Source organism: Lissotriton vulgaris, chromosome 4_1 (genome assembly GCF_964263255.1).
Source record: "Lissotriton vulgaris chromosome 4_1, aLisVul1.2, whole genome shotgun sequence".
Taxonomy (NCBI): Eukaryota; Metazoa; Chordata; class Amphibia; order Caudata; family Salamandridae; genus Lissotriton; species Lissotriton vulgaris.
In genome coordinates this window covers 1328385795-1328529973 of record NC_141691.1, presented here as the reverse complement: position 1 = coordinate 1328529973, position 144179 = coordinate 1328385795, and positions in this window count along the sequence as shown.

The window sequence follows — 144179 nt, the reverse complement described above, 5'->3', positions numbered from 1 at the left end:
GCGGCGATAAAAAAACTCGCGCTAAATCATGATTGCGATAAATATCGCCTCTTTTTAATAATATCCCCAAAGAAAATGTGAGTATTTTTTTTAAGTAAGAGAAATTGACTTCTGTTGACTGGACCTGTGTATATTCTTGCACCCTCAGACAGGATTGATTCCTCACACAAAAACTATGGTATTCATTTGGTGGTTTGGGGGTCCTTTACAGTGAAATGTATTTGATAATTTATCCTTGTTTCTCATTCAATATGTCTCTAACATTGTTAGTGATATTAAAACATAGTGCTAAGTTTCAATCTGTTTATCTAGTATGCAAAGTTTAATCAGTTGATTGATTATGCACAGAGGCAACACAGTCATATTTCAATAGATATACCCCTGACACAGTACAAATTTGTATATTAATTGTTGACCTGGGAAATAGATATATTTTTGCTAAATATGCTTCACAACTCTGGTTTCTTGCTTTTCTTATCCAGAGTAGTAAGATCCCTATGTATTTTGCTAGACTCAAGCACCATACCAAGAAGACTGCCACAAACACCAGTATTATAATATGCAGTCGGTCAGATGTACTAAAATAGGATTCACAAAAAGTGGTCCCAATTTGTACACCAAATTTTTGCGAACCATTCTATAAAAAAATATACTTTTTTTTACCATTCACAACAGACCCCTTCCCATTTTCAAACAGGTCACCACTACATTTCAGTAGTCGGTAAAATATGAATGTTTTGCAAATGGATTTTGGTTGAAGAACATTAGGGCATACAATAAGAAATTGATCTTTGGAAGGGACACCGTAAACACACCCTTTCCAAATATCAATCCTACTGGTTTCCTCCAATCCATTTAGCAAATTGGTAACGTTTCAGACTCAGTAAATGGTTACACTATACAAAGATATTTTCTTGTGGCTTCTTGTGGCAAACTCTGCTTTATTATGAATCACAAGGTTTGAGACAAGAAAATGTGTAGGTACATCTGTTTTTAAATAAAGAAAAATAGACCTTATCTAACCCCAGATAACTTCTGTCATGAGGTTCAGGAGTCAGTTATTTTGTGAATTGATTACAGGTATTTTCTCCTACAGCGTTTCGATGTCTGCATTTGCACCCATCTATTTTTCACTTTTCGCTTAGGCTGAATTCAGGCACCAAAATATTCAGCCAGGATAATAATTATGCTGGCCTTTTTATTCTCTACACCATTATATCTACGCTCTCCTCGTTGTCTGTGTGAAGCACTCAAGAATTCATAAAGAAAAGGACACAGAATGTAACTTCTGTATCCAAAAGTGTCCGGTCCAACAATGCTGATAAGTGGTCATCCTCTCGAGCAACTCCAGGTTTATGCAGCTCTCTCATAGTTGAATTGAGAAGTGCAGAAAGTCGAATGCAATTTCAAAACAGAAAACAATCATGGCTGAACTTTATCGAGACTAACAATGTAAATATACTGCAAGTCCTCACTTATACTTACTTTCTGTTCTTCTGTTCTCCTCTTCCCACTTTATGATTCTTTAATAGCCTCTCAGTCTCTCATTTATATAGCTCGATCTCATACCCCACTTCCTAGTACTCCAGAAGTTGTTTTCAGTTGTTCATATTTTTTATATATTCTTTGAACTACCATGCATGATGTTGTTTTGCTCTACAACATGCTGATAACCCTTGATCTTGTGTGTTATTTACTTATGCTAAAAGAAATAGATTAAATAAACTAATTTTAGTTTGAAAGATTTTAGGATACTTAGCACTAGAAGGTCTCTGGTTCACCACTTCCCTTTAGAAACAAATTAATGGTAAAATGTAAAAATCATCCTTCAATAGCTAGTATTTTTCCTAAAAATCTGACATGAATGACTATGTAAACTGTGTAAGTGAGGTTTTTATATACCAAGGGGTGGATTCCGATTCGGGAAAGAAAACCGTCCGACGATTCGTATTCGAAGCCTTTTCCGTACAAATCATACAAATCCGTCCGAATCGCGTAGTACGATCTGTTGTCAAAAAATACATCTGAATGTCCGTATGAAAAACAAGCAAAAATCCGTAGGATACGGACTCGGAAAGTGAACCGTACGATTCGTAAACATGCCGTACGACCCGACAAGTACGATCCAGTCCGGGGACCGAGGACGCGATTCGTACGGGAAAACGTTGTCATGTATGAACAGTGATTTGTAGAAAACATCGCGTATGAGCGAGCCGTACAATCAAATACGACAGGAACCCCCCCTGAACGAAGCGCACGCAAACCCCATAAAAACATCGCGTATGAGCGAGTCACACAACCCAATACGAAACGAACCCCCTTAGCGAAGCGCACGCGAATCCCGTAACAACGTCGCGTATGAGCGAGCCACACAACCAAATATGAAACGAACACCCCCTTAACGAAGGGCACGCGAACCCCTAAAAACAGCACAAGGAGGGTGCAAACAACTCGCACAACACCCCAAAAAATTTCTCCTGTGTACAAACCATTGGAAATGAATGTCCCGGCCAGATACAAACAGACAAACAGAGGTCCCAACTCAGACCCACCCCTTATAACACACCCACCAACATTTTCAAACTAAGCCCCACCCTCAAATGGACCAATAAAAATGGCCCACACACACAAACCATCAACCTTTGCAACATAGCCATTTAGCTACAGACAACACATCAACAACTGCACACATCCACCTTAACACATGCCCACCCTATTACATTCAGACCCACACACCCCCCATTCACATTCAGACCCACACACCCACATCCATACGCACCGACACCCCCCCAATCACATTCACCCCACACCATGTCTGCACAAAAGAATCCAAAGTTCACAGAGGAGGAGATGGAGATCCTTGTAGATGAAGTCATCAAAGTCGAGCCATAGCTGTTTGGTGCATTGGTCAGACAGACCAGCATAGCTGACAAAGCACGCCTGTGGGTGAGGATTGTCAATAGGGTCAATGCTGCTGCATCCATCAGGCGCACCAGAAAGGATTGTCAGGCCAGGTGGTACGATCTGCGGAGGATGGTGAAGCGGAAGATGGACGAGGACCACGCCAATAGCCAGCACACTGGAGGTGGTGGTCACCGCAGACCAGTGCAGTACCAGCCCGGTGAGGAGAAGGTCATGGCCCTGCTACCACCGGTGGCAGTACATGGCATTGAAGGAGTCGTGGAACCTGGTGAGTATACAAACAACTCAAGTACCATGGGGGTATTGGCATCCACACTCCAAGTACAAAAACTGCCCGCAACAAGTGGCAGCACCCGCAGCCCATAACTACATGCCAAAATTACGCTAATGCCACTAACATGTGTATGCCCCGTTGACAAACCATGACCATGCTATGTCCCATGCTACAGAAAGCACAAACCCAAGAATCGACGTCCGGTATCCTGGGGGGGGGTGGCTGTCACAAAATGCATTGTGGGACTCCAAATAGGACCAATTGCATGGGCGTCCAAAGGGGGGGCAAGGCTGGCTCTTGGCCCCCCTGGATCGCCAGTGTGTCTGGTGTGGGCCAAGTCAGGGCTCGTCCTAGTCCATCATGCTTTTGAAATGGTGCCATTGTGATGGATTAAACCCAGATCTTTTGACTGGGTGTGAGTGTTTGATTGATTCAGATGCTCCGTCCATCACCACCCCCTTCTGTACCGCTTTTGGCCGCCATAAGTGTGGCAGGGTATGCTCAGACGTAAGTCCCTTGCTCACTTTGCCACTGGATTCAAGCAAGCCGGGCTGAAGACGGCTGGAATGCCAGAAGCCGGTCCTCGGAAGCTTGTTTCCGGTCCAGGGAAGACATGGCTTGGCAGTTCGGGCTGGACTGTTCCCATGAGGCACAGGGACAGACTGATTTGCATATAGCCATATCTGAACTGGGGTGGCAGAGTGGGCCAAAAAACGGTGATGGATTGAACCCAGATTTTTTGACTGGGTGTGAGTGTTTGATTGATTCAGATGCTCCGTCCATCACCACCCCCTTTTGTACCGCTTTTGGCAGTCATAAGTGTGGTAGGGTATGCTCAGATATGAGTCCCTTGCTCACTTTGCCACTGGATTCAAGCAAGCCGGGTTGAAGATGGCTGGAATGTCAGAAACCGGTCCTCGGATGCTTGTTTCCGGTCCAGGGAAGACATGGCTTGGCAGTTCGGGCTGGACTGTTCCCATGAGGCATAGGGTCAGACTGATTTGCATATAGCCATGGCTGAACTGGGGTGGCAGAGTGGGCTAAAGAACGGTGATGGATTAAACGCTCCGTCCATCACCACCCCTTTTTGTACTGCTTTTGGCCGCCATAAGTGTGGCAGGGTATGCTTAGACGTGAGTCCCTTGCTCGCTTTGCCACTGGATTCAAGCAAGCCGGGCTGAAGACGGCTGGAATGCAAGAAACCGGTCCTCGGAAGCTTGTTTCCGGTCCAGGGAAGACATGGCTTGGCAGTTCGAGCTGGACTGTTCCCATGAGGCACAGGGTCAGACTAATTTGCCTATAGGCATGTCTGAACTGGGGTGGCAGATTGGGCTAAAGAACGGTGACGGATTAAACCCAGATCTTTGAATTGGGTGTGAGTGTTTGATTGATTCACCACCCCCTTTTGTACCGCATTGTCCCAGGTGGCAGTACCCTCCATTGAGTGGGAAGTGTTGAAGGGGGTTGCCCAGAATTGTGCAAGGCATCAGGGAGGAGGGTGCAAGGTGGAGGGTGAGAAGGGTGCATGGCAGAGGGTGAGAAGCGTGCAAGGCAGAGTGCGAGAAGAGTGCAAGGGGGAGGGCAAGAAGGGTGCAGGGCAGAGGGCGAGAAGGATGCAAGGCAGAGGTGAGGAGGGCGCAAAGCAGAGGGCCCTAAGGGTTCAAGGGGGAGGGTGAGAAGGGTGCAAGGCAGAGGGGAGGAGGATGCAAGGGGGATGGCCAGAAGGATGCAAGGCAGAGGGGAGGAGTGTGCAAGGGGGATGGTGATGAAGCTAAAAATTTGGCCACCCCTATCAACATTTCTGTGTACGCCCATGGCCAATTGCACTCATCCCATATGGCCCATGTACACACCCATGCACCATGCTCAATGCACAGGGAGTGGGAAAGATCTGACAAGAAAGCTGACACTGGGCCCTGGTGTAGGCAGCAAAAGGCCCTCCTGTGACCAGTGCAAACACTAACACCAGGACAACAAGGTCAGATATCTTGGACAGGAACTCAAAAACACTGTCATGGCAGCATGTCCCATGGGGGGACAGCCACGCCACAAGGGACGCCCAGTTCCAAATCAGACTCCAACTACCAGCACGGCCTGTCACACACACTCCTTACATAAACACAGTCTCCTGGGACAGGCAATGAAGTGCCCCACTGTCACAATCGTCATGTAACACTACAAAACAAATACAAATCAGATGAAGCATCCAAGCAAACACAATGCACGGTGCTGATTCATAAGTCCCTTGCGCATTCTTTCACTACACCGTTGCCTTACCTTTGTGATGCAGCAGACGCACAAAAGTTGCGCCATGGTGCTGGGTATTTACGAGGTGATGCATCTGGGAGATGTGCCACGTTCTAAAGCCCTGCACCAGAAGTAGGTGTACTGGTCCGGGGGGGGGGGGGGGGCGTGGGTGGCTGTCACGGCACAGCAACACCTCACAAAAGTGGCTGATTGAAATCTTCAAGATTTCACTCAGTCACTTTTATGCACATGCTGCCTCAAAACCCTGTGCATGCTTGAAGCAGACGTAAGGATTGATGCAGCATTGTGCAGATAAGGCCACACAGAGCATTGCTGGATCTGCGTTGCGCCGGTGACACAACTCCAGCAATGTGACACTTCTATTGCACAGATGCCTGACGCAGCTGTGCCGTTGTTCCACCATGGTGATACGCAGTGTCAATATCTTGCATACATGCTGGCATAGCTGTGGTGCACAATGACTGGCAAATAACTGCTGACATGCATGGTTGTGCCAGTCATTCTAAATAGTCACTCACTTGTCAATGACTCCGGAGCACAGATCAATCTGACCCCACAACATACCCATCCACAAGTGAACATTGACAACAATCCAAAGCATAGACAACTACCAGGTGGAACAGTGCCAATGACAATTTTTATGAAAATTGTATTTTGCATGAAATGGCATTAACATTGTCTGTATCTCACACGCACAGGGCAACGTGCTGAATCGACCCCCAATGAGGGGGGAGAAGAACCACAGTCCCAGGCTACGCAGGACCCTGATCCCACCAACAGCGCCACCTCTCACCATTCCATGGATGACCCTGACCAACCTGGCACCTCTGGAGCCCAAACCCGTGCAGCAGCTGGATCAGGGACATCTGCGTCAACCACCACACCCATTCCTGCCACAACCCAGCAGACAGCTCGGAGCCCTGCCCACACTCCACAACTGAGCCAGTCTGACAATGAGGGACAAGGTTCGCCGGGCACCGAGGAGGTGACAGACAACACCAACTCTGCCATCCCTCAGGGGTCCCGTTGACCCGATGTGCCCACAACTGCAGGCCAGGCTCGTGTGGGCAGGGGTGGTGGGAGTAGCACCAGGCGGAGGCGAGAACCTGACCACCCAGCTGCAGAGCCCGGTATGTCTGAACTACGAAACATCATAGAGGCATACCGGCGGGACACCAGGGAGTTCAGCCAGGTAGTGGGAGCCCTCACAGAAATCAAAAACCTGCAGGCCGAGCAACACACCAGTCAACGAGAACACCAAGGGCGGATGGATGCAAGACCGATGAGATCTTGGCGGTGCACAGGGACATAGGCCATTCATTCCGTCGGATCGCTGACACTACCCTCCCTGTGTCACCAGACAAGAAACATCGAGGCGAAGACCACCAACAGGCACTGGGAGGGAGGAGGAAGAGGAATTGTCCGACAGAGCGTCCCATGCATCGTCAAGGCCTGCATATGGGGGTCCCCCAAGGAAGGTGGGTCGTCCACGCAAAAGACAGTCAGAGGCAGTGGGCCATGCGCATCTCCCAGGTCACCTGGTCTGGCATCTTGCTGTTGTGTGCAACAGCATCACCTTATTGACTGTCCCACTCACCCATATGGACTTGCTGGCTGCAGTCTGACCAATGATGGCAAGCACTGTGGTTTGGACTCTGTTGACTTAAACTGCTGTCAGATATGATCAAGCACTCTTACCTGAGCCGAGCTCCAGCCTTACCTGTAAGGTGCTTGGTCGGTTTTGCAGAGACGCTATGAACCAATCCCCCAAAACCCTACCTTTTCAGCCAGTGACTCTTATCAATACACTAGGATGTTGGGTAGCAGTCAGGGAGAGAGGCCGGATCTGACGCTACTTGTTGATTAGTAGTCGACCTGAAAATATACCAAAAGGTTGTCTTTAACAGATGTTCTATTTCTTCTAACCTCTTATCCCACTTCTCTAACTCTCTTTCTAGGCTTTTCGTGAGCAGTCTCCTACCTGCGAACTACTCGATAGGTCTTCGCGTCCAGGAAGTCGTCGTCGTGATGTGTGTTCAAGGGTTGGATGTTTTGCGCAGTTGAAGGTGGTTGACTTGTCCGCCCCCAGACTGGTTTTCAAGATTCTAAGGAGGAAACAACACTCTTATTTGCACTTTTCTTTAAAAACTCTTTCCCTGTAAAATAACCTTGAATTAATCCTACTCACTTCTTTTCCAGCTTGTAGATTAAATCACGACTTCTCCTGTAAGATTTAGCAGTTTCAGTTCACTACTAAAGCTTTGCTTTCCCGGCTGAAACCTTAGAAAATTCTGTGAAGACTTAAACACTTTCTATACATCAAAGTAAAATATTTCTATACAATTCAAAACATTAAAAATCACTCATGTCTGAATTAGTCTTTGAATTGGTTCTACAAGGGTACACAAGGGTTAACCAGAAATTCCCATCGAGTGTCTTTTAACCAAATGTCCAAGAAAAAGTCCTGAAGATGCTAGCGATGGGCGCCTTGACGAGAAATGAGAAATGTACTTAGCTTTGAGTTGTCCGATGCAATCCGATGACAGATAACAGATGGCTGACTCAGTCCGTGGGCCTTGGCGAAGTACGCGAGCTCTTCAATGAAGGTGCTGCTTCCAGGATGCTCCGAAGACCAAGCGCCTTCTGGAAATCTGGGCGCGGCTTTTATAACCTAGCCACACCCTAGGACGTCGGATGTCAGTTGCGTGCCACACCCAAATCCGGCGAGCGCTCCGAGAACGGAGCATGCATAATCATTACTGCGCACCAAAAAGATGCGTGCTGATTTCAAAGCGCGTCTTTTTTCCTTTGCACCAAAAGGATGCGTGCAGATTTAAAAGCGCGTCTTTTCGCCTACACAGAATACCATTTAGACAGTTCTAACCGATCACCAAACATAAGAAGCACACAACAGTTTCAGAACCGATTATACACATGAGATCCTTAGTTAGATTAAACAACCATTGTTAAATTCACAGTTTCTTTGACTTTACTAATCCCTTCTTTCCTTTCTAGGTACAGGAGTGCTGGATGCACGGGACAGGGGTGGGTTTCCTGAAAGGGTGTTCTGAGCTTATCATGGACTTGGGAATCACAGTGTCATGACAGTACCCTCCCCGTAGAATCCCCCCTAAAACCATTGGAATTGGCTTTGGTTTGTTTGGGAATCGATTATGAAATGTTTTCAAGATTTTGGGAGAGTTTTTTAAGTTTTCTAAGGGCTCCCAAGAGCGCTCTTCAGGACCGTAGCCCTTCCAGTCCACCAAGTAATACAATTTGCCTTTTTTCCTTTTGGAGTCTAAAACTGCTTTTACCTCGTACTCCAAATCACCCTCTACCTCAATTGCAGGAGGATGGACAAGATTTCGAGTGTCAGGATCACAAGGTTTCAGTAAAGAAACATGAAAGACTGGATGGATACGATATGAACTAGGTAGTTTCAGCTTCATACTAACTGGATTGACAATTCTTTCTATTTGGAAAGGACCAATGAATCGAGGACGGAATGTCTTATGATCTTTTAGTCTTAGGTTCTTTGTGGCTAACCAAACACTGTCACCCACTGAATATTCAGGCTGTTTGGTCCTATGCTTATCAGCAAATTTCTTTTGAACTTCTTTTGCATGCACTAAATGCTGTTGAGCTTCTTGTTGGATAGAAACCAGATTATCTACAAAATCTATGACTGCTGGTGTATCAGAGATCTTTCTATCTATGCCTAGCATATCTTTTGGGTGGAAACCATGAGCGCAGAAAAAGGGTGACATACCGGTTGAAGAATGGTTTGCATTGTTATAAGCGAATTCGGCGGCCCAAATGATATCTGACCATTCCTGATCATGAGTGGTTAGTAAACACCGCAGGAACTGTTCCACTGTCTGATTTGTGCGTTCAGTTAGACCATCAGTTTGCGGATGGTAACTGGATGACATGCGTATTTCCATTTTCAGAGATTTCCCCAGGCCTTGCCAAAAATGTGACACAAACTGTGAACCTCTATCAGATAACACCACAGATGGAATTCCATGTAACCTTACAATATGTGTAACAAAAATGTGTGCTAATTCCCAAGCAGTAGGAAGTTTCTTTAATGGGATAAAATGAGCATATCTAGAGAAGTGATCTACTACTGTGAGAATGGTGGTAAACCCAGAAGTGGTGCGAGGCAATTCTACAATGAAATCTAACGACACAGTATGCCAAGGCTGGGGAGGAACTGGCAAAGGCATAAGCAATCCAGATGGGGATTTATGAACCGCTTTGTTCCTGCTACAAACTGCGCATGTTTGCACATATCTCTGAATGTCCACTAACATGTTCTGCCACCAAAAGTATCTTTTTATGAGCTGATACATCTTAGTAACCCCTGGGTGAATCGTTAACATTGAATCATGATAATTCTGCATTACTTTTTCCTGTAATATTTCATTGGGAACAAACACTTGGTCATTCATAAATAGCATATTATTTTTCCATTGCAACAAAGGGTAAAGCTTATTCCAATCTTCTTTAGTGTGACTTTGTAAAGCTTTCTCAATGTCAGGCAGAACATCAGAGTTGACAAGACCAATCAGAAATTTATCCTCAGAAATTATTGGATGTAGCTTTTCTTTTTGTATGTTTAGATCATCACTTACACCTATTCTAGACAAGGCATCAGCCTTGTTATTCTCTTTACCTGGTCGATAAGTTATGATGAAATCATAATCATTAAAAAACAATGTCCAACGTAGCTGGCGAGGAGTCAAGGCTTTAGCGGATCTAAGTGTCTGTAGGTTCCTGTGATCTGTGTATATGGTTACCGGATGTCGAGCCCCTAGCAAGTAGTGTCGCCATTCTTTGAATACAGCTTTTATGGCCAATAGTTCTCGGTCTGCAATTGCATAGTTCTGTTCAGGAGGGGTTAGTTTTCTGGAATAGTAAGCAATGGGGTGTAACTGCCCAGTCTTTGTACTTCTCTGAGACAGGATCCCTCCAATTGCAAATTGTGAAGCATCAGCTTCTACTATAAATGGCTGAGAAGGGTCAGGATGTTTTAGAACTGGGGCTGTCACAAACTGTTCTTTCAAATCCTGAAAAGCTTGTTCACTTTCTGAAGTCCATTCAAATTTCGTATTCTTGCGTAGCAATTTTGTGATAGGCGTAACCTTTAGGGAAAAGTCCTTAATAAAACGCCTATAAAAATTCGCAAAACCTAGAAAACTCTGTATTTGCTTTACAGAAGAGGGGCTAGGCCATTCGATTATTGCCGTAACCTTTTTTGGGTCCATTTCTATTCCAGCCGGACTAAGAATGTAACCCAAGAAGTCTACTGTGGTCACATGGAACAAACTTTTTTCAAGTTTGACAAACAAGGAATTTTGTAAAAGCTGTTGAAGAATGGCTCGTACTTGCTTTACATGCTCAGAATGATTTTTTGAGTAAATTAGGATGTCATCAATGTATACAATACAACAAATATCCAAGAAATCTCTCAAGACTTCATTTATAAAAAACTGGAATGCTGCTGGAGCATTGCAGAGTCCGAAGGGCATCACCTGGTATTCATATAAACCGAATTTAGTTCTAAAGGCCGTTTTCCATTCGTCGCCCTCTCGAACTCGCACCAAATGGTATGCTCCTCGTAGATCCAGTTTAGTATAAATGGTGGCATCTTTGATTTGATCGAGTAAAGTCGGAATCAAGGGTAAAGGATATCGATTCTTAACTGTAACATTGTTAATGGCACGATAGTCGATGCAGGTTCGCAATTCTCCTCCCTTCTTCGGGATAAAGAAGAGAGGAGAAGAGACTGGAGACTTAGAATGTCGGATAAACCCATTTGCCAAGTATTCATCCAGATAATTGCGTAGATGTTCATTTTCTTTTTCTGTTAAAGCGTAAATCCGACTACAGGGCAAGGAAGCCCCGGGGACTAAATCTATCTGACAATCAAAGTCCCTGTGCGGAGGTAAGGTTTCTGCCTTTTTTTTGTCAAAAACATCCACTAAATCCTGATATTGTTCTGGGACCCCCGCAAGTACTAGAACACTTTTGGATTTTTTAGGAAAGTCATATCCTTGGATTAACAACTCTGAACCTGGGAATTGTTTGAAACACTTAGCATGACAGTAATCAGATTTAAATAAAATGCTCCGGTTTGTCCAATCTATATATGGGTTGTGTAAAACTAACCAGGGTATCCCCAAAATCAACCCAAATTGAGGAGCATCAATTATGTCGAAAGTTATTTCTTCTATGTGTTTCTCTGCACAAGTCATTTTTAAAATCTCGGTATGGTACTGTATGAGCCCTGAAGTGAGTTCCTTTCCGTCCACTGCCCTGACTATTTCTGGTGAGTCCTTGACTATTTGTTCTAGGCCTAACTTCTGAAACAATTTTGTGTCAATAAAATTTCCAGTCGCCCCGGAATCAATTAAGGCGTCTATGGACCAGGATCGTTCTTTATTCAGTTGGGACTGCAGAAGAATACGCATACTGAGATGGCAATGAGAAGCAGTTGGAGTTAAGGAGGCCAAGGTGATGGGTGAACTCGATAGATCGACCTCTGTATCTACCGAGAGAGCTAGTTTTCCGACTGTTGTATGGTAGCAACCTCAGAATTTTTGGTTTTAGGCCTTACCGGACGTGTTGGACAATCTTTTATAAAATGCCCGGTTTTTCCACAGTACATACATTGGTTCAGTTTTCGGCGCTTCTCTCTCTCATCTTTAGTGAGAGGTCCTCTAATCGTGCCTATCTGCATTGGCTCTACTGGATCGAGTTTAGAGGGAGAAGATTCGGTTCTTACATTCCCTTTTTCTTTGAAGACCATCATCCTGAAATCTGATTTCCCCCTCTCACCCTTTCTTTCTGAAATTCTGTGATTTAATTTTACAACCAGATCTATGAACTCCTCACAATCTGTAGGTGGATCTAAAATTTGTGTTACCATATCTTTTAAATCATCGCGCAAACCACGATAAAATAGTGATACTCTTTTCTCCTCTGGCCACTCTGCTTCTATAACCAGCCGGTTAAAGATTGAGATATAATGCAGTAAGTCTGAAGACCCTTGCCTCAAGTTTAGCAACTCATGATCCGCGGATTGCACAAAAACATGTTTGGCAAACAATTTCTTCATTGCCCTTTTGAATCTCCTAAAATCGGTTAACATTGGATCATTCCTTTCCACATAGGGTACAGACCATAAGGCTGCATCTCCACCCAGATATGACAAGACAAATGCCACTTTAGAAGAGTCATCGGGAAATGCTGTGGGTTTAGCTACAAAATGCAATTGACACTGATTTAAAAAGATAGTGAATTTGTTGCTATCCCCATAAAACCTCTCGGGTGGAGCTAAAGGTACTGACACAGGGGTAACCACCTGAATTTGAGAACCACCTGACGTGGCAGAAGTAGTATCTCCACTATACAGCGTATGCATAGTGGGCTGAAAGGTTGGTGGTTTTAAAAAAGATTTTTTGTCTGAAGTAAAAGTCCAGGTCTGAGGACTCGGTGCCTGTAACCTATTCTGAACTGCTGTTAAATCTTTCCTTAATTCTGCGTTTTCTGTCCTCATTTCTAATAGAACAGCAGCTAAATCCTGCAACGTGAATTGGTGGGATTCATCCATAGCGTCTGGGCAAAACTTCTCCGTGGGCTTGGTCTTCTGTCAGATATGATCAAGCACTCTTACCTGAGCCGAGCTCCAGCCTTACCTGTAAGGTGCTTGGTCGGTTTTGCAGAGACGCTATGAACCAATCCCCCAAAACCCTACCTTTTCAGCCAGTGACTCTTATCAATACACTAGGATGTTGGGTAGCAGTCAGGGAGAGAGGCCGGATCTGACGCTACTTGTTGATTAGTAGTCGACCTGAAAATATACCAAAAGGTTGTCTTTAACAGATGTTCTATTTCTTCTAACCTCTTATCCCACTTCTCTAACTCTCTTTCTAGGCTTTTCGTGAGCAGTCTCCTACCTGCGAACTACTCGATAGGTCTTCGCGTCCAGGAAGTCGTCGTCGTGATGTGTGTTCAAGGGTTGGATGTTTTGCGCAGTTGAAGGTGGTTGACTTGTCCGCCCCCAGACTGGTTTTCAAGATTCTAAGGAGGAAACAACACTCTTATTTGCACTTTTCTTTAAAAACTCTTTCCCTGTAAAATAACCTTGAATTAATCCTACTCACTTCTTTTCCAGCTTGTAGATTAAATCACGACTTCTCCTGTAAGATTTAGCAGTTTCAGTTCACTACTAAAGCTTTGCTTTCCCGGCTGAAACCTTAGAAAATTCTGTGAAGACTTAAACACTTTCTATACATCAAAGTAAAATATTTCTATACAATTCAAAACATTAAAAATCACTCATGTCTGAATTAGTCTTTGAATTGGTTCTACAAGGGTACACAAGGGTTAACCAGAAATTCCCATCGAGTGTCTTTTAACCAAATGTCCAAGAAAAAGTCCTGAAGATGCTAGCGATGGGCGCCTTGACGAGAAATGAGAAATGTACTTAGCTTTGAGTTGTCCGATGCAATCCGATGACAGATAACAGATGGCTGACTCAGTCCGTGGGCCTTGGCGAAGTACGCGAGCTCTTCAATGAAGGTGCTGCTTCCAGGATGCTCCGAAGACCAAGCGCCTTCTGGAAATCTGGGCGCGGCTTTTATAACCTAGCCACACCCTAGGACGTCGGATGTCAGTTGCGTGCCACACCCAAATCCGGCGAGCGCTCCGAGAACGGAGCATGCATAATCATTACTGCGCACCAAAAAGATGCGTGCTGATTTCAAAGCGCGTCTTTTTTCCTTTGCACCAAAAGGATGCGTGCAGATTTAAAAGCGCGTCTTTTCGCCTACACAGAATACCATTTAGACAGTTCTAACCGATCACCAAACATAAGAAGCACACAACAGTTTCAGAACCGATTATACACATGAGATCCTTAGTTAGATTAAACAACCATTGTTAAATTCACAGTTTCTTTGACTTTACTAATCCCTTCTTTCCTTTCTAGGTACAGGAGTGCTGGATGCACGGGACAGGGGTGGGTTTCCTGAAAGGGTGTTCTGAGCTTATCATGGACTTGGGAATCACAGTGTCATGACAACTGCAAGGCATCACATCTCCCTTTGTGCACTTTGGATTCCCCCCCCCCCCCCCCCCCTTTTTGTACAGCACCTAGCACTTATTCACGTTTCCCGCAGAAGATAGAAAAATAAACAAAAGAAACACAATAGATTTTGATGTTGCATTCTTTTTACATGAGTCAACAACATACGTATGGGGATATGTCAAAGTATGCCGGAGTGTGCAACAAACTCAAGCCATCAATACACTGGGGTCTGAGTCTGTTTGAGGACACACATAGGTCAAAATGTATCATCAGATACATACATGGAGCGCAATAGTCACCCATAATGGTTTCAATCACTGAGGGGGTGGGGGGCGGGCTTGCCCTACTGCTCTGACAGACAGTTATGGAAGAGTTTCGTGAAGGTTAAGAGGTCATGGGTCATGTTGAGGTGCCCATGGAGGGAGTACCAGGTCTGTTTGGTGATGTGGGAGAACGATCTCCTGCATGCAGTTATACTGTGGATGTGATGAATAGTGCCCAGGGCACGGGTGGCTGGACGGAGTTGGGGCAATGGGGTGTTGGATGGGAGACATCCATGTTCGTCTTTGGGGCAGGGGTTGTGGAGTGCCCACTGAGTGTTGCTGAGGAGTATGAAGGTGATCCTGCAGTTGACAGTGAGACAATTGTAGGCATCTCAGATGGACGGTCATGTGGCTGTGGCAGGGGATGTTGAGGATGAGGTGTGCGCATGCACCCTGGATGTGCACAAGTCCTCCTGGAGTCTGGCTCTTGTTCCTGCGTAGAGGGTTTTGCCGTAGTTTAGCCGGCTGGTGTCGTGGACCTGGGAGACTGACTGACTTGACTAGGATTGGATGTATCTGAAGATCATTTGCAGCATGCGGAGGGACTTGCAGCATGAGGTAGTGATGGTGTTGACTTGCATGGTCATTGTGAGCGAGGAGTGTACGAGGAGCTTCTGCTTGCTTGCGTGGCCACTGTGTGCTTGTGCGCTGCCCAGGCCGGTGTGACACAAGGAGTTGTCCCAGCTGTAAGGGGACATTCCTCAGATTATGAGCTCAGTCTTGTCCAAGTCTAGCCTCAGGTGGCTGATGTTCATCCATTTGTGAATGCACCTCATGCCTTCTTGAATGTTGGATCTGGAGTGGCTGGGACTCTGCTGAGGGTGATAAGCAGCTGGGTGTCAATGGCATAGGACATGATGATGAGGTTGTGTGCGCATGTGATGTTGGAGAGGGGGGCCATGGAGACATTGTAGATTGTCACACTGAGAGATGTGGCCTGGGCCATTGGATCGATGACCCCAGTGTACTAGGCGACGAAGGGGGGATGCGGGCTCCCTGGGCCTTGCTGGGGAGGTACTTGGTAATTTCATCCTTGGTCTTCCTGTCGATCCCAGTGTTGGAGATGTGTGAACTGACAGTGTGTTAGCACATGGTGTTGAATGCCGTTGAGCAGTAGATGGGGTGAGGGTGGTGGCCTCACCATTGTTCAGCAGGGTCCAAGATGTCGTTGGTGGCGGCAATGAGGGCTGTTGCAGTGGGGTGATTACTGTGGAAGATGCTCTGGGGCAGGTTGGCTGGAGATGTTTGCTTGGAGGTAGATGGGCAGTTGCTCCTTTACTGTCTTATTGATGACATTTGCTGGGTAGGGAAGCAGGGTTATGTTCCAGGACATCCTGCATTTCTGACTGGTCTTAGTATAATTGACTGACTCAAAAGGGTGATCAGGCGAGGGAAGGAAAGGAAGGGAACAGCATGGAGTGAGATCTGAAACAAAGGTAAACAACCATAAGGATTGAACACTTCTTGTCACTGAGTCACAGAATCCCTCAGGACCTATACTGTAACAGTTACACCTGTAAAGGAAAACAACAGCCATTGTATCCTAGTTGGGATCACAGTAATAATAATGAAAGTAGATCTGAGGATTGAACATGGACACATAAAAGGTAGCTGAGTTTGGCAGCTAAATGAAGGGGGGATACCGCTCTGCAGGCTCCTTCTATGCAATTATTGCCATGCGGATATCAAGGAATCACAGTGTATGAATATTACGCCAACAAACAGAAATTCTAATGCGCTGCAGTGCTACTCACAGAAAGACAACAATCCGTAGTTACCCCTGGGAAACAGTGTGGGTCAAGAAGGGGAATTACATATCATCCGTATGAGCCTTAGGAACCTCGGGGGCGTGGCTGAGCACGCAATGGCGGCAGACGTGCCTGGGTAGAGCTCCAAGCGAAGCTCCCCTACCACAGGCCATTTATCCGCTTCCAGCGTCCAAACCCTGCTGGAAATATCAGCGAGGACGCCGGAAGCTCTGTTCCCTGTGCAGATGAAGTTTGGAGTCGGCAGCTTACTCCCAGCCGCTCCGCCGGACAACACGACTGCACACCCTGTCGGCGGACTCCTCTTGCCGGCACCTGTGGCTAATTGAGGCCGGGATGCGTTGGGCCCACTAGGCCTCGGGGCGGTGGACGGCCACGCGCAGCATCAGGTACCCCGGCGCTGTTACCGATCGCCTCCTGGCTGCCAATGCCACACCAACAAGGCAGTGATTGAACCCCTGGATGCTGCGGAGGGACGAGGTGGTTGACGAGCTGGGCAAGGAGGGGTGGCGCTGAGCATTGATGGAGACCGCCTCCCCCCTCCCGTCACAGTGAGGAGCACCAGATTTGGGTTAGAGTGGCTGCCCCCAATGCAGAGATTGGACCCTCTGGTGACTAGCCCGGATCCCTACTAACTGCCGAGGCAGACCCTCCCTGGTGCGGCCTGCTGCGCCCCGGCCCCCCTCCCAGGGATACCACGCAATTGTAAGCGACGTCCTGGGCTGGAGCTGACGGGGTCTGTCACTGACGCACCCTTCCCGGGATCACCTGCTCCAGGTGCCTCGATGGGGACCCCCATTTCCAGATACCTAGGGAGCTATAGGCTGCCTCCTGTGGCCACTTTGCGACGGCTTTGGAGCTGATTGCTGTTGGGAACTGTACATGGGCTGTGTGCCTCGGGACTCGAGCGCGACCATTGCCCAGCCTTGACACCAACGCAGCGAGAGGGGGCCACACCTGAAACTATTTGCCACACTGGATTGCCGAGTATGAACGCTTAGGACAGAGGGGGGCCTTAACCTACAGCCTGGCAACTATCCTCTATTGCAGCTCGAGGGGAGGGGTCACGCCTACGAGCACATCAGCCGTGGGAAGCCCATGCTACTGAGGCCAACTCTGGCACTTGACTTGTTACACTGGACGCCCACCTAGATCCACTGACGAACATTAGAGGATACTGGAGAGGGCACAGGCCACGCAGCTTTGGCACCCCCCCTCTGCGGAGCCACTCTACCTACTGGGAGACTCTTGCGGGGCCCCAAGAGGTGGCTAGACTGCGTGCCCCTAAGCTCGCCTTGTGTCGCCCCGGAGATAGGCAGCCTTTGCCTACCACTGTGGAGTGTCCCTCCCCACCACGCAGTAATTGGGACTCTGGTGTGATTCTCATGTCTGGAGTGCCTAAAACAAGAGCTGGCGCAAGAGGCGCACCGGGGAAAGGGAAAATGGCGAAACAAACTGAACCGGACCAGACTGACTCCAAACTGGACACGATGTTGGCAGAGATGGAGAGACTGGATAAGTCAATGCAGCAGACCCGCACATCACTAGAGACTAAAATCGATAAAGTGGCGATTGATCTGACGCACCTCCGCGCTGATCACAAAAAGCTATCGGATCGGACGGCGGCCCTTGAACATACCATGGCGGATGTGACACCTAAGGTTACGCATATGGACAAACATGTTCAAGATCTCCTTAATAGAGTGGAGTTCCTGGAGGACCAGGCAGAGGACGCGGAAGGGCTGGCACGGAGAAACAACGTCCACATAGTGGGTCTGCAGGAACGATGGGAGGGGAGAGAGCCGGCGGAACACATGGAACATTGGATCAAGAACCTACTGCCGGAAGGTACCCTCTCACAACACTTTGTGGTGGAATGCGCCCACCGTGTACCAATGCGTCCAACCCCTATGGGCTCCAACCCAAGGCCTATGCTCATTCACGTCTTGAACTACAGGGACCGCGATGCCATACTGCGCGAGGCTCGAAAACTATCTGACTTCAGTGTTGAAAACACCAAAATCATGTTCTTTCCTGATTACACCGTGCAGGTGCAACGCCAACGCCACTCATTTTTAGCGGTGAAACAGAGACTTTGACGCCTCGCTCTGAAGTATTCCCTACTCTTCCCAGCTCGTCTGTGAGTGGTGGCGCAGGAGAAGACGCACTTTTGCAATACTCCAGACGCAGTTGAGGCTTGGCTTGACTCCGGTGTCGACACAGAACCTAGAGAGATGCCACCGAAGCCGCGCCGTGATCGTGGATCCCGGAGACGGCGCCGTAGAAGACCCTCGCCAGCGCATTCGACCCACACGGAACCTGAGGTGGGCCCCACGCCTGAGCGCATGCAGAGCGAACAGCAGGAGGCCCTCCGCATGGCGGCGGAGATCAGCGGTTCACAGGCAGTGGACCCCGCTTTGGAGGTCAGCCCTGAGGCCCTTGTGAGCGACGATGAATACATTTACGGCATACCGGACTCCCAAATTTCGCTGGACCTCCCGGATGTCACACCACAAGCGGCAGATAAGGTCCACTGACTATGCCCTGTGATAACTGTTTCACTGCTCAGTCGCTGAGAGAGCTGCGGCGGGAGTGCTTCCAAGGTGGCCGGACGCAGAGATCGACCTACCTGACTGGTCCTGGTACTTTAAGGCAACCCGCCCTTGCTTGCCTTGAACACATGTGCGGCGCCCTGCGCTCTTACAGCGCCATGGGAGTGATTACTGTTGGTGAGTCGCAGTACTGTGCTACAAGGGTGGACGACTCCCCCAGAGGTGAGTGCCTTTCTGTGAACTGAGCTATGTTGCAACAGAGCAGCGGGCCCCTGGACATGCTGGAATACCTTCAATTGATTCTGAGTACCCTTCCCGGAACTGAACTAGGTATTAATACCTGCCTGTGGTGGGGGACAGCGCTTTTGTCTTTCTTGCATGTATTCTCTGTAAAGTGAAGAATCACAACTCAGTGACCCCTCTTGAACTTACGGACTCTTAATGCTCATTAGAGTGTTTGGACGACAACATGTTCTGCTGTCGAACTTATGGTATTATGTTGATGTTTTCCTTGTTTGCAGGACTGATGGTTTTATTTTTCTTCCCCTATTTCCTAAATGTGTGTTCACGGGACATTAGTTGCGGGTAAATGATCTGTAACGACTGTTGTAGACATCTGTGCTATTATGCATCTACACTGTGTGCTGGGGGGGGGTGGCCGAGGGGAGATATAGTGAAACGGACGCACAATGACTGCGGTTAAATTCTGTACTTGGAACGTGCGTGGTAGGCATGCACCTACACGCCGTTACCAAGTTTATTCATATCTTAAGCAACATCAAATACACATAGCATTGTTACAAGAGACCCATTTGACAGACCTGGAGGTGGGCACACTGCGCCGCAGGTGGAGGGGACAGCTTTATGCCACGGGATTCTCGGCATTTGCGCGAGGAGCTTTAATTTGGATTCTCCCTGGGGTCCCCTTTGCACTCACTCACAGCATAATAGATAATGAGGGCAGATATGTGCTTTTACCAGGCAGGTTGGATGGCCAGCAGGTGACTATGGCTTCCATTTATGCACCTAATACGGAGCAGGGATGATTTTTTTCACGGCTGTCGTCGGTGATGGCGCCATGGCCGGGTGTCCAGCTTCTAATCGGAGGCGATTTTAACTGTGTGCTAGATTTTGCGCTGGATCGTTCGTCCCCCCCCCTTGCCAATGAACCGGCGAGTGGAGCTCAGAAGGCACTCACAGACTGGGCAATACAATGGGACCTACACGATGTTTGGCGAACTCGGAACCCTAATGCGAGAATTTATTCGTACTACTCGGGTGCCCATACCCTGCACGTCAGGCTGGACAGGTTTATGCTCACGAGTGACTTACTCCCCCATGTTACTGACACCGAATATTTGGGGCGCACTCACTCTGACCACAATCCACACACCCTAGGCTTTGCCTGGGAACGCCCCCACCCGCCGACGCCTACGTGGCGACTCCAACCAGATGTCTTATTAGATGCCACTAATATGGAGGCGCTCTCACATTACATCCTGCAATATTTCGAGGAAAATACTGACACTGCAACCACCCCACAAGTGGAGTGGGATGCATTTAATGTAGTCACGAGGGGCAATTGTCTGGGCATGCAGGCGGGCATGCGACGCCAGGTGGAAAGAGACTTGACGAGTGTAGACTCTGCCCTGCTAGATGGCGAACAAGAGGCAGCTGAGGGTGACGACACGAGACTAATTGCGACCGTGAACAGCACGTTCGCCTTCTGGACAGATTAAAAAATCCGAACTATGCCGCCCATTCGGTGCGCACGCATCGCGCAGGGGTCAAACCGGGCAAGCTATTATCTTGGTTAATACGACGGGACACACAAACTGCGCCAGTTCTAGCAATAAGTGCCAATCAAGACTCCACAGTCTATACACAGAGGGCTATACACGAGGCCTTCACAAACCATTATAAGGGCCTTTACCGTTCCCGGTTGCAGGTCACTGAGGATGTAATATCGGAATACCTGTCACCGCTTCCCCTACTAACGGCCACTGATACGCAACGGGAGGAATTGGGTGCACCACTTGAGGCAGAAGAGCTTAGGACGGTCCTTTTTTCCCTCGCCAATGGCAAAACCCCAGGCCCAGACGGGTTGCCTGCGGAGTTCTATAAGGCCTACTCTGCTATCCTTATACCCAAACTATTACGAGTATATAAGGCAGCGATAGAGGACTCTGCTCTCCCACCGACATTAAATGAGGTGAACGTGATATCTCTCTTGAAGCCAGGCAGAGAAGGACTCAATTTGGGGTTCTACAGGCCACTTGCACTCCTTAACACGGATTTCAAGATCCTGGCGTCTACCTTAGCTCAGAAATTGGCTCCCTTGGTGCCTAGCCTGGTACATCCTGACCAAAACGGTTTCGTACCGACCCGGAGTATGTCTTACAAAATTAGAGGCCTCTTTAGAGTGCAGAGGCTAGCCGCATCCAAGTGGCCTCGCTCGGGTGTTTGGTTCTTGATTTGGAGAAGGCATTCGACTCTGTGGAATGGCCGTACCTACTGCAGGTGCTGAAGAAATTTGACTTGGGTGAGGCCTATCTACGGATGGTGAAGCTCCTTTACCAAGATCCCGTGGCGCGGCTGCGCACAGGCAAGCTCCTATCAGACTTGCTCCGAGTCCGCAGAGGCACTAGGCAAGGGTGCCCTCTCTCCCCCTTAATCTTCGCTCTTATGATGGAGCCCCTGGCGACACTACTCCGCGCCTCTGGTGCAGACTGGGGCATTCCTTTGGCTGATGGAATACACTCGGTGTCGCTATATGCAGATGATCCACTGATCTATGTCAGAGATCTGACTTGCTTTCCACGTGTACTTACCTCCATATTCCGCGACTTTGGAGATATGTCGGGTCTTCGGGTTAATTGGGCAAAATCGGGAGTGTATTCTTTTGCCGCGGACACGCCAGAAAGTGACATTGTAGTGATGGGCGAGAAACTCGTCTGGTACCTGACCGTTTTCGTTATCTGGGGATTCGTATTTATCGCGACCCCGCTGACCTGCTAGAGGGTAACCTCACAAGAGCCATTTCATCACTTACGGTGCAGGTGGCCTTTTGGAACACACCTTCCGCTAAATGTCCCTGGTCAGATTACCATAGCCAAGATGATTATGCTGCCGAAGCTCTTGTACCTTTATGCTAACCTACAGGTGTATGTCCCGACCAAAACTTTTCGAGACCTGGAAACACTGACCAGGCGTCTGATCTGGAATGCGGGGCATCCCAGAGTGGCACTGAAGACGCTATATGCAGCAACGATGACTGGGGGTTATCGGTCCCGAACCAGGAGCTCTACTATCTGGCAGCACAGCTGCAGTGGGTTGCCTACTGGCTGAGTGGTAAGAACCTCTGTGACACAACTTCGGAAGACACTGTCATGTCGGTGGCTCAGATACATGCGTTGTTTCACCCCCTAACTAGGAAACGTTGCCCAGACCAGTTTCACCCTGCGGTGGCGAGGAGGTGTTATGTGAGAAGCCTAAAACGTACGAGTTCTATCACGCCATATGCCCCTACTCTACCGTTGCTGGGAACAACTTGGGAGGGAGGCATACTCACAGAGGCAGTGCTGGGCAGTTGGACAACTGCTGACCAGGAAACATTGGGTGATCTCTTTACGGACGGCACTTTACTTTCATTTTAGTCCCTGGCAGCTAACACGGGGCTATCACCTGGACAATTTCTAACACACGCGTCACTGCTTCGTCTACTGACACGGGCTTGGGGCAACCTAACGGTGGAACCACCTCCCCACTTACTGATTCAATACTTACATGTGATGGGAAATGGTTCACACATAATACATTGGCTAGCCCAAGCACTACACACGCACACACAATTTTCGTCACAACGCCTACGAGACAAATGGACTGCAGACAGAGGCCGTGCCTGGACCGATAAAGAATGGGCAGTGATGATAGCTGGGGCGACTAATATTCCACGCAACTCCCGATTCAGGATCATACAGTATTATATAGTGCATCCCGCGTACTTGTCCCCGGACAAAATTAACCGATACTTTGGACTAGTATCATCAGCGTGCCCCAGATGCGGACTTGTGGACGCGCAACTACTGCACATGCTCTGGCAGTGCCCTCTACTGAGCAATTACTGGACATTGATTTCATCCTCTTTGTCAGCGGCGACAGGGGGTAGCTTGCTCCACACCTGGGAAGCTTGCTTGCTGGGTCTGTTTAAGAGAACGAAGCAGACTAAAGTACAGGCTAGATTCTGGGACCTGGGGCTGATAACAGCGAAGCGCCTCATCACCAAACGCTGGAAAAATAGCGCACCCCCACAGGCCACACACTGGCACACTTCCTTTGACAACTGGGCGAGGCAGAGAGTGTAGCACTACACAGGGAGGAGACGGCGGGGCTGCGCAAATTCCCTATAGCGCAGGACTGGGACAGCACTCTGGCAGCTTATCACCAAGTGTGCCTGCGGAAGGGCATCATCTAGACCTGGGTGTGCTGCAGACATCTGACCCAGATGCCCCCCACGTTTTCCCCTCCTCCCCTTCCTTCCCCCCCCTCGTCTTCCCCCCTCCCTCCCCCCATACGACGGCCCCCTCCACAGCCACGATGTCATGCCCGCCCGTTCATGTCTGTCCTGATTGAACCACACATTCCTAGTTTTACCAACACCCAGTCTTTGATCCCCACAATCCCAGGTTGTTGTTCATAGTTACTAGTTTTGAACAAATGTTTTGAATACATGATGCATATATGACACACCTACTTTTGCACAGTACCACAGAAATAATATAGCTGATACCCCTACCTACCCATTCTTCTAGCTTAGGGCTGGGAGCCGATTGATGCTTACAGCGAACTGCCGTTGTTGATTTGTGATTTATCATTTGTTTAGTACGCAATAGGAGCTAATGGCCTAGTCATGGTGTATACATTGCTCTGTGTCTATTCTAGTATCTTTTATTTGTAACCATCAATGTGCCTATACGATTGATAAGAGATGTAATGATGATACTGTGTCAAGATTATGGAACTATTTCACATCTGTGTACGACTTAAAAGTAACACGAAAGCAAAAAACCTAATAAAAGATATATATTAAAAAAAATGAGCCTTAAGAACCTCATCCAACGAGGGAGTAAATTAGGTAAACACAAGGAAGCTCCTCAAGAGACAGTCATTGGCTCATCCAACTGGGCTTTGAAATGCCGAACATAACAAGCTGCCAGTCCAAAACTCAAGAGAGAGTAATGATGCACAATGGCACAAAACTACCTCTACCATGACCAGGATATGCAGCACTGCATAAGACAATCCTGAGATTCATCTCTCACGACTGGTGCCACGGAAGCATTGACATTTGCTACAGCACAACGTTGTGACGTTATCAGCGCAACATTCCTGCCATCGAGGGAATAGAAAGTTAACATCAACTTACCGAGAAAGCTTTCAAAGCAGTGTCCTACACCGGCCCTGAGGAAGCAACGTGATAGTGACATGACATACTGGCTTCAGGGACAATGCATCCATACAAAACATACTCACCGGACATTTGACAGAACATGTGAAACATACGCTGGCCCACACCTTCATAACAGGTTTGATTGGAAATCCAATTGTACTGGCACAAAAGATTGAGTGGATGAGCCAAACACATCCAGCTGCACACAGTGATGCTGCAATTCCCCATAGAGCCTGTGCTTGTGATGTCCCACACAATGTCAACTGGTGGTATCCGCAATATGTCAGTGTGAAGGTTTACAGACATTGATGTTTCTCCAGAGTAAAAACCTCCACAACAGATGACTGTCAAGAAGGGTGACTGTCCTGTCATGGGAGTGGTGCAACATGAAATTTGTTCCATGGTGATGAGACATGTATGTATGGTTCTACAACATGCACAGAAACAGTCCCCACACATTCTCAAACTATACCAACCATAAACAGCCTGTTTGGATCTCTTACCCAAACTGACATTTACACATGTTCGTGCATGGAACGCAGATTCGGTCCATGTTGCAATCATCATGAGGAATAGCAGGAGGATGAAGATAACACAAACAGACAACAGGTACAGCAACCTAAGAGTGACAGACACACAAGGGCTCACCATTTAAATTCATTGACAAGGACATGGGCATGTAAAAAAGTGGAACAATGTAGTACACATGTAAATTTCTAGCTCAGTCATTGCACATTTCAGTGTGGCTTGACATCAGCACTTGCGTGACACATCGGAACACACACATCAAAGTTACATTGCATACAATCTGCTGGACACACAGATTGCAACACATGCCACTCAATGCTACACGCTTGCACACTCATTTCCAGTGACTCACCATTACGAGAAGAAGTTGCGTATGAGCTCACTTGCATCATGACCAAGCCCTTCATCTTCAACGGGTGGATGTTCCTGGTCCTCAGGATCCAGGATGAGTGACACTGCCTTCTCGACTGCCATGTTTTGCAGCATGCAGCACACGATGAAGATATTACAGACCTTGGCCGGGGCATATGTGAGGCATATCAGAGGGATCCGCCGGTCGTATCGAGGCACGGGAATCGACTCTTTCAGGAGGCCAAACGTCCGCTCAATCACTCCCCTGGTCTGCGCGTGTGCATTATTTTGCAGAGAGGTGTCATTAGCCTTGGCATATTGAGATATCAACAATGCCAACAAATATACATCATGCTCCTGAGCGTGTGGTGGACCAAAGCCACATGTGTCCCATCAATGGACCTAAGGACATGTGGAATCCCTCCCAGGGCATAGAATTCACCCTTGACATCTGTCAACTCTTCCGGAGCTAAAAAATCTGATGAATTCATCTACGTGCTCCAACATGGCAGCAAAAACATCACGCAGGACATGGCTGAACATTGTTTACGACTTTCCCATGACATCCCCTGTGGTTAATTGAAATGCACCTTTAGCTTGGGGCTCAGCGCAGTTGGATACCTGTGTCGCGGTTGGAGATGTGGTTTCAGCCTGTTCGTCAAGTCCAGAATCAACTGTCAAGTGAATCTGTAACGTCGGATGCAGTCATGTTCCCTCATGGTAGCCAAGTCTGGAAATGGCCTTGGTTGAGGCAGTGCCCTGCAGGACATATTTGTGAAGAATGGAGAATAACTGTCAGCCAACATCGATAGCAATGTACATAGCACATGCAAAACTGCTAGTACACATCAGGTCACTATGGAGTGTGGCGTGTGCAATACATCCAGGACACATATGGCAGCTTTCTGGCACTCCTACAGCAACTCAGATACACCAGTTGATTTAAAAATAAACATGATATGCTCTCAAATGAGCTGCTGGGCTGGTCTGTGTGAACAGCCCAAGATTTCATGAGAGTGACACACGTCGCAATACCTGCAGTGTAAGCTTGTCATCCCATCCACACAGCAGACTGCAAGGCACACGCACAGGTCACATGGAATGTCTAATGTACATATCAAACACATTGCGATTAAGGGGTGCATGTGACAACAAAACAACACAGCCATTGTCACGATGCAGACATGTATGCCTGGTGAAAAATTGATGTCTGATGCCTTCCGAGCTAAAAGCCATGAAAATGAACATGTAGCATGGTATGCGTACAGGTGAAACCATTCCCATCTCAACACGGTCCCTGGCATCGTGAGACAGGTGCCCGTAGTGATGAATGTGCCATCCCAGTGTTGATGTGCAGGACAACATCTGCATAATCATACAAATGGGAAAAGTGTGAAGGTGATGTGTACCACATAGTGCCCCATCACACATGACATGTGTCAACTGGTCATCACACAGCGATTGTGCAACAAGATCACACGCCCTGTGCTATATCACTGCCTTCTTGCAATCAAAAATAGAGAGAGGAACTAGAACAGCTAGTTTGTTTCCCCTGGGGTTAAATGAGTAAACAACAAGAACTAGCTATTAGGGTAGTGTTTGCGTACAATGTGTTTAGAATGGGAAACCATTTGGTTTGTTAGGAAGGCCCTCATCCACCAGCCTAGTTCGTGGCATGCTTCATCATCGGGCCCCACCCGAAGCACCGAGTGCGCCTCAGGTGTGCTGCGACGCCAGGCTACTGCGTAGTGGGTTTTTGGAACCTGAGTGTGCTGTGCTGATGTGCTGCGTGAGGTTTAAAATGCTGTCCTTGGGGTCCAAAAGCAGTAAGTTTATTGGTGGGCCCCAAGCAGAAAATAGAAACAAAGGCTAAGGACGTGCAGGGGTAGACTTATGGTCTCCCACGTTCAGTGTGGTCGACTAGTTTCCGCCAGGCCTTATATTTAAACTGGCTTTCATCAGGGCCTTTTATGTGTGGGTCTATTTACAGGGATATATATGATTCAGTACCCTGAATGTGTGGCACACGCTAAGGTGCTCTATGTGTGAGAGGTGTTCCCTCTCAGTTCATACTGTAAGAAAAAAGGAAGGACAGGACAAACAGAAAGAACACATATTGTTTAAAACACGCAAATTGTTAAACCACATGTATCGTGGCAGGGTGCCTTGTGCCTAAAAGTTAGCGAATAAGGCACGGGTGTCCGGCGCTTGTGGCGAAAAGTGGTAAATGCTGGTTTGGTGAAATATGCGGTAATAGTGCTAATATCTAAATGCGGCATATTATGGTGAAATTGTGGCGAGAGAATGATGCACTTTTGTTGGTAATGTTGTGCTTACTCCTATCTACATGGGACAAACTCCCAGTATCTCCTGCCGGTAGGTCCGAACTCTATGCACTCTTAAAAGTTAAAAGAGAAGAAAGAAAGGGTATGAGTAGTTGTGGCAAGGTGCTATGAGCGGTAATGTCTTGCTCGCACAGTCACAGCCAGAGGCAGCGCGACTGGCGGCTGTACCGCGAGCTTGGCAAAGCCTTCCCACTTACTTGCTATGGTCTCCTGACCCGCTGAAACACCTGTCTTCCGGCCGAGGGATCCGTAGGAACTGAGCTCCCGTGGCCGGCATGTTAAATACCCAGTGCTGGATGCAGGTGTTGCTCGTTAGAAGCTTGGTGGGCTTGTGTGAGTAGCGTTTCCTCAGCTGTGATTGGTGCGCTCCTAGTGGGCGTGTATCAATGTGAGCAGCGTCTGTAAAGGAAACATAGAAGACATACTCTCGAGCCCTACTGCACCAGAACTATGATGGTAAAAGAGTTCGGGACATTTTCCCTACTATTTTAAAAGTTTTGTTAAAAACAGCAAGGGGTCTTCACTAATATGAGTGGTGGTAAAATGGATGCCTGGTGCTGCCTCGGCAAAATTATGCGTAGACATCAATACTCTTGGACTTGCCAGCGAGTCTGAATGTGGCGTCCATATTGTTATGGTAAGAATATGGTTGGGCCAATAAGAGGCCCAGATAGCATGGCACTGCACCAGGGACTGGCTGGTGCTAATAATTAAAACCACCAAAAGACTCTCGGACGCCATGATCATTGACATACAGGCCACCGAATCATATTTCAAGACCACCATCACTTCCTTTAAAAAAAAGCTGGAGGAATCCAACAAAGAATTGGCCGAATACAAAGAATACCTAGCACAAGCCAAAATAGCCAAATTCGATAAAGATCTTAAAAAATTCGGGAAACATCACTTACAACGCATTTATTACAACGCACTACCATTACAACGCAACCATTACAACGCAAACCATTACAACGCATTGCTCTGGGGGGCGCTCTAGGATAGGGAATATATTTAATTTACTATCCAACACCTTCCCTACTATCCACGGGGACTGGAGTTGGAATAGTAAATTAAATAAATCACTATCCAGCGCTTAAAAGCACTATGCGTTGTAGTGGTATGCGATGTAAAAACCGCGTTGTAACAGCAGGCGTTGTAATAGCCTGCGTTGTAATGACACCAATCCAAAAATTCAGCTACGCAAAAGTCTACCCCTACTCGGTAGAAGACTACGTGGCCCCAACAAGACAGGGCAGATCTTCTGACACCTCAGGGGACAACACCTCGTTATCTAGCGACTCTAGCTCTGGCTCCTCAAGCCAACATAGGAACAGAGGCCGGGGACGACGCTGGTAACAACCATGGGATGCACAACAACACACAAACCAGAACTTTGGACCATCACCCTACAGCCACCCCCCTCCGAACCACGACTTTGGCTGGCCACCTATGTATCATCAGGTGTCACAGAACGTCTTCGGACAACAATACGGACCGCCTTTATTAGGACTCGGCAGACGATCGAGAGGCCGCAGGAGAAACACACTACAGGTACACTGGGCACAAGAGGACGGACCAGTAAGTGCCAACACCAGAAACAAAACCAAGGAAACACTCCCGGGAACTAGCGGGAACCACTAACCACTGAGCCACCAGCACCATCATTGGTCTTCAATCTCTCATCTTCCCCACTAACAGCAATGGAAGAGCAAGTCCTTAACAAAGGCCTCTCCTTTGTCCCAACCAAAAGCGTGGACAAGTTCAGTCTCCACATGGAGCTGGCCGATTCCTTCCGAAAGTTAAAATTAAAAGCTTTCTTCGAAAAACCACAAGATACAAGTGAAACAGGACAAGCAAATGAAACAGGCCTCCGACCCAAGTCAACATTTATACCTCCACCGTCGAGCATTCCGGTCAAAATTTTGACGTTTGAACAAGCCGTCTACAATGAGTTTTAAGGAATAACCCAACCAAGATATACAGCAACCTTTCCAAGAAGGAACGAGAGGCCCTGCAATCCCTCCAAAATAATGATGATATCATCATCAAGCCCGCGGATAAAGGCAGAGGAATCGCTATCCAGGATAAACAAGCATACAGAGCAGAATGCCAAAGACTCCTGGACGACACCCAAAACTACAAACGCCTCAACGAGGATCCCACCAACAACCTACGAGTCACCATAACCAACTTGGTGACAATGGCCGCAGACCTAAACCAAATTTCAAAGCAAGAGGCAACTTCCCTCTGTAAAAGTAACCCAAAAGTCCTGTACTTTTATACAGTGCCTAAAATCCATAAATCGACACGACCACCTCCGGGCCGCCCAATAGTTTCAGGCATCAACTCACTCCTTGAACCCCTGTCAAGGTTCTGTGATTTTTTCCTTAATCCCCTTGTATACGCTGCATTCACATACATCATTGACACTAAACACTTGCTGTCACTAATCTCGGAAATGGATTTTGGCCCAACTACCCAACTACTAGTCAGCCTGGACGTTGAGAGCCTGTACACTAGCTTACCCCAGGATGCCACACTCAAAGTACTTGAGGAAACGCTCACAAATGCCAATGGCAATACACAACACCCAGAGAGTTAATTCTGGATTGCGCAAGATTAGCTCTCAAGGAGAACTATTTTGAATTCAAAGGCACATACTACCTTCAAACCAATGGCACCTCTATGGGCAGCGTCTTTGCCCTCAGTGTGGCCGGACTCTACGTCTACAACCTGGAACTAACAAACATCATGTCACCCGCCAACCCTTTCAAAGGCTCAATGGCCTTTTGGCACTGCTATATCGACGACGTCCTACTAATCTGGAATGACAGTGAGGAAGCACTGAGCCTCTTCCTCACCTGGCTGACTGAGGAAGACCAGTTCCTGCACTTCACCGCCACCAGCAGCTGCAAAGAATTACTGTTACTTGACTTACTGATTGAACCCAGAGATGGCAAACTTGCCACCACAACCTACTACAAACCGACGGCTAGGAACTCATTACTCCAATTCGGAAGCTTCCATCCTTGTCCACTCAGGGAAACCCTGCCCGTTGGTCAATTTTTACGCATCAGGCGTAATTGCAGCACCAGACAGTATTACAACCAACAGGCAGGGATCTAGCCAAGAAAATACAACAACGTGGCTACCCAAAGAGAATTATTGAAAACACCAAAAAAGTGCAAAAAAACAAAACCGAGAGGCCGATGTTGGAGACGCCAGATAGACCAAAAGATATCCCCCCACTCACTTGTGTCACAACCTATACCAGCATTTCCACCCAAGTTGCTAAGATAATCAGAAAGAACGGGAGGATCTTTAATTCCGGAAACCGCAAATGGGAACAACCTCTTTTTGCCTACAAGAAATCCAGCAGCATAAGGGATCAACTAATGGCCAAACAAACTAAGAAAAGTGAACCTACAACAACCCCCACAATACACACCACATGGGGGCTACCCAGAGTCACAGGTCACTACCCCTGCGGGGACTGCAGCGTCTGTCATCTCACTCAGCACAGCAAGACCTTAGACCTGGAACCAGGGAGAACATGACACCAATTGAAACATACCAATTGCAATTCGGCAAACCTTATATATCTAATTGTATGTCCATGCCAATTGAGAAACGTGGAAATGACCACAAGGAAAGTGTGTACACGTATCACGGAGCACCGAAGCACTATCCGGTGTAAAAAAACTAACAGCAAACTCATGGACCATTTCCTCCAAACAGGGCACACACCTAATGAGATATGGTGGACAGTAATTGAGCAAATTCCTGTCCAACCGACAGACAATGAGAAAAATCTATTACTGAAGGAACAACGCTGGATTTACATATTGTCCACTTACCTTGAAGGCCTCAATGACAAAATTCTGTGGAATAGCCTAAATCAATCAATCAATCAATCATAGCATTTATATAGCGGCTACTCACCCGGAGGGTCTCAAGGCGCTTGGGGGGGGGGGGGGTCCGCTACTGCTCGAACAGCCAGGTCTTGAGCTGCTTCCTGAAGGTGAGGTGGTCTTGGGTCAGGCGGAGGTGGGTCGAGAGGGAGTTTCACATCTTGGCGGCGAGGTGGGAGAAGTATCTTCCTCCCGTGGTGGCTCTTCGGATGTGGGGCTCGGCGGCGAGGGTGTGGTTGGTTGATCGAAGCTGGAGTGTGGGAGTGTATAAGTTGAGGCAGCTGTTGAGGTATCTTGGGCCTTGATTGTGTAGGGCTTTGTGTGCATGGGTGAGGAGTCGGAACATGATTCTCTTGTTGACCGGGAGCCAGTGCAGGTCTCTCAGGTGTCCGGAGATGTGGCTGTGTCGGGGGATGTCCAGGATGAGTCTTGCTGGGGCGTTCTATATTCGCTGGAGTCTCTTCTGGAGTCTGGCAGTGGTTCCGGCGTAGAGGGAGTTGCCGTAGTCCAGTCGGCTGGTGACGAGGGCCTGGGTGACCGTCTTCCTGGTCTCGGTGGGGATCCAACGGAAGATATTACGTAGCATGCGCAGGATGTTGAAGCATGACGAGGAGACGGCGTTGACTTGTCTGGTCATGGTGAGGGAGGAGTCCAGGATGAAGCCTAGGTTGCGTGCGTGGTCTGTTCGTTTGGGTGCGCTGCCCAGGGCGGGGGGCCACCAGGAGTCATCCCAGGCGGAGGGTGAAGATCCCAGGATGAGGACTTCCATCTTGCCTGAGTTCAGTTTCAGGCGGCTGTTCTTCATCCACTCGGCTACGTCTTTCATCCCCTCGTGTAGGCTGGCACTGGCGGTGGCGGGGTCGTTGGTGAGGGAGAGGATCAGCTGGGTGTCGTCGGCGTAAGAGATGATGTTGAGGTTGTGTTGGCGTGCGATGGCCGCAAGGGGGCTCATGTAGACATTGAAGAGGGCGGGGCTGAGCGAGGAGCCTTGAGGAACGCCGCAGATGACTTCGGTGGCTTCTGATCTGAATGGGGGAGGCGGACTCGTTGAGTCCTTCAGGCGAGGAAGGAGATGATCCCTTCTAGTGCCTTCTCTTGGATTCCGACGTTGCTGAGGCGCTGCTCTAGGGTGCGGTGGTAGACAGTGTCGAAAGCTGCGGAAAGGTCCAGGAGGATGAGGGCCGCTGTTTTCCCGTTGTCGAGCAGGGCTTGGTTGTCATCAGTGGCAGCGATGAGGGCGGTCTCGGTGCTGTGGTTGGCCCAGAAGCCGGACTGCGAGTGGTCGAGGGATCCATTTGTCTCGAGGAAGGCGTCCTGCTGATTGTTGACGGTCTTCCCGATGACTTTGGCCGGAAACGGGAGGAGCGAGATGGGGCGGTAGTTTTTGAGTTCGGTGGGGTCCGCTGATGGTTTCTTCAGTAGAGCGCTGAGTTCGGCATGCTTCCAACTCTCCGGGAAGGTCGCTGTGTCGAAGGAGGTGTTGATGATGTCCCGTAGGTGGGGTGCGATGACGGAGTCGGCCTTGTTGAAGACGTGGTGAGGGCAGGGGTCGGTTGGAGATCCTGAGTGGATGGAATTCATCGTGCATAGGGTTTCCTCGGTGTTGATTGGGGTCCAGGCGCAGAGGGTGGTGGTGGGGGGTGCAGGTGCTGTCGTGGGGTGCGTCGGCTCTGTGCTGAAGCTGTTGTGTATGTCCGCGATCTTGTTGTGGAAGTAGGAGGCGAGGGAGTTGCAGAGGTCTTGTGATGGGGTGATGTCGTTGTTTCTGGCGCTGGGGTTGGAGAGCTCTTTGACGATGTTGAAGAGTTCCTTCCTGTTGTGGGCGTTGTTGTCCAGTCGTTCCTTGAATGCGGTTTTCTTGGTGGTGTGGATCAGTTGGTGGTGTTTTTGAGTGGCAGGCTTGAGGGTGGTCATGTTGTCTGGTGTTGGGACTCTGCGCCAGGCTCTCTCGAGGGCTCGGCAATTCCTCTTGGAGCTCTTGAGTTCGTCGGTGAACCATGGTGCTTTCTTACTGCCGGGTCTGCTGGGCGGGGTCCTTAGTGGGGCGAGGTCGTCTGCGCAGTTGCTGATCCAATTCGTGAGGTTGTTGGTGGCCTGGCTGGGGTTCGCTGAGCTGGCTGGGGGGTCCTGGCTCAAGGAAGCCGCGAGCTGGTCGGCTGTGATCTTGTTCCAGCTTCTGCGTGCAACCTGTTGCTGGTGGTGGTGTATCGTGTTCTTTCTGTAGCTGAAGTGGACGCAGCTGTGGTCCGTCCAGTGGAGTCCGGTGGCGTGGCTGAAGGAGATGTCCTTGCTGGAGGAGAAGACGGGGTCGAGTGTGTGTCCGGCGTAGTGGGTGGGGGGGTCACCAGCTGCTTTAGACCGAGGGTGGCAAGGTTGTCCAGCAGGGTGGCGGTGTTGCGGTCGTTGTTGTTCTCCAGGTGGAAGTTGAGGTCCCCGAGGAGGATGTAGTCAGCGGAGGGGAGAGCGTGCGGGCTGATGAAGTCGGCGATGTCTTCGCTGAACTGTGTGCTTGGTCCCGGGGGTCTCTAGATGAGGGTGCCTCTGAGGGTGGTCTTGGGGTCGGTGTGGATCTGGAAGTGCAGGTGTTCGGCGGTTGTGAGGGTGTCGTCGGAGTTGCTCGTGATGGGGATGGTGTGGATGATGGCGATGCCTCCTCCAGTCTGGTTGCCGCGGTCCCTCCGGATGATCTTGTAACCATCTGGGATGGCGATGGCGATGTTAGGCCCTGAGAAGGCGTTCATCCAGGTTTCCGTGAGGAAGGCGACGTCTGGTGATGTTGTGTCGAGGAGGTTCCAGAGCTCCATGGCGTGTCTGTGGACGGAGCGGGTGTTGAGCAGGATGCACTTCAGGTGGTTGCTGCTGGTTCTTGGCTTGGTGGGTGCGGGTGCGGAGCAGGTCCGGATGCAGGAGAACTTGCAGGAGTGACAGCTGAAGGGTCCGTGGGTGCGCCTCGGGGTGGCTCAGTAGCATCCAGGGATCCCGCCGGTGTTGAGTGCGATGAGTTTGGTGGCGTCGTAGGTCAGTCGGGTCGTCTTGCGTCGGTGGGGACCAGGGGTCCGGGCGCTGGGCGCGGTCCAGACGCGGACGGGGGCAGACGGGCTTGCCTTTGGCGCACCTTCGGCGCACAATCGGCGCGCCCGCTGCGCGTCAACGCTGCGCGTACGCACGGTCTCCATTTATGGCGAAGTGGGAGGGAGAGAGGAGCAGCTGGGAGGCGGGAGCGGGGAGGGCACAGAAGGAAAGGGGGTGTGGCCGCACGCAGGCGGCGGGAAGCGGGGAGCGGGGCGGGGGGCACAGGGGCAGAGAGGGAACGGCACAGAACAACAGTATGGGAGACAAAAATGAAAATCAGGCAATCTAGACAAACAATATGGGGGACAGTGCAGTAGGATGCACATAAAACGAAAGAAAGTACACAGAGTCAATCACAAGCACGTTACTACGGCGGGAGCGGGGTCGTCGGGGCGGGCTCAGGGAGGCTGAGGACAGCAGCGGGGGGAAAGCACACGCTACAGCTGGTGGCCGTGCGGCGCGGGGGTGTCCTGAGGGCAAGTGACAGGATGCCTATCGATAATGAGACTTTGACCCCGTGGGCACCCCTTGGTATCTCAGACACCCGGCCAGTACACCCTGAATCACCAGTACTTGGCCTTATGATAACCACACATCCCTTGCTTGGGACATGACTAGCACCTCAGGTGGCATCACTCACCCCCCCTACAAAACTGTAGCTAATACAATACATTATGAGGCGGCAATCATGGGCCGTTGTGCATTTACCAGCGTACACGTGCCTGTAATGGCCCAACAGGCACAGGACATCCACCAGCAAGCCCAAGCATCCCCGCCCAGGTTGCACCACATGTCTTTTTACAATTTTATATGGTTCTGGCAACCCTTCCTGGTAAAATACTCCCTGAACAGCATGTAGTGACAACCCCTCTTTTATCACCATGCGCTTACCAACACACACGCGCCTTTTATTGGCCCAACCATATTCATACCATAACATTATGGACGCCACATTCAGACTCGCTGGCAAGTCCAAGAGTATTGATGTCTACGCATAATTTTGCCCAGGCAGCACCAGGCATCCATTTTACCACCACTCATATTGTTTTGGTCTATTAGTTAAGACCCCTTGCTGTTTTTAACAAAACCTTTAAAATAATAGGGAAAATGTCCCGAACTCTTTTACCATCATAGTTCTGGTGCAGTAGGGCTCGAGAGTATGTCTTCTATGATTCCTTTACAGACGCTGCTCACATTGAGACAGGCCCAGTAGGAGAGCACCAAACACAGCTGAGGAAATGCTACTCACACAAGCCCCACCCAGCTTCTAACGAGCAACACCTGCATCCAGCACTCGGCCAGACGACAGGTGTTTCAGCGGGTCAGGAGACCATAGCAAGTAAGTGGGGAGGCTTTGCCAAGCTCGCGGTACAGCCACCAGTCGCGCTGCCTCTGGCCGTGACTGTGCGAGCAGGACATTACCGCTCGTAGCACTTAGCCACAACTACTCATAAACTTTCTTTCTTCTCTTTTAACTTTTAAGAGTGCATAGAGTCCTGACCTACCGGCAGGAGATCCTGGGAGTTTGTCCCCTGTAGATAGGAGTAAGCACAACATTACCAACAAAAGTGCATCTTTCTCTCGCCACTATTTCACCATAATATGCCGCATTTAGATATTAGCACTACTACTGCATATTTCACGAAACCGGCATTTACCACGTTTCGCCACAAAGCGCCGGACACCGTGCCTTATTTGCTCACTTTTAGGCACAAGGCGCCCTGCCACGATACATGTGGTTTAACAATTTGCGTGTTTTAAACAATATGCGTTTTTTCTGTTTGTCCTGTCCTTCCTTTTCCTTACAGGAAACACCTCTCACACATAGTGCACCTTAGCGTGTGCCACACATTCAGGGTACTGAATCATATATATCCCTGTAAATACACCCACACAGAAAAGGTCCTGATGAAATCCAGTTTAAATAGAAGGCCTGGCTGAAACTAGTCGACCACACTGGACGTGGGAGACCATAAGTCTACCCCTACACGTCCTTAGCCTTTGTTTTTATTTTCTGCCTGGGGCCCACCAATAAACTTACTGCTTTGGGACCCAAAGGACAGCATTTTAAACCTCACGCAGCACATCAGCACAGCACACTCAGGTTCCAAAAACCCGCTCCGCAGTAGCCTGGCGTCGCAGCACACCTGAGGCGCACTTGGTGCCTCGGGTAGGGCCCAATGATGAAGCATGCCACCAACTAGGCTGGTGGATGAGGGCCTTCCTAACAAACCAAATGGTTTCCCATACTAAACACATAGTACGCAAACACTACCCTAATAGCTATATCACTGCCTGCCACACCTAGGGCCTGCTCATGTAAGTATGCAATGACAAGAACTTGATAGACATCCTTGTTTAAAACGTACCCCTACATCCTTGCCATGTGTGCGCCTCGTATCACTATTGTAATGGTGCCATACGTGAGCATGTGAACCGTACTGTCTGAAACGCACCGTACCCCTGCATTCACTACAGCGTGTGAAGCATACTGTCTGAAACGCACCGTACCCCTGCATTCACTACACCGTGTGAACCGTACTGTCTGAAACACACCGTACCCATGCATTTACTACAGCGTGTGAACCTTACTGCCTGAAATGCACCGTACCCCTGCATTTACTACAGCGTGTGAACCTTACCGTCTGAAACGCACCGTTCCCCTGCATTCACTACAGCCTGTGAACCGTACCATCTGAAACGCACATACCCCTGCATTCTCTACAGCGTGTGAACCTTACCATCTGAAACGCACTGTACCCCTGCATTCACTACAGCGTGTGAACTGTACCGTCTGAAACGCACAGTACCCCTGCATTTACTACAGCGTGTGAACCTTACCATCTAAAACGCACTGTACCCATGCATTTACTACAGCGTGTGAACCTACCGTCTGAAACGCACCGTACCCCTGCATTCACTACAGCGTGTGAACCTTACCATCTGAAACGCACCATACCCCTTAATTTACTACAGCATGTGAACCTTACCGTTGTAAACGCCCCGTACCCCTGCATTCACTACAGCCTGTGAACTGTACCGTCTGAAATGCACCGTACCCCTGCATTCACTACAGCGTGTGAACCTTACCATCTGAAACACACCATACACCTTCATTTACTACAGCATGTGAACCTTACCGTTGTTAACGCACCGTACCCCAGCATTCACTACAGCCTGTGAACTGTACCGTCTGAAACGCACCATTCCCCTGCATTCCGTGCATGTGTGCGCCTCATATCTCTATTGTAATTGTGCCATACGCAAGAGCAACATACCCCTACATTATGTGTGTGTGTGCGCATCGTATCACTATTGTGATCGTGCCATACGCGAGCTCACCGTTCCCCTGCATTCCGTGCGTGTGTGCGCATAATATCACTATTGTAATCGTGCCATTCGCGAGCGCACCGTTCCCCTGCATTCCGTGCGTGTGTGCACATCGTATCACTATTGTAATCGTGCCATACGCGAGCGCAACGTACCCTACATTTCGTGCGTGTGTGCGCATCGTATCACTATTGTAATCGTTAGAAAAGAGTATTTCCCTGGACCGTGAATTTGAGAAAACCCAATGTAACAATATAATGCAAAAACGTAATTCTATATACAAATTGAATATTTATTAAAAATACATGTTAAAAAAGAAGCATTACAACTTGTATTCAGTTCTCAGTGCCCCACAATACAAAAATATCCATAAAATCACACTAAACACATTAGGACAATTATGACCAGCATAATTACACAAGACAGAACAAGTTGTATGACTTTAAATTTCTCAATACTATTTGTACATCTCATATATTATTTCGCAACACAATGTCATGCATTTTCAAATAATTAATGATTGACAAAAGTGTGCTTTATGTGATTGCACAGGTGGATGCGTCGACGCGTTTCGATGGCTTAAATGATTCACACCATCTTTTTCAAGACAAATTTGGTTTCTCTGTCTCTGTAAGAGTTTTTTCCTCTTTTCCCTTTGTTGGATTGCCGCCCTCTATGTTATAGATAAGATTGTGTTTGAAGAGTCCCCTCTGGGTGTTCTGTTCCTTTCTCTTGTGGGCTCTTGTATAGATTTAAATTAGGGCTCCTATATATTGGTTATTCTGTCTTATTCTTAGGCTTATTGTTCGCTCAAAGGGCGTTTTCTCCTGCTGAGAACAATCTTATCATGAGTCTTTTGAGATGAAAAAATCGCTGGCTCCTTCTATTTAGTACCGGTTTTTGACGGATACTTTTCTCCCTCTAATCAATTCAGGAGGATACAGCGTTGCGGATTTTCCTACTTTGGTACGTAGCGTCTTCTCATAGAGTCTGGCTCCGTCTGCCGCGATAAAAAGTCGTAGTCGTGCGCAACGTACCCCTGCATTCCATGCATGTGTGCGCATCCTATCACTATTGTAATCGTGCCATTCACGAGCGCCTGAAACGCACCGTACACGTGTGTGTATGTCAAAAAAGAGTTAGGGGACACCTAGGGGACGAGTAGTAGGCCCTCAATGCATCCTGGTTGTCATGGACACTGAGATTTGAGTGTGTGCTGCAGGTGCCCTGCAAAATTCAGTTAGTCATAAATATACAATGTTTCAAAATGATTGTGGAGCTAAGGCTCAAATTTTAAACCATGTAAATGTGTGTCAGGGCCTTATGTGTGAAGGGATTGGATGAAACGTAGGATGCAAACTAATCTGGCCTATCACACTGTACTCCTGAAACTTAGAGCCCCTCAGCAGCAATGATTTAAGTCTGCATGTAGCCCTGGGAGAGTAATTGCCTGCACAACATTGGGGTGGACCACACTGCTGCTGTCTCTGCATCCTCAGGCATATCATGATGGCTCATACTTTGGGTAGGGCCCTAGCCTTCAGTGAGGAATGAATTAATTTATTTGTTTGGTTACTAAAAGCCATTACATAAAACCAAAATACAAAGGTAACAACATTACAAAATTTAAAATCAAGGAAATTGCAAAGGTCCATAAATGCAGAGCATGCAGGGCAAAGCTTCATAGGCCGACAGGAGGCTCTGGAGTCCGGTCTGTGGAAGCCATCAACCTGGCCCAAGCTTGAAAGATGAACTTTCCAAAGGCCGCCATGTGCTTTACCGTGGCAAGGGTATACAGATGAGTAATCCCTTCCTCTGCGGTGCGTAACCCCGATTGTCTTAGTGCTGGCCTGAGGTAAAGACTACGGGCCAAGCGTAGGGCCGGGCAGCAGAACGGGAGGTGGGCCAAGGACTCACGTTTATACTTGCAGAGCCTGCATTCCCGGACTTCAAGGCTGGCCAGACCTCAGGAATATAGTTCTTTAAGGGGCAGTGGGTGTAGTCTATAAGCCAAAATCTTATGGAGGGCTGCACGGCCCACCGCCTGCTTGAGATGATGTTTGGAAGAATGCTGGGTGTGCGGAAGACACAAGGTCTTATGCAAGTCTTTTCTACTCGGGAGCCCAGATTCAGTTCCCGTGACCGCACACGCACTTGTTTTTGTATCGCATTCTTGATGGCAAAATATTTGACATATTCAGGGTTCCATGAGTCCATGGCAAGTTTGAGCTGGGTCTTAGCCACTTGGAGGGTGGCCGACCAGGGGTTCTCAAGTTCTGTGAAAATACATTTCAAGACTGCCTTTAATGTGTTCTCCTGTGCCGCCGTTGTAATATTTACTTAGGGCGGCCAACTCTTCCAGGTTTTGCTGGTTGAGCAAGAACTCCAGACGAACAAGGGTGTTTCTAGTACACCTTGGAAGGTGGAAGACTTTCTTGTATGCTCTGCACTGAATTTTTTCCAATTCGTTACTCAGTTTGCCCGGGAATGCCTGTAGAGCGTAGCTAAGTGCCGGCATAAGTTTGGCTTTAAGAACTCTATTAATGGCTGTTGTGGATGGGCTATGTAAGGATGCTTGCAGCTTGCAAATGGCATAGGTGATGGATTTACCTTTGGCTTGGATAGACTTAAGGTGGGCACTTGCGAGCCCCGATTCCTGGAAGCAAATACCCAAGTAGGTGTACCGCTGCGTGGAGTCCAGAAGGAGGTTGCCTAGTCTCCATTTTATAGCTTTCTTCCTAGGGTAATGACCAAAAATAATTACTTTTGACTTGCTTGGGTTTGCGACAGCCTGTTTTTGTCGTTGTACTTGGCAAGAGCCGTCAGCACCTTCTGTAGCCCCATTCTCGTGTGGTCAAAAAGAACCATGTCATCAGCATATTGCATGAAAATATTTTTTTTTCCACCAATCTTTGGGGTGGCCAGGGCAGCCCCAGTCAGAGCCTTCTTCATGTCTGCTGTGTATAAATTGAACAATAGTGGGGCTAACACACACCCTTGTTTTAAGCCTCTGTCTGTGTTGATCTTAGCTGATGCATGGTCCCTCAAGAGTTTAATTCGCACCCATGTTTTTTGATAAAGGGACTGTATCGCTCTTAGCAGTACCGGGTTGATGTTCCATTGGACCAGCTTATTCCACAGAAATTGCACGGTCTACCCCATCGAAAGCCGCCGAGTAAACAATAAAGCATGCGAAGAGGGGAAGGCTTTTGCTTTTCCGAGCGCGATGTGACAGGAAAGAAAGAGCGATGATGTTGTCGACTGTGGCAGACCCTGGTCTAAAACCGGCTTGACAAAATGGGAGGATGCCTTCTGCGCTCGTCCAGTCTACGAGGGCCCTCAAGATGGTGCTGGCATAAGCTTTTCCCTCAATATCAAGCAGTGCAATCATGCGGTAGTTGGTAGGTTCAGTTTTTGGGCCTTTTTTGTGGATGAGCTGTAAAAGCGAGCCTCTCCATGAGTCTGGTACGTTCCCCCGGCACCAGCATTCAGAATACAAGTGGGTCAGATTGGTGGACCAAAAGTCGATATTTGCCTTGAATAGATGTCCAGGGAGACCATTAGGACCTGGAGCAGCGTTTTGTCTGATGTTTTTAATGATTTTAGAGACAAGCCATTTCCCCGGTGGAGCCTTCAGCTCGGCGTATGTGCCTAGATTATCTCCAACCTTGGGTGCGTCAATTTGCATGTTAGCAGTGCCATCATTAGTATATAGTGCTTTTACATAGGCAACCCAAGTAGAGGCTTCAAGGGAGTTTTCTCTGTGATTTATGTCTCTGCCCAGGTTGCATATGTACTTCCAAAACTCCTGTGATTGTACCGGGATCAATAAGTCAAAAATTATTAGCCACTGTGCTTCACAATGGGCACGTTTTGCTGCCCAAACCTTCTTTGCGTGGCTTTTTTTGGCTTCTTGTAGTTCGATATTGTTTAAACTTGTCCCAATTTTGCGGAAAAGTTTTCGGGCCCGATTCACAGAATGAACTTACTACTTTTGGCATTCACAGAATGCACTTACTACTTTTGGTATTCACAGAATGAACTTATTCATTTCGGTATTCACAGAAGTTAGGACTACTAACTTTAGGACTCCTAAATGCCTTCTGTGAATACCGAAAGTCTTAAAATTAGGATTTTTCTCAATTTAGTAGTAGTAAAGTTAGGACTACTAACTTTAAGACGCCTAAATGCCTTCTGTGAATACCGAAAGTCTTAAAATTAGGATTTTTCTCAATTTAGTAGTAGTAAAGTTAGGACTACTAACTTTAGGACGCCTAAATGCCTTCTGTAAATACTGAAAGTCTTAAAATTACGATTTTTCTCAATTTAGTAGTAGTAAAATTAGGACTAACTTTACTACTACTAAATTGAGAAAAATCGTAATTTTAAGACTTTCGGTATTCACAGAAGGCATTTAGGCGTCCTAAAGTTAGTAGTCCTAACTTTACTACTACTAAATTGAGAACAATCCTAATTTTAAGACTTTCGGTATTCACAGAAGGCATTTAGGCGTCCTAAAGTTAGTAGTCCTAACTTTACTACTACTAAATTGAGAAAAATCCTAATGTTAAGACTTTCGGTATTCACAGAAGGCATTTAGGCGTCCTAAAGTTAGTAGTCCTAACTTTACTACTACTAAATTGAGAAAAATCCTAATTTTAAGACTTTCGGTATTCACAGAAGGCATTTAGGAGTCCTAAAGTTAGTAGTCCTAACTTCTGTGAATACCGAAATGAGTAAGTTCATTCTGTGAATACCAAAAGTAGTAAGTGCATTCTGTGAATGCCAAAAGTAGTAAGTTCATTCTGTGAATCGGGCCCTTCGTTTTTTATTTAGATTTTTGGCGCTTATTTTAATTTCAGAGTTATACCCATATATAGGTGAGGTGCGCCTGTGTGATGTAATATTCAAATTCCCGCGAAGAGTCACTGCCTTCAGTGAGGAGGAAAACAAGGCCCTGCTGGATGCCCTTCTACCACAGTACAGCAAGCTGTATGGGAGACCAGAGGAGCAGGTGAGTGCTGACTGCACAACCTTTGAGTGTGCACCTATTGTGTGAGTGTCACAACAGGCATTGTGTATTGGTGGGACAGACATGCAATGTGGTTGTGAGTGAGTCCCAGGGGTGTACATGGTGGTGTCCCTCATGTAGAGCATGATGTAGTTCATGTGTGTTCACTCCTCACTTGCATTGTGCTTACTGTGACCTTCACTGTATAGTGAATGACACTTTCAGCCATGCCAGACCTTGAAGGATTCATTCTCAAATGTCCTGAGGTGGAACAGTGTTCCACCAGGAGTGACCGGTGACTGTACTCACAGATGTTTATGACTTGAGGGGAACTGTGGTGAGATTGTCCAAATGATGTGTTAGACCTCATGAACATTGATGTGTGTGAATGTTCCTTGTCATCTGACTGAGTGTGTATCTGATGTCTTGCAACACTGCTGCATGGCGTAGGCAGCTGCTCTGCCATCTGATGTGACATGTAAGCAGTGCTGTGTGCCTGAATTGCTAGCACGACACCTGTGACACCCCATTGTCTAATGGCACAGGTACAAAGTGAGGGTTATTTCCGCTGTTGTCAGTGACAGGCGAGTGTTCTGTGCCAGGGTGTGTCTGTCTGGTCTGCTGAGGGTTCTCAAGTGGAGTGGGATATGTGAGTGCTTGTCACGTGCTGTCACTAACCCTGCAGTTGCATGTGTTACCCAGTGTTTGCCATGATCTGTGAGTCTGTTGCACATGTTAAGCCATCTGTAGGCTTTCAATACCATGTAGTGCATTGTGGCTTGCACACAGGCCTAATTCCCATGGACAATGATGCAAGTCTTGTCACCATCCTATGCCCTGTTCACATTATCAATGGTGTGCAAGTGTGTGTGTGTCGGGGACATGGAGCCGGTGCAGTGATGTTGTTTCACTTTGTCTTCCTGACAGGTAACTGCCTACGAGAAGGGGAAAATATGGTTGGAGATAGTCAGGGCCATCAGGTCTGCGGGGGGCCCTCGCCGGCAGCTGTACAACATCCAGAAGCAGTGGCAGGACATCCGGTGCTGGACCCGGCGTATCGCCCAGTTCAAACTAGAGCTGGAGCCCCACGCTGGCATGGTGGATGCCAACACCTCACCCCCACATGCTCTGGGTCCTGGCAGTCGTCTTTCCAGACCTTGATAGGCAGTTGAAGGAGAGACAGCAGCAAGGAGGAGGTAGGTACATGGCTGTTTGTTGTGTAGTGTATCACATGCTTTTTGAAGTGCTCTTAAGCCTGGCTACACTCCCACAGTCGTGGTGTCTGGTCAGACAGGTTATACGTGCAGTGTCTTTTCCATTCACCATGGTCACCTGGTACTCATTTTTATCCCTTCCCCCCTTCACATGTGTCCCCTGGCCTCTGTGTAATCACATTTGCATCATGCTCATCTATAGTGCAAGGAAATAAGACTGCACATTGATTTCCGCATCATATGGGAGGGTGGCCAGTGACATGGGTTGGGACCTTGCCTGTGCCATGACCTGTGCACTGTGTTTTGGCTTCATATTTGTTTGCACTGATGATGAGTCTCAACATAGGAGCGTGAGGTTTCTACTGCACACTCTTGCAGCATGCAAGACCGATGTTGGGTTCTCAGACATTATGTAAATCAGTGTAAGATATGCATAGTGCCATGACGGTTACTCATGGTACAGTCTGCTCATTCCAGACCCACAGATTAGTGTGCCCACTACAGTCCCCTGAGACACCCTGGCCTCCTAATCATGTGTGTCATCCAACACTGTGCCCATTCTATGTGGCTTCAGCATGGGTCTGGCTTAGTGGTATTGTTCCCTGGTGTTAGACCTGGCACCATTGGCGTGGGTCTCCCATTTTGTTGCTGTTGCCGCATGTGCTTTTGCTGGTGTTAGCCGCTAAGAGCACTGTGCCACTGTTAATCAGTGCCACAGTGCAAGTGCTCCCTGTATAAAATGTATATATTGATTGGATTCCATGATTGGCTTATTTGGTTTACTGTCAGACCCCAGTAGAGTGCACCAGGAGTGCCCAGGGCTTGTAAATCCAAATGCTGCTAGTGGGCTTGAGCACCATTTGTGCCACCCACAGAAGCAGCTTTGTAAAATATGTCTAAGGTCTGCCATTGCAGAACCTGCGTGCAGTCTGGTACTGTCATGCTGACTGGGCAAGAGCTCGTACTTGCCAGTCCCTAAAACTTTCCCTTAACTTCATATTAGTCACCCCTATGGTAGGCCCAAGGGCAGGGTGTATTGTAAGTATAAGGTAGGACAAGCCCTGATGTGTGTGGCATGTCCTAATAGTGAGTTACAGCCATTTCGTTTTTCAAATCTAACACCTGGCATAGTTTGCATTTTTCCTGTGTCTGCTACATGTGTCCGATGGACATGGATACAAGATTTGGTTTGTGCATACTCACACTGGGCAGTGCCTGTGTGCCTATTCACAACAATGTGTTGTTGGTTGTCTGTGAGTAAAATGTATTGCCAGCCCCACGAGGTGAGCTGCTGTTACTTTTTGGATTGGTGCTGCACAGTTTTTGTTAGCCTGATTCTGAGGTCTCACTTCTTGAGCTGTAGCAGCCACATTGAATGAGGTATGGGGGTGTTGTGCAGGAGAGGTCTACATGGGCCTGCCTGATTTAGCCTTGCCAGGTCTGACCTGTGGGTGTGAATTGTCTGATCAATGTTTCACCATGCACTGCCCCTGTGATGTTGGTCAGTGATTTCATTTGGGGCATGGCAGCCGATGTCATTTGGTTCCAGACATGGTTGTGCCTCAAAAAAATGTGCCAAATGTATGTAGTTCAGATGCTACTGTGTATTGTGTTACTGTGCACACTTCTGAGTTGACATTTTGCCTGGGGATAACGGTGTGTCCACAATGCAGCAATGATTTTGTTCATCACAATTGCAGGCCCAGTAGCTGAAGCATTGTCCTGAGTTGGGACATGTGTCCTACTTCACATGACAACCAGTAGGTCTTACGTGCAAGCAACTGTGTCATCAGGGAATGGATGCCCATGTGATTTGATTAAGGATTTCTAGAGCTCGTAGCTACCCTCGGGCGTCCCAGCTCTAACGTAACAGCTTGACAGTACTCCTGGGGATGGATTATTGGGGGAACAAACAGGTTTTCAGCAGTCTGCCGAATGAGAGTAGATTGTTTTCTTTGCGGATGTTGAGGGGGAGGCTGTTCCAGAGCTTGGGAGCGTTATAAGAAAAGCGGCGGCCGCCAGTGCGTGCTTTCCTTATTCTGGGGACGCTCGCCAGAAACAGGGTGTCTGACCTGAGCTGTCAGGTTGATTTGTGAGGCTTGATGAGAGGTCTCAGTATTGGTGGGCCTTTGCCTTGTAAGATTTTATGGGAGATGCACAAGGCTTTGAAGGAGATGCACTCTTGGATGGGAAGCCAGTGCCATTAGACCACCAGTTTTCTTGTGTTAGTTATTAGTCGGATTGGGGATTGAAACTGAGTAGGTCTTTAAATATTTTCCCTAGGACCCCCTCTTCCTCTCTGGGAGTCGAGCAATGTGTGATTAAGCCAGTGTAGCGCCTTGAGGGAGGGTTTGGCTGAGCATCTACATTTCGTTCCCGTTAGTAATCTTGCTGCAGCCTTCTGGGCGTGCTGAAGTTTTTTTATGACAGCTACTGGAGCGCCTAGGTATAGGGCGTTTCCGTAGTCTAATCTCAATATGATGAGGCCCTGAATCAGAATTTTCCTAGACTGAGCGGGGATAAGCGGAAGGATCTTGCGGGCTGCTCGCATGAGCCCAAAGCAGGTGCCGGCTGTCTTTCTTGCTTGGGCTCTGAAGCTGAGGTCGTGGTCTAGCCAAAAGCCCAGGCTTTTGATTTCTTTTTTTGGTATTGGGGGGTGCCCATGCTAGGTGGCCAGGCAAGGGTTTTGGGGAGTTTGTTTGGGTCGCCTAGAAGCATGATTTCGGATTTCTTTCCGTTGAGTTTGAGCCTGGAGTCGCCCATCCATATAGATATATTGTGCAGGCAGGAGACTAGGTTCTCCATTGATTGATCGGCCTGGTTGATGGAGACGACTAGTTGTGTGTCGTCGGCGTACATGAACACATTTATGCCGAATGGAGAGGCGATGTCGTCCAAAGGGGCCATGTAAACATTAAAAAGTGTGGGGCTCAGGGAGGAGTCCTGAGGAACTCCACAGTTCAGGGGGAGAGATTTAGATTGACCGTGGCTGTCGGCCACTTGGAAGGTCCTGTGTTCCAAGAATGATTTTAGCCATGACAGGGCGGTCTCCAAAATGCCCGTTTTTCGGAGGCGGTGGAGAAGGATGGTGTGGTCCACCGTGTCGAAGGCGGCACTCAGGTCCAGGAGGATCACTGCCACTGATCCTCCTGCATCCACAATGGACCTTGTCTCCTCTGTTATAGCCAGAAGGGCGGTGTCAGTCCCCTGTCCAGGTCTGAACCCTGTCTGCGAGTGGCGAAGGAGGTTGTTAGTCTCTAGGAATGTTGAGAGCTATTCATTTACAATTCTCTTTGCCACTTTGCTGATGCCTGGGAGGAGGGAGATGGGTCTAAAGTTAGAAGGGTCCAAGGGGTCTAGGTGAGGTTTCTTTTTGAGTGCCCGAACTATCGCACTTTTCCAGCTGGCGGGGACTATCCCACTGGAGAGAGAGGCATTTATCAGCCTCGTGAGAAGGGGAGATATGGTGGGGGATACTAGTTTGAGTTTGCTCACGGGGGCTGGGTCATCCAGGAGCCACTCTTCACATGATTGAGAGTGTCCAACAGCCTCTCGGTGGAGACGGGGAGGAAGGCTTTCAGGGTTGGTGCGTCTGGGTCGATGGGCCCAGCTGGGAGGTCGGTTGGGGGATAGGTATTGGAGAAAGTCATTATGATTTTTAGAATTTTGGCTGAGAAGAACTCAGCGAGTTTGGTACACCTGGCCCCGGTGGGATCAGCGGCCGGCTGCGGTTCAGAGATTTTCATGAGACTTTTAACTATGCGGTAGGTCTCCCTGGAGGAGTTGGAGGCAGCCATGATGTTCACTTCGTAGTACAAGGCTTGTGTATTTTTGATGAGAGTTTTATATTGCTTCATGGCCGATTTATAGATTTCTTTGTTGTTAGGGTTCCAATCTTTTCTACAGAGACGTTCCAGTTTTTTGCATTTTTTTCGGAGATCTCGTAGTTCCAAAGTGAACCAGGGGGATTTGTACGAACTCCTCTTACTAGGGAGCTGTTTGACGGGGAGAACCGCGTCCAGAGACGATTCTATCCAATCTCGGAATTGGATGTCTGCTAGTGAGGGATCCGGATTCAAGGTAGGGGTGGAGGCTATGAGCTGGTGAGTCCAGGCATCCGTGTTTAGTTTGTTCCACGCGAAGGCGCTTGGGGTGGAAGGCTGGGGCTGATTTGACTGGCAATTGGGATTTTGAGGAAGATAAGGTGGTGATCTGTCCAGGGGATGGGTAGGGGAGAGGATGTGGAGAGTTCTGGGATATTTGAAAAGATAGGGTCCAAAAGGTGGCCCTTTTTATGAGTGGGCAGGAGGTTTTTCAGGGAGAGGCTGAGTGCTGAGAGATCTTCTTTGAGGTCTCCCGCTATTTTGTTCCCTGGGTCATCGAAGTGGATGATAAGGTCTCCTAGCACTGTAAAGTTGGAAGATAAACAGGCAAGTGAGGTGGCAGTCTCTACCAGAGAGTTAGGGAACTGTCCGAGTGGTCCCGGGGGTCGGTATATGAGAAGACCCGACAGAGTTTTCTTCGGGGAGAGATGTAGGGAAAAATGAGCGTTTTCACAGTTAAGGACTGGACTGTCCTTAAGATGGCAGGTGAGGTGGGCTTTGGTGATTATTGCTAATCCGCCTCCTGATCCTTGCGGTCTGTCCAGATGTTTAATTGTATAGCCCGGAGGCAGGGCTTGGACTATGTCTGGGTCGGACGCGGAATTGATCCACGTTTCCGTGAGAAACAGCACTTCAATGTTGTTGTTCAGAATTAGTAGGTTTATTTCGGTGCTGTGCTCGGGGAGTGATCTGCAGTTGAGCAGAGCCATTTTGATTGTCCTCACTTTGGGGGGTGACTGCGGAGTGAGTTTGTATGCACAATGATTGCATTTGTTATGATGCTCATCGGGAGAAATTGAGTGAAGACAAAAGTCCGGGGTGCGTGATGCCAGTTTCCCAAGAGTGTCTGATGAGAAGGTAATGGGAGATGAGACGAGAGGAACAGGGGGGCTGGGCCCTGGGCTCGTACTGGCGCGGACGGGCGCAGACGGGCTTACCTTTGGCTCGCCTTTGGCGCGCCTTCGGCGTGCTGGCGGCGCGCCCGCAGCGCGCGTCCACTGAGCGTCCGGCTGAGGCACATCCTTTTGGGGAAAGTGGAAGGGGTGTGGCCTAAGGGCGGTGGGCGTGGCCTCACTTCCCTGATTGATGGCGGTAAATTCTTGACAGGCCCGTGGCAGCGTTAAGATCGGCTGCACGGTGTGTGAGAGCAGCTCTAAGGAGGGGGGTGTGCTCGAGGAAATGTGCAACAACAGGTATTTTAAAACAGATTTTCAATTTTCAGTGCTTTAAAAAACGGCGATCGTACCTCCCGGCTTCCGCCTCAGGAGTTGTCTGTAACAGGCATGTCTGTGAGGAATGTCATATTTCAAGTAGTGGTAGTGATCCCTAAAGTGATGGGGAGCACACAGTGTTGTTTAAATGCCCCTCACACACCAACAGGCCCCTTGGTGTCATGCTTCATCATCGGGGCCTTCGCATCCCTCTACGGGATGCGGCGTGCTGTGACTGACGACTACGTAGGAGCACTTAGTAGTGAGCTATGTGAGGGTGTGTGTTTTAGGGAGAGAGTGTGAGTGAGGTGAGGTGAAAAAAGTGAGTTAAAAAATACCTGGCACGTAGGAAAAAAATATACTTTATTATGTCCCCGGCTGGTATTATTAAAAAAGGTGCAGAGTGAGGTTGATAATATACGTACTAGGGTATACCAACCACTTCAAAGTGTCAACATGTTTCAGAGCGCAAAGACTCCTTCTTCAGGACAAGGATATGCACGTTATCCTCCCCTTACTCACATGAAATGTTAAAGTGTTATAAATAAAAAAATAAAGGTGTAATGTACCTAACAATGTTTATTTATAGGTAAGTTCAGTTGCGCCCAGTTGGCGTTGATGAGAACCTGTGAAAAGAAGACAAAACAAACATACTAGTCGGATGTCCAGGAACTTAGGAAAGGAAATTGCTTTCCTAGTCAGTAAGGGTAAGTGGCAGGACTCAAAATGAGGTGCTGCAACCCTGTGAAAAAAAGACATTTCAAAGGACATAATAAACATACTAGTCGGATGTCCAGGGATTTAGGGAAGAAAAATGCTTTCCTAATCAATAAGGATAAATGGCAGGACCCAAAATGAGGTTCTGAGACCCTGTGAAAAAAGACATTTCAAAGGACATACAGACAAAAAACACACAGACATACAGCTAAATTGTAGTCTCCCTAGTATGGATGAAGAGAGGGAGGGAGTGGCTTACTTATTGTTTAGAATCTGATAACCTCATGAGCCTATGCGTGGTATTGGGGGGATCCTTCCTCACTGCTCAGTATAGCAATCTAAAAGGTAATCAAGGGTAGGTTTTAGGTGGTTTTAAGGAGAGATCAACAGAAAGTACAAGGTAAAAACTGCACAAAGCTCGTCCTAATTCGTGTGACTCCACTCACGGTTACTGCATGGTTTAATCGCCTGCCTTCCCCTCAACGCTGCTCCGGTGAAGTGAGCAGTTGGTTTAATGATTCAGCTATTTATACTCTGGGCTCGGTGATTAGTAGAGGAAGATTAGTTAATTACCCTCTGAAGTATGCCCAAATACGGTGTTAGTCACCCCACCGGATCCGGTGTTGCGCGATCTGCAGGGTGCGGTGCTCCAAGGGTCTGCGCCTGCGTAAGGAAGTAGCGTAAGGAGATCTGCGCATGCGCGAACTAAAGTCGACACGCGCATGCGTTACTTTGTAAGATGCTACGATGGTGCGCATGGGCAGTATTGAGAAATGATGACTGTTACCGACTCTGGCTTGTAAAGTAGTCGGGCATTAGATAAAATGGGTGTAAGGGAGTGGGGAATAGCGCAAAGAATAAATATCGCGCTACCAATGCTAGGAGATTTTTTTGGGCTAACAGAAAAAGACAAGATCCCATCAATGATAAATGAGAGGTAAGCAATAAGGTTATTCCTAGTCTCAATTGGGTGTACTCAGTTAATAAACCTTACCCTAAACACTATAAGAAGGCATTCAGATGTACAGGATGGTTAGCCTTACACCTATTGGAATATAGGCAAAGTTTACAGAAAAAGATACAGGATCCTTGTAAAGAAAGGTTCTGCCAAGTCTCATTGGGTGTGCCCAGATCATACATCGCACCCAGTATATATCTCATGACATGGCATTGAGGTATTCAGCGTAGTTGGTTCCACGGAATCGAGTCATTGAGCCCAGAGGTGTCGGTCCCAAGGCGGAACACCCACCGTTGCTCTTTTTCCAAAAGCCCTGTCTCTGAGGGTAGCTGCTCGATCACTGTCCACTGTAACTCGTTAACACAATGTTGGTATTCCAGGAAGTGGGCTGACATTTTTGTGGTTGACTTCTTGCATCTGATATTACTTTTATGCTCGTTGATCCTTATCTTTATTTGTCTTGTTGTCATTCCTACGTACTCTTTTTTGCAGGGACATGTGATTAAATATACTACATTCCTGCTGTTGCAGTTGGTGAATGTACGTTGTTCCCAGCTAGTACCATTAGAAAAGGTAAGGGTCTGGCTTTTCTTGGTGAGGTGACAGCAGTTACAATTGCCACACGGATGGTGGCCCTGTATCCCTTGTAGTCTTGTCTGTTCCACTCTGTGTGGTGGAGGTCTTGTGTGGACAAGCATGTCTTTTAGATTCCTACCACGTCTGTGGGCAAACAGTGGTTTTTCCAGGGACAGTGTGCCACTTGTGAGTATTCGCCAATGTTTGTTGACCAGTTTGGCAACTTGGTTGGTTACTGGGCTTTACGTGGTGACACAAATTGTTCTATTCATTTGGTCATCTTTCCTGGGTTTGTCTTCCAAGAGAGCGTCACGATTGTTGTTCCTGGCTCTCTTCATAGCCTTGTGGATCACTGGGTCAGGGTATTTTCTTTGTCTCAGTTTTGTGCAGAGATCCTTAGCCTGACTTTTGTATTTTGCCACGTCACTGCAGTTCCGGCGTAGGCGGAGGAACTGCCCATATGGTAGATTCTCCCTCAGGTGACGTGGGTGGAAACTGTCAAACCTGAGGAGGCAGTTCCTAGCCGTGGGTTTAAAATGGGTCTCCGTCTTCAGGAAGCCTGCTTCATGATAGATATTCAGATCTAAAAAAAAGACCATAGTACTGCTTGAAATTTGGTGAGTGAATTTGAGAAAAGCGTTCTGGTTGTTGAGCCATTGCATAAATTCAGAAATTGAATTCACATCCCCCTCTAAGATCACCAAAATGTCATCCATATATCTTCGCCACGTTTTGGTCCTCTCCCTGAAAGGATTATCGGGGTGAAGGATCTTGGAAGATTCCAGGTGATGGACGTAAAGTCCCGCCAGACTAGGGGCAAATGTGCTCCCCATGCTGGTTCCATGGCTTTGCCAGAACAGGGTACCCTCGTATTCAAAAAAGTTTTTTGTGAGAGCTAGCGAGATACAATCCATAACTACGCCACGGGGAGTTTGGTATTTCCAATGGGTAGAGTGGAGTACTTCCTCGATGATCAGAAGTGTCTCATCATGTGGGAGGCTCGTGTAGAGGCTCTCCACATCAAGGCTCAGAAGCATTTGTGAGTTAGGATCAAAAGGATGATTCTGTAATAGTTGCAGCACCGCTTTTGTATCTCTCAGATACGTGTCGGTAGCTTGCACCAGTGGTCTGAGAAAGGCATCGGCAAATTTAGATTGAGGTTCAAGGATGGATGAGATGCCGGACACAATCGGGCGCCCTGGTGGATTCTCAAGGTTCTTATGCACTTTCGGTATAGTATAGAAATAGGGGGTGCGAGGATTTTTCTGAACCAGGAATTCTGATTCTTTTTTGGTGAGCCAGTCATGTGCAAGGGCTTCCTCAATCATCCCCTCTATTTGTACTCTCAGGGATTCAGTGGGGTCTTCAACCAAGACCTGATAGTTCGTGTTGTCTGAGAGGAGTCTCCTGCACTCTCTATCATAGGCAGTGGTAGTTTGGATAACTACTGCTCCACCTTTGTCAGCAGGTTTTATGGTTAAGTTTTTGTTAAGTCTTAGTTCCCTTATTGCCTCATTTTCCAGTTTACTAGTATTTTGGAACACCCTTTGCTTGGTATCCAAGTTCTTGAGTTCATGTGTAATTCTCATTCAAGTTGTGGCCCGGGGTGTTCTTTGGATCCTTGTGTCCAAATAGCATTGTGTCCATACCAACTGGGCAGTGCAAGTCTCAAATATATGCAGGGCTATCTGGCTGTTACTCATGATGCATGCCATGATTTGCAGTGTGATCTACTGTTTTTGTGCTCATGTGTCAGATGTGTACAGGTGACTGATGCCTTTCTGTTTCTTCTACTTGCCCACAGCATCATCAACAGAGACTAAGGAGATACATGCATGGACCAAGAGGAGGGACCCAGCAACAGTGCCACCATCGCTGTGGAGTCGGAGAGAGCCAGTGGCATGGAGGGTGAGGGGAGTCGGCCTGCGGACCTTTTGGAAGGCGACATTTCCTACCATGCAGATGGGTCCGCCTCTGACTCCCTGGAGGAGGGGGAATATGCTGCAACACCCAAGGGCAGCACTGTGTCTGTCCCCGCCTCCTCCAGTACCCTCTCCATCCTCCCAGTTGCTCCAGTCCCTTCTGTCCATGCAGCCCCCCATGTCGCCTTCAGCCCAGGCACCGCACCCCCTGCCCCTGTCTCCCCTGCTGCCCTCAGTGCCGAGTCTGTGGACCTACTCCGGCAGATTCATGTTTGTCAGACATCAATGCTGACAGTCCTCCGTGGCCAGACTAAAAAATGGACCCAGTTGTTGTCGTTCATGGAGGGCATGTCAGCTATGATGTCTGTCCATGGACTCCTCACTGACGGCAGCAGTTGCCCTCCTGCAGCGGTCCCCCCCCTCCTTCGGACCCATCCACACTCCCCTCTCCCATACCTGTCCAAAGCACACGCAGGAAGGCACGATCATGCACACCAACGGACACATGCAGTACACCCCAACGAAAGTCAAAGCACACACCTCCTGGCACGCAATCTCAGAGGGTGGCAGGCACACCCACAGGACTGGGGTCAGACCACACACACGCAGCCATACTCACAGTCCGCAACCCACACAGCCCTCAACCTCCACTCCCATAGTGTCCCCGGGTGCAGGGGGTAGTCTTGATGAGCTGGCAGCAGTGTGCAGCGCTGAGTACCTTTCTACCTTTGGTGCTGCCCAAGCCACTGAGGACGATACGTCCCACCCTGCACCCACGACACCTACCCTTCCCACTAATGTCCCTTTGGTGCCTGGTCCTGAACCCGATGATGCCCTCCAAGGGTCAACAGACCATTAGTCCATTCTGGTACAGGCGAGTTTGGAGTAGACAACCTCCCCTACGTCCGCCAAAGGACTTTGTTATGGACTGCCAATTGGACTCTTTAGAACTTGGACTCATTTTTCGAATTATTTGATTTTGAAGCTGAATAAAGCCCTTTATTTTGCATTCGACACTATTGCATTTCAGGTACTTGATGTTGTTGATGAGGGCCCTGGAGCTGGTGTCATGCCAATGTTTTGGGGTTGTGAACTATATTTTTTGATGATGGTCATGAGGTCGACCATGGGATCTGTGTGTCTTCACAATGTCTCTGCAATTAATCATTGGTTGTGTATGTTCAGTTTGGCAAAACACACAAGATGATGGACGGAATGTTGCACAATGGCAAAACATTCACCCCCAGTCACAGATCTGGGTTTAATCCATCGTTATTTTGCTCACCAAGCCACCCCAGTTCAGACATGGCCATATGCAAATCAGTCTTGACCCTGGGCCTCATGGGAACAGTCCGGCCCAAATTGCAAAGCCTTGTCTTTCCTGGACCGGAATCAAGCATCCTAGGACCGGTTTCTGGCTATCAGCCGTCTTCAGCCAGGATAGCTTGACTCCAGTGTCTTAGTGAGCACGGGACCCACGTCTGGGCATACCCTTCCCACATAGGTTGAATAGCAAAACACACAAGACGATGGACGGAATGTTGCACAATGGCAAAACATTCACAGCAGTCACAGATCTGTGTTTAATCCATCGTTATTTTGCTCACCAAGCCACCCCAGTTCAGACATGGCCATATGCAAATCAGTCTTGACCCTGTGCCTCATGGGAACAGTCCAGCCGGAACTGCCAAGCCATGTCTTCCCTGGACCGGAATCAAGCATCCTAGGACCGGTTTCTGACTATCAGCCGTCTTCAGCTAGGATAGCTTGACTCCAGTGGCTTCGTGAGCATGGGACCCACATCTGGGCATACCCTTCCGACATAGGGTGAATAGCAAAACACACAAGATGATGAACGGAATGTTGCACAATGGCAAAACATTCACCCCCAGTCACAGATTTGGGTTTAATCCATCGTTATTTTGCTCACCAAGCCACCCCAGTTCAGACATGGCCATATGCAAATCAGTCTAGACCCTTTGCCTCATGGGAACAGTCCAGCCCCAAACTGCCAAGCCATGTCTTCCCTGGACCAGAATCAAGCATCCTAGGACCGGTTTCTGACTATCAGCCGTCTTCAGCCAGGATAACTTGACTCCAGTGGCTTAGTGAGCTCGGGACCCACGTCTGGGCATACCCTTCCCACATAGGGTGAATAGCAAAACACACAATATGTTGGACGGAATGTTGCACAATGGCTAAACATTGCTTTGTGAAATCTCCTGCTCAATCACGGGATAACTCTGACACTTACCCTTGCTCCTGCTCTACTCTTTGGTCGCCAGCTCTCCCTCCCGCCGCCGCAGCCTTCGACCTTCCGCGGCCGCAGTGTAGAGTGAGACTTCATCATCCAGGCTACCTTGCAGGCGGAAGCTGTCACCGCCATTCACGCGCCCGGAGGCGCTTTAAATCTGAGGGAAGCCCCGGCAGAGCGGGTGCTTCGTGAAATCTCCTGCTCAATCACGGGGGAACTCTGACACTTACCCTTGCTCCTGCTCTAATCGTTGGTCGCCAGCTCTCCCTCCCGCCGCCGCAGCCTTCCACCTTCCGCGGCCACAGTGTGGAGGGAGACTTTATCATCCAGGCTCTCTTCCAGGCGGAAGCTGTCACCGCCATTCCCGCGCCCGAAGGCGCTTTAAATCTGAGGGAAACCCCCACATCGCAGGACCGCGCGCGGGCTAAGCCCGGGCAAAGGGCAGGCCGTCTGTGGCCGTCCGGGGCTGTCCGAGGCTGGGCTGGACCACCCCCCTTGGCAGGACGTTAGTGTAGTTTATCGACTGCAAGGAGATATAAATCTGAGGTAATCTTTTTGGCCTTGGAAATCGAACTAAAAGTGTTTTTTCTGTTTGGATATTTGCTTTCTGGTTCATAGCGATTAACTGCATTTGGTACCACTTGTATTTTACTTTTTGTGTTTATATTCGTACCTAGAAATATGGGTAAAAACACCCCTGTACAGCCCCGTCCGAACACAAGACAGAAATTAGTTACAACTACCCCTCTTTCAAGCCTGACTGCCATAGACAAGATGTTACAGAAGACTATAGGAGTAGTCGCTACAGCAATAGAGAACACCGAGAGACGTCTCTCGCTCCCCTTAAGTATGCCCCCACCCTTACAACCTGTAAATATATCTACAGCTTTGGCCAATTCTTTTGACTCAATGCTCATGGCTTCGTATGCAGGGCTTCCTTGGGCCGAGAGCCATGAGTTTATCCCAATATAGCACATTACGCCCTCTGAGCTATCCCCTGTTGCTAGCAGGCTTTCACTAACTCCAACTATGCAGTTGCCACATATAAGTGAAGAGCCTCCCCTTAATGACTCGGTAGAATTAGAGGGACTTGATGCCCCTTTAACTATTGATCTTGTATCAACAGACAGGGCAATTACTGAAAGCCCCGTAGCAAAAACTAGAGGGCAAAAATCTAAAAGTAAACAGAACTATATTACGAAAGAGCAGCCTGCAAAGAAATATAGGGGGAAAGGTGGCCGTATACATCGGAAAGCGGCACCTAATTCATTAGGACAAAAAGGGGATAAGGGGGAGGGCCATTCTAACGTCGTTGACGCTCAGCCCAGTATGGGAAAAATTGAGGTTGGGGAAGCCGGATTTTGGGGAAGAATGGAGACTTTGTTTTCTACTTTATTAGGGCCCATCTGTCTGAAGATAGCTAACATTGAAACAAACTAGGGTAGGCTCCATAGAAAAACAGATAACGAAAATTACCCATTTGACTGAGACATCCTGTGCTAAGACATGTGCGTCCCCACGTGCATCTACTTCAAATGGGGTTGTGTCCAAAACCGCCCAACAAAAAACCAAGGAGGCTGTGAACGCAAAGGATAAGTCAGACCCAACACACTCGGGGGTTCTGTTGTTGGAAATAAACAAGTAGACCAAATAGCCCCACATAAACAATCCAATATTATGGATAAGACTTGTAGCCATATTAAAGGTGTAATACAGGGAAAACAAAAGGAATTACCAAAGGAGAAAAGGGTATTTTACAGGCAGGAAATGGGAAACCAGAGGGGATTATAACTGAACTTACAACTGAACAGAAGAAGGGCTCATGTCCCCTAGAAAACACCAAGGGCAATGACACCAATGACTTTGACATACCACCAGTAATAAATTTACCACCAGAATGTGGTGCATATGTCACAGTCCTATGTAATGTACCCAACCTGCGGGAAGGACAATTGGAAACACACGAAACCCTCAAAAATAAAACCCTTTACTGGTTAACAAAAAATTGTGGTTACCCAATATCAGGTGCAGAACCAATAATACTTACCCAAAGGGTGGGATGGATAGGCCCTCCTCTAAAAATATTTGATGGGGACTATGTGATAATCAATTTTAGGTCACCATACTGGGCACACAAAACTTTACTTAGCGCTCCCCCACCTTCATGTTGGGATTTTAATACAACATTATTGCCATTGGGGTATTTCTACAAACATTTATTAACAAATAACTTAGCCCTAGATCATATGACCTTCCATCCCAATATTAACCGGTTGCCTATTCTACCAATAGTTCGCCCAATGCGATTCTCTATTCCATCATACAATAGATTCCAATGCTTGACTAGGATGGAGGATAATGACTGACATAAAAACCCAGAAGGGGTATCCTCCATATACGAGCTAGGACAGATGGTAATAGATAGACCGCTTATAAAGGGAAATGAAACTAGTAACATTCAATCCCTAAATATAGACTCTAATATAGGGTGTAAGAATGCTGGTAATAGTGAGATCGGCAACCCAACTATAATACAACCTATTGAGTTCTTAGCAAATGCAGGTGTGCCCACTAATTTAAATATAAATGATAATCAGGGAACAGAAATTATAACGTAGGAAGGGTATACACTAACAACTTGGAATATCGCAGGATTGAGAAAACATTGGATACGCCCTTTTAGCAGGATTTTATCACACATGGTAATGACATTATCTGTTTTCAAGAAACTTTGAGTACAGAGGTGGTTGTGGTGGAAGGTTACACATCACATTGTTTGAATGCTGTACCCTTCTCAACACACAGGAAGAGCTAAGGGTGGTTATTATTGCTTATATCCACCAAATTAATCGGGTGCAAAATTACTAGTTATTCATCTATTGGCAACTATAGCCACATTCTGAGACTAGCGTTCCCAAAGGGCAAGGATTTGGTTTTAATCAATAATTATAATAATAATTTTAATAAGGATAGGGAAGCACCACTAGACCCATTAGAAAAGGAGATAGACAGGGTATTGAAATTCTCTAGTAAACTTGTAGTTATTATGTGGGCTGGTGATTTTAATATTCGAGTTTGCCCAGCGATACTGACCAACTCATGTGGATTTATGAAGGCCCATATTACTACCATCGGGACTGATGATGATATGCTACACTTTCCACACTGTCTGTTATGGCATGACTCTAAATACACTTATGGAAAAGTTTGACCTCGATTTGTTAGACTGTTCCATGAAGAAGGGCCATATTAAATGTCCAACTTTTACTGGGAGGAATGGGAACAGTAATATAGACCATATTTTAATCTCGAAGAACAGTTTCTATTCAGATCTTTGGATATCAGAACAGGTGGTTAGCGACCACAACAGTATTTCTATAGTACTATTAGACTGGCGCAATAAATGATCAAACACTGTGGACCTACTTTTGGATATTCTCCCAGTTAGGCCTAACGGGATGAGAATTAAGTGGGATGGAGTAGACCCACCAAAGATTCAAACAGAAGTGGTCACTAGATGTAGGGAAGCTATTGATTATTACCTTAGCGAAGAGGTCATCCCTGAGACTTTACTGACTACCTTTTCTTTATTCAGAACAAAATTGTATTATTTTCTTCGAGAGAGATTGCAAGAAAAACACAGCACTCCGACCACCAGAGGAGCTCTGAGCATAAAAGCTGAATACACTGAAAGTAATCAATACAGTAATTCAAAATAATACAGTTACCAAAACTCTCCCGCCCCCCGCCTCCCCCGGAATCCCTCCCTCCCGGATCCCACCCAAACCCCGTGCACGATGTCCACCGATTCCTAAGAGGAAAAACAATTATGGATCCTTTAAGGTATACTCTCCCTCACCCAGGATCTAAGCGTATCTGTACAGCATCAATATCGTGATGTGCTGGCGGCTCCAGCCACAGTCCCCTGTAGTCCGCCCACCTTTTCCAAATTTTATAGTGTTTCTTGGGACAGCCGCAGGCCTCAAACGCCGGACGCTCCAGTCCCATACAGTAGTCTAACCCCTTTTTCCACACTCCTACTGGGGGGGTCTTGGGGTCCTTCCAGGCTCTAGCCACATCTCTCTTGGCCACGGTAAGGCCAAGAAGCAGTAAATGTTGTTTGTAGACGTTGCCCCCCACCCGTTCCATTACATGAAGAAGGCCCAGCTGCGGAGTACGGGAAGCCCTTATCCTAACACCTCAGACAAGCAATCCCATACACCAGTCCAGAATCTCTCCAGTGCTCCACAGGACCAAACCGTGTGTATAAAAGTGCCCATCTCCCGACCACATCTTAGGCATTCAGGGGACGCAATCAAGCCAGCTCGCCACAGCCTCTCTCTAGTATAGTAAGCTCTATGCAAATATTTAAATTGGATAAACCGTAGGCGTACGGCAACGGACGCAGCCCTGGGGGCCGCCAGGGCTTCCCTCCAGTCCTCTTCTTCTAGTTCACCCACGTATCCTTCCCATGTAGCCTGCAGCTTATCAAGCAAGGGGGAACAGTGCGTGATCAGCGATTGGTATATGCGGGAAATCTTTTTATCCTCTAGTTCTCCCATGAATACCTTAGCCTCCAGGGTGCTGAATTCGGGCAAGGAGTCTAGCCCCTCTAGGGTGGGGGAGATGGCATGTCGGAATTGCAAGTATTTAAAGAACTGGGTTCGGGGCATGTCATATTCGTCTCTCAGTTCTTGGAACGATTTAAGAGTCGTACCCTTCATCACGTGGCCCAATGTCGAGATGCCTATCGCGTCGCAGCCGCGGAACCCCTGAAGGGATGCCAGAGCCGGTAGCCGACCATTCTGCCACAATGGGGTTTCCTCCGTCAGTGTGTTCCACCATCCCATACGGCGCAGCGCCTGTCGCCAAATCCGGAAGACCACCTGTGTGACCATCGGGAGCCTCTTCCTCTTTGCAGCCAAGTATAATATAGTATGAAGGGAGTCCGGCTCCATCAGATACCTCTCCAGAGCGTATGCTGGATCTCCCCGCTCTCCGTACCACCACTCATTTAGTATCAATAGATGGGACGCCTGATAGTATGATAGGATATCCGACAATGCCAAGCCCCCGCAATATGTGGAAAGGAAACAGGTACGGAGCGCAACTCTTACCGCACCCCCAGCCCAGAGGAACTGACCTAATGCCGAGTTGACCTGACGAAACCACAGCGACGAGATAGGGTAGGGGTGGTTCTGTAGTTGGTACAGTAGGCGTGGGAGGGCAACCATCTTGAAAATGGCCGAGCGGCCATAGAGATTTAGGGGCATACGGGACCATGTTTTCATTTCCGACCGGACCCGGTCCCAGATAGGGATAATATTGCGCTCCCACGCAACTCCAGGGAGGTCTGTCAGGAATACCCCCAGGTACTTTAGGCCCCCGGTCGTCTCCTGCAATGCTGACGCCCAGGACCCCAACTCCATGTGGTCCCCCAGTGTCCACAACGTGGATTTCTTCAAATTGAGGCTGAGCCCAGACACCTCCCCGAACACCCGCATGATTTCAAGGACCCTCGGTCCTGACCTATTGAGGTCCGTGAGGAAGAAGAGAACGTCGTCGGCGTATAGCGCGATTCTGTCCGACGGTCCGGCCACCCATTCAAAGCCTCGCATCTGTGCGTCTATTCGTACCCACGCCGCTAACGGTTCCATTGCAAGGGCGAACAGGTATGGCGAGAGGGGACACCCCTGTTGAGTGCCCCGTCCGAAGGGAAGGCGTCGGACACCCCTCTAGCCACTCTCACAGAGGTCATCAAGTCGGTATACAGCAGTTTCAAGTATGTCAGAAATTGGGGCCCGAGGTTCAGTCGAGGCAGGAGCGCATGTAAGTAAACCCAGCTCAACGAGTCGAAGGCTCTATCTATATCGGCCAACAGGAGTGCTGCCTTGGCCCCAGTGGCCCACATCATCTCAACTGCCACCTGAGCACGCCTAATATTGTGTCTCGTTGCCCTGTGTGGCATAAAGCCCGCCTGATCCGGGTGGACCAGGTCAGTAATATACGGAAGGAGGCGATTGGCGAATGCCTTGGCTAAAATCTTCGCTTCAACATTCAGGAATGATATAGGTCTATACGATTCGTGGCGTTCAGGGGGCCTCCCGGGCTTACAAAAGACTACAATTTCGGCGTGTCTCCAATCTGCCGGTAACCGGCACATTCCCTGGCCGCCTCCAGTGCTCTCTTATACAGTGTCCCCAACTGAAGGTGATATTTCCTAAAGAATTTGCATGGGAACCGATTGGGTCCGGGGGCTTTCCCAGCATTCAATTCCCCTAGGGCAGTTCCCAGTTCCTCAGCCAACAATGGGAGCTCGAGGCGATCCCGCCCCTCCTCTGATATTGCCCGTGGCGGAAGGTCCGCAAGGAATTTATCGATTGCGTCCGCTGGGAGGGATTCCCGGGGGGCATATTGGGCCACATAGTAGCGCGCAAAGCTATCTGCCAGGTCTTCGGGGGCTGACATGGCAGCGCCAGACTCATCACTTAGACCTGGCAGTGTCTGCGCCTGGAAAGTATTCTGGCAAAGCCTGTACAGCATTGAACTGGACTTATCGACCCATTGGTATATTCTACTCTGTGTAGCGAGCCATATCTGTCATGACTCCTCAAGTTGTAAAGACGCAGATGCCTGCTGCGCCTGTAGGAGCCGCCGCACGTCACCTTCGTCCCCGGTCACAGTACATCTCTCTTCTAAGTTACGGACCCGATCTGCTGCCTTCTCCAGGTCTTCCCCACGCGCCCATCGGGCCGCTGCGCACCAAGCAATGTCCACTCCTCGGAGTGTGGGCTTCAGGGCCTCCCAGAGAGTCACGTCATATGTCTCCGACCCATCATTGTCTTCCCAAAAGTGGGCTATGGCCTCTCTCATCTGCAACTGATAGTCGGCTTATTGCAAGTGCCATGTGGAGAGGCGCCATCTAAATGGTTGTCGCCTCCTGTCTAGAAGGTCAAGGGTAATCGGGGAGTGGTCGGAGAGACCCCGTGGCAGCATGGACGTCGAGCCCACCCTCCCAATCGGAGCGTAAGGGACAAACAGGTAATCCAACCTTGAGAAGGATTTGTGCACCGCAGAGACATATGTGTACTCCCGGCTATGAGCGTGTTGGTAGCGCCATGCATCTATCCAGTTCATCCCTCTTACCATATTGTTTAGTCTTAACTTTGGAATTTGGGGCATCTGACTGCTCGCTGGGACTTTCATCAGTAGTAGCGGAGATATCATCTTCATCATCCGACCACTTGCCCCTTTCGGAAAATGAAAAAAAAAATCACTTGGATCTTTTTCTGCCTCAAGATCCACTGTCAAACCTTCCTCTACCATTAAACCTATGGTTTGAGGCTCCCTGCTTGCTGCCCCTGGTTCTTGCACTACGTCCCCAGAAAAGCTCAAGCTCTCAGTAGGGCAGGCTGTGCTTGTTATTGTATTCTCAGCAGTCGGCACATCTAAACCGATATTGGTGTCTTGATTTTCTGCTGTCATGTTTATTTTACTGTTAGTTTTAAGCATTTCCGTAATGTTGTCTGCTCTCACCTCCGGGGCCATCAATGAATTACCCTCGGCAACAGCTTCCTCCCAATATTGCTCTGGTGTACCTGCATCATGTTCCACAATGAAAGCGGCTTCTTTCTGTGTTTCCACCGCTGCCAGCGCTTGCTCACGCTGCCGCTGATCCCCCGGAACTTTCCCATGTTGTGTGGTGACCACAGGAGCTAGCTCACTCTGCTGGCGGTGCCCCGGAACAGGAACTGGTTTCCCTGCCTCTCGGAATAGATCCGCTACAGTAGGGCCGATGACACGGGAGACAGCGCCCTTTTTCTTCAGGCTTGAGGAATCCGGTAGGGGAGTTTTCAAAGACCCTGAGCCAGTACCCGGGATAGCTTCTAGTTTGGCCAATTTCGCCGCTCTGGCTTTGGCGGCCGCCAACATCTGCGCGGGAGTTGCCACTGGTTTTGTTATGGTTTTTGGAGCCGCCGCCGTTTTAGGAGCCATGTCCGGGTCTCTCAAGCTGCAGCTACTGCCGGGTTTGTCGGGCTTTTCAGGATTGCGTGCCCTGTGCAAGTGAGTGCTCGAATCCGTTTCTCCACCTTGAGCCTCTTTGGTATGAACTAGGTCTGGTGAGGGGTAGGCTCTGCTTACTAGAGCCCGAAGTACCGTCAATCCGATATAGGTGCTGATGGAATATATATGCTGGTGCATTTTTTAATATTTTGTATCGTAATTATTCCAAACCTCCATAATAGATGTAAAGTCTGGTACTGCCTGGTATTGTCTAACGAAAGGGGGATTAGCTAGCGTTGTTTCTCGGCGTTCTATCTTCTCATCTTAGGAGCCTTAGTCTGTGCTGCACTGCGGTCTAGAGCACGACCGCCATCTTGCCTCCTGAGCCTGTGATTGAAACCACTGGCAGATCACAACCCACTAGTTCTAACACTAGATATATCCAACTTTGTCAGACCAGCTACTAAATGGACTTTTGATAGGAAACTCTTGGTTAATTTAGAATATGTAAGCTTTATTAAAAAATGGGTAGGAGAATTTTTTGACATGAATCAGTATAGCGCTTCTAGATTGGTTGTATGGGATTGTTTTAAGGCAGCGCTGAGAGGCGAAACTATAAGCTACGTTTCTCGTATTAAGAAAGTGCGAGAAGCTAAAAACTTAAGTTAACCCGTGATCTAATTCAAGCTGAAGAAGAGCATGTTTTAACGATATCCCAAGGTATAGACGGAAAACATATCCTACACCGGATAATTATTCTCAAAACTGAAATGAATAACTGGTTAACTAAGTGCTCTGCTGAGACATTTCAAACACATCGGAACAATCTATATGAAAACGGGGAGAGAGTGGGTAAACAATTGGCACTTCGTACTTGCCAGAAGGCCTCTTACAATGCGATACCTTGTGTAAATATAAATAATACTCAATATACTGATCCTCACGAAATAATAGAAGGGTTCCAGCAGTATTATCAAGATCTATACTCCGAAGATAACCAACAAATTGGACTTGAAACAATTAATGCAGAAAATCAATTTATTGGCGACACAGACTCAATAAATATTCTTGACAATCTATCTAACCATGACCTTGAGAACCAAATTACTATCACTGAGCTACAACTAGCACTGGCAGGTCTCGCTTCTGGAAAGGCAGCTGGTCCCGATAAAATTCCTTTGGAATTATATAAGATCTTAGGTCCAATTATACTGCCTTTTTTATTAGATCTTTTTACAGGCATACAAATAACGGGTACAACTCCAGACTCTTGGAAAGAGACAGACATAATAATTTTTCACAAAAAAAACAAACCTGTCGAGAATCCATCTTCATACCGACCTTTCTCTCTGATCAACTCAGATTCCAAACTTTATGCAAAAATTCTGGCTAACCGTCTCGGGGGGGGGGGGGGTGATTGAACATCTGGTCTCCCCCTGGCAACACAGCTTCATTCCTGGCAAGGGTACGATTGATCACATCCGCAGAGCCATTGCACTATTTGATTTGGTGTCTGCAGAGGGGGGCCAGATGTCAATGATCCTCCTCAATGCCGAAAAGGCTTTTGATCGGGTATCATGGGAGTTTTTGTGGACTATTCTACGCTTAAAAAATCTTGGAGTTAACTTTATTAGATCTATTCAAGCTATGTACTGCCAACCCAGAGCTAGGCTTCAGATTATGGGAAAGGAATCAAAGGTAATAAAGGTGTCTAGGGGAACAAGACAGGGATGTCCCTGTTCACCCCTTCTTTTCGCTCTATACATTGACCTTTTAATCAGTAAACTACTTCATAATACAGTTATCAAACCTATCTCTATAGGTAACTTTGACACAAAAATTCTAGCCTATGCCGATGATGTGGCAATTGTAACACCTGATCCCGCGGAGGCAATTCAACAAATTGAAACAATAACTCAACAATTCGGTTTATTTTCAGGTTATTCACTTAATAAAGCCAAAACAATTATTGTCTGTACTGAAAATACAAACTACAATGACCCTAGGAGAGTAGAAAGTGCTACATATCTAGGGATATGTTTAACACCGAAAGTTGAAAGGATTAATAATTTGAATTTTGATCCGCTAATTAAAACGTTAGAAAGAGATCTTAAAAGAGTTGACAGTTTACGTTTATCAATTATTGGCAGGGGTAATTTTGTAAAAATGACTATTTTTCCTAAACTTTTGTATTTGTTTCGTGTAATACCACTAATAGTAGAGGATAGCACACTCAAAACCATAGACTCACTAATTTCATCTTTTATGTGGCAATACGGGAAAATTAGGAGGTCTAATAAATATCTATCATTACCCCAGCATAGAGGCGGTTTAGCCCTTCCTAATATTTTACTATACCACTGGGCGGTTTTTCTTCAACAAATGGCTCCCATGCTCTATACAAAAGCGACCGAGTCTAGTGTAATATCACCAGTAATGCCCTCTATATATGAATTGCTATTAGGGAACAAACACCAAGGTCTCTTATTAAAACAGATAGAACCAAGTTATTTAAAAAAAAAAAATTAAAATAATTGCTAGCTCTAGGAAAGTTTGGCTAAAAATATCGAAATTTTTATCAATCCCGAAACATAATAAATATATTCCACTTTGGGACTCCTTTCTTCTTCCCCGACTAGTAAATGATGATATGGTCAAAAAATGGAATAAAGCAGGTATAAGAACGGTTTTGGATCTAGGCGAAAATATTGTAGACTTTCAATTCTCTTACCTACAGAAGAGATATAATATTCCCAACAGCCACCAATTTAAATTTCATCAAATTAAAGCGATCATGAATGCTAAAATCCCTGAGATTTCACATGAAACAATTCCTAGCCTAGATATTCTGACAATTAAAAGCGTAAAAATAGGGAAAATATATGATTTACTTCTAGAAAAAATAAATGATGATACAGAACATACTGAAACATCATGGGCTACTAGGCTTAATGATCCAAATGTAGATATTGATTATAGTTTGTTATTATTATCTAAGATAATTATGTCTTCAAATTTAAAAGCTCAGTCATATAAAACGATTTTCAATTTATATTTTACCCCAGAAAAAATATTTAAATGGGGTAAAAGAACGGATGATCTCTGTCCAAGATGCGCAAAGGGCCCTGCGGATCTAATTCATATGTTTTATGGTTGTCGGATGTGAGCCCCACTTAAAAATGATTTGAATAAATTCTCGGAAGAATTATTTGGACATCAGCTCCCGGTGTCAGCTATGCTATACATGCTGGGCTATGATAACTCACTTGGATTGAATAAAACCCAGGAATCATGTTTATGCATTTGGGTAACTGTATATAAGATGTTATTATCGGCTAGCTGGAAGGATGCAGATTCCCCAACCTTCCAAATGTGGCTGGCAAGGTTTTTGGCTATATATAATTACGAAACAGCAATCTATTCATCTTAAGGAACGCGATCTCGAATGCGGGGTCAGAAAATTTGGGAACCGGTTGAGAGATGGATGCACGGGGTTAAGGATCAAACCGCTTGATTATAAGCTATATTGTTTGGTATTAAATATATTTAATTTAGCAAAATAAGCAGGTAAAACTATTATGTCTAAGCAGTATTATATGCCTTTGTTGATTCCTCTAAGCTTCTAGTACTCTACTTTCCCATCTCTGGAACTTGTATTCATTTTCTGTTTTGTATATATTTTAAGCTGCTTATATGGATGATAATGTTATAGGGCCCGATTCACAGAATGAACTTAAGACTCAATCCTAAATTTACTACTATTTTGGTATTCACAGAATGCACTTACTCATTTTGGCATTCACAGAATGCACTTACTACTTTTGGCATTCACAGAATGAACTTACTACTTTTGGTATTCACAGAAGTTAGGATTTTGTCTTAAGTTTGTCTTAAGACAGACTTAAGACAGACTTAAGACAAACTTAAGACAGACTTAAGACAGACTTAAGACAAAATCCTAACTTCTGTGAATACCAAAAGTAGTAAGTTCATTCTGTGAATACCAAAAGTAGTAAGTGCATTCTGTGAATGCCAAAAGTAGTAAGTGCATTCTGTGAATACCAAAATAGTAGTAAGTTTAGGATTGAGTCTTAAGTTCATTCTGTGAATCGGGCCCATAGTATCTATGACTGTGAATATGTGATGCTGTTCAATAAATACATTTAAAAAAAGGAATATGGCTGAGTTGCCAAGATATGTACATTATTGTGAAATTCTTATATGCACAAGTCACTTTATTCTAGGATGGGAATATTCTCATGTACTGTAAACCTAACGTCTACTATTTCTTAGAAACTGTAATGTAAGGAAGTGTAGAGTAAGTGATTAACAGGTATTTTCTCTGTTTTCCCAGAATAATTAAACTGTAACTTTTTGATCTTATGCACATGTCACTTTAAAGAGAACTAGTTTAGTTCCCTAATTATCGGAAAAGATAACTATTTAACGATTGCGATTTTGCACTTTTGAACTCTTGCACATGATATTTTTTTTTGCACTGCGCACTTTAACATGAAGTATTAACATAAGTTGTACCCAGATTATAACTGATTGCTGTAACAACTGTTTATCTTTTTAAACTATTTATATAAAATCGTGTTCCTCCATTTGAGTATAAATGTCATATTGAGGGTCGGGTCGTGAAGCAATTCCTAATAAATTGCTTAGTTAGTGGAGCTTAATATATCTGTGTTTATGATGATTATTCTGTAAATGTGCAATAATATGTCATTTTTTTGTGTTTTATTGTTCTGCTTATATGGTTGTGTAACACAAACCGAATAAAAGCCTTTTGAACTGAACTGAGTATGTACAAATGCCTTCATGGACACATTCACCCTTTTTGGCACTATGCATGTGTGTTATCACAGTCTACCCCTATGTTGGAAATTGTTCTGCAGGGTATTTGGGCACATGACTCACTATTCTGAGCATTGTACCTAAGGGTTTTGAACCCTATTTCTTCCATGATAGACTACATCTTGGAGGTCTGCCCACCACCTGGACATTCATATCAGCCCAGGGATGTACGTGACAGTGTATGTTCTATTTCGCTCTCTTTGTTTGGTGGGCTATTACATCACTAGACACTATAGTATCAAAATGGTTGGGTGTGTATTTGGTAAGCAAACTCCTTGGGTGGGTATGCATGTGGAATTTGACATCACACCCACATGTGGTGTGTCACACAGTGTGTGACAGTAATCCATCCTCCAGGGAGTGGGGCACTGCTGTAAGTGATGTCTTGCTATGGCACTGTCATGAAAGTCACAAGTTAGGGGTGTGCACATTACCCCATGTAGTTGTGGTATGGTGATGATGATATACACACCCTATATCTGAGAAGTGCTTGGAATCCTGTGCACCCACCCCTCATCTGTCTGGACATCGCTGGGAGTCATCTGCACCCACCCCCATACTGTTGGCTTATGCTGGGAGTCCTCTGCACCCACCCTTCATCTGTCTGGACACTGCTGGGAGTAATATCCACCCACCTCTTACCGTTGGCCTATGCTGGGAGTCCTCTGCACCCACCCCTCTTCTGTCTGGACATTGCTGGGAGTCCTCTGCACCCACCCCTCATCAGTCTGGACACAGCTGGGAGTCATATCCACCCACCCCTCATCTGTCTGGACACTGCTGGGAGTCATATCCACCCACCCCCATACTGTTGGCCTATGCTGGGAGTCCTCTGCACCCACCCCTCATCTGCCTGGACGCTGCTGGGAGTCATATACACCCACCCCTCATTTGTCTGGACACTGCTGGGAGTCATATCCACCCACCCCATACTCTTGGCCTTTGCTGGGAGTCCTCAGCACCCACCCCTCATCTGTCTGGACACTGCTGGGAGTCATATACACCCACCCCCATACTGTTGGCCTATGCTGGGAGTTCTCTGCACCCACCCCTCATCTGTCTGGACACTGCTGGGAGTCATATCCACGCCCCCCTCATCTGTCTGGACACTGCTGGGAGTCATATCCACCCACCCCCATACTGTTGGCCTATGCTGGGAGTCCTCTGCACCCACCCGTCATCTGTCTGAACACTGCGGGGAGTCCTCTGCACCCACCCCTCATCTGTCTGGACACTGCTGGGAGTCTTCTGCACCCACCCCTCATCTGTCTAGACACTGCTGGGAGTCCTCTGCACCCACCCCCATGCTGTTGGCCTATGCTGGGAGTCCTCTGCACCCACCCCTCATCTGTCTGAACACTGCTGGGAATCATATCCACCCACACCCATACTGTTGGCCTATGCTGGGAGTCCTCTGCACCCACCCCTCATGTGTATGGACACTGCTGAGAGTCATATCCACCCACCCCTCATCTGTCTGGACACTGCTGGGAGACAAATCCACATACCCCCCTACTGTTGGCCTATGCTGGGAGTCCTCTGCACCCATCCTTCATCTGTCTGGACACTGCTGGGAGTCATATCCACCCACCCCTCATCTGTATAGACACTGCTGGGAGTTCTCTGCACCCCCTCATCTGTCTGGACACTGCTGCGAGTCCTATCCACCCACCCCTCTTCTGTCTGGACACTGCTGGGAGGAGTCCTCTACACCCACCCCATACTGTTCGCCTATGCTCGGAGTCCTCTGCACCCACCCCATATCTGTCTGGACACTGCTGGGAGTCATAACAACCCACCCATCATCTGTCTGGACACTGCTGGGAATCCTTTGCACCCACCCCTCATCTGTCTGGACACTGCTGGGAGACCCCTGCACCGATCCCCATACTGTTGGCCTATGCTGGGAGTCCTCTGCACCCATCCCTCATTTGTCTGGACAGGGCTGGGAATCATATTTACCCACCCCCATACTGTTGGCCTATGCAGGGACTCCTCTGCACCCACCCTTCATCTGTCTGGACACTGCTGGGAGTCATATCCACCCACCCCTCATCTGTCTGGACACTGCTGGGAGTCATAAGCACCCACCCCCCTACGGTTGGCCTATGCTGGGAGTCCTCTGCACCCACTCCTCATCTGTCTGGACACTGCTGGGAGTCATATCCACCCACCCCTCATCTGTCAGTACACTTCTGGTAGTCATATCCACCCACCCCTCATCTGTCTAGACACTGCTGGGAGTCATATCCACCCACCCACATACTGTTGGCCTACGCTGGGAGTCCTCTGCACCCACCCCTCATCTGTCTGGACATTGCCGGGAATCCTCTGCACCCACCCCTCATCTGTCTAGACACTGCTGGGAGTACTATGTGCCCACCCCCATACTGTTAGCCTATGCTGGGAGTCCTCTGCACCTACCCCTCACCTGTCTGGACACTGGTGGGAGTCATATCCACCCACTCCCATACTGTTGGCCTATGCTGGGAGTCCTTTGCACACACCCCTCATCTGTCTGGACACTGCTGGGAGTCCTCTGCACCCACCCCTCATCTGTCTGGACACTGCTGGGAGTCCTCTGCACCCACCCCCATGCTGTTGGCCTATGCTGGGAGTCCTTGGCACCCAACCCTCATCTGTCTGGACACTGCTGGGAGTCATATCCACCAACACCCATACTGTTGGCCTATGCTGGGAGTCCTCTGCACCCACCCCTCATCTGTATGGACACTGCTGGGAGTCATATCCACCCACCCCTCATCTGTCTGGACACTGCTGGGAGTCATATCCGCCCACCCCCATCTTGTTGGCATAAGCTGGGAGTCATCTGCACCCACCCCTCATCTGTCTGGACACTGCTGGGATTCATATCCACCCACCCCTCATCTGTCTGGACACTGCTGGAGTCCTCTGCACCGACCCCTCATCTGTCTGGATACTGCTGTGAGTCCTCTGCACCCACCCCTCATCTGTCTGGACACTGCTGGAAGTACTCTACACCTACCTCCACACTGTTGATCTATGATGGGAGTCCTCTGCACCCACCCCTCATCTGTCTGGACACTGCTGGAAGTCATATCCACCCATCCCTCTTCTGTCAGGAAACTGCTGGGAGTGGACTTATGTCGTGACAATGCATACTTTTACAAAGCATACCTTTACAAAGCATTTTTTACACCGCAACATCTATTACAACGCATTCCATTACAACGCATGCCTTTACAACAAATTCTTTGAAACTACCTTTACAACACATTCCACTACAATGCATACTACATTTACAACGCATACCATTCCAACGCATACCATTACATTGCATGTATGGTAAGTATTGGAAAGTGTAGGGGTAAAAATTACTATTCTAACTCCAGGGGGTGCAGCAGTAGGGTAAGTGTTGGATAGTGTAGGGGTAAAAACTACTATTCTAACTCCAGGGGGTGCAACAGTAGGGTAAGTGTTGGATAGTGTAGGTATGCGTTGTAATGGTATGCGTTGTAATGACTGCGTTGTAATAACATGCATTGTAGTGGTATGCGTTGTAGTGACATACGTTGTAATGGTTGCGTTGTAATGGTATGCGTTGTAATGGATGTTGCATTGTAAAAGTTTTGTTGTAAAGGTAGTGCGTTGTAAAAGTTGCGTTGTAAGTGTTGTTTCCCCTGGGAGTCCTCTGCACCCACCCCCATGCTGTTGGCCTATGCTGGGAGTCCTCTGCACCCACCCCTTATCTGTCTGGACACTGCTGGGAGTCATATCCACCCACACCCATCTTGTTGGCCTATGCTGGGAGTCCTCTGCACCCCCCTCATCTGTATGGACACTGCTGGGAGTCATATCCACCCACCCCTCATCTGTCTGGACACTGCTGGGAGTCATATCCACCCACCCCCATACTGTTGGCCTATGCTGGGAGTCCTCTGCACCCACCCTCTTCTGTCTGAACACTGCTGGGAGTCCTCTGCACCCACCACTCATCTGACTGGACACAGCTGGGAGTCCTCTGCACCAACCCCTCATCTGTCTTGACACTGCTGGGAGTCCTCTAAACCCATCCCCATACTGTTGGTCTATGCAGTTAGTCCTCTGCACCCACCCCTCATCTGTCTGGACACTGCTGGGAGTCATATCCACCCACCCCTCATCCGTCTAGACACTGCTGGGAGTCCTCTGCACCCACCACTCATCTGACTGGACACAGCTGGGAGTCCTCTGCACCAACCCCTCATCTGTCTGGAAACTACTGGGAGTCCTCTAAACCCAACCCCATACTGTTGTTCTATGCAGTTAGTCCTTTGCACCCACCCCTCATCTGTCTGGACACTGCTAGGAGTCATATCCACCCAGACCATACTGTTGGACTATGCTGGGAGTCCTCTGCACCCACCCCTCTTCTGTATGGACACTGCTGGGAGTCATATCCACCGACCCCTCATCTGTCTGGACACTGCTGGGAGTCATATCTGCCCACCCCCATACTGTTGGCATAAGCTGGGAGTCCTCGGCACCCACCCCTCATCTGTCTGGACACTGCTGGGAGTCATATCTACCCACCCCTCATCTGGCTGGACACTGCTGGGAGTCCTCTGCACCCACCCCTCATCTGTCTGGATACTGCTGGGAGTCCTCTGCACCCACCCCTCATCTGTCTTGACACTGCTGGGAGTCCTCTACACCTACCCCCACACTGTTGATCTATGCTGGGAGTCCTCTGCACCCACCCCTCATCTGTCTGGACACTGCTGGAAGTCATATCCACCCACCCTTCATCTGTCAGGACACTGCTGGGAGTCCTCTGCACCCACCCCTTATCTGTCTGGACACGACTGGCAGTCCTCTGCACCCACCCCTTCATCTTTCTGCACACTGCTGGGAGTCCTCTGCACCCAGCACTCATCTGTCTGGACACTGCTGGGAGTGGATGTATGTCATTACAACGCATACTTTTACAACGCATACCTTTACAAAGCATTTTTTACACCGCAACATCCATTACAACGCATTTCATTACAACGCATGCCATTACAACGAATTCTTTGAAACTACCTTTACAACACATTCCACCCCTCATCTGTCTGGACACTGCTGGGAGTCCTCTGCACCCATCCCTCATCTGTCTGGACACTGCTGGGAGTCCTCTGTGCCTACCCCCATGATGTTGGCCTATGCTGGGAGTCCTCTGCACGCACCTCTAATCTTTCTGGACCCTGCTGACAGTCATATCCACCCACACCCATACGGTTGGCCTAAGCTGGGTGTCCTCTGCACCCACCCCTCATCTGTATGGACACAGCTGGGAGTCATATCCACCCACCCCATATCTGTCTGGACACTGCTGGGAGTCATATCCACCCACCCCCATACTGTTGACGTATGCTTGGAGTCCTCTGCACCCTCCCCTAATCTGTCTGGACACTGCGGGGAGTCATATCCACCCACCCCTCATCTTTCTGGACACTGCTGGTAGTCCTCTGCACCCACCCGTCATCTGTCTGGACATTGCTGGGAGTCTTCTACACCCACCCCCATTCTGCTGTTCTGTGCTGGGAGTCCTCTGCACCCACCCCTCATCTGTCTAAACACTGCTGGGAGTCATACCAACCCACCACCATACTGTTGGCCTATGCTTGGAGTCCTCTGCACCCACCCCTCATCTGTCTGGACACTGCTGGGAGTCATATCCACCCACCCCTCATCAATCAATCAATCAATCAATCAATCAAAACACTTGTATAGCGCGCTACTCACCCGGAAGGGTCTCAAGGCGCTTGGGGGAAGGGGGCCGCTACTGCTCGAACAGTCAGGTCTTGAGTTGTCTCCTGAAGGCGAGGTGGTCCTGGGTCAGCCAAAGGTGTATGGGGAGGGAGTTCCATGTCTTGGCCGCCAGGTAGGAGAAGGATCTGCCTCCGGCGGTGGCTCTGCGGATGCGTGGTACTGCGGCGAGGGCAAGGCTGGCGGACCGTAGCTGGTGGGTGGGCGAGTGGAAGGTCAGGCGGTCGTTGAGGTACTTGGGGCCCAGGTTGTGGAGAGATTTGTGTGCGTGGGTGAGGAGCCTGAACGTGATCCTCTTGTTGACGGGGAGCCAGTGCAGGTTCCTCAGGTGGCCGAAGATGTGGCTGCGTCGAGGGATGCCCAGGATGAGTCGGGCGGAGGCGTTCTGGATGCGCTGTAGTCTTTTCTGTAGTTTGGCTGTGGTTCCGGCGTAGAGGGTGTTTCCATAGTCCAGCCGACTGGTGATGAGGGCCTGGGTGACCGTCTTCCTGGTTTAGATCGGGATCCATCGGAAAATCTTGCGGAGCATGCGGTGGGTGTGAAAGCATGAAGAGGAGACGGCGTTGACTTGTCTGGTCATCGAGAGGGAGGAGTCCAGGATGAAGCCCAGGTTGCGTGTGTGGTCTGTTGGCTTGGGGGCGGTGCCCAGGGCTGGGGGCCACCAGGAGTCGTCCCAGGCAGAGGGTGATGGTCCGAGGATGAGGACTTCCGTCTTGTCTGAGTTCAGTTTCAAGCGGCTGTTCTTCATCCACTCGGCGACGTCTTTCATCCCTTCGTGGAGGCTGGTTCTGGTGGTGTCGGGGTCTCTGGTGAGGGAGAGGATCAGCTGGGTGTCGTCGGCATATGAGATGATGTTGAGGTTGTGTTGGCGTGCGATGGCTGCGAGAGGTCTCATGTAGACGTTGAAGAGGGTGGAGCTGAGTGATGATCCTTGTGGGGCGCCGCAGATGACTTCGGTGGCCTCGGAGCGAAATGGGGGGAGGCGGACTCTCTGTGTTCTTCCCGCGAGGAACGAGATGATCCACTTCAATGCCTTCTCTTGGATGCCGGTGTTGATGAGGCGTTGGACTAGGGTGTGGTGGCAGACAGTGTCGAATGCTGCGGAGAGGTCCAGGAGGATGAGGGCCGCTGTTTCCCCGTTGTCGAGAAGGGCTCGGATGTCGTTGGTGGCTGCGATGAGGGCGGTCTCGGTGCTTTGGTTGGCTCTGAAACCGGACTGCGAGGGGTCGAGGGATTCGTTTGTCTCGAGGAAGGCGGCAAGCTGTCTGTTGGCGATCTTCTCGATGACTTTGGCAGGAAAAGGGAGGAGCGAGATGGGGCAGAAGTTTTTGAGGTCGGTGGGGTCCGCTGTTGGTTTCTTCAGTAGGGCGCTGAGCTCAGCATGCTTCCAACTCTCTGAGAAGGTGGAGGTGTCGAAGGAGGTGTTGATGACGTCTGGGAGCTGGGGTGCGATGGTGGAGTCGGCCCTGTTGAAGACGTGGTGGGGGCAGGGGTCAGTCGGAGATCCGGAGTGGATGGTGTTCATCGTGCGGGCTGTGTCTTCGGTGGTCACTGCGGTCCAGGTGCGGAGGGTCGTGGTGGGGTGCGTTGGTTCGGCGGTTGGGTGCGAGGATGGCGTGCCGAAGCTGCTGTGGATATCGGCAATCTTACGGTGGAAGAACGAGGCGAGGGAGTCGCAGAGATCTTGTGAAGGGGTGATGTCATTGTTGCCGGTGCTTGGATTGGAGAACTCCTTGATGATGCTGAAGAGTTCCTTGCTGTCGTGGGCGTTGTTGTCCAGTCGATCCTTCAGTGATTTCTTCTTGGTGGTGCGGATGAGCTGGTGGTGCTTGCGGGTCGCGTGTTTGAGGGCGGCCATGTTGTCAGTGGTCCGGTCGAGGAGCCAGGCATTCTCGAGGGTGCGGCAGGTCTTTTTGGAGTCCTTGAGTTCGTCGGTGAACCTGGGGGCCTTCTTGCTTCTGGGTTTGCTGGGAGGGTTCTTCAGTGGTGCGAGGTCATTGGCGCAGGCTGTCAGCCACTGCATGAAGTTACGGGCTGCTTCGTTAGGGTCCGGTGTGCTGGCGGGTGGGTTCAGGCTGAGGGAGGTGGTGAGCTGGTCGGCGGTGATCTTGCTCCAGCTTCTGTGAGGAACCTGTTGCGGGTGGTGGTGGGTTGTGGTTTTTCTGAAGCTGAAGTGGACGCAGCTGTGGTCGGTCCAGTGAACTCCGGTGGAGTGGCTGAAGGGGTTGTGCTTGCTGGATGAGAAGACGGAGTCAAGTGTGTGGCAGGAGTAGTGGGTGGGGGTGTTGACCAGTTGCTTGAGTCCGAGGTTTGCGAGGTTGTCTAGCAGGGCGGTGGTGTTGCGGTCCTTGTTGTTCACCAGGTGGAAGTTGAGGTCCCCTAAGAGGATGTAGTCGGTGGAGGGGAGGGCGTTTGGGCTGATGAAGTCTGTGATATCTTCGCTGAATTGTGTGCATGGTCCCGGGGGTCTGTAGATGAGGGTGCCTCTGAGGGTCGTCTTTGGGTCGGTGTGAATCTGGAAGTGGAGGTGCTCGGCGGCGGCAAAGGTGTCGTAGGAGTCGGTCGTGTCATCTGTCTGGACACTGCTGGGAGTCCTCTGAACCCACCCCTCATCTGTCTGGACACTGCTGGGAGTCCTCTGCCCCCACCCCTCATCTGTCTGGATCCTGCTGGGAGTCCTCTGCACCCACCCACCATATGTCTGGACACTGCTGGGAGTCATATCCACCCCCCCATACTGTTGGCATATGCTGTGAGTCCTCTGCACCCACCCCTCATCTGTCTGTACATTGCTATGAGTCATATCCACCCACCCCTCATCTGTCTGGACCACTGCTGGGAGTCATACCCACCCACCCCCATACCGTTGGCCTATGCTGGAAGTCCTCTGCACCCACCCCTCATCTGTCTGGACAATGCTGGGAGTCATATCCACCCACTCTCATCTGTCTGGACACTGCTGGGAGTCATATTCACCCACCCCTCATCTATCTGGACACTGCTGGGAGTCCTCTGCACCCACCACTCATATGTCTGGACACTGCTGGGAGTCCTCTGCATCCACCCCCATACTGTTGGCCTATGCTGGGAGTCCTCTGCACCCACTCCTCATCTGTCTGGACACTGCTGGGAGTCATATCCTCCTACCTCCATACTGTTGGCCTATGCTGGGATTCCTCTGCACCCACCCCTCATCTGTCTGGACACTGCTAGGTGTCCTCCACACCCACCCCTCATCTGTCTGGACACTGTTGGGAGTCCTCTGCACCCACCCCCATACTGTTGGCCTATGTTGGGATTCCTCTGCACCCATCCCTCATCTGTCTGGACACTGCACAGGAGTCAATTCCTCCCGACCCCATACTGTTGGCCTATGCTGGGAGTCCTCTGTACCCACTGCTCATCTGTCCAGACACTGCTGGGAGTCATATCTAACCACCCCCATACTGTTGACCTATGCAGGGAGTCCTCTGCACCCACTCCTCATCTGTCTGGACACTGCTGGGAGTCATATCTACCCACCCCTCATCTGTCTGTACACTGCTGGTAGTCATATTCACCCACCCCTCATCTGTATGGACACTGCTGTGAGTCCTCTGTAACCCACTCCTCATCTGTCTGGACATTGCCGGGAATCATATCCACCCACCCCCACACTGTTGGCTTATGCTGGGAGTCATCTGCACCCACCCCTCATCTGACTGGACACTGCTGAGAGTCATATCCACCCACCCCTCATCTGTCTGGACACTGCTGGGAGTCCTCTGCACCCACCCCTCATCTGTCTGGAAGCTGCTGGGAGTCCTCTGCCCCCACCCCTCATCTGTCTGGACACTGCTGGGAGTCCTCTGCACCCACCCCTCATCTGTCTGGACACAGCTGGAAGTCCCCTGCGCCCACCCCCATGCTGTTGGCCTATGCTGGGAGTCCTCTGCACGCACCTCTCATCTTTCTTGACACTGCTGGCAGTCATATCCACCCACACCCATACTGTTGGCCTAAGCTGGGAGTCCTCTGCACCCACCCCTCATCTGTATGGACACTGCTGGGAGTCATATCCACCCACCCCATATCTGTCTGGACACTGCTGGGAGTCATATCCACCCACCCCCATACTGTTGACGTATGCTTGGAGTCATATCCACCCACCCCTCATCTATCTGGACACTGCTGGGAGTCCTCTGCACCCACCACTCATATGTCTGGACACTGCTGGGAGTCCTCTGCATCCACCCCCATACTGTTGGCCTATGCTGGGAGTCCTCTGCACCCACTCCTCATCTGTCTGGACACTGCTGGGAGTCATATCCTCCTACCTCCATACTGTTGGCCTATGCTGGGAGTCCTCTGCACCCACCCCTCATCTGTCTGGACACTGCTAGGTGTCCTCCACACCCACCCCTCATCTGTCTGGACACTGTTGGGAGTCCTCTGCACCCACCCCCATACTGTTGGCCTATGTTGGGAGTCCTCTGCACCCATCCCTCATCTGTCTGGACACTGCACGGGAGTCAATTCCTCCCGACCCCATACTGTTGGCCTATGCTGGGAGTCCTCTGTACCCACTGCTCATCTGTCCAGACACTGCTGGGAGTCATATCTAACCACCCCCATACTGTTGACCTATGCAGGGAGTCCTCTGCACCCACTCCTCATCTGTCTGGACACTGCTGGGAGTCATATCTACCCACCCCTCATCTGTCTGTACACTGCTGGTAGTCATATCCACCCACCCCTCATCTGTATGGACACTGCTGTGAGTCCTCTGTAACCCACTCCTCATCTGTCTGGACATTGCCGGGAATCATATCCACCCACCCCCACACTGTTGGCTTATGCTGGGAGTCCTCTACACCCACCCTTCATCTGACTGGACACTGCTGAGAGTCATATCCACCCACCCCTCATCTGTCTGGACACTGCTGGGAGTCCTCTGCACCCACCCCTCATCTGTCTGGAAGCTGCTGGGAGTCCTCTGCACCCACCCCTCATCTGTCTGGACACTGCTGGGAGTCCTCTGCACCCACCCCTCATCTGTCTGGACACTGCTGGTAGTCATATCCACCCACCCCTCATCTGTATGGACACTGCTGTGAGTCCTCTGTAACCCACTCCTCATCTGTCTGGACATTGCCGGGAGTCATATCCACCCACCCCCACACTGTTGGTTTATGCTGGGAGTCCTCTGCACCCACCCCTCATCTGGCTGGACACTGCTGAGAGTCATATTCACCCACCCCTCATCTGTCTGGACACTGCTGGGAGTCCTCTGCACCCACCCCTCATCTGTCTGGAAGCTGCTGGGAGTCCTCTGCCCCCACCCCTCATCTGTCTGGACATTGCTGGGAGTCCTCTGCACCCACCCCTCATCTGTCTGGACACAGCTGGAAGTCCCCTGCGCCCACCCCCATGCTGTTGGCCTATGCTGGGAGTCCTCTGCATGCACCTCTCATCTTTCTTGATACTGCTGGCAGTCATATCCACCCAGACCCATACTGTTGGCCTAAGCTGGGAGTCCTCTGCACCCACCCCTCATCTGTCTGTACACTGCTGGTAGTCATATCCACCCACCCCTCATCTATATGGACACTGCTGTGAGTCCTCTGTAACCCACTCCTCATCTGTCTGGACATTGCCGGGAATCATATCCACCCACCCCCACACTGTTGGCTTATGCTGGGAGTCCTCTGCACCCACCCCTCATCTGTCTGGACATGGCTGGGAGTCCTCTGCACCCACCCCTCATCTGTCTGGACACTGCTGGTAGTCATATCCACCCACCCCTCATCTGTATGGACACCGCTGTGAGTCCTCTGTAACCCACTCCTCATCTGTCTGGGCATTGCCGGGAGTCATATCCACCCAACCCCACACTGTTGGCTTATGCTGGGAGTCCTCTGCACCCACCCCTCATCTGACTGGACACTGCTGAGAGTCATATCCACCCACCCCTCATCTGTCTGGACACTGCTGGGAGTCCTCTGCACCCACCCCTCATCTGTCTGGAAGCTGCTGGGAGTCCTTTGCACCCACCCCTCATCTGTCTGGACACTGCTGGGAGTCCTCTGCACCCACCCCTCATCTGTCTGGACACAGCTGGAAGTCCCCTGCGCCCACCCCCATGCTGTTGGCCTATGCTGGGAGTCCTCTGCACGCACCTCTCATCTTTCTTGACACTGCTGGCAGTCATATCCACCCACACCCATACTGTTGGCCTAAGCTGGGAGTCCTCTGCACCCACCCCTCATCTGTATGGACACTGCTGGGAGTCATATCCACCCACCCCATATCTGTCTGGACACTGCTGGGAGTCATATCCACCCACCCCCATACTGTTGACGTATGCTTGGAGTCCTCTGCACCCACCCCTAATCTGTCTGGACACTGCTGGGAGTCATATCCACCCACCCCTCATCTGTCTGGACACTGCTGGTAGTCCTCTGTACCCACCCCTCATCTGTTTGGACACTGCTGGGAGTCCTCTGCACCCCCCCTCATCTGTCTGGACATTGCTGGGAGTCCTCTACACCCACACCCATATTGTTGTTCTGTGCTGTGAGTCCTCTGCACCCACCCCTCATCTGTCTGAACACTGCTGGGAGTCATACCAACCCACCACCATACTGTTGGCCTATGCTGGGAGTCCTCTGCACCCACCCCTCATCTGTCTGGACACTGCTGGGAGTCATATCCACCCACCCTTCATCTGTCTGGACACTGCTGGGAGTTCTCTGAACCCACCCCTCATCTGTCTGGACACTACTGGGAGTCCTCTGTGCCCACCCCTCATCTGTCTGGATCCTGCTGGGAGTCCTCCGCACCCACCCCCATACTGTTGGTGTTGGACAGGCCTCTTGGCAGGCCCGACCCCTCCCCGCATGGCGAGTCGCGGACCACTGCTACCCCTGTTCCCCGGACAAGAACCACACCTGCAACCCGTCGGGTCAACACCCAGCTCTTCCCCGATGGAACCCCGGCTCATAACACTAACATTCTCGGCTGGCCCGGGTCCCTTCCCGAACCACCGTCTCTGGCCCAGCCTCCATCTTAGACCCTCCACGACCAGGCCTCGTGGCCTCGGGTCGACCTTAGCCTCCGGCCCAGCCAAGCCACGACATCGAGGCACCACCGTCCACCCAGGGGGTAAAGAGACCACTTGGCGAGTCAATGGAAGAAGGAGTGTCGATGGCTCCCCTCCGCCAGGTTTCGATCGCCCCCAGCCTCCCTGGGCGCTGGCTCCACCCCCCTGCTGGGTGTCTGGACTCCCTCATCCCGGACCTCCCGACCTCCAAGTGCGAGGGTCCGGACATCAAAGGGCTGAAGGACTGGGTTCTCTAAGACCCAGCGGTGCCAGGGCACAACACCTGAAACCTTCGTGGGTAACCTGCTCCGGCGTACAAGTCACAGAGACACGGGACACTTCCTTCGGCGTCAAAGATTCAAGGTTTATTTGCTGCAGGGAACACAGAAATCACAGGAAGTACATCGAGTGTAGTTCGGGGAGACTGCTTCAAATTGGTTCTTTGGATCGCTCCTTTTATACAGTTTTTACCCATAGGATAACATTGGACACAAAAGTTTACAACCCGGTGCCCACAATTAGCCCCAGAGGGGTCGCTTTGGTCACTTTAAAACACACAAGGTCCGGAACATAAGTGCGGAAACATTTGGCGGTTCCCAACTGTAAAAACCATCTTCCCACCATTAGCAAATTCCAATCAGCAGTAAAATAGATCGAAATAGGGAAAAAGACAGATGCAGAGGAAGACGGAGACAGTGGGGAGATCGGAAAGGGTGTAAAAGGGGAGGTATCGGGAAACACGAGATACAGGCATCAAAGGGACGTGCCTAATGAGATGCACGGCTGAGACAATAAGCCCGTGCGGCAAGATGAGCCTCGAGCGGCGCCATCTGCCTTACAGAAGCAACCCCCTCGTCATAAAGACACTTACAAAGAACATGTGTCTTCCGCAAATATCTTGGGAGTCCCAGGGTCGCGAAGCGGACAGCGTCCGTTCGCTGGCTACTTGAGGGCAAGAGACAAAATGGATGCCGCATCTAAGATGGAACCCGTGGGTACAGATGAAAAACCCACATAACAAACGAACGGTTTAAGTTAGCACAGCGAAACTGCGCACACTTACTAAACTCGTCATTTGCGGTTCATAGATACCAGACTCGACCATATTCGTGCGAGTCGAAAACACCACCTATAATTGTCACGGAACCTCAGACGCTCCTTTTGCCCTCATGTAGGCAAGCACTAGTCGGAATCATATTCGATATTCATCAGACCATCGAGATGTTGTTGTAGCATAGCTCTGTCCAATCGAATCCCCTTGGTAACAGATGGTTGTCTCATACACGTTGTAGTACAGAGGCCACATAAGGCAGGACCACACTGCACACAAAGGCAACACGTGAACAGGAACACTACCACAACTCCGATGATCATCAGAATTTTCCAACCCCAAGTCGACATCAGGCCCCAAAACCATCCAAGTAGCGTCCAATCCCCTACATCCACGTGTATGGATTCGGAGATCTTATGCAACCTCGAGATGGCTTGATAGACAGTAGGAGCATTATCTGGAATGAAAATGCAGCAGCTCGAATGGATCACCTTACATACCCCACCGCGATCTGCTAAAATGACATCTAAAACCATACGGTTTTGTAACGTCATAAGTCTCTCCGCCTGAAGTTCTGTGGTGATATTACCAAGGGCACTGGCAGTAATATTAGCTGTTGATTCTACCACTCGAGTCAACTGTCTCAGGTTCCTACTATTAACCATAGGTCCCCAAAACGGGAGGAAACCCTTGAAAAAGTCTCCTGCCTCTTGACCGGCAGTATCCTCTTCGCTAATTACGCCTCGCACAACTCTAGTCTTATGATAATCGGCATCTACAGTGAACGTCGGAGGCAACAGATTTGCAATAAAACATGAGCCCATGAAGTCAGCGGGCAACCATGTATATGCACGATCATAACAGATAAAGTATGTACCCTTGGCAGCCAGAAACACAGGGGACGAGAACATCGGCAGAATGTAATTTTCAGTGCAAGCACTTGCTCCAAGTCGGGCTTGCGATCTTCGGCCACGACCCATAAGACAAAAATTACCAGTGTGGGGTACGACCCATATTGGAGGCGAGCTTTTAAGCTGCTTTTCACTAGTGAACACACTATATTCACCTCTACTTAGGACCTTATAGGCCTGTACCTCTTCTTCAGGGATAAGCGAAGGATCATAGATCTCACTATCTAAATCCTCTATGGCTATCGATAAAGGCTTCTGATACGAGGTAGGGCCAGAGTAGGGGGAACGTGGTTCTCGAATGGGGTGGAAACCCAGTGCGCTTCGAAACATTGTTTGAAATGCTCGAGCTGACCCTTGGGAACTATACGGTAACACCAGATATGGAATCCCCTTATCTGTGGTATGTGGCATCAACCCACACACCCAACAATTAGTAGTGTTAACCACTAACTGATGCTGATGGAGGAGCTGAATAAAGGAATTGTTGCGGAATTCTACACGTCTAGCCTGCTCGTGTTCCGGTAACATGTGAAAGGAATGGGGAGAAGCAGTAGTGGTAAGATTAGGGTAAGGAGTAGGAGTAGGGGTAGCAGGTAAGAAATAAGACATCGTGTAATACACCCCACCCGCCAATAATGCAGAAGCAGTCAAAAACAGTACAAACAGTTGGAATATGAAACATTTGGTACGACTGAGTTGCTGCAGCTTGAATCTATAGACTTGAGCTCCCTCCAAATCATTCAGCTTCGAGAATGCCATTCCCTATGACCGCCCGCAACGTTTCTTGACGCACTTCGTTCTGTGCAGCAATAGTCAATCCCCAGGAGTTCCTAGGAACCGACGGCCTTTAACCTAGCGTCAAGACCTACTATCCAGAAGGAAGTACGCGCGCGGCCCTACGGCCTTCAATGCACAATATGTATGTACAAGCACAATGTCTCTCAGGCTGTGGAAGTAAAAAGATACAAGGAAGGAAACTCAATATATGTATATATATGTACACAAATCACAGTGATACGAATGTTCAAAACTGATCACGGGAAACGAGGATATTGCAGTTGTCAATTTCAGCAAAGCAGGAAAATTTTATTTGTCCTTAGTGCGAGATTGCAGAGAATATCTGTGTTTCCCGGGACGTGTCTGCTCGTCGAACAAAGGATCCGTTGAAGAGACAGCGTCCTGCTGATCAGTTGATTGTTCTGGTCTTGAGTCTTTTGCTGACAATGTTTCAACAGTGGCTTTCTGCTGCGCTGAGGATTCTCCAACAGGCTATGCGTCGCTGAAAGGCACAAACGCCGGCAATGTTTCTGTTTCTGTTGATGCAATGCCTTTCCTTACCCACGGGTCTGCCGGCAAAGGGATAGGAACTCGCTTGGTGTGCGTAGCGTGCACCCAATTCTTGCGCCCCTCAAGACGAACGGCAGTCCTCGTGGCCAGGAGCACCTGGTAAGGTCCGGTAAACCATGGGTCCAGATTATTCTTGCGTGAAAAGTTGCGTGTTACCACCCAGTCTCCGGGCTGGAGCTGGTGGCCTGGACCCTCCGTCTGCGTCGGCAATGCGTCGTAAACCTGTTGGTGAATTAACCTCAGTTTAGCAGTCAAGTCATGTAAATAGTCAATCAACATTGGATACTCAAGATCAGAGAATATTCCTGGCCTAGGAACCCCCCACACATTCGCAGGACGGCCGAACACTATCTCATAGGGACTAAGCCCTACTCGGGAGTGTACAGTCGCCCTTGTTGACAGTAATGCTAAGGGTAAAGCGTCAGGCCACGAAAGACCAGTCGTAGCCTGAATCTTTGCTAACTTTAGTTTAAGGGTACCATTGTACCCCTCAACTAATCCAGCTGACTGGGGATGATTGGCGCTGTGGAATTTTTGGTTTATTCCAAGGCCCTTACACACACTCTTCATCACACTTCCAACAAACTCACTTCCGTTATCTGACCACACGACTCTAGGCATTCCATACCGAGGAAAATATTCCTTCAGTAGGATTTTCGCAGTAGACAAAGCAGTATTGTCTTTGAGGGGATAGGCCTCGATCCATCGAGAGAATGCGCAAACCACGACTAAAACGTATTTCAGGTTATTGCATCGCTCCATATGGATGAAGTCCAATTGAATCACCTCAAAGGGATACGAGGGAGGAGCAAAACTGCCAGGGGGAGTTGGGGTTCCTTTGCCAGGATTGTACATTATACACACCATACAATTCTTCACCAGACGTTCAGCACATTTTGTAATTCCATCATTCTTCCACACAGGCGACAACAACTTACAAATACCTTTCGCGCTAATATGTGCTAACCCATGTGCCATTGTCACAACAGCCAGCACATACGCATCAGGCAACATCCATCTTTTCTGATCCGATAAATCAATCCAACAACCACTCGCATCCAACTTTCCCGTACTTTCTTTCCACTTCATCTTTTCAGTCTCAGTGGCCTCATTCTGAATTGCCTTCACACTCTCAACAGTATCTTCACACATACTTGATTCTGTAGGCCACCTAACCGAACTTGTCACATACATTCGAGTGCTAAGGTTCCGGGCAGTCTCCTTAGCAATCTCATCTGCAAACGCATTACCACGACCAACATCGTCCGTCACTTTACGATGCGCACTACACTTAACAATTGCAACTTGCTTAGGCAAAGTCAATGCATCCAAAAGATCGTTCACAAGCTGGCCATGCTGTATCTTCGTACCGTGCGATGTCAAGAAACCACGCTCTCGCCACAATCGTCCAAAACTATGTGCTACACCGAAAGCATACTGGCTATCAGTGTACACATTCACACGTTTCCCTTTTGCTAACACACATGCTCTAGTGAGAGCAATTAATTCCGCAGCCTGGGCAGAATTCTGATTCAATCTTGCAGTTTCAACAACAGTATTCAACGTTACAACAGAATAAGCGGTAGTCACATCACCATTCGGCAACTTGAAACATGACCCATCCACATACAGAGTGCCATCCGGATCTTCCAATGGGGTATTTTTAAGGTCCACTCGACCTTTCGTTTCCTCTTCCGTCCTCAAGTAGCAGTCGTGTTCTGCTACTTCATCTGACTCTGCGCTAATTGGTAATAAAGTTGCCGGATTTAGGACATTACAACGTTTTATCTGAATATGGCTTGCCAAGAGCGTCAATTCGTACCCAGACAGCCTCGCACTCGTCAGGTGCTGAGTTTTCGTACGATTCAACAGAGTATCAACTGCATGCGGAACCATCACCGTAAGCATATTATCCATGACCAATCCTGCTGATTGTCGGATGGAGACCGCAGCTGCCGCAGTTGCTCTCAAACAACTCGGCAATGCTCTAGCTACTGGGTCTAAGGTCGAGGAAAAATATGCACATGGACGCTGCTTACCACCAAAAGGTTGCGTTAAGACACTCAAAGCACAACCTTCCCTTTCGTGAACATATAACGTAAACGGCTTACTGTAATCAGGGGTACCTAACACAGGAGCCGAACACAATGAATCACGTAATTCAGAAAAACTTTTCTGACATTCTTCCGTCCATGGTAAAGGAGTCGAAACATCCTTGCACGTGAGAGCCACTAATGGTTTCGCCAGCAATGAAAAATTAGGAATCCATTGCCTGCAGTACAACGTAATACCTAAAAAGGCACGCACATCTCTTTGGGTTTTTGGCACAGCCATTCGCGCAATCGCTGCAATTCTCTCTGGGGTCAATCTCCTTCCCTCCTTTGACAATAAGTGACCTAGATAGGTTACTTCTTGACAACAATATTGGAGTTTAGAAGGTGACACCTTGTGATTTAACTCACAGAGATGTTGCAGCAATGACACCGTAGCAATTTTGCAAATGTCCTGAGTATCGGCAGCCACCAATAAGTCATCGACGTATTGGATTAAAGCCGCACCAACCGGCAACCGAAACGCATCCAGTTGACCCTTCAAGGCTTGACTGTAAATCGATGGACTTTCACAGTAGCCCTGAGGAGCGCGTTTGAACCGGAAGCTACGTCCACCGAGAGAGAAACCGAAAAGGTCCCTACTCTCTTCGGCAATCGGGATGCTGAAAAACGCATTTTTCAAATCAATTACCGAAAACCATGATGCAGTAGCTGGAATCAGAGTCAGTAGCGCCGTGATGTCTGGCACAACAGGAAATTGAGGAATCACAATTTTATTTACCTCCCGTAAATCGATAACAAAACGATAAACAGGCGGTTTTGCAGGATCTGTACGTTTTAGAATGGGCAGTACAGGGCTGTTGCACACGTTTCCCCGAGTCTCCTCAATAACATCTTTCTCGATCAAGTCATAGATGATCGCTAACAGTGCTCGTTCACCATCAAGGGAGATACGATATTGGGGAATACGTGGCAATCGCACATTCGACTTCAACTGAACAACATAGGGGGAGATATCAAGTAGGCCCACATCATTTGGACCCGTCGCCCACAAAGACGCGGGAAGAGAACTCAATTCCGGTGGAAGCTTATCGAGGGACAAATACATGGGAGAGACCACCCTTTCTCCTAACGTAAGCTTTACACCCGCAGGAGAACAATACAAAGTTGCATACACACGTTTAAGCAAATCCAGGCCCAGAAGATTTTCGCCACAACCCGTGGTTAAAATCAACGGAGCTTCTAGCTCACGTGGCCCAATTTGAAGGGGCAAAGGGCGTGAAACAGGATTGCTAACGGGGGCGCCAGAGAATCCAACGGAAACATTTGTTAAGCCAGACAAATGTGCGCCAGGGAGTTTCGAATGCATGATGGAACTTTTCGCTGCACCAGTGTCCAACAGAAAAGGCTCAACGACGCCCGATGTAGCAACTGCGACGTAAGGCCCTCTCTGATCAACCGGAACTGATACCACTCCCTCTCCTTGTCTTTGGCTGTCCTAGTAATTACTGTCGTCAGTTCCCTGATCGACGTAATAATCGTCTACATTGTACTGCGCAGATCGTCCTTGCGATGATCCACGTTGATCGAAACAGTTATTAGAATTTGTCGAGTTGTCAAAGCGATCGTTCTGAGCACCACGACCTCTACCACGTGATGCCTGCTGCGAACCACCACGGCCTCCTTTAGACGAATTACCACTATTACGTTCATTTAAAGCAGGACAATTGAATTTAATGTGTCCTTCTTGTCTACAATAAGCACATTGATTGTACCCCAACGAGGATCTTTGAAAGGAGGAATCATTACGCGGCTGTGATCTATTCGGTTGCGACTGCGATCTATTCTGTTGGGGCGCATTTTGATTGGAACGCGGCGGATACGCTTGTTGCAACAACACTTTAGTTTTTAGTTCTTTCGTCTTTTTATCAGCGCGGTCATTCTCCTCTTTCTCCCTATTCTCATAATATTGTGCCGTAGCCAATATCTGAGCTGAGGTAGAAACGGCCCATGCACTTTCCGAATTCTTTAATTTATTGCTCAAATCGGGCAACAAGTTCGACACAAATTTATCCACAAACAACCTTTGTCCACCCTCAGTACCCATATCCTGTCCACTGTGGTCAATGAATGCTTCTTCAAACCTCGTAAAGAAGTCCGAAACACTCTCATCTTTCTTTTGTTTGCAAGCTGACAGTTTATCCCAATTTACCCTCATAGATGGCATAAGAGTCTTCATTAACGTTATTATTCGCTGAGGAAGAGCAGTAATCAATTGGTCGGGTTTAGCAGCAGCCACTTGTCCAGCATCTGCCGCTGTAATGGCAGCCCAATCACCACCTAATTCATTTGCGTGATCTTGGTGACGAATCTTAGCCCATACCGGTTGCGGTACGACGTTGCCAAACAACATGTCGATATCGGCAAGATTCATTACCGTAGCATCTACGAGTTGCGATAATTCCTTATAATACCCAGTAGGATTTTTGCGAGGATCAGGCAAAGATTGCTTCACCTGAAGCACTTCCGAGCGTTTCCATGGGAGATGTATCCACACTCTCTGGAAATGCGCCGCTGTCGCAGGATTAGCATTAGGATCAGCCGGTACCCAAACCGGCGGGACTTCACGCATAGGATATTGGCCAGACTCGTCTGGTTTTTCAATATCCTCAACAAACAGTGCATGAGGAATGGGAGCGGGACGAAGAGATAGCAACCGCTCAATAGCACGTCGGACATTAGTATCTACTATCAATCCAGTTGCGAACTGAAGCCGAAGTTCAGACAGGGCGGTCAGCACCTCGTCAGGCGCATCGGCCGCTATCTGATCATGTAGGAACTTACACATTTCGTCAAACACATATCTCTGAGTTGGTATGTTGAATTGACTAAACGTTTCGAGAACAACACGGGGTGGATTTCTCTGCGGATTTACCATCCAACCCATCGCCATATTGTATAGCGCAACGCGTTCCCTGTTACCAGGAAGCTGGCTACGTCTCTGAGGACCATCAGAACCAGCAGACCCATGAACAGGTCCGAGCGACTGAAAGAAACTAGCTGCAAGAGGAGAATTACAGCTACGAGTAGAGGGAGAGAGATAAGACACAGGACTAACAAGAGAAGGAGTAGAAACAGTAGCAGCAACAGGGGTTAACAGCACAGGAGCAGTAACAGGAACAGTAGCGGGAACAGGAGTATGTGGAAGCGGAGGAGCAGTAGGAATAGAAACAGGCAAAGGAGCAGGAACAGTCGGAAGAACGGGTGCAGGTTGAGGAACAGGCGGAGGAACAATAGGTGGAAGAACAGGTACGGCAGGGACCACAGGAACTGCGGTACCCTGTACGTACGGAGGTGGCGACTTCATTAGATAGGACATTAAGGGATCCTCAACTACCTCTTCCTTCTTATCCGACTCCGTAGGCAAAGCGGGATAACATTTATCTATGGACATACGCTGTAGCCTCTCAAACACTTCCTTATCCTTATCCTCCTTATCACGCTGGAACTGCTCAGCTTTCTTCACTATGGTAGCAACATTATCTCGCTGACTACGTTTATTCTGTCTGATTTCTTTCTGTCGGGCTTCTTTGCGCCACAACCGAAAGGCATCAAACATGGCCGGCCTTGATTTACGTTCGAACAACTTCATTTCTAGATTATCTAAGATCGACGCCTCGAAGCTACCGTGAGGTGGCCAACGAAGGTCGCCGTCTTTCTTTGTATATTTAATCCAATAATCGTTAAAGGTAATCGGGCCTAGCCCATGTTTGCTATATAAGTCATAAGTAGGAGTTCCAACCGGAGGTATCGGACACGAGTCCTCCAGCAGGGAATCCGCACCACAAGGTCTAAAACAGCTAAACAAAGTACTGCGACCAGGCATCTTGCACGCTAGCCGAGTTTCACAAACTTCAAGGGTTACGGGATTTACCAAGTCCCAGCAAAGAACAAAACCCTCGGTTTTTGGCGGCTGCAGTCGTCAAACAATACAACAAAGTACCAAGAACCACAAATGCAATGGAACCATGCAACCACTAAGTAACCACAACCAAGAACTCTGGGAGCGACCCACAAATACTTAACTCAAAGATCGATGGCGTCACCAGGAAGGCCCGTCAGTTGTCTCGCTATACCAAGGTCTACGCCAGGCGCCAAAACAGGTCTACAGTCAGGGCAGCAGTCCGTCGCAGCCGTCCGGAGGCGGGAATCTTCGCGGGAAAAGTCTTCGGGCCACTTATTTCGACAACAGGATCGATGAAGCGGAGTGCACCTTCCCTCGGAGATTTCACACGAAGTTCCTCACGATCGTCGGGCTTGGACCGGTACCACTGATGCAGCCCCACGTTGGGCGCCAACTGAAGGACTGGGTTCTCTAAGACCCAGCGGTGCCAGGGCACAACACCTGAAACCTTCGTGGGTAACCTGCTCCGGCGTACAAGTCACAGAGACACGGGACACTTCCTTCGGCGTCAAAGATTCAAGGTTTATTTGCTGCAGGGAACACAGAAATCACAGGAAGTACATCGAGTGTAGTTCGGGGAGACTGCTTCAAATTGGTTCTTTGGATCGCTCCTTTTATACAGTTTTTACCCATAGGATAACATTGGACACAAAAGTTTACAACCCGGTTCCCACAATTAGCCCCAGAGGGGTCGCTTTGGTCACTTTAAAACACACAAGGTCCGGAACATAAGTGCGGAAACATTTGGCGGTTCCCAACTGTAAAAACCATCTTCCCACCATTAGCAAATTCCAATCAGCAGTAAAATAGATCGAAATAGGGAAAAAGACAGATGCAGAGGAAGACGGAGACAGTGGGGAGATCGGAAAGGGTGTAAAAGGGGAGGTATCGGGAAACACGAGATACAGGCATCAAAGGGACGTGCCTAATGAGATGCACGGCTGAGACAATAAGCCCGTGCGGCAAGATGAGCCTCGAGCGGCGCCATCTGCCTTACAGAAGCAACCCCCTCGTCATAAAGACACTTACAAAGAACATGTGTCTTCCGCAAATATCTTGGGAGTCCCAGGGTCGCGAAGCGGACAGCGTCCGTTCGCTGGCTACTTGAGGGCAAGAGACAAAATGGATGCCGCATCTAAGATGGAACCCGTGGGTACAGATGAAAAACCCACATAACAAACGAACGGTTTAAGTTAGCACAGCGAAACTGCGCACACTTACTAAACTCGTCATTTGCGGTTCATAGATACCAGACTCGACCATATTCGTGCGAGTCGAAAACACCACCTATAATTGTCACGGAACCTCAGGGCGCCAGACCTATAACTGGGGCAGCTCCAGAGCAGGAAGGCAGTTGTATCCTGGAGTCGAGAGACACCGAGACGAACTCATCCTTGGAGGCCTGCTGGCGCTGCCACGGCTCCTCTTCGTGAACCATCCTTGAAGGCCTGCTGGCGCTGCCGCGGCTCATCCTCTTCGTGAACCATCGTGAAGGCCTGCTGGCGCTGCCGCGGCTCACCCTCATCGTGAACTATCTTTGAAGGCCTGCTGGCGCTGCCGCGGCTCATCCTCTTCGTGAACCATCTTTGAAGGCCTGCTGGCGCTGCCGCGGCTCATCCTCTTCGTGAACCATCGTGAAGGCCTGCTGGCGCTGCCGCGGCTCATCCTCTTCGTGAACCATCTTGAAGGCCTGCTGACGCCGCCGCGGCCCCTACTTGCGAACCCTCCAGCTCGAGGATTGTGAGCTACACACCCGCTACCCATGTACCGGACCGGTACCGAGACTGTCCCGCTACCCCCTTCCTCAAAGAGACTAGAATTGACGGGATCAGCGTATCCTGGTCCTGCTGTATCGTCAAGTTATCCTGTCTAAAAATACCGATAAAAGTGTACAGAACCTTTTTTTGTGTGGTGTCCATCTGTGGGGGGGGAAGTTGCTCGTCCGTACGATTGAAGGAGAGGGCCCTCGCCAGGAGGCCTCTCCCCCTTGCTCGGCCGACCCTCCGGGTCCCCGTCTAACATTGGTGGCCAGCGGCGCAATCCGAGCCGACGCATAATCGTACGGAGAGTAATTCGCCCCACGACACACAGCAACCATGACGACGAAAGAGAATGGAACAACCGCAAAATTTCAGATGGAACGGCTGAAAGAAAACAGCCACAAAGAGTTGAAACAATTCTGCATAGACTTGGGCATCGCTACCACGGGACTGAGCACCAAAGATGACCTCAAGCATGCCTTGGAGTCTTGGGTGGAGTCGGGAGCGTCTCCACCCCAAAACGAAAGCATTGAGATCACAGAAACAATTACCACCCCCGTAGAAGAAAGAAGAGCGGGCCTCTTGTCCGAGGAGGCCCGAGAACGGGAGAAGAGCCGGCTCCACGAGTTGGAACTGGCTCGACTCCGCTTAGATGGAGAACTAAAACTGGCAGAACAAAAGATAACCCTCGAACACTTACGGCTCCGGGAAGAACGGGAAGAGAAAAAGAGCCAGAGGGAGTTGGAAGAAAAGAGACTAGCGTACGAGCATGAGCGCAATTTAAAAGAGCTAGAAATTTGACGACAAAACAAAGACCTCAGCGTCTCCGAGAACCAGAGCTCCGCTCCCCCTACGGACACCAAAGTCCACATTCCCAAGGACGTCGTCCGAGAATACTACCGGAACGACGATATCCAGCAATGGTTCAAGGCCTACGAGGTAGCCATGATCTCCCACCGAATTCCGCGAAAAGACTGGGGAGCCGGGTTGTGGGGGAGATTCATCAACGAAGGAAGAGATGCCCTGCTACAACTCCCCGACCACGAAATGACATCCTACGAACACATGAAGGCCGCCCTTCTCACTCGCTATGGGCTCACGCCCGAGATGTACCGGCAGCGATTCTGAGACTGTAAAAGAATCTCCGGTACCACCTGGGTGGAATACGTGAACTTTTTTAGCCGAGCCTTTGAGGGTTGGATCAAAGGCAGCCAGGTCACCACCTACGAGCAATTATTCGACCTCATCGTGTGGGAGCACCTCTCTAATAATTGTTTCGTAGAACTAAGGCAGCATCTCCTCGATAGCAAGCTGACCGAACCCCGGAAACTCGCCATCGAAAGCACACGGGTCCCCCGGAGTTGGCCGGGCGAACAGAACAGAGCCTCCCAAGGGCACCACCGTCCACGAGGGGGAGGAGGAGGCCAGGGTCGGGACACCGTCACGGTGCCCCCCACTAGCAACCCCCCGTCCCCGGCCGGAAGAGGAAGCCCTCCGACGCGACCGGGATTCCGCTCCAACCTGGTCTGCCACAAATGCCAGCGGCCCGGCAATTACGCCAATGATCCAAACTGTCCAAGAAACCAGAGTCCGGTGAACCGCCAGATCACCGCCGTCGCCCTAGGAGAGGAGCAAGGCGAAGAAGAAGCCGAAGAGTGCGAACAATACCAGCCCGAGTGGGAACCCGCCGCCATGTCCCTGGTCTGACTAGGGGAAAGGGACATGGTCCCGCGGGCCCCCATCCCCGCCAACACGCAGAAGTACAGCCAGTGGGTCACCATTAATGGACACCGGGCTGAAGCCCTCCGTGACACAGGGGCCAGTGTGACCGCAGTCCGCTGCCATCTGGTGACCCCCGATCAAATCCTACCCAACGTACTTTGTCCAGTGAGGTCTGCGGACAACTCCGAAAGCCTGTGCCAGATGGCCCGTGTCCCCTTCGAGTGGGGGGGAGTGTCGGGCATGCTGAAAGTGACCGTCCGAGACGATGCCCCTGTGGACTGCCTCCTGGAGAACGATCTCGAGAGCTCCCCCTGGGCAGCCGTTGAGCGAAGAGAGCACCTGGGGATGCTTGGCCTCCCTGAATGGGTCTGTGGGACGACCCGATCCATGGCCGCCCGCGCCATCCCCACCACGGAAGAACCGGAGTGGCCCGAACCTCCACCGCCGGTCGTCACAGAAAAGACCACCCCTGAGCCTGGTCCACCGGGGCCCAACAACGAAGAGCCTGACCCACTCCGAGACCTCCCGGAGCTGGCCCAGTGGCGCAAAGAAGGTGGCCCCACTCAGGAACAGTTCCTCCGGGAACAAAGAGGGTGTCTCTCCCTCGAGGGGCTCCGACAGCAAGCCATAGCCCAGAGCGCAGGGGATGCCTCAGGGGCCCACTGGATCTACTGGGACAAAGGGCTCCTCTACAGTGAGCAAAAGATTGTCGAACTGGGAGCCAGCCGGGTGCTGGTGGTCCCCCTCCAATTCAGAGACTTCCTCTTGAACCTGGCACACGATGTGTCTCTTGCCGGGCACCTGGGGCAGGACAAGACTTACAGCCGCCTGGTGACCCATTTCTACTGCCCGAAAATGCGGAACGATGTAATGAACCACTGTCAGGCCTGCCCCACCTGCCAGGCCAGCGGGAAGAGCGGCCGAAAACTAAAAGTCCCCCTGCAACCCTTTCCCATTGTCACCACTCCCTTTGAGCGGGTGGGAATCGACATTGTGGGGCCCCTGGAGCCCCGGACAGCACAAGGTCACCGGTTCATACTCGTCCTGGTGGACCATGCCACCCGCTATCCCGAAGCCATCCCTCTCCGGACCGTGACAGCGCCCGTGGTGGGCCGAGCCCTGATGGGGATCTTCTCGCGGGTGGGCTTCCCCCGAGAGGTCGTCAGTGATCGGGGCACGAACTTTATCTCCAGATACATGAAGTCCCTATGGCAACAGTGTGGGGTCACCTACAAATTTACGACCCCCTATCACCCGCAAGGAAAAGGACTAGTGGAACGATTCAATCGCACCCTCAAGGGCATGATCATGGGCCTGGAAGAGCCCCTACGCCGCCAATGGGACGTGCTGCTCCCATGCCTCCTGTTTGCCTACCGGGAGGTCCCCCAGAAGTCCCTGGATTTCAGCCCTTTCGAGCTCCTGTATGGGCACCCCTTCCGGGGCCCCCTCAGCCTGGTCAAGGAAGGGTGGGAGGTGACCCCCCAGAAAACTCCTCCTGATGTGTACAAGTACCTCTTGACCCTCCGGAACCAGACTTGGCGGTTCAGGGAACTCGCCAATGCCAACCTCGAAGCCAGCCAAGAGGACATGAAGCGCTGGTATGACCAAAATGCCTCATCCATCGAGTTCGAGCCGGGACAACAGGTCTGGGTCATGTCCCCGGTCGAACCTTGCGCCCTCCAGGACAAATGGACAGGACCCTTCAAGGTGGTGGAGCGCAAGGGCCCGTCACCTACCTGGTGGACCTGGAGTCCCCCCGGAACCCTCTCCGTTTCCTCCACGCCAACAGACTTAAGCCACACTTTGTACGCTCTGAACTTAGCCTCCTGATGGCTACCGACAGTGGGGCTGTAGAGGACTCCGAGCCCCTCCCCGATCTCCTGAGGACCCTCGAAAAAGACGGTTCCGTGGAAGGAGTCTACCTCTCCGATGCCTTGACCCCAGCACAACGCCAAGACTGCCAAAACTTGCTACATCAATTTGCCGACCTATTCTCCCTCGTCCCTGGGGTCACCCCCTGGTGCCTCCACGATGTCGACACCGGGGATAGCCCCCCTATCCGGCACAGGGCGTACCGAGTACCTGATCGAGTACGCGCCTGCATCCAGTCGGAGGTATTCAAGATGCTGGCTCTAGGAGTAATCGAGCCCTCCGACAGTCCCTGGGCCAGTCCGGTCGTACTGGTCCCCAAGGCCGCCGCACGTGGAGCAGCCCCAGAGCTCAGGTTTTGTGTGGACTACCGGGGCCTGAATGCCGTCACCCGGACAGATGCTCACCCCATCCCCCGAACGGATGAACTGATCGACCACATGGGGGCCGCCCGCTACCTGAGCATCTTTGATTTGACCGCGGGCTATTGGCCTCACCCCCGGTGCCCAGGAGCGATCCGCCTTCTCCACCCCGGATGGCCACTACCACTTCAAAGTAATGCCCTTCGGAATGAAAAACGCACCCGCCACCTTCCAGAGGCTCGTAAACAAAGTATTGGCGGGACTGGAGGAGTTCAGCGCCGCCTATCTTGACGATATTGCCGTGTACAGCCGGCAATGGGCAGAACACCTCCAACACCTCCGGGAGGTCCTGATCGCCCTCCGACGGACAGGACTAACAATAAAGGCCAGCAAGTGCCAAATCGGCCAAGGGTCCGTGACCTACCTGGGGCACGAGGTGGGAAGTGGCCTGGTGGCCCCCCTCCAGCTCAAGATCGCCGCCATTCAGGCTTGGGATCCCCCGGTAACTCAAACAGAGGCCCGAGCCTTCCTGGGGCTCACCAGATACTACCGGCGCTTCGTAAAAGACTATGGCAGCATTGTGGGGCCCCTCACAGAACTCACATCCAAAAAGAACCCCCAGAAAGTACATTGGACTCCTGAGTGTCAGGCTGCCTTTGAGAAACTCAAAACCGCCATGTGCACCACCCCCGTGCTCCAAGCCCCCGAATACAGCCGGGAATTCATAGTACAGACGGATGCCTCCGATCATGGCTTGGGGCCGTCCTCTCCCAACTCAACACCGAGGGAGTTGACCAGCCGGTGGCCTTCATCAGCCGGCGCCTGCTGGCCCGAGAACAACGCTGGAGCACCATAGAGCGAGAGGCCTTCGCCGTGGTGTGGGCTCTCAAGAAGCTCTGGCCTTATCTCTTCGGCACCCACTTCCGGGTACAAACAGACCACCGTCCTCTGCAATGGCTGTTGCAGATGCGGGGAGAGAACCCGAAGCTGTTGCGTTGGTCCATCTCCCTCCAAGGGATGCACTTCACTGTGGAGCATCGCCCAGGCCAAGATCACGCCAACGCAGACGGCCTGTCCCGCTTCTTCCGCCTCGGCGAGGAGATTACCCTAGAGGATGGATGACTCTCCCTGCCTTCAGCTGGGGGGGACGCATGTTGGACAGGCCTCGTGGCAGGCGCGGCCCCTCCCTGCATGGCGGGTCGCGGACCACTGCTACCCCTGTTCCCCGGACAAGAACCACACCTGCAACCCGCCGGGTCAACACCCAGCTCTTCCCCAACGGAACCCCGGCTCATAACACTAACATTCTCGGCTGGCCCGGGTCCCTTCCCGAACCACCGTCTCTGGCCCAGCCGCCATCTTAGACCCTTCACGACCAGGCCTCGTGGCCTCGGGTCGACCTCAGCCTCCGGCCCAGCCAAGCCCCGACATCGAGGCACCACCGTCCACCCAGGGGGTAAAGAGACCACTTGGCGAGTCAATGGAAGAAGGAGTGTCGATGGCTCCCCTCCGCCAGGTTTCGATCGCCCCCAGCCTCCCTGGGTGCTGGCTCCACCCCCCTGCTGGGTGTCTGGACTCCCTCATCCCGGACCTCCCGACCTCCAAGTGCAAGGGTCCGGATATGAAAGGGCGCCAGACCTATAACTGGGGCAGCTCCAGAGCAGGAAGGCGGTTGTATCCTGGAGTCGAGAGACACCGAGACGAACTCATCCTTGGAGGCCTGCTGGCGCTGCCGCGGCTCCTCTTCGTGAACCATCCTTGAAGGCCTGCTGGCGCTGCCGCGGCTCATCCTCTTCGTGAACCATCTTGAAGGCCTGCTGGCGCTGCCGCGGCTCACCCTCATCGTGATCTTTGTGTGGTGTCCATCTGTGGGGGGGAAGTTGCTCGTCCGTACGATTGAAGGAGAGGGCCCTCGCCAGGAGGCCTCTCCCCCTTGCTCGGCCGACCCTCTGGGTCCCCGTCTAACAGTTGGCCTATGCTGGGAGTCCGCTGCACCCACCCCTCATCTGTCTGGACACTGCTGGGAGTCATATCCACCTACCCCCATACTGTTGGACTATGCTGGGAGTCCTCTGCACTCACCCACCATATGTCTGGACACTGCTGGGAGTCATATCCAACCACCCCTCATCTGTCTGGACACTGCTGGGAGTCATATCCACCCCCCATACTGTTGGCATAGGCTGTGAGTCCTCTGCACCCACCCCTCATCTGTCTGTACATTGCTAGGAGTCATATCCACCCACCCCTCATCTGTCTGGACACTGCTGGGAGTCATACCCACCCACCCCCATACCGTTGGCCTATGCTGGGAGTCTTCTGCACCCACCCCTCATCTGTCTGGACAATGCTGGTAGTCATAACCACCCACTCTCATCTGTCTGGACACTGCTGGGAGTCATATCCACCCACCCCATACTGTTGGCCTATGCTGGGAGTCCTCTGCACCCACCCTTCATCTGTCTAGACACTGCTGGGAGTTCTCTGCACCCACCACTCATCTGACTGGACACAGCTGGGAGTCCTCTGCACCAACCCCTCATCTGTCTGGACACTGCTGGGAGTCCTCTAAACCCACCCCCATACTGTTGGTCTATGCAGTTAGTCCTCTGCACCCACCCCTCATCTGTCTGGACACTGCTGGGAGTCACATCCACCCACCCTTCAACTGTCTGAACACTGCTGGGAGTCCTCTGTACCCACCACTCATCTGAATGGACACAGCTGGGAGTCCTCTGCACCAACCCCTCATCTTTCTGGACACTGCTGGGAGTCCTCTAAACCCACCCCCATACTGTTGGTCTATGCAGTTAATCCTTTGCACCCACCCCTCATCTGTCTGGACACTGCTAGGAGTCATATCCACCCACCCCATACTGTTGGCCTATGCTGGGAGTCCTCTGCACCCACCCCTCATCTGTATGGACACTGCTGGGAGTCATATCCACCCACCCCTCATCTGTCTGGACACTGCTGGGAATCATATCCGCCCACCCCCATACTGTTGGCATAAGCTGGGAGTCCTCTGCACCCACCCCTCATCTGTATGGACACTGCTGAGAGTCATATCCACCCACCCCTCATCTGTCTGGACACTGCTGGGGGTCCTCTGCACCCACCCCTCATCTGTCTGGATACTGCTGGGAGTCCTCTGCACCCACCCCTCATCTGTCTCGACACTGCTGGGAGTCCTCTACACCTACCCCCACACTGTTGATCCATGCTGGGAGTCCTCTGCACACACCCCTCATCTGTCTGGACACTGCTGGAAGTCATATCCACCCACCCCTCATCTGTCAGGACACTTCTGGGAGTCCTCTGCACCCACCCCTCATCTGTCTGGACACTGCTGGGAGTCCTCTGCACCCACCCCTCATCTGTCTGGACACTGCTGGGAGTCCTCTGCACCCACCACTCATCTGTCCAGACACTGGTGGGAGTGGATGTATGTCGTTACAACGCATACTTTTACAACGCATACCTTTACAAAGCCTTTTTTACACCGCAACATCCATTACAAAGCATTCCATTACAACGCATGCCATTACAACTAATTCTTTGAAACTACCTTTACAACACATTCCACTACAATGCATACTACATTTACAATGCATACCATTAAAAGGCATACCATTACATTGCATGTTTGGTAAGTATTGGATAGTGTAGGGGTAAACATTACTATTCTAACCCCATGGGGTGCAGCAGTAGGGTAAGTGTTGGATAGTGTAGGGGTACAAATTACTATTCTAACTCCAGGGGGTGCAACAGTAGGGTAAGTGTTGGATAGTGTAGGTATGGGTTGTAATGGTATGCGTTGTAATGACTGCATTGTAATAACATGCGTTGTAGTGGTATGCATTGTAGTGACATACGTTGTAATGGTATGCGTTGTAATGGATGTTGAGTTGTAAAAGTTTCGTTGTAAAGGTTGTGCGTTGTAAAAGTTGTGTTGTAAGTGTTGTTTCCCCTGGGAGTCCTCTGCACCCACCCCCATGCTGTTGGCCTATGCTGGCAGTCCTCTGCACCCTCCTCTTATCTGTCTGGACACTGCTGGGAGTCATATCCACCCACACCCATACCGTTGGCCTATGCTGGGAGTTCTCTGCACCCACCCCTCATCTGTATGGACACTGCTGGGAGTCATATCCACCCACCCCTCATCTGTCTGGACACAGCTGGGAGTCATATCCACCCACCCCAATACTGTTGGCCTATGCTGGGAGTCCTCTGCACCCACCCCTCATCTGTCTTGACACTGCTGGGAGTCATATCCACCCACCCCTCATTTTTCTGTACACTGCTGGGAGTCCTCTGCACCAATCACTCATCTGACTGGACACAGCTGGGAGTCCTCTGCACCAACCCCTCATCTATCTGGAGACTGCTGGGAGTCCTCTAAACCCACCCCCATACTGTTGGTCTATGCAGTTAGTCCTTTGCACCCACCCCTCATCTGTCTGGACACTGCTAGGAGTCATATCCATCCACCCCATACTGTTGGCCTATGCTGGGAGTCCTCTGCACCCACCCCTCATATGTCTGGACACTGCTGGGAGTCATATCCACCTACCCCTCATCTGTCTGGACAATGCTGGGAGTCATATCCACCCACTCCCATCTGTCTGGACACTGCTGGGAGTAATATCCACCCTCCCCCATACTGTTGGCCTATGCTGGGAGTCCTCTGCACCCACCCCTCATCTGTCTGGACACTGCTGGGAGTCCTCTGCACCCAAAACTCATCTGACTGGACACAGCTGGGAGTCCTCTGCACCAACCCCTCATCTGTCTGGACACTGCTGGGAGTCCTCTAAACCCACCCCCATACTGTTGGTGTATGCAGTTAGTCCTCTGCACCCACTCTCATCTGTCTGGACACTATTGGGAGTCATATCCACCCACCCCCATACTGTTGGCCTATGCTGGGAGTTCTCTGCACCCACCCCTCATCTGTCTGGACACTGCTGGGAGTCCTCTGCACCCACCACTCATCTGACTGGACACAGCTAGGAGTCCTCTGCACCAACCCCTCATCTGTCTGGGCACTGCTGGGAGTCCTCTAAACCCACCCCCATACTGTCGGTCCATGCAGTTAGTCCTCTGCACCCACCCCTCATCTGTCTGGACACTGCTGGGAGTCACATCCACCCAGCCCTCATCTGTCTGGACACTGCTGGGAGTCCTCTGCACCCACCAATCATCTGACTGGACACAGCTGGGAGTCCTCTGCACCAACCCCTCATCTTTCTGGACACGGCTGGGAGTCCTCTAAACCCACTCCCATACTGTTGGTCTATGCAGTTAGTCCTTTGCACCCACCCCTCATCTGTCTGGACACTGCTGGGAGTCACATCCACCCAGCCCTCATCTGTCTGGACACTGCTGGGAGTCCTCTGCACCCACCAATCATCTGACTGGACACAGCTGGGAGTCCTCTGCACCAACCCCTCATCTTTCTGGACACGGCTGGGAGTCCTCTAAACCCACTCCCATACTGTTGGTCTATGCAGTTAGTCCTTTGCACCCACCCCTCATCTGTCTGGACAATGCTAGGAGTCATATCCACCCAGCCCATACTGTTGGCCTATGCTGGGAGTCCTCTCCACCCACCCCTCATCTGTATGGACACTGCTGGGAGTCATATCCACCCACCCCTCATCTGTCTGGACACTGCTGGGAGTCCTCTACACCTACCCCCACACTGTTGATCTATGCTGGGAGTCCTCTGCACCCACCCCTCATCTGTATGGACACTGCTGGAAGTCATATCCACCCACCCCTCATCTGTCAGGACACTGCTGGGAGTCCTCTGCACCCACCACACATCTGTCTGGACACTGGTGGGAGTGGATGTATGTCGTTACAACGCATACTTTTACAACGCATACCTTTACAAAGCATTTTTTACACCACAACATCCATTACAACGCATTCCATTACAAGGCATGCCATTACAACGAATTCTTTGAAACTACCTTCACAACACATGCCACTACAATGCATACTACATTTACAACGCATACCATTACAAGGCATACCATTACATTGCATGTATGGCAAGTATTGGATAGTGTAGGGGTAAAAATTACTATTCTAACTCCAGGGGGTGCAGCAGTAGGGTAAGTGTTGGATAGTGTAGGGGTAGAAATTACTATTCTAACTCCAGGGGGTGCAACAGTAGGGTAAGTGCTAGATAGTGTAGGTATAGGTTGTAATGGTATGCGTTGTAATGACTGCAATGTAATAACATGCGTTGTAGTGGTATGCATTGTAGTGACATACGTTGTAATGGTTGCGTTGTAATGGTATGCGTTGTAATGGATGTTGCATTGTAAAAGTTTTGTTGTAAATGTTGTGCCTTGTAAAAGTTATGTTGTAGGTGTTGTTTCCACTGTGAGTCCTCTGCACCCACCCCCATGCTGTTGGCCTATGCTGGCAGTCCTCTGCACCCTCCTCTTATCTGTCTGGACACTGCTGGGAGTCATATCCACCCACACCCATACTGTTGGCCTATGCTGGGAGTCCTCTGCACCCACCCCTCATTTGTATGGACACTGCTGGGAGTCATATCCACCCACCCCTCATCTGTCTGAACACAGCTGGGAGTCATATCCACCCATCCCCATACTGTTGGCCTATACTGGGAGTCCTCTGCACCCACCCCTCATCTGTCTTGACACTCCTGCGAGTCATATCCACCCACGCCTCATCTGTCTGGACACTGCTGGGAGTCCTCTGCACCAACCACTCATCTGACTGGACACAGCTGGGAGTCCTCTGCACCAACCCCTCATCTGTCTGGACACTGCTGGGAGTCCTCTAAACCCACCTCCATACTGTTGGTCTATGCAGTTAGTCCTTTGCACCCACCCCTCATCTGTCTGGACACTGCTAGGAGTCACATCCACCCACCCCATACTGTTGGCCTATGCTGGGAGTCCTCTGCACCCACCCCTCATATGTCTGGACACTGCTGGGAGTCATATCCACCCACCCCTCATCATTCTGGACACTACTGGGAGTCCTCTGCACCCACCCATCATCTGTCTGGACACTGCTTGGAGTCCTCTGCACCCACCCCTCATCTGTCTGGACAATGCTGGTAGTCATAACCACCCACTCTCATCTGTCTGGACACTGCTGGGAGTCATATCCACCAACCCCATACTGTTGGCCTATGCTGGGAGTCCTCTGCACCCACCCTTCATCTGTCTAGACACTGCTGGGAGTTCTCTGCACCCACCACTCATCTGACTGGACACAGCTGGGAGTCCTCTGCACCAACCCCTCATCTGTCTGGACACTGCTGGGAGTCCTCTAAACCCACCCCCATACTGTTGGTCTATGCAGTTAGTCCTCTGCACCCACCCCTCATCTGTCTGGACACTGCTGGGAGTCACATCCACCCACCCTTCAACTGTCTGAACACTGCTGGGAGTCCTCTGTACCCACCACTCATCTGAATGGACACAGCTGGGAGTCCTCTGCACCAACCCCTCATCTTTCTGGACACTGCTGGGAGTCCTCTAAACCCACCCCCATACTGTTGGTCTATGCAGTTAATCCTTTGCACCCACCCCTCATCTGTCTGGACACTGCTAGGAGTCATATCCACCCACCCCATACTGTTGGCCTATGCTGGGAGTCCTCTGCACCCACCCCTCATCTGTATGGACACTGCTGGGAGTCATATCCACCCACCCCTCATCTGTCTGGACACTGCTGGGAATCATATCCGACCACCCCCATACTGTTGGCATAAGCTGGGAGTCCTCTGCACCCACCCCTCATCTGTATGGACACTGCTGAGAGTCATATCCACCCACCCCTCATCTGTCTGGACACTGCTGGGGGTCCTCTGCACCCACCCCTCATCTGTCTGGATACTGCTGGGAGTCCTCTGCACCCACCCCTCATCTGTCTCGACACTGCTGGGAGTCCTCTACACCTACCCCCACACTGTTGATCCATGCTGGGAGTCCTCTGCACACACCCCTCATCTGTCTGGACACTGCTGGAAGTCATATCCACCCACCCCTCATCTGTCAGGACACTTCTGGGAGTCCTCTGCACCCACCCCTCATCTGTCTGGTTACTGCTGGGAGTCCTCTGCACCCACCCCTCATCTGTCTGGACACTGCTGGGAGTCCTCTGCACCCACCACTCATCTGTCCAGACACTGGTGGGAGTGGATGTATGTCGTTACAACGCATACTTTTACAACGCATACCTTTACAAAGCCTTTTTTACACCGCAACATCCATTACAAAGCATTCCATTACAACGCATGCCATTACAACTAATTCTTTGAAACTACCTTTACAACACATTCCACTACAATGCATACTACATTTACAACGCATACCATTAAAAGGCATACCATTACATTGCATGTATGGTAAGTATTGGATAGTGTAGGGGTAAACATTACTATTCTAACCCCATGGGGTGCAGCAGTAGGGTAAGTGTTGGATAGTGTAGGGGTACAAATTACTATTCTAACTCCAGGGGGTGCAACAGTAGGGTAAGTGTTGGATAGTGTAGGTATGGGTTGTAATGGTATGCGTTGTAATGACTGCATTGTAATAACATGCGTTGTAGTGGTATGCATTGTAGTGACATACGTTGTAATGGTATGCGTTGTAATGGATGTTGAGTTGTAAAAGTTTCGTTGTAAAGGTTGTGCGTTGTAAAAGTTGTGTTGTAAGTGTTGTTTCCCCTGGGAGTCCTCTGCACCCACCCCCATGCTGTTGGCCTATGCTGGCAGTCCTCTGCACCCTCCTCTTATCTGTCTGGACACTGCTGGGAGTCATATCCACCCACACCCATACCGTTGGCCTATGCTGGGAGTTCTCTGCACCCACCCCTCATCTGTATGGACACTGCTGGGAGTCATATCCACCCACCCCTCATCTGTCTGGACACAGCTGGGAGTCATATCCACCCACCCCAATACTGTTGGCCTATGCTGGGAGTCCTCTGCACCCACCCCTCATCTGTCTTGACACTGCTGGGAGTCATATCCACCCACCCCTCATTTTTCTGTACACTGCTGGGAGTCCTCTGCACCAATCACTCATCTGACTGGACACAGCTGGGAGTCCTCTGCACCAACCCCTCATCTATCTGGAGACTGCTGGGAGTCCTCTAAACCCACCCCCATACTGTTGGTCTATGCAGTTAGTCCTTTGCACCCACCCCTCATCTGTATGGACACTGCTAGGAGTCATATCCATCCACCCCATACTGTTGGCCTATGCTGGGAGTCCTCTGCACCCACCCCTCATATGTCTGGACACTGCTGGGAGTCATATCCACCTACCCCTCATCTGTCTGGACAATGCTGGGAGTCATATCCACCCACTCCCATCTGTCTGGACACTGCTGGGAGTAATATCCACCCTCCCCCATACTGTTGGCCTATGCTGGGAGTCCTCTGCACCCACCCCTCATCTGTCTGGACACTGCTGGGAGTCCTCTGCACCCAAAACTCATCTGACTGGACACAGCTGGGAGTCCTCTGCACCAACCCCTCATCTGTCTGGACACTGCTGGGAGTCCTCTAAACCCACCCCCATACTGTTGGTGTATGCAGTTAGTCCTCTGCACCCACTCTCATCTGTCTGGACACTATTGGGAGTCATATCCACCCACCCCCATACTGTTGGCCTATGCTGGGAGTTCTCTGCACCCACCCCTCATCTGTCTGGACACTGCTGGGAGTCCTCTGCACCCACCACTCATCTGACTGGACACAGCTAGGAGTCCTCTGCACCAACCCCTCATCTGTCTGGGCACTGCTGGGAGTCCTCTAAACCCACCCCCATACTGTTGGTCCATGCAGTTAGTCCTCTGCACCCACCCCTCATCTGTCTGGACACTGCTGGGAGTCACATCCACCCAGCCCTCATCTGTCTGGACACTGCTGGGAGTCCTCTGCACCCACCAATCATCTGACTGGACACAGCTGGGAGTCCTTTGCACCAACCCCTCATCTTTCTGGACACGGCTGGGAGTCCTCTAAACCCACTCCCATACTGTTGGTCTATGCAGTTAGTCCTTTGCACCCACCCCTCATCTGTCTGGACACTGCTGGGAGTCACATCCACCCAGCCCTCATCTGTCCGGACACTGCTGGGAGTCCTCTGCACCCACCAATCATCTGACTGGACACAGCTGGGAGTCCTCTGCACCAACCCCTCATCTTTCTGGACACGGCTGGGAGTCCTCTAAACCCACTCCCATACTGTTGGTCTATGCAGTTAGTCCTTTGCACCCACCCCTCATCTGTCTGGACAATGCTAGGAGTCATATCCACCCAGCCCATACTGTTGGCCTATGCTGGGAGTCCTCTCCACCCACCCCTCATCTGGATGGACACTGCTGGGAGTCATATCCACCCACCCCTCATCTGTCTGGACACTGCTGGGAGTCCTCTACACCTACCCCCACACTGTTGATCTATGCTGGGAGTCCTCTGCACCCACCCCTCATCTGTATGGACACTGCTGGAAGTCATATCCACCCACCCCTCATCTGTCAGGACACTGCTGGGAGTCCTCTGCACCCACCACACATCTGTCTGGACACTGGTGGGAGTGGATGTATGTCGTTACAACGCATACTTTTACAACGCATACCTTTACAAAGCATTTTTTACACCACAACATCCATTACAACGCATTCCATTACAAGGCATGCCATTACAACGAATTCTTTGAAACTACCTTCACAACACATGCCACTACAATGCATACTACATTTACAACGCATACCATTACAAGGCATACCATTACATTGCATGTATGGCAAGTATTGGATAGTGTAGGGGTAAAAATTACTATTCTAACTCCAGGGGGTGCAGCAGTAGGGTAAGTGTTGGATAGTGTAGGGGTAGAAATTACTATTCTAACTCCAGGGGGTGCAACAGTAGGGTAAGTGCTAGATAGTGTAGGTATAGGTTGTAATGGTATGCGTTGTAATGACTGCAATGTAATAACATGCGTTGTAGTGGTATGCATTGTAGTGACATACGTTGTAATGGTTGCGTTGTAATGGTATGCGTTGTAATGGATGTTGCATTGTAAAAGTTTTGTTGTAAATGTTGTGCCTTGTAAAAGTTATGTTGTAGGTGTTGTTTCCACTGTGAGTCCTCTGCACCCACCCCCATGCTGTTGGCCTATGCTGGCAGTCCTCTGCACCCTCCTCTTATCTGTCTGGACACTGCTGGGAGTCATATCCACCCACACCCATACTGTTGGCCTATGCTGGGAGTCCTCTGCACCCACCCCTCATTTGTATGGACACTGCTGGGAGTCATATCCACCCACCCCTCATCTGTCTGAACACAGCTGGGAGTCATATCCACCCATCCCCATACTGTTGGCCTATACTGGGAGTCCTCTGCACCCACCCCTCATCTGTCTTGACACTCCTGCGAGTCATATCCACCCACGCCTCATCTGTCTGGACACTGCTGGGAGTCCTCTGCACCAACCACTCATCTGACTGGACACAGCTGGGAGTCCTCTGCACCAACCCCTCATCTGTCTGGACACTGCTGGGAGTCCTCTAAACCCACCTCCATACTGTTGGTCTATGCAGTTAGTCCTTTGCACCCACCCCTCATCTGTCTGGACACTGCTAGGAGTCACATCCACCCACCCCATACTGTTGGCCTATGCTGGGAGTCCTCTGCACCCACCCCTCATATGTCTGGACACTGCTGGGAGTCATATCCACCCACCCCTCATCTGTCTGGACACTACTGGGAGTCCTTTGCACCCACCCATCATCTGTCTGGACACTGCTTGGAGTCCTCTGCACCCACCCCTCATCTGTCTGGACACTGCTGGTAGTCATATCCACCCACCCCTCATCTGTCTGGACACTGCTAGGAGTCACATCCACCCACCCCATACTGTTGGCCTATGCTGGGAGTCCTCTGCACCCACCCCTCATATGTCTGGACACTGCTGGGAGTCATATCCACCCACCCCTCATCTGTCTGGACACTACTGGGAGTCCTCTGCACCCACCCATCATCTGTCTGGACACTGCTTGGAGTCCTCTGCACCCACCCCTCATCTGTCTGGACACTGCTGGTAGTCATATCCACCCACCCCTCATCTGTATGGACACTGCAGTGAGTCCTCTGTAACCCACTCCTCATCTGTCTGGACACTGCTGGGAGTCATATCCACCTACCCCCATACTGTTGGCCTATGCTGGGAGTTCTCTGCACCCACCCTTCATCTGTCTGGACACTGCTGGGTGTCCTCCACACCCACCCCTCATCTGTCTGGACCCTACTGGGAGTCCTCTACACCCACCCCCATACTGTTGGCCTATGCTGGGAATCCTCTGTACCCTCCCCTCATCTGTCTGGACACTGCTGGGAGTCATATCCACCCACCCCCATACTGTTGGCCACAGCTGGAAGTCCTCTGCACCAACTCCTCATCTGTCTGGACACCGCTGGGAGGCCTCTAAACCCACCTCCATACTGTTGGTCTATGCAGTTAGTCCTTTGCACCCACCCCTCATCTGTCTGGACACTGCTAGGAGTCATATCCACCCACCCCATACTGTTGGCCTATGCTGGGAGTCCTCTGCACCCACCCCTCATATGTATGGACACTGCTGGGAGTCATATCCACCCACCCCTCATCTGTCTGGACACTGCTGGGAGTCCTCTGCACCCACTCCTCATCTGTCTGGACACTGCTGGGAGTCCTCTGCATCCACTCCCATACTGTTGGCCTATTCTGGGAGTCCTCTGCACCCACTCCTCATCTGTCTGGACACTGCGGGGAGTCTTATCCACCTACCCCCATACTGTTGGCCTATGCTGGGAGTTCTCTGCACCCAACCCCTCATCTGTCTGGACACTGATGGGTGTCTTCCACACCCACCCCTTATCTGTCTTGACACTACTGGGAGTCTTCAACACCCACCCCCATACTGTTGGCCTATGCTGGGAATCCTCTGTACCCTCCCCTCATCTGTCTGGACACTGCTGGGAGTCATATCCACCCACCCCCATACTGTTGGCCTATGCTGGGAGTCCTCTGCATCCACCCCTCATCTGTCTGGACACTTCTGGGATTCCTCTGCATCCACCCCTCATCTGTCTGGACACTGCTGGGAGTCCTCTGCACCCACCCCTCATCTGTCTGGACACTGCTGGGAGTCCTCTGCACCCACCCCCATACTGTTGGCCTCTGTTGGGAGTCCTCTACACCCATCCCTCGTCTGTCTGGACACTGCTGGGAGTCATTTCCACCCGACCCCATACTGTTGGCCTATGCTGGGAGTCCTCTGTACCCACCCCTCATCTGTCCGGACACTGCTGGGAGTCATATCCAACCACCCACATACTGTTGACCTATGCTGGGAGTCCTCTGCACCCACTCCTCATCTGTCTGGACACTGCTGGGAGTCATATCCATCCACCTATCATCTGTCTGTACACTGCTGGTAGTCATATCCACCCACCCCTCATCTGTATGGACACTGCTGGGAGTCCTCTGCACCCACCCCTTATCTGTCTGGACATTGCTGGGAGTCCTCTGCATCCACCCCCATACTGTTGGCCTATGCTGGGAGTCCCCTGCACCCACTCCTCATCTGTCTGGACACTGCTGGGAGTCATATCCACCTACCCCCATACTGTTGGCCTATGCTGGGAGTCCTCTGCACCCACCCCTCACCTGTCCGGACACTGCTGGGTGTCCTCCACATCAACCCCTCATCTGTCTGGACACTACTAGGAGTTTTCTACACCCACCCCCATACTGTTGGCCTATGCTGGGAATCCTCTGTACCCTCCCCTCATCGGTCTGGACACTGCTGGGAGTCATATCCACCCACCCCCATACTGTTGGCCTATGCTGGGAGTCCTCTGCACCCACCCCTCATCTGTCTGGACACTGCTGGGAATCCTCAGCATCCACCCCTCATCTGTCTGGACATTGCCGGGAGTTATATCCACCCACCCCCATACTGTTGGCTTATGCTGGGAGTCCTCTGCACCCACCCCTCATCTGTCTGGACACTGCTGAGAGTCTTATCCACCCACCCCTCATCTGTCTGGACACTGCTGGGAGTCCTCTGCACCCACCCTCATCTGTCTGGACACTGCTGGGAGTCATCTGCACCCACCCCTTATCTGTCTGACACTGCTAGGAGTCCTCTGCACCGACCCGTCATCTGTCTGTACACTGCTGGGTGTCCTCTGCGCCCACCCCCATGCTGTTGGCCTATGCTGGGAGTCCTCTGCACGCACCTCTAATCTTTCTGGACACTGCTGGCAGTCGTATCCACCCACACCCATACTGTTGGCCTAAGCTGGGAGTCCTCTGCACCCACCCCTCATCTGTATGGACACAGCTGGGAGTCATATCCACCCACCCCATATCTGTCTGGACACTGCTGGGAGTCATATCCACCCACCCCATACTGTTGACATATGCTTGGAGTCCTCTGCACCCACCCCTAATCTGTCTGGACCATGCTGGGAGTCATATCCACCCACCCCTCATCTGTCTGGACACTGCTGGGTGTCCTCTGTACCCACCCCTCATCTGTCTGGACACTGCTGGGAGTCCTCTGCACCCACCTCCATACTGTTGGCCTATGCTGGGAGTCCTCTGCACCCATCCCTCATCTGTCTGGACACTGCTGGGAGTCATTTCCACCCGACCCCATACTGTTGGCCTATGCTGGGAGTCCTCTGTACCCACCCCTCATCTGTCTGGACACTGCTGGGAGTCATATCCACCCACCCCCATACTGTTGGCCTATGCTGGGAGTCCTCTGCACCCACCCCTCATGTGTCTTGACACTCCTGCGAGTCATATCCACCCACCCCTCATCTGTCTGGACACTGCTGGGAGTCATATCCACCCCCCCATACTTTTGGCCTATGCTGGGAGTCCTCTGTACCCACCCCTCATATGTCTGGACATTGCCGGGAGTCATATCCACCACCCCCATACTGTTGGCTTATGCTGGGAGTCCTCTGCACCCAACTCTCATCTGTCTGGACACTGCTGAGAGTCATATCCACCCACCCTTCATCCTTCTGGACACTGCTGGGAGTCATCTGCACCCACCCCTCATCTGTCTGACACTGCTGGGAGTCATCTGCACCGACCCCTCATCTGTTTGGACACTGCTGGGAGTTCTCTGCGCCCACCCCCATGCTGTTGGCCTATGCTGGGAGTCCTCTGCACGCACCTCTCATCTTTTTGGACACTGCTGGCAGTCATATCCACCCACACCCATACTGTTGGCCTAAGCTGGGAGTCCTCTGCACCCACCCCTCATCTGTATGGACACAGCTGGGAGTCATATCCACCCACCCCATATCTGTCTGGACACTGCTGGGAGTCATATCCACCCACCCCCATACTGTTGACGTATGCTTGGAGTCCTCTGCACCCACCCCTAATCTGTCTGGACCATGCTGGGAGTCATATCCACCCACCCCTCATCTGTCTGGACACCGCTGGTAGTCCTCTGCACCCACCCCTCATCTGTCTGGACACTGCTGGGAGTCATCTGCACCGACCCCTCATCTGTCTGGACACTGCTGGGAGTCCTCTGCGCCCACCCCCATGCTGTTGGCCTATGCTGGGAGTCCTCTGGACGCACCTCTCATCTTTCTGGACACTGCTGGCAGTCATATCCACCCACACCCATACTGTTGGCCTAAGCTGGGAGTCCTCTGCACCCACCCCTCATCTGTATGGACACAGCTGGGAGTCATATCCACCCACCCCATATCTGTCTAGACACTGCTGGGAGTCATATCCACCCACCCCCATACTGTTGACGTATGCTTGGATTCCTCTGCACCCACTCCTAATCTGTCTGGACCATGCTGGGAGTCATATCCACCCTCCCCTCATCTGTCTGGACACCGCTGGTAGTCCTCTGCACCCACCCCTCATCTGTTTGGACACTGCTGGGAGTCCTCTGCACCCACCCCTCATCTGTCTGGACATTGCTGGGAGACCTCTACACCCACCCCCATACTGTTGTTCTGTGCTGGGAGTCCTCTGCACCCACCCCTCATCTGTCTGAACACTGCTGGGAGTCATACCAATCCACCACCATACTGTTGGCTTATGCTGGGAGTCCTCTGCACCCACCCCTCATCTGTCTGGACACTGCTGGGAGTCATATCCACCCACCCCTCACCTTCTGGACACTGCTGGGAGTCCTCTGAACCCACCCCTCATCTGTCTGGACACTGCTGGGAGTCCTCTGCGCCCACCCCTCATCTGTCTGGATCCTGCTGGGAGTCCTCTGCACCCATCCCCATACTGGTGGCCTATGCTGGTAGTCCTCTGCACCCACTCCTCTTCTGTCTGGACACTGCTCGGAGTCATATCCACCTACCCCCATACCTTTGGCCTATGCTGGGAGTCCTATGCACCAACCCCTCATCTGTCTGGACACTGCTGGGAATCCTCTGCATCCACCCCTCATCTGTCTGGACACTGCTGGGAGTCCTCTGCACCCATCCCTCATCTGTCCGGACACTGCTGGGAGTCCTCTGCACCCACCCCCATACTGTTGGCCTTTGTTGGGAGTCCTCTGCACTCATCCCTCATCTGTCTGGACACTGCTGGGAGTCATTTCCACCCGACCCCATACTGTTGGCCTATGCTGGGAGTCCTCTGTACCCACCCCTCATCTGTCCGGCACTGCTGGGAGTCATATCCAACCACCCCCATACTGTTGACCTATGCTGGGAGTCCTCTGCACCCACTCCACATCTGTCTGGACACTGCTGGGAGTCATATCCACCCACCCCTCATCTGTCTGTACACTGCTGGTAGTCATATCCACCCACCCCTCATCTGTATGGACACTGCTGGGAGTCCTCTGCACCCACCCCTCATCTGTCTGGACATTGCCGGGAGTCATATCCACCCACCCCCATACTGTTGGCTTATGCTGGGAGTCCTCTGCACCCACCCCTCATCTGTCTGGACACTGCTGAGAGTCATATCCACCCACCCCTCATCTGTCTGGACACTGCTGGAAGTCCTCTGAACCTACCCCTCATCTGTCTGGACACTGCTGTGAGTCCTCTTTTCCCACCCCTCATCTGTCTGACACTGCTTGGAGTCCTCTGCACCCACCCCTCATCTGTCTGGACACTGCTGGGAGTCCTCTGCGTCCACCCCTCATCTGTCTGGACACTGCTGGGAGTCATATCCACCCACCCCCATACTGTTGGCCTATGCTGGGAGTCCTCTGCACCCACCCCTCATGTGTCTTGACACTCCTGCGAGTCATATCCACCCACCCCTCATCTGTCTGGACACTGCTGGGAGTCATATCCACCCCCCCATACTTTTGGCCTATGCTGGGAGTCCTCTGTACCCACCCCTCATATGTCTGGACATTGCCGGGAGTCATATCCACCACCCCCATACTGTTGGCTTATGCTGGGAGTCCTCTGCACCCAACTCTCATCTGTCTGGACACTGCTGAGAGTCATATCCACCCACCCTTCATCCTTCTGGACACTGCTGGGAGTCATCTGCACCCACCCCTCATCTGTCTGACACTGCTGGGAGTCATCTGCACCGACCCCTCATCTGTTTGGACACTGCTGGGAGTTCTCTGCGCCCACCCCCATGCTGTTGGCCTATGCTGGGAGTCCTCTGCACGCACCTCTCATCTTTTTGGACACTGCTGGCAGTCATATCCACCCACACCCATACTGTTGGCCTAAGCTCGGAGTCCTCTGCACCCACCCCTCATCTGTATGGACACAGCTGGGAGTCATATCCACCCACCCCATATCTGTCTGGACACTGCTGGGAGTCATATCCACCCACCCCCATACTGTTGACGTATGCTTGGAGTCCTCTGCACCCACCCCTAATCTGTCTGGACCATGCTGGGAGTCATATCCACCCACCCCTCATCTGTCTGGACACCGCTGGTAGTCCTCTGCACCCACCCCTCATCTGTCTGGACACTGCTGGGAGTCATCTGCACCGACCCCTCATCTGTCTGGACACTGCTGGGAGTCCTCTGCGCCCACCCCCATGCTGTTGGCCTATGCTGGGAGTCCTCTGGACGCACCTCTCATCTTTCTGGACACTGCTGGCAGTCATATCCACCCACACCCATACTGTTGGCCTAAGCTGGGAGTCCTCTGCACCCACCCCTCATCTGTATGGACACAGCTGGGAGTCATATCCACCCACCCCATATCTGTCTAGACACTGCTGGGAGTCATATCCACCCACCCCCATACTGTTGACGTATGCTTGGATTCCTCTGCACCCACTCCTAATCTGTCTGGACCATGCTGGGAGTCATATCCACCCTCCCCTCATCTGTCTGGACACCGCTGGTAGTCCTCTGCACCCACCCCTCATCTGTTTGGACACTGCTGGGAGTCCTCTGCACCCACCCCTCATCTGTCTGGACATTGCTGGGAGACCTCTACACCCACCCCCATACTGTTGTTCTGTGCTGGGAGTCCTCTGCACCCACCCCTCATCTGTCTGAACACTGCTGGGAGTCATACCAATCCACCACCATACTGTTGGCTTATGCTGGGAGTCCTCTGCACCCACCCCTCATCTGTCTGGACACTGCTGGGAGTCATATCCACCCACCCCTCACCTTCTGGACACTGCTGGGAGTCCTCTGAACCCACCCCTCATCTGTCTGGACACTGCTGGGAGTCCTCTGCGCCCACCCCTCATCTGTCTGGATCCTGCTGGGAGTCCTCTGCACCCATCCCCATACTGGTGGCCTATGCTGGTAGTCCTCTGCACCCACTCCTCTTCTGTCTGGACACTGCTCGGAGTCATATCCACCTACCCCCATACCTTTGGCCTATGCTGGGAGTCCTATGCACCAACCCCTCATCTGTCTGGACACTGCTGGGAATCCTCTGCATCCACCCCTCATCTGTCTGGACACTGCTGGGAGTCCTCTGCACCCATCCCTCATCTGTCCGGACACTGCTGGGAGTCCTCTGCACCCACCCCCATACTGTTGGCCTTTGTTGGGAGTCCTCTGCACTCATCCCTCATCTGTCTGGACACTGCTGGGAGTCATTTCCACCCGACCCCATACTGTTGGCCTATGCTGGGAGTCCTCTGTACCCACCCCTCATCTGTCCGGCACTGCTGGGAGTCATATCCAACCACCCCCATACTGTTGACCTATGCTGGGAGTCCTCTGCACCCACTCCACATCTGTCTGGACACTGCTGGGAGTCATATCCACCCACCCCTCATCTGTCTGTACACTGCTGGTAGTCATATCCACCCACCCCTCATCTGTATGGACACTGCTGGGAGTCCTCTGCACCCACCCCTCATCTGTCTGGACATTGCCGGGAGTCATATCCACCCACCCCCATACTGTTGGCTTATGCTGGGAGTCCTCTGCACCCACCCCTCATCTGTCTGGACACTGCTGAGAGTCATATCCACCCACCCCTCATCTGTATGGACACTGCTGGAAGTCCTCTGAACCTACCCCTCATCTGTCTGGACACTGCTGTGAGTCCTCTTTTCCCACCCCTCATCTGTCTGACACTGCTTGGAGTCCTCTGCACCCACCCCTCATCTGTCTGGACACTGCTGGGAGTCCTCTGCGTCCACCCCTCATCTGTCTGGATCCTGCTGGGAGTCCTCTGCACCCAACCCCATACTGTTGGCCTATGCTGGTAGTCCTCTGCACCCACTCCTCACATGTCTGGACACTGCTGGGAGTCATATCCACCTACCCCCATACTTTTGGCCTATGCTGGGAGTCCCCTGCACCCATCCCTCATCTGTCTGGACACTTCTGGGTGTCCTCCACACCCACCCCTCATCTGTCTGGACACTACTGGGAGTCCTCTACACCCACCCCCATACTGTTGGCCTATGCTGGGAGTCCTCTGCACCCACCCCTCATCTGTCTGGACACTGCTGGGAATCCTCTGCATCCACCCCTCATCTGTCTGGACACTGCTTGAGTCCTCTGCACTCACCCCTCATCTGTCTGGACACTGCTGGGAGTCCTCTGCACCCACCCCCATACTGTTGGCCTATGCTGGGAGTCCTGTGCACTCATCCCTCATCTGTCTGGACACTGCTGGGAGTCATTTCCACCCCACCCCATACTGTTGGCCTATGCTGGGAGTCCTCTGTACCCACCCCTCATCTGTCCGGACATTGCTGGCAGTCATATCCAACCACCCCCATACTGTTGACCTATGCTGGGAGACCTCTGCACCCACTCCTCATCTGTCTGGACACTGCTGGGAGTCATATCCACTAACGGTGGGCGGCCAGCTACGCTCCGTGGACGGAGTGTGCGTAGTGCCGCCTACTCCGCATTTTGCGGAGCGGGCGTAGCCAGGCGGCACTACGCACGCTCCGCAGACGGAGCGTAGCTGGCCGCCACCCGCCTTCCTCCCGCCCTCCCTAAATACTTTAAATTAAAGGAGACAAATAATTTAAAATGCACTTACCTTGCCCGCCGCTGCCCGCCACTGCCCGCCGCGTCCCCGGGGCTCGCTATCTTCCGTCTTCCGTCTTCCGTCTTCTTTATTAATGCGCATGCGCGGGCGGCCGCGCATGCGCATTTTCTCGTGAGAAATGCGCATGCGCGGCCCCCGCGCATGCGCATTAATAAAGAAGACGGAAGACGGAAGATAGCGAGCCCCGGGGACGCGGCGGGCAGCGGCGGGCAAGGTAAGTGCATTTTAAATTATTTGTCCCCTTTAATTTAAAGTATTTAGGGAGGGCGGGAGGGAGGCGGGTGGCGGGGCTGGCGGCCAGTGGTGTTTGCGGAGTGGGGATACGCGGAGTGCGGAGGTGGGCGTAACTTCTCGCCCACTTCGCGTAGCTCCGCGAAGCCCCACTCCGCCAACTCCGCCCAGGGTTAATATCCACCCACCCCTCATCTGTCTGTACACTGCTGGTAGTCATATCCACCCACCCCTCATCTGTATGGACACTGCTGGGAGTCCTCTGCACCCACCCCTCATCTGTCTGGACATTGCCAGGAGTCATATCCACCCACCCCCATACTGTTGGCTTATGCTGGGAGTCCTCTGCACCCACCCCTCATCTGTCTGGACACTGCTGAGAGTCATATCCACCCACCCCTAATCTATCTGGACACTTCTGGGAGTCCTCTGCACCTACCCCTCATCTGTCTGGACGCTGCTGGGAGTCCTCTGCACCCACCCCTCATCTGTCTGACACTGCTTGGAGTCCTCTGCACCCACCCCTCATCTGTCTGGACACTGCTGGGAGTCCTCTGCGCCCACCCCCATGCTGTTGGCCTATGCTGGGAGTCTTCTGCACGCACCTCTCATCTTTCTGGTCACTGCTGGCAGTCATATCCACCCACACCCATACTGTTGGCCTAAGCTGGGAGTCCTCTGCACCCACCCCTCATCTGTATTGACACAGCTGGTAGTCATATCCACCCACCCCATATCTGTCTGGACACTGCTGGGAGTCATTGGAGTTCTGGACTTTTTGGTACCGTCCAGAGGTGTCAGGGACAACACCCGAAGACCCCTGAGTTCTACCTGTCTCGGTGCACAAATAAACAGAAACACGGGCTTCTCGATGATGGCGTCAAAGACCAAAGGTTTATTACTGCAGGGACACAGAAGTCACAGAAACTACACACGGGCAGAATCTAGGAGACTGTTCGATTTGTACAAAATGGGTTGCTCCTTAAATACTAAATTTTCAGCTTGGGCCAAATTCTTTAGTACATTTCTAAACCTTCGTGTCCTAAACAATAAATATTTGGCGTTACACAAGAATCGTCCACAATATCTGATGTCAAAACATTACGAACGAGGGGTTCCCACTGTTCCATCATAATCCCATGTCAACTTTTCATTCAGGAGCCGGACCGCCTCATCGTAAATTTCGTTACCTCCCCCTAATAAAGGCCCAGAAGGAAAGGAGCAGAGCCAGGTGCAGAAGATAGAAAAGCAGGATAAGAGATGTTTGTGGGTCATAAATGGGCAAGGCTACCAGCTTCGGCTGCCTAATCATGATCAGGCCACGAACACGAGAATCAGTATAGCAGGACTGGCCTCAGGCTGGGGAGGCAGCTTCTGCCGAGTCATGCGGCCACAGCGTTTTCTGTCCTAAGGTGCACGTGTCACTAGCAAGGTGAATCGCCGGCTAAAGCTTACGTGTCCGTAAGTGAAAGAGGTCACAGCGTGTTCATTGACTATGTGAGGGCAAGAATACAAAATGGCTGCCGTAATCTAAGATGGATGCCATGGGTAAATCAGAAATGTGCTTATAACAGGAGTGCTCTTGCTCGTAGCGTAGTGCAAACACCAGGATATGCTAAATGGATCATTTGCGGTTCACTGATACCAAAATTATGAGTTTACGACAATGTTGAAAACACGGGTTCAAATCGTCACGGAACCTCAGACCCTCCTTTTGCCCTTACATAGGCAATTACTCAGTCTATGTCAGAGTCTATCTCGATGTTCATCAGGTCGGTGATATGTTGTTGCATCAACATCCTTTCTCGTACCTTGTCTCCAAACACAGGTGGTTTTCTAAGACAGGTTGCAGCACAGAGGCTACACAGAGCAGGACCACATTGGACAATAAGGCAGCACGAGAACAGGAATACTAGGATAATACCAACGACCATCAGAACCTTCCATCCCCACGCTGATAGCAGAGTCCAAAGCCACTCCATTAAGGACCAGTTTCCCTTGTCTACGTGAATAGAGTCGGAAATCTTGTGTAGCTTAGAGATCGCTTCGTATACTGTCGGAGCATTATTGGGTATAAAAACACAGCAGCTCGATTGGATCATTCTACATACCCCACCTCGATCTGGGTATTACGTCTAGAACCATACGATTCTGTAACATCATGAGACGATCCGCCTGAAGCTCAGCTGTTAAATTACTAAGGTCACCAGCAGTTTCTGTAATAGTAGATTCAACTACCCGTGTTAGCTGACGTAGATTTCTACTATTGGCCATAGGCCCCAGAACGGAAGGAAACCTTTGAAGAAGTCTCCAGCTTCCTGACCAGCGGTATCTTCCTTGCTGAAAACACCTCTTGCTACTCTGGTCTTGTGATAATCTGGAGAGACAGTGTATGTCGGAGGCAACAGTCGAGCAATATAGCATGAACCTGAAAAGTCAGCAGGCAGCCATGTATATGCTCTATCCTGACAGATGAAGTAGGTACCCCTAGCAGTAAGAAAGGCAGGGGAAGAGTTAGACGGATACACGTAGCTCTCAACGCACTCACTCTTCCCTAGCTGAGCTCTCGGATTTCTCCCATTTCCTTGCAAACAGACTTGACCTCGGTGAGGTACGACCCAGACTGGAGTGGAGCTCTTACGCTTGCTTTCACCCAAACTAATGCTATACTCCGTGGAATTCCAACTCAGATAAACTCGTAGTTCATCTCTCGGGACAGGTGGTGAGTTATTGACGTCTCTAACCATGTCAGTTATTCCCTTTATCAAGGCTTTATTAACAGATGTATACTTAGCGGAGCGTGGAGGGCGCGGGGGATAGGTTTCGAGAGCATAGACGAATATAGTTTGGAAGGCCCGACATGATCCATTATAGCTAAAAGGCAAGACCAGATAGGGAATGCCTTTATCCATAGTGTGGGGTATCAAACCACATACCCAGCAGTCTGTTGTGTTAACTAAGCTGTACAAAAGTGTTATTTATGAATTCTGAGCGTCGAGCTTGCTCATGTTCAGGGAACGGATGAAAGGAATGGTAAGAAGCAATAGTAGAAGGAATAGGATCAAGGGGAGGCACTGTGGTTGCTACCGGTGTAAAAATTAAATGCACACCAAAGACGATTCCACCCACCAACGTTATTAAAACAATCAAAAACGTAATTACACATTGCATCAGGAAACATTTGTTATGAAGAATCTTGTAAAGTCTATTTCTGCGAACATAAATTACATTCTCTTGGTGCAGCCCAGGAAGCTCCATCTTCTACAACCGCTCGCGACCACTGATGATGTGTACGTAGTTGAAAATGCCTCTATCAGCCCTGGGAGTTCCCAGAACTAACAGAAAGGCCGACCTTGTGTCTGGCCCCCGCAGATTCAATTAGGCACACAGCCACGACCCTACGGCTACCCAGACGGCAAGGCAATTTAAAACAACATAACATACATGAACAAAAAATCCAAAATGTTAGCAAACTTCCTGGCTGGAGGTAATGTATCAAAATTCAAATATGTAAAATAGGCAGTTTCCTGCTTTATTTGTCCTTTGTGTGAGAACGTAGGTTATATCTCAATTTTCCTGGAGCTGTTTGATCCGGAAACAGTCTATCTTCAGCAGGGGTGGCAATGTTCAAATTCGCAGATGGCAAATGTTCTTTTGATGCAGAGGACAAATGTTCGGAGTTCAAAGGAGCAGTTTCAGAAGGGGGGTCAGAGTTCGGTGAATCAGTAATCAGTTCTGCATCGCTGAACGGTATGTATTTAGGAACTGGTTCAGTTTCAGAAGCACCAATTCCTTTTTTCACCCAGTTGTCGTAAGGAAGTGGAAGGGGTACACGTTTTCCGTGCGTTGCATGGATCCAGTTCTTTCTGCCAGCCACACGTATAGCAGTCCTCGTCGCCAACAGGACCTGGAATGGTCCGACGAATTTGGGTTGGAGATTTCTGGTCCGTCCAAAGTTTCTGATGACCACTTGGTCACCGGGTTTCAGCTGATGACCTGGACTCTCCGGTGGCTTTGGCAATGCATCGAAAACCTGTTGGTGAATGAGACTCAATTTAGCAGTCAAGTCGAAAAGGTAATCAATTAACATTGGATATTCCAGCTACTTAAACTCCTTCGGTCTAGGTACCCCCCAAATATTTGCAGGTCGACCAAATACAATCGCATAAGGGCTAAGCCCTACTCGAGAATGTACAGTCGCTCTTGTGGATAACAGGGCCAAAGGTAAGGCATCTGGCCAGGCCAAGCCCGTGGAGGCTTGTATCTTAGCCAGTTTCAGTTTGAGGGTGCCATTGTACCCTTCAACTAAACCTGCTGACTGGGGATGATTCGCACTGTGGAACTTTTGCTTTATCCCTAAGCCCGCACACACACTCTGCATAACTTTCCCTACGAATTCACTTCCATTATCTGACCATACAATCCGTGGACTGCCGAACCTGGGGAAATATTCTTTGAGAAGGATTTTGGCAGTGGACAAAGCAGTATTGTCCTTTAGTGGATATGCTTCGATCCACCTTGAAAAAGCACACACTACCACTAGGACGTATTTAAGATTATTGCAACGATCCATGTGAATGAAGTCTAACTGGATCACTTCAAAGGGGCAAGAAGGAGGTGCGAAGTGACCAGCGGGTGTGGGGATTCCCTTGCCAGGATTATGCATTAGGCATATCATGCAATTTCTCACCACTCTCTCTGCACACTTACTAATTCCATCATTCTTCCAGACTGGAGCCAACATCTTACAAATCCCTTTAGAACTGATGTGCGCTGCTCCATGCGCCATCGTTACTACCGCAAGCACATACGCATCAGGCAACATCCAACGCTGCTGTTCCGTCAAATCAATCCAACATCCATTCGAGTCCAATTTACCCATTTCTTTCCATGCAAGTTTTTCCTCTTCAGTCGCTTCTTCTTGAATCATTCTCACACTTTCCATTGTGTCTTCACACATTCCCGAATCAGTAACCCATCTTGCAGACGTTGTAACATACATCCTACTCATCAGATTCCTAGCTGTCTGTTTTGCTGTTTCATCAGCAAAGGCATTTCCTCGACCAACATCATCCGTGATTGCTCGATGAGCACTGCACTTCACAATCGCAACTTCCATTGGTAAGGTTAGAGATTCCAACAAGTCATTGACTAGCTGACCATGCTGTATCTTAGTCCCATGGGACGTAATAAAACCTCTTTCCTTCCACAATCGTCCAAAGCTATGGGCTACGCCAAATGCGTACTGACTATCTGTGAACACATTCACTCTCTTTCCCTTAGCTAAAACACACGCTCTAGTCAACGCAATCAATTCTGCAGCTTGGGCAGAATTCTGACTCACTCTTGCAGTCTCCACAATCGTACTCAAAGTCGTTACTGCATAGGCAGCTGTCACATCACCATTCTCCAATTTAAAACACGACCCATCAACATACAACGTGCCATCTGGATCTGACAACGGAGTGTCTTTTAAATCAATTCGTCCTTTTGTCTCTTCCTCTGTTCTGAAACAACAGTCATGTGGTTCGGAATCACTCGACTCTTGACTAGTCGACAACAATGTTGCTGGATTCAATACATTGCATCTTTTGATCTGAATATGACTCGCTAACAGTGTCAGCTCATAGCCTGATAATCTAGCACTGGTAAGATGCTGCGTCTTGGTTCGGTTCATGAGTGTGTCCACAGCATGAGGAACCATGACCACTAGCATGTTGTTCATAACCAAACCAGCAGATTGTTGAATGGACGCTGCAGCTGCCGCTGTAGCTCTCAAGCAGCTAGGCAACGCTCTGGCTACCGGATCTAATGTTGATGAAAAATACGCACAAGGGCGTTGTTTATCACCAAATTGCTGTGTCAGAACACTCAACGTGCAACCTTCTCTCTCGTGGACATAGAGTGTAAATGGCTTACTGTATGTAGTCAGGTGTTCCCAACACAGGAGCTGAACACAGTGCATTTCGTGACTCAGAAAAACTCTGCTGACATTCGTCAGACCATGGCACTGGATTCGGAACACCTTTCCCCGTCAAAGCCACTAACGGTTTTGCCAAAAGTGAAAAATTTGGGATCCATTGCCTACAGTATGAAGTAATACCCAAAAACGCACGCACTTCTCTCTGTGTGCTAGTAACATTCATCTGCGTAATTGCTTTTATTCTCTCTGGGGTCAACCTTCTTCCCTCCTTTGACAAAAGATGACCTAGGTAGGTCACTTCTTGGCAACAGTATTGCATTTTGGAAGGAGATACCTTGTGGTTCAAATCAGACAAGTGATGCAATAGAGAATTTGTAGCTTCTTTGCAAGTTTCCTTGTCATCAGCAGCCACTAGAAGATCATCGACATATTGCACCAGAGCAGAACCAGGAGGAAGTACAAAAGAATCTAACTGACTTTTTAATGCCTGACTGTAAATGGATGGGCTTTCACAATAGCCTTGTGGAGCACGTTTAAACCTGAAGCTTCGTCCTCCTAGAGAGAAGCCGAAAATATCTCTGCTTTCCTCGGCTATTGGAATGCTGAAAAAGGCATTTTTCAAGTCGATCACAGAGAACCACGTGGCTGTAGCAGGGATCAACGTTAACAATGCAGTAATGTCCGGAACCACAGGAAACTGTGGAATCACAATTTTGTTAACCTCTCTAAGATCGATTACAAATCTATATACTGGAGGCTTTGTTGGGTCAGTTCGTTTCAGAATAGGCAGTACAGGACTATTACAGACATTTCCTCTAGTTTCCTCTATTACGTCCTTTTTAATCAAATCTTGCACTATCAATAGGAGCGCACGCTCACCTTCACTAGAGATTTTGTATTGTGGGATTCGTGGAAATTTAACATTTGCTTTCAAAGTCACTACATATGGCGGGATTTCCAAAAGGCCTACATCGTTAGGACCAGTCACCCAAAGAGTATCAGGGAGAGAACGCAGCTCCAGTGGGAGCGCATCCATTGACAAATACATCGGGGAGATGATTCTCTTACCTAATGTAAGCTGTACTCCTGATGGAGAACAGTACAATGTCGCATATAGGCGTTTTAATAAGTCTAAACCAAGCAGATTTTCATTACAACCAGTTGTCAAAATCAAGGGTGCTTTCAATTGACGAGGCCCAACAGAAATAGACAAAGGACCAGAAACAGGGTTGTGAACAGGGGCGCCTGAAAAACCTACAGAAACATTTGTTAAGCCGGACAAAGGTGCGCCAGGGAGTTTCGCATGTATGATAGAACTTTTTGCTGCACCAGTATCCAACAGAAACGGTTCGACTACACCTGATGTAGCTACTGCGACATAAGGCCCACTCTGATCTACTGGAACTGACACTACTCCCTCTCTTTGTCCATGGCTGTCCTAGTACTCATTTTGCTGAAATTCCTCACCAACTTCACAATAATCTTCAACATGATACTGTTGAGATCTAGCTGGCTGTGTAGACTGACCACTTCGTTGATCAAAATAATTAGAAGGGCGATCATTCGCTTGCGGAGGCATAGCACCTCGTCCTCGACCTCTAGAATTTTGCATAGAACCACCACGACCTCTCTGAGCTGCTGCAGCATTATTCTGTGCCAGTACCGGACACTCATTCTTGTAATGACCTTCCTTTTTGCAATAAGCACATTGATTCCATTGGTATTGCGGTCTCTGTGAACCATAGTCATTCCTCTGATATGACCCTTGCTGTGTATTCGTTTGATTCGTGCGAGGCGGATACGCTTGTTGCAAAAGGACTTTAGTTTTTAAATCTTTCGTCTTTTTATCTGATTTTTCCTTTTCCTCTTTATCCCTATTTTCATAATACTGGGCAGTTGCAAGTATTTGCGCAGTCGTGGAGACAGCCCACGCACTTTCAGAATTCTTTAATTTATTACTAAGCTCTGGCGACAGATTGTGCACAAACTTATCAACAAATAATCTTTGACCTCCCTCCGTGCTCATATCCTGACCACTGTGATCTACGAAAGTCTCTTCAAACCTTGTGAAAAAGTCAGAAACGCTTTCGTCTTTCTTCTGCCTGCATGCGGACAATTTGTCCCAGTTAACACGCAATGCCGGCATCAGAGTTTTCATTAAATCAATTATTCTACCAGGCAAATTAGCAATTAAAGGTTCAGGTTTAGAACCCCCAATTTGTTGACCATCTGCCGCAATAATAGCTGCCCAGTCACCACCCAGAGCAACTGGATGATTTTCTCTACGAATTTTAGCCCAAATTGGTTGCGGTACTACATTACCAAATAGCATATCAATGTCCGCTAGATTCATTACACAAGCTTCAACCGTTTGAGCCAACTCTTTGTAGTACCCTGCAGGATTTTTACGCGGATCTGGCAAGGCCTGTTTCACTGCTAACACTTCAGCTCTCTTCCATGGAATGTGTATCCACACTCTCTGGAATTGCGCTGGAGCGGCTACAATACCATTCACTGCATCAGCTTGCACAGCATCGCTCCATATCGGCGGAACCTCTCTCATGGGATATTGACGACCTTTATTGGCACTACCACCCCTTGTTGAACGGAGAGAAGGATCAACCCTAAAATCTAAAATTAGTTCCATTGCTTCTTTTATCTCCTGACCAACTATCATTCCTGCGGCAAATTTTTGTTGAGTATGAATTAATTCGTCTGGAACTTGTTCAGAATCATTCTCATCCCATTCCTCACGCAACAGAGAACACATAACATCAAATACATAGAGTTGTGTCGGTTCGTTCCATTGCATGAATGTATCTAATACATCTCGTACACTATATCTTCCCACTTTCGACACCCATCTAAGAGCAGTGGAATCTAGTATTCCTCGTTCTTCGATATTAGGAAGCTGACTACGTCTCTGAACAGATTCAGAGGCAGGACTCTTAATCAAAGTTTTGTAGAAAGGAGAGAGAATATTAGAGACAGAGTCGGTGATTCTCCGACGAACAGAAAGCGGAGTCATATAGCTTGCAGATGTTTGAAGAAGAGTAGTAGTCGGAACAGAAGAAACAACAACAGTAGGGGTAGCAGGCAAAGTAGCTTGTGAAACAACAGGTATAAGCGGTACAGGCATAGGCAAAGGAGCTGGCAACCCTGGAAGAGGGGGTGCCGGAGGAACATTAATATTGACCACAGGAAGTACAGGAGCTTGATTCAGGGGAGCAGGAGCAGGTATACCAGGCTGTCCAGCAACCGGTAACACAACATTCGGCAGAGGTGGAGCCGTAGCACCCTGTGCATACGGTGGAGGTGACCTCAACAAGTAAGACAACAGAGGATCCTTTTCGGAATCCTCCAATATCTTAGTTGTACTAGATGGCAACGCAGGGTAGCACTTGTCTATCGCTAAATTACGCTCTCTATTGGCCACCTCCATCGCTTTCTCAGATTCATTGAGTTGCAGCTGCTTGGCAGACTGTTCTAAAGTCAACTCCTGTTCTTTCTGTTCTTTCTTCAACTTTTTAGTCTCTCTCTGTTTGGATTCTTTTCGCCAACAACGGAAAGAATCAAACATTGCCGGCCGGGCTTTCTTCTTAAACAATTTTCTTTCTAGATTATCGAGAATGTCAGGTTCGAAACTACCATGTAGTGGCCAACTAAGGACACCATCTTTCTCCGTATAGCGGATCCATACCTCGTTATAAGAGATAGGGCCCACACCAAATTTGCAATAAAGATCATAAAGAGAAGTTCCAATCGGAGGAACCGAACACGAGTCCTCCAATCGGGAATCGCTGTTGCAACCAAAACATGAAAACACAGAACTTTTCCGACTTACCATTTTATAAACCGGAACAGAGGACAAACACAAATAACAGTGCGCACTCGAACTTAGGCCTACCAAAGAGAACAAAATGTATCGATACTCAGACTAAACCTAAAGATTATCGTAACCAGAACAACCAGTGATAATCTTACAAAACCAAACCAAACCAAGGAACTAAAAGGATTATCTGAACCCTTACGAAGTAACCAAACAACTCGCAACCACTTAATACTTAACTGAGGTACTGAAGACGTCACCAAGGAGAAACCCGTCACGTCTCGCTGTACTAAGGTCTGCACCTCGGGTCCAAGACAGGGCGACGGTCTAGGCAACGGACCACTGCAGCCGTCCGAACGGGAACCCTCGTGGAAGAGAACGTCAGGCCACTTTTGCGATATGCCGGGATCGATGAAGTGGGGCGCCTCCCTCCGGAATCTTCACACGAAGCTTCTCGAACTCTTCAGGCTTTTGGACCGGAACCAAATGACGTCGCCCCACATTGGGCGCCAATTGGAGTTCTGGACTTTTTGGTACCGTCCAGAGGTGTCAGGGACAACACCCGAAGACCCCTTTGTTCTACCTGTCTCGGTGCACAAATAAACAGAAACACGGGCTTCTCGATGGTGGCGTCAAAGACCAAAGGTTTATTACTGCAGGGACACAGAAGTCACAGAAACTACACACGGGCAGAATCTAGGAGACTGTTCGATTTGTACAAAATGGGTTGCTCCTTAAATACTAAATTTTCAGCTTGGGGCAAATTCTTTAGTACATTTCTAAACTTTCGTGTCCTAAACAATAAATATTTGGCGTTACACAAGAATCGTCCACAATATCTGATGTCAAAACATTACGAACGAGGGGTTCCCACTGTTCCATCATAATCCCATGTCAACTTTTCATTCAGGAGCCGGACCGCCTCATCGTAAATTTCGTTACCTCCCCCTAATAAAGGCCCAGAAGGAAAGGAGCAGAGCCAGGTGCAGAAGATAGAAAAGCAGGATAAGAGATGCTTGTGGGTCGTAAATGGGCAAGGCTACCAGCTTCGGCCGCCTAATCATGATCAGGCCAACGAACACGAGAATCAGTATAGCAGGACTGGCCTCAGGCTGGGGAGGCAGCTTCTGCCGAGTCATGCGGCCACAGCGTTTTCTGTCCTAAGGTGCACGTGTCACTAGCAAGGTGAATCGCCGGCTAAAGCTTACGTGTCCTTAAGTGAAAGAGGTCACTGCGTGTTCATTGACTATGTGAGGGCAAGAATACAAAATGGCTGCCGTAATCTAAGATGGATGCCATGGGTAAATCAGAAATGTGCTTATAACAGGAGTGCTCTTGCTCGTAGCGTAGTGCAAACACCAGGATATGCTAAATGGATCATTTGCGGTTCACTGATACCAAAATTATGAGTTTACGACAATGTTGAAAACACGGGTTCAAATCGTCACGGAACCTCATCATATCCACCCACCCCCATACTGTTGACGTATGCTTGGAGTCCTCTGCACCCACCCCTAATCTGTCTGGACTCTGCTGGGAGTCATATCCACCCACCCCTCATCTGTCTGGACACTGCTGGTAGTCCTCCGCACCCACCCCTCATCTGTCTGGACACTGCTGGGAGTCCTCTGCACCCACCCCTCATCTGTCTGAACACTGCTGGGAGTCATACCAACCCACCACCATACTGTTGGCTTATGCTGGGAGTCCTCTGCACCCACCCCTCATCTGTCTGGACACTGCTGGGAGTCGTATCCACCCACCCCTCATCTGTCTGGACACTGCTGGGAGTCCTCTGAACCCACCCCTCATCTGTCTGGACACTGCTGGGAGTCCTCTGCGCCCACCCCACATCTGTCTGGACACTGCTGGGAGTCATATCCACCCCCCATACTGTTGGCATATGCCGTGAGTCCTCTGCACCCACCCCTCTTCTGTCTGTACATTGCTAGGTTTCATATCTACCCAACCCTCATCTGTCTGGACACTGCTGGGAGTCATTTCCACCCACCCCCAATACCGTTGGCCTATGCTGGGAGTCCTCTGCGCCCACCCCTCATCTGTCTGGATCCTGCTAGGAGTCCTCTGCACCCACCCCCATACTGTTGGCCTATGATGGGAGTCCGCTGCACCCACCCCTCATCTGTCTGGACACTGCTGGGAGTCATATCCAACCACCCCACATCTGTCTGGACACTGCTGGGAGTCATATCCACCCCCCCATACTGTTGGCATATGCCGTGAGTCCTCTGCACCCACCCCTCTTCTGTCTGTACATTGCTAGGTTTCATATCTACCCAACCCTCATCTGTCTGGACACTGTTGGGAGTCATTTCCACCCACCCCCAATACCGTTGGCCTATGCTGGGAGTCCTCTGCACCCACCCCTCATCTGTCTGGACAATGCTGGGAGTCATATCCACCCACTCCTATCTGTCTGGACACTGCTGGGAGTCATATCCACCCCCCCCATACTGTTGGCATATGCTGTGAGTCCTCTGCACACACCCCTCATCTGTCTGTACATTGCTAGGAGTCATATTCACCCACCCCTCATCTGTCTGGACACTGCTGGGAGTCATTCCCACCCACCCCCAATACCGTTGGCGGATGCTGGGAGTCCTCTGCACCCACCCCTCATCTGTCTGGACAATGCTGGGAGTCATATCCACCCACCCCTCATCTGTCTGGACACTGCTGGGAGTCCTCTGCACCCACCACTCATCTGTCTGGATACTGCTGAGAGTCCTCTACACCCACCCCCACGCTGTTGGTCTAGGCTGGGAGTCCTCTGCACCCACCCCTCATCTGTCTGGACACTGCTGGGAGTCATATCCACCCACCCCCATACTGTTGGCTTATGCTGGGAGTCCTCTGCACCCACCCATCTGCTGTCTGGACACTGCTGGGAGTCATATCCACCCACCCCTCATCTGTCTGGACACTGCTGGGAGTCCTCTGCACCCACCACTCATCTGTCTGGATACTGCTGGGAGTCATACCAACCCACCACCATACTGTTGGCTTATGCTGGGAGTCCTCTACACCCAACCCCGTACTGTTGTTCTGTTCTGGGAGTCCTCTGCACCCACCCCTCATCTGTCTGAACACTGCTGGGAGTCATACCAACCCACCACCATACTGTTGGCTTATGCTGGGAGTCCTCTGCACCCACCCCTCATCTGTCTGGACACTGCTGGGAGTCATATCCACCCACCCCTCATCTGTCTGGACACTGCTGGGAGTCCTCTGAACCCACCCCTCATCTGTCTGGACACTGCTGGGAGTCCTCTGCGCCCACCCCTCATCTGTCTGGATCCTGCTAGGAGTCCTCTGCACCCACCCCCATACTGTTGGCCTATGCTGGGAGTCCGCTGCACCCACCCCTCATCTGTCTGGACACTGCTGGGAGTCATATCCAACCACCCCACATCTGTCTGGACACTGCTGGGAGTCATATCCACCCCCCCCATATTGTTGGCATATGCCGTGAGTCCTCTGCACCCACCCCTCATCTGTCTGTACATTGCTAGGAGTCATATCTACCCAACCCTCATCTGTCTGGACACTGCTGGGAGTCATTTCCACCCACCCCCAATACCGTTGGCCTATGCTGGGAGTCCTCTGCACCCACCCCTCATCTGTCTGGACAATGCTGGGAGTCATATCCACCCACTCTCATCTGTCTGGACACTGCTGGGAGTCATATCCACCCCCCCATACTGTTGGCATATGCTGTGAGTCCTCTGCACACACCCCTCATCTGTCTGTACATTGCTAGGAGTCATATCCACCCACCCCTCATCTGTCTGGACACTGCTGGGAGTCATTCCCACCCACCCCCAATACCGTTGGCGGATGCTGGGAGTCCTCTGCACCCACCCCTCATCTGTCTGGACACTGCTGGGAGTCCTCTGCACCCACCACCCATCTGTCTGGATACTGCTGAGAGTCCTCTACACCCACCCCCACGCTGTTGGTCTAGGCTGGGGGTCCTCTGCACCCACCCCTCATCTGTCTGGACACTGCTGGGAGTCATATCCACCCACCCCCATACTGTTGGCCTATGCTGGGAGTCCTCTGCACCCACCCATCTGCTGTCTGGACACTGCTGGGAGTCATATCCACCCACCCCTCATCTGTCTGGACACTGCTGGGAGTCCTCTGCACCCACCACTCATCTGTCTGGATACTGCTGGGAGCCCTTTACACCCACCCCCACACTGTTGGTCTAGGCTGGGAGTCCTCTGCACCCACCCTTCATCTGTCTGGACACTGCTGGGAGTCATATCCACCCACTCCCATACTCTTGGCCTATGCTGGGAGTCCTCTGCACCCACCCATCTTCTGTATGGACACTGCTGGGAGTCATATCCACCCACCCCCCATATGTCTGGACACTGCTGGGAGTCCTCTGCACCCACCCCTCATCTGTCTGGACACTGCTGGGAGTCATACCCACCCACCCCTATACTGTTGGCCTATGCTGGAAGTCCTCTGCACCCACCCCTCATCTGTCTATACACTGCTTGTTGGACAGGCCCCGGAAGGGGGCTCGCTTCCTCCCCGCAGGACAGAGCCAGGACACCGACTCTCCAGAAACCACCCCCAGAAGTAACCCGTAACCCGTCCCACATGGGACGCTTGCCCCCGAACCTCTCCGTAACACCGGCCTGGGCCTCCACCAGCACCATCGCCCAGGCCCAGCCGCCATCTTGGACACTGCACCACGAGGCCGCGTTGCCTCAGCTCGACCCTAACCCTGGGCCTGGCCAGGCCCCGACTGCCCGGCACCACCATCCACCCGGGAGGTGAGCGGACCACTTGGCAGGTCAATGGGAGAAAGGAGTTTCGATGGCTCTCCCCCTCCAGGTGCCGATCGCCCCCGACCTCCCCGGGCGCTGGCTCCACCCCCCTGCTGGGTGTCTGGACTCCCTCATCCCGGACCTCCCGACCTCCAAGTGCGAGGGTCCGGACATCAAAGGGCGCCAGCCCTATAACTGGGGCAGCTCCAGAGCAGGAAGGCAGTTGTATCCTGGAGTCGAGAGACACCGTGAAGAACTCATCCTTGACGGACTGCTGGCGCTGCCGCAGCCCTGCCTTGTGAACTGTCGTCCTACCTGCTGGCGCTGCCGCAGCCCTCTGCAACCTTCATCCTCGTCGGGACCTGCTGGCGCTGCCGCGGCCCATTGCCGCCTACGATCTCCTCGGGACCTGCTGGCGCTGCCGCGGCCCGTCCTCCTAGAACGCCAAGCTCGAGGATTGTGAGCTAACCATCTTTTCATCGCCATTACCAGATTGGTAACCAGACTGTCCCGCTACCCCCTTTTCCCATCCCAGAGACTAGAATCAAGGGGACCCCGGAGTCCTGACCTCTTTGTACCATTCTACCGTACTTCAAGATTGCTTATAAAGAACGTTAAACCTTATCTTTGTGTGGTGTCCATCTGTGGGGGGGAAGTTACTTGTCTGTACGATCGCTGGAGACGGCTCTCCCCGGAGACCTCTCCCCTTGTCTTCGGCCGACCCTCCAGGTCCCGTCTAACACTGCTGGGAGTCACATCCACCCACCCCTCATCTGTCTGGACACTGGTGGGAGTCCTCTGCACCCAGCCCTCATCTGTCTGCACACTGCTGGGAGTCATATCCACCTAGTCATAATCTTTCTGGACACTGCTGGGAGTCCTATACACCCACCCCTCAGATGTCACGCACAGTACCCCAACATTCATGGCGTGTGTGCGGGTCGTATCACTATTAGACTGGTGCCATACGCGAGCGTGAAACGCACTGTTACCCAACATTTATGGCGTGTGTGCGGGTCATATCACTATTACAATGGTACCATACACGAGCGTCAAACGCACCGTACCTCAACTTTCATGGCGTGTGTGCGGCTCGTATCACTATTACAATGGTGCCATACGCCAGAGCGTGAAACATACTGTACACCAACAATGATGTTGTATGTGTCGGCTTGTATCACTATTGCAATGGTGGTATAGGCGAACGTGTAAGATGCAAGTACAAGTAGACCTACGTTGTTGCAGTACATTGTACTCACCGTCTGCGCCGTCGTCTGTTTCTATGCACTATGTCGTAGGTGTACAGGACTGGGATGAAAAGGACAATGGGGTTCATGGCGTGTATGTTGAGTACCAGGGTGCGGTTCGAGACGGACTCTGCTTTTACGGCTGTTTTCAGCTCCCGTCGGAAAAGGGTCGTACAGAGAGTCGCAGAGACAAATCCCACTCTCTAGTCCGTAAACTGCTGCTTTTTTACGTACGGACGTCGCGTACTGAGTTAACCGGATACAAACCGTATGTATTTTTTGGTCGTACGGTGTTTGATACGATTCGTACGGAGATCTGCTTTGGGTTTGGATCGTACTTGATCGTACATACGGGGACGATGAAGCTGTAGGAATCGTACAGGAAAAACGATCAGTACGGCGAATCGTAGGGGATTTTGCCAAATCAGAATCGACCCCCAAATGTCCATCAGGAACTTTCCTTTTTCAGATCCGTTTGCTGCAACCTTCAATTTTGTTTATTTATCTTTAGTATTTACACAGGTGAGACCAAGCCATACTGACAGAGGAGTGCTTTACAAGTCGAATTACAATGAAGTTCCGGACAGAGTATCAGGAGATGGGATTACAGGGTGAAACAGACATGCCTGAATATATGACTAGAGTTTTAAATATCGGTTCTGAACAGGTGAGATATCATGTTCATTCTGAATGATAGTAGATTGTCATTCATCCTCTGGTCATCAGACACATTAATCCAAAGTCTTAATTGCCAAACATGACAAGAACTGGTTTAAAGTGTTGTGTAGTTCCTAAAAATATATAGGATCTGTGCGTTTTTTGGACAGCATAAACTAGGAGATTGGTGTCTAGACTGATTCCGGACACCCCCACAGGATTTGTCAGGATACAGACCAGCTAGCACACAGTGCCACTATAATGCCCCAAACCCTACCAAGGAGTGAATAGTTTCTGGCAACCATTGAACATGACAACCTTGACCCTTCAGGGATCATGGAAACAGTACAGCACTTTTCACTCAATCAACCGTGCTCACTTAGACCCAGCGAGATACACAGAATAAATGATGGGGACATTTTCAATAAGTATTTATTGAACCAGTGTCATCCATACTACTATCATAAAGAGAGAACTTGCACCTTTGGGCAAGGTAATCTCGGGAACTACAGCGTCAATCTACACACCCAAGACATCTTAGAAAACCTCAGGGCAAGCAGAAGGAAATAGGCTACATAAAAATAAAAATAAAACGTTTTTTAAAATATTAATAAATTTAAAAAAGTATTCCCTTGCAACTAGCGCTGGCCGCGACGTCTGCGTGAGGGGAGGAGCGTCGTTGACCAGAACCAGGAAGAGCAGACGACATGAGCGACGTCTGCGTGAGGGGAGGAGCGGCGTTGACCAGAACCAGGAAGAGCGGAGGACAACAGCGCCGGTAGGAGCTGCGGAGCGGCGAGAACCGGAGGAGCAGTGGCAGTGAGAGGTACGTTGCTGGAGATGTTGCTGGGGCGGGAGGCGGGAGGCGAGAGGGAGTCGGCGGGTGCACCGCGCGGGCTGCTACCTAACTTAAAACTGATGTTGCTGGAGTCCGGGCGGGAGGCGGGGCAGGCCGGGGGGGGCGGGAGGGAGTCGGCGGGTGCAAATCTCAAGAACATTCTGCCCCAGCCACCTTCTGCCAAGGGGTAAAAATGCAGCCCCCAGCCCCCTTCTGCCCCAGGCAACGCTGGGGCGGGCTGCTAGTTCTACTATAAAACATGTTTGCTGCAACGATCAATAAACATACGCAAATGTTAAAGATTACAAGCACAAAAGAGTAAATAGTAGATACATTTCTGCCATGGTGCTAAGCAATGAATATATGCAGTCATATATAAAAACAGCAATCTAATCGTACTCCGTCTCCTACTATGCGTCCCCTAACTAAGTGTACCTCAATGTACCTAGCATGTATGTTGGTGTGAAGCCAGAAATCCCCTAGGAAAGATCCAACCCCATTACCTGATGGGAGAGAAAGAAGGACCCCATCTTGGTCATGAGTTGGACACCCCACAAGAGATGTCAGACCCCTGTGTGCTGAAGCTTCAGCGTGCAGGGACCTCAGTGTCTGTGTCAACGTGGATGTGTCTTCTCTAGTTACATAGTGATGGTGCTGTTCTTTTATACCAAAAAGGTAACCTCAGGAGTTCTACCTCAATCGATCTGTTGTGAGTATGATTATGTAGATGAGACTAAACCAATAATTGCAACTATGCAAAGAAGCGCTGTTGCCCTAGGATGAAGATAGCAATGACTTTTGTAGAGTATGATAATCCTGTTATGTACTCATGTGCAGGGGATTAAGATATAATGCTATCCTTTGTGTTTGGAGCAGTTTCGTGCCTGTGGGATGTTTGCCGTGACTTTGGACGCTTAAACCCGCACCTCTAATAACAACTTGCGGAACCCGCTTCGCGGGTCTCACTTCGTGGCAAGGACAGGGCGCCACCTACAGTAACCTACCGGGGTGCAGTGGGGCCGAGCAGGGCTGCGAGCAGGAGCAAGGACTCGATGTTCCAGGAGTCCTTGCTGGCCAATTGAAGACACCTGGCCCGCTCTCATTGCTAGCCCCGCCCCCTGAGCACCGGACGACGGATAAGGCACACCTCTGGCAGAGTGTGGTGGAATCCTTTGTGTTTGGAGCAGTTTCGTGCCTGTGGGATGTTTGCCATGACTTTGGATGCTTAAACCCGCACCTCTAATAACAACTCGCGGAACCCGCTTCGCGGGTCCCGCTTCGTGGCAAGGACAGGGCGCCACCTAAAGTAACCTACCGGGGTGCAGTGGGGCCGAGCAGGGCTGCGAGCAGGAGCAAGGACTTGATGTTCCATGAGTCCTTGCTGGCCAATTGAAGACACCTGGCCCGCTCTCCCTGCTAGCCCCGCCCCTTGAGCACCGGACGACGGATAAGGCACACCTCTGGCAGTGTGCGGTGGAATCCTTTGTGTTTGGAGCAGTTTCGTGCCTGTGGGATGTTTGCCGTGACTTTGGACGCTTAAACCCGCACCTCTAATAACAACTCGCGGAACCCGCTTCGCGGGTCCCGCTTCGTGGCAAGGACAGGGCGCCACCTAAAGTAACCTACCGGGGTGCAGTGGTGCTGAGCAGGGCTGCGAGCAGGAGCAAGGACTCGATGTTCCAGGAGTCCTTGCTGGCCAATTGAAGACACCTGGCCCGCTCTCCCTTCTAGCCCCGCCCCCTGAGCACCGGACGGCGGATAAGGCACACCTTTAATTGTCCCAACCACTATTTAAGTATCCCACTTTACCGCTGGGCGGGAGCGCGCGGGAGTGCCCCGGGAGAATCCCCGGGACAAGGGCGGGACCGTCTGTGGCCGTCAGGGGCCAAAGGAGGCTGGGCTGGGCCTGGTCCCTAACATTTATAGTGAGTTTACAATGGGGTATACCCTAAGAACTCTCTGACCTGGGTCAGTTAACATAGGTACGTATATGATGGTCAGGTTCTATAGATTCTAGTCAAGAGTTAATCATGAATAAAGTTTCAAAGGAATTATTTAACGAGAATTTTCAATATGTAGTATACAAAAGCATTTATTTCAACATTTCTGTGACATTGTGATTCACACTAATGAAATGGAAACCACAAGCAATAAAGAAAGAAAAAATACCAATTACTTCATTGGGTCAAATGAGGATATCAGGACATAAGTCTCAGTTATTTTCTTATGAAGCCATGTTCTTGTGGAAACAATTCTTAAGTTTATAATACACGTTGAATATTTACAAAATGCGCTCGAAGTGACAAGGAAAGGGAGACAGTTGAGTGGGTTGGGTGTGGTTGGGTAGAGGTGAGGACTGGGTAAAGGGTGTTGTGACCTTATTACAATCACAGTGGTTTCAAGTGCAACCTTTACAGACTAATATAGTTCATTAGTTCCGTTATATTCTTTAGCATAGGATCTGTATTACTCGATGGGTTGCTTCCTATGTTAAGAAAGTACTAAACAATCCGGTCTACGTTTCGACCCCCTGGGTTAAGGGTTGATTGAAGCCTCAAGCTGGGGTCTTCTTCAGGACAAAGATGTGCAGGAGCGCTTCATATAGGGCCGTCCAGTGGCCTATTAGGGATGGACCTGCGTCGGTTCCATGTTGTTGTAAGAAAGCTAGGGCATCATAGGTTGTCCAATCAACAGGTTCAGTGGTCTCAAGTCTGGGCGCGTCTGGATATTATGAATCAATCTTGTTTAGGAGTAAAGCACATCGGGTCCTCAGGACTCAATCCTCCTCCGTGCTTGTCTCAGCGCTGCCCGATCGCGATCGGGCAGCGCTGAGACAAGCACGGAGGAGGATTGAGTCCTGAGGACCCGATGTGCTTTACTCCTAAACAAGATTGATTCATAATATCCAGACGCGCCCAGACTTGAGACCACTGAACCTGTTGATTGGACAACCTATGATGCCCTAGCTTTCTTACAACAACATGGAACCGACGCAGGTCCATCCCTAATAGGCCACTGGACGGCCCTATATGAAGCGCTCCTGCACATCTTTGTCCTGAAGAAGACCCCAGCTTGAGGCTTCAATCAACCCTTAACCCAGGGGGTCGAAACGTAGACCGGATTGTTTAGTACTTTCTTAACATAGGAAGCAACCCATCGAGTAATACAGATCCTATGCTAAAGAATATAACGGAACTAATGAACTATATTAGTCTGTAAAGGTTGCACTTGAAACCACTGTGATTGTAATAAGGTCACAACACCCTTTACCCAGTCCTCACCTCTACCCAACCACACCCAACCCACTCAACTGTCTCCCTTTCCTTGTCACTTCGAGCGCATTTTGTAAATATTCAACGTGTATTATAAACTTAAGAATTGTTTCCACAAGAACATGGCTTCATAAGAAAATAACTGAGACTTATGTCCTGATATCCTCACTTGATCCAATGAAGTAATTGGTATTTTTTCTTTCTTTATTGCTTGTGGTTTCCATTTCATTAGTGTGAATCACAATGTCACAGAAATGTTGAAATAAATGCTTTTGTATCCTAACATTTATAGCTTGGACTTCTCTGTAATAGGTTTGTGGTTTATCAGGGTCACGCTAAGTGTACAAAAATGTCGTTAGATTTGTTAAACTCCTTGCCCTCCAGTGTTGGGGTTTCCATTCTTGGCCCCCTGGATAAATATTTTGTGAGGGCAAAAAGGGACAGTTCTTGTAGGATAGAGACGGATGCCGAGTTAATCAGCACCGACCCTATACCCATACCTAGTATCTTTCAAGAACAGAGTACTCCCCCTGTCCCGTTTGACAATACCAGTCATAACACTAGCCCTCTTATTGTTTATACCAGTCTAATTGATTTAAATTCCCCAGTTCCCCGATTTGCGACACCAAACTGCACTCATCCTTTTCAACTCATCTAGTTGACATTGTCGCCCCCACTGAGATTGTTTTACCACAAATTGTTAATAAGGCTAAAACCATTTCTAAGAAGCTGCGGACGACTCCCCATTCTCCGGCAAGGAAAAAGAGGAAAAAAGGTGGAGTCAAAAGAAAAGGGGAAAATCCACAGAATAATATTCCCCCCCCACCAGGCCCCAATCTTAATATAATCAGTCCCTTAGCGAGTGATGTATCATCAGATATCCATCAATCACCATCACTACCTGGGGAATTACTGACTTTGTCTAAGAAAGAGCCAGTGGAATTATTTGAACAGCTTCTTAAAGCCTACATGCTTCCCCTAATGGAGCGAGTTAGAATCCTGGGGAAAAAATGGATCGCCTTTTAGCTGTTACCCTCATGAGTATAATTTCTGATCCTGTGGAACACAGAGATCAGATTCGTAAAAATTGCCAGACAAGTTCTTCTAACTCAATCCTAAGAAAAGATAACAAAACCAAAGGAATTCCTGTAGATAATATTACACCAGTCCCAAATATTCCTAACAAGCCGAAGATTATGCATAAGCCTCCTAAGGATAAGAAACTATTGGCTGCAAATAAACAGACTAATACAACGGCTAAGCCCACTGAGCCCTTGGGGGTAACTAATATCAAAAGACCCACCTTAAATCGCAGACATATAGTTGACTTACCTCCAGAGTCAGCTAACTTTGTGATTCTCTTAACCGGTGTTCCTTCCCCCTTTACATAACGGTAATTTTGAACACAACAACAACTTGAAAAATAAAATCATTTATTGGTTGAGATCCAACAGGCCTCTTCCTGCACATCTAAACGGAGATATAATCTCTGTAAGAAGATGCAACTGGGTGGGTCCTAGACCGAAAGACATCGAAGGTGATGTTGTGATCGTTTATTTTAAGGACCACAGGGTAGTTACATATATAAGCGATTGGTACCCAGGTAAAAAAGAGGGTGGTATATCAACAAGAAATCTGAGCTATTTTTACCCAGAGGCCTTGGTTAGACCCCCTATCCTTCCCAGTACCAACAGATATCCCAACCCCCAAAATTTAGCTCACAGAGTACAATCCTTTCCTCACCTCTTGCAAAACAATAATCCAAATTTTCCCTTCCCTCTTCCAGTATGCCAATACCCCCCTAGTCGCCTTCCCCAACCGCTAAATCACACTAAATATACCAACTTTAATGAGTACTGGAATATCCCGCTGTATAACTTTTATGAACCTATCTCAGGGTTAGATTTAAATGAATGACTTCATTTGTTTCCCGTTGAATTGGAGCTAACTCAAGTTTGTACGGGTTTTTCTGATGCTCCAGCTACAGTATCATTTTTAGAAGACAAACAAAATGTAATGTCTTATAATATTGGAGATGAGAAGCTTGACGTTAATGGAGGGGAACGGGATAAGAGTTTGGGGCTGGAGGAGGTTGAGAGTCAGGCTGTGCGGGTTATAGATGGTGGTAAGAAGGAGCATAGTTCACAAAAAGGGATTCAAGTTGGTATAAGAGAAGCTGATGTGTTGGATGCTGGTGGAGTGGATAACAATGATAAGATCTGTTCCCATACCATGACAAATGATGTACCTTCACAGGCCCCTCTTAGACCAAGGGGGGTAAACCCTTCTTTATCTGATTCTATTTGCACTGCAGGATTAGGTTTGGCCAACCATCCATCCTCACTGAGACTTATTTCTTGGAACATAGCTGGTCTGCGAAGCAGGCTTCACATTGAGGAGTGGGTAGAGTTGGCGAACAACCAGGACATCTTGATATTTCAAGAGACCTGGTCAATCGATCCTATCTTTCTACCTGGGTTTTTAAATTACTATAAACCTGCCTGTAGGGGTGGTGTGGGAAGACCTTCAGGGGGATTATGTATCTGGTTAAGACAGTCTCTGAGCTATCATATCACTGAGATATTCACTTCTAATCTTGATATCCTTGTGCTTAAGCTCACCAATCCTGGCTCACAGACGGTAGTCATTATAAATGTATACTCAAGGGGTATCCAAGGTGGCCGCAGTCCAACTGGTATATTTAATGACCTGGAGCAAATTTTCAATCAATTCGATAGGGATTTTTTTGTCATCTTGGCAGGCGACCTTAACTGCACGTTTGAGCCTTTTACAGCTAGAGAGATGGACTTCCAGGCAGAAGAGGATAATCTATGGAAGATCCCGCCCCTGGATTTACCTCCTATTAAGAAGGGGACAGAAGCAGCCCTTCATTGGCTGGGGTTTTGTCTTGAACGGGGATTGAGAGGGGTAAATGGGCGAACTGCGTCCGACAAACAAGGGAAGCAAACATTTGATAGTGGATGTAGGACGAGTAGGATCGACGATCTACTTATTAAGATGGAATACTGGTCCTCTCTGGTGGATATGAAGGTGGAGGATCGCCCAGAGAGTGATCACAATCCGCTAGTACTTAGGCTAGCCCTGGATCGTAATTGCTTCCTGGGTGCCCCCAATAATTGTACTACAGCAGATGTGTTTCTGGAGAACAACAGTAGAAGGGTACAGTGGAGTAGAGTTGCTGAGGAACCTTTAACCCTTGGCTTGATCTCACGGAAAGTGGAGGAGGTTTTGCATGCCATGGATTCAACGACCAACATAGCAGATATTTGCGGGCTGCATGATAACTTTTTCCTCTTTCTGAAATCGCTTTTTACGAAAACAAACACCAACCTTGGAAAAAAATCCCGAACAAATGTGGGAGGGGGCAAATGGTATAACCAATCCTGTCGCAAAGCCCATAATGACTTATTTACCGCACAAAAATCGCGAGATAGTGTCGGCATACGAAAATTCAGGCAAGAATATAAAAGGTGCCTGAAAGAGGCTAAGTCGACCTGGGATGATAAACATTGGCAGGATCTTTATGAGGCGTGCCTATCCTCTGATCAATCGAGGTTTTGGTACGTCCTCAAATGGGGAAATTCCCATGATCCTCAGCTTTCGTCAAACCATGTAGCTGAAGATGGATGGGTTGCACACTTTGAGGCGCAATTCAGCAATTCTGCCTCTCAAGCTGATTGTGTTGTGTGCTTACAGGAAGCCTATCCAAGAACCCCGAGACATGAGCCCCTTTTTGACCGTTCAGAGGTGGAGTTGGCGTTAAACAAGACCAAAGGGGGGAAAGCCCCCGGTATAGATTGTATCCCCTCTGACCTCTTTAAATCAGATCAAGCAGCCTGGGTCCCTTACATATTGAAGATTGCTAATGCTGTGGGAGACGGCGCTCCGATACCAGATTCATGGCAGGGGGCGGAAATTATTCCAATCTTCAAGAAGGGGGACCGCTCCCTTCCCATAAATTATCGTCCAATCAGTCTTATCGACGCCATCCAAAAAGTCATCTCTCGAATGGTGCTATTTAAAATAATAGCGTGGATGGACGGAAAATCTATTTTATCACCACTGCAAGCGGGCTTTAGGCCGTGCGTTAGCACAATAGACCAGATCTTGAGATTTTTATTAATCTATTGGAAGGTGGTCGTCGTTAATGAAGGGGTGATCTATGCGGCTTTTGTGGACCTTAAGTCCTCATTCGACTTAGTACCAAGAACTAAATTGTGGGAGGCCTTGTCACAAATGGGTTTACCCATGGGTTTGTTGGACTTAATCATAAGTCTCCACGAGAGGAATTATGCGCAGGTCCGCTGGGACATGCAGGGCACAGTCACTAAAAAGTTTTCAGTGACCCGAGGAATCCGACAAGGATGTGTCCTCGCCCCCACCATCTTTCTTCTCTTTATTAATAGAGTGGTTGAGTATTTCTTGCATACCCCTACAGATGCACCTAGTTTGGGAGGTATGAAGGTTCCGCTTTTAATCTTTGAGGATGATACGCTTCTACTTTCCAAAACCCAAAAGGGGTTACAATTAGCACTCAACAAATTCATGGAATTCTGTGACACCAACGACCTACAAGTAAACACGAGCAAAACCAAGTTTATGGTTTTTACAAAAAACAGACCAAGACAGGGACTGGAGTTCTGGACTTTTTGGTTCCGTCCAGAGGTGTCAGGGATAACACCCGAAGACCCCGGAGTTCCACCTGTCTCGTGCACAAATAAACAGAAACACGGGCTTCTCGATGGTGGCGTCAAAGACCAAAGGTTTATTACTGCAGGGACACAGAGGTCACAGAAACTACACACGGGCAGTGTCTAGGAGCCTGTTCGATTTGTACAAGAGGGGTTGCTCCTTATATACAAAATATTAGCCTTCAGGCGAATTCTTCACAATGCTAGTACATTCCCAAACCTTTGTGTCCTAACAATAAATATTTGGCGTTGCACAGGAATCGTCGATAATATTTGATGTCAAACATTACGAAGAGGAGTTCCCACTATTCCATCACAATTCCATGTCAACATTTCATTCAAGAGCCGGACCGCCTCATCGTAAATTTCGTTACCTCCCCCTAATAAAGGCCCAGAAGGAAAGGAGCAGAGCCAGGTGCAGAAGATAGAAAAGCAGGATAAGGGATGTTTGTGGGTCGTAAATGGGCAAGGCTACCGGTTTTGGCCGCCTAATCATGATCAGGCCAACGAACACGAGAACCAGTATAGCAAGGCTGGCCTCGGGCAGAGGAGGCAGCCTTTGTCGAGTCATGCAGCTACAGCATGTTCTGTTCTAAGGTGCACGTGTCACTAGAAAGGTGAATCGCCGGCTAAGCCTACGTGTCTTTAATCGAAATGAAGTAATCAGAGGTCATTGCGTATGTGAGGGCAAGAAACACAAAATGGCTGCTATGATCTAAGATAGATGCCATGGGTAGATCGGAAATGTGTTTGTAACAGGAGTACTCTTGCTCGTAGCATAGCGAAAACACCAGGATATGCTAAATGGATCATTTGCGGTTCGCTGATACCAATATTATGTATTTACGACAATGTTGAAAACACGGGTTCAAATCGTCACGGAACCTCAGCCCCTCCTTTTGCCCTTACATAGGCAATTACTCAGTCTATGTCAGAGTCTAACTCTATGCTCATCAGGTCAGTGACATGCTGTTGTATCATCATCCTTTCTCGTGCCTTTTCTCCAAACGCAGGTGGTTTTCTGAAACAGGTTGCAGCACAGAGACTACACAAAGCGGGACCACACTGGATAATCAGGCAGCATGAGAATAGGAATACTAAGATGACACCAATGACCATCAGAACCTTCCATCCCCACGCTGATATCAGAGTCCACAACCACTCCATGAAGGACCAGTTTCCCTTGTCTACATGTATAGAGTCGGAAATCTTGTGTAGCTTAGAGATCGCCTCATA